The 131,498-nt window shown below is 48.5% G+C and overlaps 11 protein-coding genes and 1 long non-coding RNA gene across 14 annotated transcripts; 6 read left to right on the forward strand and 6 right to left on the reverse strand.

Annotated features, from left to right (window-relative positions):
- Window positions 1–4,044: 4,044 nt before the first annotated feature.
- Window positions 4,045–14,926, reverse strand: LOC135805650 (ras-related protein Rab-24-like). The gene is made up of 8 exons (XM_065319723.1): window positions 14,096–14,926; window positions 13,330–13,401; window positions 12,593–12,671; window positions 12,241–12,308; window positions 11,472–11,571; window positions 10,669–10,719; window positions 8,405–8,476; window positions 4,045–4,957 (listed from the first exon to the last, which is right to left on the reverse strand). The coding sequence occupies exons 1-8, from the start codon at window positions 14,204–14,206 to the stop codon at window positions 4,815–4,817; spliced, it is 696 nt and encodes a 231-aa protein (XP_065175795.1). The 5' UTR covers window positions 14,207–14,926; the 3' UTR covers window positions 4,045–4,814.
- Window positions 14,927–14,982: 56 nt separating this feature from the next.
- Window positions 14,983–16,677, forward strand: LOC135805649 (uncharacterized). Its single transcript, XM_065319722.1, has one exon. The coding sequence runs from the start codon at window positions 15,423–15,425 to the stop codon at window positions 16,416–16,418; it is 996 nt and encodes a 331-aa protein (XP_065175794.1). The 5' UTR covers window positions 14,983–15,422; the 3' UTR covers window positions 16,419–16,677.
- Window positions 16,678–16,979: 302 nt separating this feature from the next.
- Window positions 16,980–19,772, forward strand: LOC135805651 (uncharacterized). Its single transcript, XR_010551163.1, has 2 exons — window positions 16,980–18,145; window positions 18,786–19,772. It is a non-coding gene; the product is annotated as an uncharacterized LOC135805651 (long non-coding RNA).
- A 1,578-nt stretch (window positions 19,773–21,350) lies between these two features.
- Window positions 21,351–28,516, reverse strand: LOC135805652 (uncharacterized). Its single transcript, XM_065319724.1, has 4 exons — window positions 28,182–28,516; window positions 23,937–24,092; window positions 22,329–22,381; window positions 21,351–21,919 (listed from the first exon to the last, which is right to left on the reverse strand). Exons 1-4 carry the CDS (start codon window positions 28,410–28,412, stop codon window positions 21,805–21,807), a joined length of 555 nt encoding a protein of 184 aa, XP_065175796.1. The 5' UTR covers window positions 28,413–28,516; the 3' UTR covers window positions 21,351–21,804.
- Window positions 28,517–29,424: 908 nt separating this feature from the next.
- On the forward strand, window positions 29,425–43,205 carry LOC135805653 (glutaminyl-peptide cyclotransferase-like). 2 transcript variants are annotated; one of them, XM_065319726.1, is made up of 7 exons: window positions 29,425–29,527; window positions 38,341–38,493; window positions 39,193–39,465; window positions 40,011–40,169; window positions 40,732–40,834; window positions 41,441–41,551; window positions 41,791–43,205. In XM_065319726.1, the coding sequence occupies exons 1-7, from the start codon at window positions 29,480–29,482 to the stop codon at window positions 42,303–42,305; spliced, it is 1,362 nt and encodes a 453-aa protein (XP_065175798.1). In that variant the 5' UTR covers window positions 29,425–29,479; the 3' UTR covers window positions 42,306–43,205. The 2 variants fall into 2 exon arrangements, with proteins under 2 accessions (XP_065175798.1, XP_065175797.1); XM_065319725.1 differs by lacking the exon at window positions 29,425–29,527 and adding an exon at window positions 35,885–36,461.
- Window positions 43,206–44,432: 1,227 nt separating this feature from the next.
- LOC135805655 (para-nitrobenzyl esterase-like) lies at window positions 44,433–46,597 on the reverse strand. Its single transcript, XM_065319727.1, has one exon. It carries the CDS (start codon window positions 46,474–46,476, stop codon window positions 45,718–45,720), a length of 759 nt encoding a protein of 252 aa, XP_065175799.1. The 5' UTR covers window positions 46,477–46,597; the 3' UTR covers window positions 44,433–45,717.
- LOC135807729 (uncharacterized) lies at window positions 44,777–45,718 on the reverse strand. The gene has a single exon (XM_065321251.1). The coding sequence runs from the start codon at window positions 45,716–45,718 to the stop codon at window positions 44,777–44,779; it is 942 nt and encodes a 313-aa protein (XP_065177323.1).
- Window positions 46,598–47,169: 572 nt separating the features above from the next.
- On the forward strand, window positions 47,170–49,393 carry LOC135805656 (para-nitrobenzyl esterase-like). The gene has a single exon (XM_065319728.1). It carries the CDS (start codon window positions 47,381–47,383, stop codon window positions 49,160–49,162), a length of 1,782 nt encoding a protein of 593 aa, XP_065175800.1. The 5' UTR covers window positions 47,170–47,380; the 3' UTR covers window positions 49,163–49,393.
- A 1,202-nt stretch (window positions 49,394–50,595) lies between these two features.
- LOC135805657 (para-nitrobenzyl esterase-like) lies at window positions 50,596–52,749 on the forward strand. Its single transcript, XM_065319730.1, has one exon. The coding sequence runs from the start codon at window positions 50,726–50,728 to the stop codon at window positions 52,457–52,459; it is 1,734 nt and encodes a 577-aa protein (XP_065175802.1). The 5' UTR covers window positions 50,596–50,725; the 3' UTR covers window positions 52,460–52,749.
- A 17,497-nt stretch (window positions 52,750–70,246) lies between these two features.
- On the reverse strand, window positions 70,247–83,716 carry LOC135807745 (fibril-forming collagen alpha chain-like). Its single transcript, XM_065321252.1, has 5 exons — window positions 82,402–83,716; window positions 73,497–73,696; window positions 73,060–73,156; window positions 71,630–71,666; window positions 70,247–70,379 (listed from the first exon to the last, which is right to left on the reverse strand). The coding sequence occupies exons 1-5, from the start codon at window positions 83,714–83,716 to the stop codon at window positions 70,247–70,249; spliced, it is 1,782 nt and encodes a 593-aa protein (XP_065177324.1).
- Window positions 83,717–98,277: 14,561 nt separating this feature from the next.
- On the forward strand, window positions 98,278–115,534 carry LOC135805658 (inositol-tetrakisphosphate 1-kinase-like). Its single transcript, XM_065319731.1, has 12 exons — window positions 98,278–98,773; window positions 98,904–98,928; window positions 99,156–99,281; window positions 100,438–100,555; window positions 100,909–101,004; window positions 101,226–101,269; window positions 101,825–101,917; window positions 103,862–103,928; window positions 104,462–104,529; window positions 108,004–108,084; window positions 112,965–113,046; window positions 113,986–115,534. Exons 1-12 carry the CDS (start codon window positions 98,673–98,675, stop codon window positions 114,561–114,563), a joined length of 1,479 nt encoding a protein of 492 aa, XP_065175803.1. The 5' UTR covers window positions 98,278–98,672; the 3' UTR covers window positions 114,564–115,534.
- A 1,326-nt stretch (window positions 115,535–116,860) lies between these two features.
- LOC135805659 (T-related protein-like) lies at window positions 116,861–127,194 on the reverse strand. Of its 2 annotated transcripts, none has more exons than XM_065319732.1 (7): window positions 126,113–127,194; window positions 123,158–123,416; window positions 122,209–122,352; window positions 121,829–121,887; window positions 121,203–121,234; window positions 120,372–120,509; window positions 116,861–118,344 (listed from the first exon to the last, which is right to left on the reverse strand). In XM_065319732.1, exons 1-7 carry the CDS (start codon window positions 126,406–126,408, stop codon window positions 117,557–117,559), a joined length of 1,716 nt encoding a protein of 571 aa, XP_065175804.1. In that variant the 5' UTR covers window positions 126,409–127,194; the 3' UTR covers window positions 116,861–117,556. The 2 variants fall into 2 exon arrangements, with proteins under 2 accessions (XP_065175804.1, XP_065175805.1); XM_065319733.1 differs by lacking the exon at window positions 126,113–127,194 and adding an exon at window positions 124,647–125,036.
- Between the last annotated feature and the right edge of the window lie 4,304 nt (window positions 127,195–131,498).

Raw genomic sequence — 131,498 nt, forward strand, 5'->3', positions numbered from 1 at the left:
TTACCTCCTGCCCACTCACACTGGTCCCTGTTTCCGATCCACTCTACTACATTCCATGATCACCACGTGGAACTCCCTGCCTACCGAGATTAGGATATCTGAAACCCGTGGTGTATTTAGCCGGCACGTTAAGTCCCATTTCCACAGGTATAGATTCCATCCTCGAGGTTTTCTCACTTCCTGATTACCCCCCTTCTTTACCAGTACCCTTTTCGCTTGCTTCTACTCAGACTTCTTATTTAACCTCTTCACATTAATCTTTTTTTATCGTAATATTTTCTTTCTTTTAAGAATTGCACCCTATTGCACACGCATTGTACACGTATATTTATTCTCGGAGACCCCCTTGATTTAGGCTTCGGCCTTTGGGGAATCCCTCAAATAATAATAATAATAATAATTCTGCTGCATGTCCACAAGGACAAAGCAGATTTGCTCAGCTTGCGGCAGTGTGGTGATGATTTCGTTGCCGCCAATGAGCATCGGTTAAACATCTTTGGAAAGTTTCAATAGACATCTTTCCAGAACAATCCTGATTCCTAATTGTATATAGTTTCATCCGTCACATCTGTCTGTCTCTCTCACGAGATGCCAAATTGGCTCATATTTACGTAAATTTTCCGAATAATTTCCCAATTCTGATGCCTAATTGTTACTAATTGTATATAGTTCCATCCGTCACATCTGCCCATCTCTCTCACGAGATGCCCAATTTGGCTCATTTTCACTTAAATTCTCAAAAAATTTCCCGGGGGAGATCCCCCGCACCCCCCTTGGACTTCGGCCGGACCACTCGCAAGCTCGTTCCTCCGGCCCTGCACACACACACACACACACACACACACACACACACACACACACACACACACACACACACACACACACACACACACACACACACACACACACACACACACACACACACACACACACACACACACACACACACACACACACACACACACACACACACACAACGTACATGTGCATGTGTCATAAGAAACACTGGCTCAGCGGCTGTATACATGTGCATGCATGGCGATTGTACTGTTAGTTCTTTTGACACGTGACGTGTGCATGATTCACCACTGCTGACACAATGTTGTGCAGTGCAGTGACACATTATTTTTAATAATAAAAATAATCGAAAATCATACATTGTCCTGCTGTGTGGTAGTGCTATGCGGATCAGCTCACTGAATGACGAAGGGCACTTGGCAGTAAAGCAGGCAGTGTCACGCTGCCTCCTCACACTCACAGACCTCAGCGACGAATACTGGGGCAGTGATGATTGTAGGTACGTGTAGTGTAGCCTGTGCTGCTGCAGCTGGACTGAGGAGTGAGGTGGAAGAGGCAAGAGTCCACTAAGCACCATGTGGACTGTCTGTGTGCATAGTAGATCTACTGCATACAGACAGTCTAGCTAGACTACAGAACCAATGCATATCATGGTTTGTAGGTCTACCATGATGATGATGAAACTAACCTGTCACCAGGTCACGATCCGAATAGGAACTTTTAGTTCTGAGTTCAACTGAGTATCTACCTACTTGAGACCAGGCCGGGTACGGGGTATACCGGTAGTACAGGTGAAGACTGATGAATCTAGAACTAAAACGTAAAAGCCGCGTGTGACAGTCATAACAGTTCTACTGACTCCAATCTTCTCGTATTCGCCCCGTGCTCTACACTACAATCATGTAGGCTGCTGACTCTGCTTGGCTTTCTCTTCACAGTGACACTTCAGCACTGCATCCAAGCACACTGCACTACACCTTTTGGCTCAGTGACTCTGCCTCGCACTATCCGAAATATAATAAGTAAGAATATAGTTTAGAGTTGGGAAAGGAAACTGATATTCCCCACTGCCCCAGCTTTCTTCAGCACGGTGTGGCATCTCAGCTTGGGGTCGGGGAAGCACTTGACCGCAAGATCAGTGGAGTACTACAAGTAGTAGTACTAGTAGATCTACATGTACATCATCATCATGGCGGATGATGTAGCTACTGTTTTGGCCAAAACGATCAATTATTGTTGCGTGCATCGTAGTCGACTACCAATAACCATGTGCAGCATTGGGCAGATTTTTTAGCGAGTATACAAGTCACGTAAAAAGAAAGTAAAGTTTGCACGTCCGCGTTACTACCGGCTATACAATTGCGTTGAGAAACACAACCAGCTTAGGAAGTTTCGTGTGTGCCAGGCCACCACCATGCCTGTGCTACCAGGGTGACAGATGCAGCGCCTATAGTATAGTATTATAAACGGCGAGGGTGAGGTGGTAAGTCTCACAACCAATGGCAATGCCCGACAAGGGGGCTAACCTCGTTAGCTGCATCCATGTGACCCTCACTCCGAGTAGTGAGGACCCAGTTGACCGTTGGTGTCGGCGCAGTTCACTGCATGTAAAGTGGTTCACGCATGCATCACCGCATTTGCTAGCACAGTACACGCTCCCTGCTCCCAGCGCGGGTCTCGAACTCGGGACGTTGTGATTCGCAGGCAAGCCCACAACCACTCGGCCAAAGCGCTGGTTGAATGTACATGACGTATTAGAAATAATTAGATGTTTTGTTATCAAGCGATCCAGTCACGTCGTAGATCCACGTCTTTTCAAGGACGTCTGGGGCTTCCTCAGGTCAGTTGCATTGTACTTTGACTTTTGAGGTAAAGTACTTGAATATTATGCAGATGTGGAAATAAATGCCACTCCCTCCCCCCCCCCCCCCTAGCTAGGCACAGCATGTGAACCATCAAAAGTTGAACACCATTTCTAGTACCGGTATGTGGTATATGTACATGTGGAAATACTAGTACTAGTACTAAGGAGAAACCGGCTAGTTTTGCATTGAGTGGCAAACAGTGCACTACTTGCACACAACTGCTTTGTCACTCAATACACACTCTAACATAGTAACGTAATCACCAGACCCCATTCCAGTGCACGTGCTGGCATGTATGAACCACGCCACGGTCATGGCAAGCCAGCTGAGTCTATAATAATTATTATAAGATTCTCTAAAATAGTCTACAAGTATCTTGAAGTATTCAACAACATGGAGAGCCAGGCAAGTATTAAACCGTGAATATGTACATTGTGCATGTACTTGTCCAGGGTGTGTTGTGTCCTGGCACTTAGCAGCTGGACAGGATTACACTGTTTACAGTGTGGGCAGTGCCTGGCTCACTTCATACTGACACCAATATACCAAAGGGCCAGACGACTACCACGGGTATCCCTGACTACCACGGGTATCCCTGCCGCCTTCATTAACCTAGAAGCACGACACTTCAGCTAGTGCGAAAACTGAGGCGGGGAGATCTGATCCCAACAGACTGTAACAGGAAATAGACTTCAAGTTGCACTGCCAACAGAAACAATCCATCATGCATATTCAGCATAAACCAAACACAGGCTCACAGGCCAGGGCTACCTGCGGCAAATCTGCATCACTTTGGCAAACGCCCTTTTGGTACTTGGCAGTTTCAATCAAGGCATGCAAATTGATGATGTATGTTTGCACTTCAGTACTCAGTTAATAAGTACATGTACATGTACAAATGCAGGTACAGCCAAGTATGGATTTCGCTTGCCCACCTACATCGTGTGTGTGTATGGGGGGGGGGGGGGGGGGGGGGAGGGCAAGGGACGACTACGGTACGCCATGTTCGGGCTATATTTCATACGTTGCATTGATACATGTACTACTGAATCAAGATAGTACTAGCACTGATGCTATTGCATAACTTCCTTGTGTTAATGTGTGAGGGTCTGCACTAGTCTTGCAAATGCACCGATAATCCGGAAGTATGTGTACATGTATGTGTACTAGGTCGCAGCTGGCACACGCAAAATTCTCAACTACTCGTGGTTCTCGTCCCTTAGTTTGTTGACCAACCAGGGTGACTGATGTGCTGGTATCGTCATATTTGTGGCTCTAGTGCTGTATAGTGCCATTGCACAACTTTCAAGTCGTTCGTCTCGGAGTCTCCGGCTGACTGAGTGAGACCGGCCTAAAGAACCCTCTTGGGTGTATCACGGAATCAAAATGTTTGGAAACCAGGATTGCTAATCACTGAGACTGCGAATGAATGTACGTGAACACTGAAGGCAGTAAAAATAGAGTTCTTTTCAAAATAACAGATCCCTTTCATATCCATTGGAGAGAACGAATGATATACATGTACGAGTACTTATGATGAAGAGTTCATTCAGGCTCTGTACTTTGAACTTGAGTAATAGTCAGAAAATATATTGTAGAAATAGACGATGCTGCAAGATGAAATGACTAGCAATGCTTCACGGGAACAATAATCTTTGAAGGACATTTCTAGCTGTTTCCTGAATGTATCATACTCTGAAATGTATTGGAGTGTCTTGTAGGGGGACTTTCCTGCAGTCCTCTTCCCTCCCCCATGAGACCTGCCCATAAGTGATCATTTTGAAATCCGGCCTACCGTCAAGAAGCACAGGGGACTGCAGTGCACATCCAATATTTCGCCAGGCGTTACAGCACCTCCGGAATTTGAACAGTTTTCCAACCTAGCTCAATTCATAAACATGTATAGTCTGTTGAGCGGAGAAATTCAAACCTACCTAGATACCATGGAGCATCGGTACCATGACTGTGACCGGGTTGGCTGTTCGGTTCTGCAAGTCCTCATACACTATGTATACGGTGCTGACAGAATCCAGTGAGCCGAGGAACACATCCATCCACCATAGCTGCGGGATTCAAATCCAACACGCGTCACTTCAGTGAAGATATCCGCTTCTTGGCAATTCAGTGCATGGTGTGTTGTGTAAACGCGTCCTAGCAGGCGCAGCCACCGCCGCTGTCCCCCTGCGCGGACTGCTGGCCTTGCTGTGCCTGTGCTGCGCCCGCCTGTCGTCTTGATGCTCCGCGGCTGTCTGGTTGATCAAGGCGAAGCACTCCATCTGTTGTGCTGCGGCTATCTATACGTGCACACAGTATCAAAGCGATGAGAGAATGAACTGCACGTACATACATTGTAGAAAGGAGATTCAGGCTTTTCAGCTGAGTAGCTGCAACATTTTCATTTTCCCTTAGGCCACACTTTGTTTTTTCTATGTTTCTCGTCATCGCCCGCGTAGGTTTTCAGAATTTTCGGAAGAAAAAAAAAGTTCATACCACGTACATGTACATGTATGTACGCTGCAGCAGCTAGATGTGTCAATCAATAATCATAAACGTTTGCACCACAGCATGCAGCAAAGGAGCGCTCCTCGTCCGTTCTCTGCGATGAAGGCTGTCATGACGAAGCTTTCAGTCGTTCACTGGCTGAGCTGAGCCTCGTGGGTCCCAGGAACAGTAAGTCGGACGAGTTCCGCGGCAACTGGCGTCTGTGGAACGATGTCGTATGCAGAAAATCCAAGCAATACGCATGGCAAGAAAAAAAGATGAGCAGCATGGAGACAAGAGTTTGATAAGCGGAGACAAGAGTTTGATAAGCGGACACAAGAACATTGAAGTAACTAGGGGTCAAACGGGTGTACCTTTAACTAACGAACGGGTAATTTTCTTAACGGGCGGGTTAACGGGTACCCTTTAGCAGCCATATTATTTTTTTGCGCATTTCTCACATAAATCATGATTTAAATTTGTATATTCTCAGGTTGTATTTTGATACTACAAGTCATTATGATTCGCAATTGATTCGTGAATCATAATATTATTATGGCAATGAAGGTTCCAAATGAATGTCATCCGTGCATTTGCCCATGTACATAACTTCACAGGCAGTAACTTACAATCATACATGTAGATGGTCCTACAAGCTACATGTATTTTGATACATGTACGCAAATCAACTGCAGATCGATGTGATTCAAGCCATGCAAGGCGTTGCATTCAGAAGATGTTCGCACCCATAGCTAGCTGGGGTGCCTGACACAGGTGATGTGCTGCTGGCCAGCTAGCTGCTTGTGCTAGCTTGTTGAACTCGTGAAATGAATCTTCACAAATCCGTAATCTTGTATGCAATATTTCGAACTACTTTTCAGCTCGTCGATTGAAGGAACAAACTACAACCATGAGTATCATACATGTAGCTCCCACCTACGGACATCACCGTGTGTGACACTCCGACTGGTCACCTAGTTCATCAAGTACTGTGGCAGGTTCGATGTCGGAGAACCATCGTAACTTTCTAGTTACTAGTACTCAGCTGCCACCTCGAACGAGTTTCAAGTCTTGCATTTTCTCACATCACAATCAAAAACCTCCAGTACGAGGATTTTTACTTGTACTAGAGTGAAGAGAACAACTGTCAAGTCTGTCTTTCAGCCTGCTCCTGCCTGATAAAGTCGAAAGCGGGAATGCACAGGAAAAAGGAAAAGAGTATCCGCACTCCTATTTTGAGTCTTGGAATACGACAGGATCACTTTTTTTTTTTTTTTTTTTTTTTTTTTTTTTTTTTTTACAAACGGGTACCCTTTTACTAACGGTACCTGAGATTAACGGGCGGGTACCCGGGTACCCGGTACAACCGTTTGACCCCTAGAAGTAACAAAACCAAAAATTAATGACGAGTGGGAGACGTGTGTTGATGCGATAGCAGATAAATGTATGTTCTCTTCGCCATCTCGTAATCAAACTTTATGCTCTCATGGACATTGTTGCAGTTTGCCTGATATTCGTGGGCTGATGTGATAATGTAGTGCAATCATGTATGGGACTACATGTACATGATTGTACAATGTAGTACTGTATACATGGTATACGCAGTGTCTTGTATCAATCACGCATATACATGTACATTGTAAAATGTATACAGTTTTCAGTAGAAATTGTTCTTGTTTTTTCCTTGGCTTTTGTTTTTTTTCCGCCCGCCCGCGTACCTTTTGTTAAAATTTGCCGACGAGAAACATAGAAAAAACAAAGTGTGGCCTTATCCTTAAAAAAACTAAAATGCAGCTTGCTTTACTGTAACAAAGTTAGTTTATAATTTGAAATAAATATTGCAAGAAGAACTCAGATGGTGAGCGAAGGAAAACATTTGTAACATGGAAATTGTGGGCACAAGTTATGCGATCGATTCTATTGTAGTAGTACAGTAGTCTGCACTGTGCACGTATCCCGTACGCACGTGCCCTCGCTATGCACGCACGCATACACCTTTTATGTGCTTCTTTATCCACGGATGTTGATGAGAAATAAAGGGTTCTTCTTGACAACACAACATGGTGGCAGCGGTGGAATTCGAACCCACGCCATCGAAATGACTGGAGCCTAAATCCAGTTGTCACAACAGATTCCACCAACTAAACCAGATTCTGAACAGTCAGACGTGCACAATCTAGCACAAAACTGACAAGGAGTACTGATACATTCCACGGCATGAAAGTCAGCTTGAGCACTGCTCGATAGCGCTAACCAACGGCCTTCCAACTTGGAAGGTTCATGGATATTAGTGCTAATAAGAGGGGAAGGTGCACGTCTGACTGTTCAAAATCTGGTTTAGTTGGTGGAATCGATCGCATAACTTGTGCCCACAATTTCCAGGTTACAAATATTGCAACATTTTGATATGTGCACAGGTCATATTTTACTCTTCCGGCGCAATACTCCATAGAGACAAACACCCTTTTAAAAGTCGGCTACGGTATCGCTACTGAATGCAAAACGGAAATGCGAGTATGTTTTAAATTCTTCTTTTAATGATTATACATGAGACTGGGAAATAAATAAGCTTCAGGCTCTTTACCATCAGCATTTCAAATTTACACTAGCACTTTCATTGCCTTTTCTTCAGGTTGATACAGGCAGAAGAGTAAAGCGATGATTCCCATGGACATCTTGCTGGTGGCAATTTTGAGATGTTGATTGTAAAGCCGGCCGAAGCGTATTTTATTCCTGGGTCTCATTACAGTTTTATCTCCAAGAAATCGCTTGGAAATATATAGGGCTCAAACGGTTAGTCCGATTAACCGGTTGCAGACCGGTTATGAAGAATTAACGGTTAACCGATAAAGATAACGGTTACGCAGTAACTTTTCAGTCAATTTTTCAAGTATCAGGTCGTTGCAAAGTATGCACTTTCGCAGGCTGTCGCACGCGTAGGCTGTCAACTCAGTCATATCTGGTCTCTTGGTGTGAGAGTATGTATGAATGAGCATGCAAGAGAATGTACATGTGTGTGTTGTACTGAATAGGGTACATTTTTTTTGAATGAGCATAGTCAAATATACGGTTAAAAAAGAGTCTGCAGGATTGCCGTGGCTTATAGGTTATAACTGTTAAACCGACCGTTAGCTTAGCAGTTACCCGTTAGGGGTAAAACAGTGACCGTTTGAGCCCTAGAAATATACGCAGCTGTACTGAAAATCACGGAGTGTGGATGATAGGAAGTTGGCATTTTGCTTGTGACTGATTTCCCTTACCTTTCAACTTGATTTCTTCCAGTTTTGGCCGCGCACGGTTGTAGTCCTTGGCGATGAGTTGGAAAAGCTCCTCTGAGGAAGCATCAACAAAAGAGCATTGATATCATAATCTGTAAAGACACCACCCTCCTAACCGTAACACATACCGTAAAGTGGCGGATAAAAGCCGGGTTTGCATACAAGCACATCGCGGATAGAAGCCTGAAAATCAAACGGGTCAAATGCATATAAGCCTGTCGCGCGTACAAGTAGAAGCCTGGCTTCTGTGCAAGCGCGGATCGTGTAGGTCAAGAGTGCATGCACTATGTACAGTGCATAGTAAACGTGAATACAAGCCTGGCAAAAAATATCAGTAGTGCATATAAGCATGGTTTGCATACAAGCCTGGTTCGCATTAAAGCCTGATGCAGAAACCGGCTTATGTGCTTATAAGCCCTACGGCTTTTATCCGCGACAGTTTACTTTGGTATTAGTACACTACTCATACTGTGACCTCGCTTATCCAGGCAATGGTCCACGACTGGGCACTGCCCTCGCTTATCCAGGCAATGGTCCACGACTGGGCACTGCCCTCGCTTATCCAGGCAATGGTCCACGACTGGGCACTGCCCTCGCTTATCCAGGCAATGGTCCACGACTGGGCACTGCCCTCGCTTATCCAGGCAATGGTCCACGACTGGGCACTGCCCTCGCTTATCCAGGCAATGGTCCACGACTGGGCACTGCCCTCGCTTATCCAGGCAATGGTCCACGACTGGGCACTGCCCTCGCTTATCCAGGCAATGGTCCACGACTGGGCACTGCCCTCGCTTATCCAGGCAATGGTCCACGACTGGGCACTGCCCTCGCTTATCCAGGCAATGGTCCACGACTGGGCACTGCCCTCGCTTATCCAGGCAATGGTCCACGACTGGGCACTGCCCTCGCTTATCCAGGCAATGGTCCACGACTGGGCACTGCCCTCGCTTATCCAGGCAATGGTCCACGACTGGGCACTGCCCTCGCTTATCCAGGCAATGGTCCACGACTGGGCACTGCCCTCGCTTATCCAGGCAATGGTCCACGACTGGGCACTGCCCTCGCTTATCCAGGCAATGGTCCACGACTGGGCACTGCCCTCGCTTATCCAGGCAATGGTCCACGACTGGGCACTGCCCTCGCTTATCCAGGCAATGGTCCACGACTGGGCACTGCCCTCGCTTATCCAGGCAATGGTCCACGACTGGGCACTGCCCTCGCTTATCCAGGCAATGGTCCACGACTGGGCACTGCCCTCGCTTATCCAGGCAATGGTCCACGACTGGGCACTGCCCTCGCTTATCCAGGCAATGGTCCACGACTGGGCACTGCCCTCGCTTATCCAGGCAATGGTCCACGACTGGGCACTGCCCTCGCTTATCCAGGCAATGGTCCACGACTGGGCACTGCCCTCGCTTATCCAGGCAATGGTCCACGACTGGGCACTGCCCTCGCTTATCCAGGCAATGGTCCACGACTGGGCACTGCCCTCGCTTATCCAGGCAATGGTCCACGACTGGGCACTGCCCTCGCTTATCCAGGCAATGGTCCACGACTGGGCACTGCCCTCGCTTATCCAGGCAATGGTCCACGACTGGGCACTGCCCTCGCTTATCCAGGCAATGGTCCACGACTGGGCACTGCCCCCCGCAACTTTGAAATGTCCCGTGTAACTCCGAACCACATACATTTTGATGGGGAACTTGAGGCCATAGATATGGCATGTGACGTCACTATTTCCACAGAAAGTGACAAGAGAGCAATACTCTTTCCACTGAAACTCGTCCAAAAGGTGCCCGGTAGACCGAAGTGCCCGTAGCTTTGGTGTCCGGATAACCGAGCCGGTATGATTGTAGTAGTAGTATTGTGGCACTCAACCTTACAAGTACATGTTAGGAGCAAGCTTTCGGTTGCTTGCTTCACCAAACGAAATTCAGCACTTGCTCGTATCCAGCTGACACATGCGATGACCACACTAAACTCCATGTCCTCCAGGCTGAGTACATGACACCCGTATTCCATGTACAGTCAAACCTCTTTAGGACGAACACCAAGGGACCGGTGGTATTTGTTTGCAATAACGGGAGTTCTTCTTATCCATATTTTATACCCAATGAATACACAGTGTTTTATCCAATAGAGTTACCATGGATACTATTTATTCTAAAGCGAAAGTTTGTTTTATCAGTGTTCTTCTTAACGAGGTTTCACTGTAGTTCAGGTGCCCAGAGCAGGGAGGCACATACCTATGTTTTCGCCCGTCTTTGATGATGTCTCCAGGAATTCCCCGTCGACCGCTGTGCAGGATGCACAAGAGACAACACAGAGTACCAGCATAAAGCACTATTGACACCTGTTCCCTATCATTCTAATTTCGCGCCCTGTCGATTTCTACCTGTAAAGCGACTTCAGCATATACGTCTGAATAGTGTTGAAGCGAAGCATCATGTGACACTGCTGTGTACAATACATGCCAGGACTGTCTTTATCTGCAGACCTGGGCAATACACCCATCACCAACCACACACAGCTGCACAAAGCAGATATTATTCAAAGCGTTGCTGGCAATTTGATGCAGACCCAGAAAAGTGACAGCAATATGGGAATGAAGTTGATGAACATATCCCGTATTCCCATTTACACCTTTCCCTCACAGAAATAAATGAACATTAGCGCATGATTTCCTCTACTCCAACTCCATTACCCCATTGGTTTCAAGCCGAGCACATCGAACGAGAGATGCTACCTTTCATTTACCATCACGGTTCGCCCCATCCTCCATTTGCCTCATGAGCATGCTGGGCTTGGAGAACCAGAAATAGAGGAACCCGCAATGTGAACTAGACAAGGACTGCATACCAGTATGGCATTATCATGCTGTGATGTGCGCCGGCAGCTACAATAGTGACAAACATTTGAAGGCAGATAACCTCAGTGACTGTGAAGGACACAGCTCCCAATACGTATATGTAGGTTGGCAAGCAAGGTACATAATTATACATTGCCAGTCAAAAGCCAACACAATGTGTGGATTAAGCAGACGACGTACTGTTGCAGTAATCAAGGACATCGTGCCGATCTATAGCCCGCGGGTGTCCCTGATCCTTGACCAGATCCAGCTTGTTACCAGCCAGGTAGATCTGACAATCCTAAACACAGGATATGCGACATGCAGAGAGAACAAATCAAGGTGTCATCCGGTCCTGTCACTATCTAACGGAAGTGAACCTAACTGCTATTATATTTGTTCATTTCTCACCAGACCCCTTCCCGCCGTCTCCCTTCCTCCCCCACCCCCTTTCGAACCAATCATGCACACATTTATACAGGGGATCAGCATTTTGTAACTAAGTGAAGTGGCATATCTTCTTGAAACGCGATCAACAGCAGCTTGTTAGTCACAGTACACCTAGCTTCATATACTACTGATGTCTCACAACCCCCTTGCCGTGGCAATGGGCATATACCCCTCCCTTCCAAACCAACCGAAACAACATAGTGGTAATATGATCGGTATTACACAACGGAACAACAAGGACAATCAAGGCTTGTTTGCTGCTACTTCAACTTTCATGCTCGCGCAATCATCAGGCAGTATTATTGTACTCAAAGGGTACAGAGAGCGCATGTGGTGGAGGTAGAATTGCTTGAGGTGGAATTGCTTCATCGGTACTATTATTATTGGTATTATTTTGTGGATGATCCTTAGTGCAGAAGATAAGTCATGTATATCCAAGCCAGCACCATGACCAGTTGCAGTGAATCAGTGGTGATGGTGGCCAGCATAGAACAAAGGAAAACAAGAGTTTGCAACCTACCGGCTCGTTTTCTTTCAACTGGTCAACCCACCACTTTGCCTTCGCAAAACTTGCTTCCTGTGTAATGTCTGCACCATTCAAATCACACACATGCACATACATGTACATATGCATGTGCACACACACACACACACACACACACACACACACACACACACACACACACACACACACACACACACACACACACGATATGTTTTACATAAGAGGGAAAAGTCACTCGGTCACCAGTTGTGATGTGACCTCTGGCACACTAGGCAGATTAACAGTTGTCACATGATAGTGCAGAAGGGATCATGACCACAGGCCACTAAATGATTGATAAACGAGCCCGGCATTTCTCGAGACTGACCGTAGCAGATGATAGCAGCGCCCGCACCACGATAGTACTGTGAGCTCATGGCTTGGAACTGTTCTGCGCCCGCCGTATCCTGCATGTTCGTATACATGTAGAAAATTGGAAAACAACCAGCTCAGTGGCATCAATGTGCTTCATCAATGTACCGGTATATGTATGTAACAGAACAGAGACTTGAATGGGTCGGGGGGGGGGGGGGGGCTGAGAGGGTCTTCCTTCAGAAAGCCCCCCCCCCCCCCCCCCTAGTACTGTACATGCATACAATAGTAGCAAGAACCCACGGTCTTCTTTTTGTTGCATTCAGAAACGGTATGGCAGCTACATGTACATGATAATATTCAACTCACATGACATCAACACACATCACATTAACACACATCACATTAACACACACACCACAGCATTTACTACGGAGGATTAGCAAGACGAAATTCACGTTCGCAAAAAATTTTCAGTTCCGCATCTTTTGTTCGGAAAAGTAGTCGGAACACGAATCGCGGATTCGTGTCAGGGCAGTCATAAATTTACCACTCTGTACTGTCTGTACACAAAGTCAATGTACGTCGTGTCAACGTCATGCATGTGCGAATTCTGTTTGCTAATCCTCATAACGCGAATTCCGTCACTGAGTTCGACTTTCCTTGGAGTGCGAACGCGAACGCGAATTTCGTCTTGCTAATCCTTCGTACTGTATGTGAAGAGTTTCTTTTTACTTTTGGTACACTACTTACCCAGATTCCTACAACGACTGTTTGACCGTTGGACAGTAAAATGTCCCTTTGGCAGAACGCTGCTCCTATCGTCTACATAAGAGACGGGGAGGTAGAGAAAAGACGGGGGGGGGGGGGGGGGGGGGCAAGTGAGAGAGGAGGAGGGCAACACAAAGGTGTCAGATCAATTATAAAGAAGTTCTGACTACATGTGCATGTACTGAAGTAATATGGTATGCCAGAGAAAGCCCTTTACTTCTACAGCTTATTGTCCATAGTTGACACGTTTGATTACACATTCTTGACCAAGCTTTTAAAATTCTCGAATCCAGAATGAGCGGATTACTAGTACGCCGGCCATGTAAACAGAACAACCCGGTATGTCTCCTGAAGTCCTTACTTACATGTACGATCCACGCGACAAAACCGTAGAAAAGGGTTCACGTACACAATTATTTGTACAAATCCGTGGCAATACAGTAACACTTATGTTTGCCGGACCATGTACCAAGCGGAGTCCCGTGTGTGTATTGATCAGACAAATCGAGTTTCATGCACCAAAGTGCTGTGGATCAAATGTGCATCCCTGAACAAGCAAAATCTTGCTATATCGGGACAGCTTCCTCTGCACCAAAGGCGTTCAGTCAGGGCACGTGGGGTTAAAAAAAAGCATACGACGAATGCGTAATTTCTGGTGATTGAATTTAATTTAAAAATTCCGCATTTTACTTCGGAAACAGTGGGCAGAATGGGATTCCGTGGATTCGGATGTACATGTATGCCTTACTGACTGCTCTCTGGTGCTGAACGATCCACTGATGTAGCGCGTCACCAGGCATGTCTTGCCACAGTTCATCTGCCCCAGCAGGACGATCTTCAGCTGGATTCTGCTAGGCATGGTTCAAGCAGGCCAGGTGGGCGTGTTCTGGGCGGAGATGATCTCTTCAGCTAGCAACTATCAGTATAGCAGCAGCAGTCGTGATCCACTCGCTGGTGGTGCTAGTTGCAGAAGCAGCAGTAGTGGTGGCTGTGTACAACCAGTGTCACCTTTTGTAGCCTTCCGACTCAGTTCTTCTGGCTGCATGTATGGGGACTATGCGCAGGCCGCCAGCTACTGCACAACAAGTCTATTGGCGCTATGCACTGCGACTCTGTGTAACTGTGAGGGATATCCAAGCACACTGCACTGTGTTTCTATGTAAAGGTATCCCGGGACTAGCACACAGTCGCTGCACCACTGCTGGTGTCGTTCACAAGAACTCTTACTACTTTCCCGAGATCAGTCGTCGAAGCAGAGCATACCATCTGGCCGGCTTAGTCTAGAAGTAGCGGGCATCGATTGCAGGCCCTGGCCTGGTGCGATCTCACTGCTGGTACTAGTCTACGATGACTGTGACTCGCTGAAACTTACACTTTTAGTTCAACTCAGGAACTCACGGTCGGCCCTGGACTGCAAAGCTTGCTCGCTCTGTTGAAATCAGTTTTCTCTTGCTATGTCGCTTCCTAGCTATCGATGTTACCGAAGCAATAATAATAATATATTGGTTATTACGAGGCCAGTTCTGCACTGTGACCTAGCTCGATATCCGGCTCAGTTCTTGGTTCATCGCAGGTCCTGAGTATTCGGCCATATGCTGCTTCTCGTTATCCTTGGACTTGGTCGGACAACGGAGTTTGGGCTCAGGTGATGTGAGCTCATGTCTTGCCATCCTCATTTCTACACATTGCAGAGTGAAATTGTAGTCCAAAAGGCGCCACACATTCACGCATTTTGCCAGGGCTACTCACACGATCACCGAGTTGTTATGCCAACCATGTGAAATTTTTGACGAAATAATTCAAGTTATGTTCTTGCATTGTTGTTCGAAATCGTTGAGTTTCAGACATTCATGGTTGTTCATTGTCAAGTAGATGTTCACTTTCTGGACATCATTGCCTTGAGAAAGTAGCTGTTGAATGTGGAGGGTGGATAAACTAAAAGAAATTCTGTCTTCAGGTGCACTGAATGGATAAGTTATTTGTGCATGCGATCTATTTTTCCGTTTCTGGAGACTGAAATCTAGTCGACAAAACGTATTGAATGTTGTGCATTGCATCAGACGAGCATTCGTGAAATGTCTATTATAGAAGAAGAACTATCCAGGTTTAGGAAGGATGTTGCCGAGCACGTCCCAGGGAGCGAGGTGGTGTGCTGTGTACGCAGTTCTGTGCAAGTTCGACTGCGGAGAACCGATTTCAAAACCCTGGTCGTGCAGGCGCAATTCCCTGCCGATTATCCAGCTGGCCGAATCGTGGTGGAGCTGAAGAGCAAAACTATTCCCACGAAGTTTTTAGATGGCCTAGTGAGCGCCTGCGACGCGGAGACAAAGAAGCTCCTAGGCCAGAAGCAACTGCTACCAGTAGTGAAGTTTGTAAGAGCGTTCATGGATGAAAACCCACTGATGGCATGCTCTGATGAACTCTCCCATATCCGCAAAGACCTAGTCAGACCCTCTGACGAGATAAAAGTCAACAGAAAGGCTGGCACGATAGTAATGAGAGTTGTGGAGGGTAACTATGCCACACAGTTCAAGCTCATCGTCCCGGACAACTATCCAGCCGATCCGGTGAAGATGGAGCTGAAGACCAGCAGTCTGCCGAGTGAGTTTCAGGTGTACATGGCGGGGCAGTCTGAGGAGCTGGCACGCCAGTGTGTACAGCCACCGCTCCGGCCAAAGCCGCGTGCACCGCCGTTCACGCCTGCTCCGTCGCTGCGACGCGTGGCCACGTTCCTGGTGATGGAGTGCGCCCGCGTCTATCCGATGACATGTTGCCCGCTGTGCAAGGCACGCTGCTTTCCCGACGACCCTGCACGGATCGTAGAGGACCTGGAAGATGCGCAGCATATCGAGCGTATCCTGTGCAATCACCTGTACCACCGTAAGTGCCTAGATGACTACATGAAAACACCGCCCTTCAAAGGTGGTAAGAAGTGCAAGGCGAAAGGCTGCGAGCAGCGCATATTCCATGAACGCTGGAACGTCTCGGAAAAGCTGGCCGAGGACCGCTGGGCACATCAGGAGGCCAAGCGTCGCGAAATTGATGAAGTCGTAGAATTCCTCGGCGTATAGCAGGCCTGTGTGCGTGCGTGTTTGTGTATTGGGCTTGCATGCTGGCATGCTGGTGTGTGTTCATGGTGAAAATCTGTAAGTCTTGTAAAATCTGCTTCTATTTTTAAACTCACAAAATGTCATTGTCGCTGATTGGATTATTTTCCGCATCGCTACCCAGCATTCCAGCTACCTGTTCTCCATCCAGTTTTGTGTATTCAGCTGGCTGATTTGTGTGTCTCGTATTTAATTGCTGCATTGAGTCTATTGCCTTGACCTACTGGCTTTGGTGTACTTGTGTGTGTGTGTGTGTGTGCATGTATGTGTGTGTATATGTGTGTGTGCTTGATTTGTTTGGTGCATTCACCAGACACGTGCAGTGAGTTACTAGTACTGACTTGTCGGTGGCAAGTGAAATGCAACTCTGTGACTATTACATCTCGAGCAGGGAACCCTATGTGCGCGTAGGGCTCTCTGCTCTCGACGGCTGTGCATACCGGTCACTGTAAACCTTGATGCGCGCAGTGAACGCTGATCTGCTTTTGCCAGGTCGGATTTAGTGTACCACCGCAATGAACTACAGCTAGTCCAGCGGCCCAAACTTCAAAAAAAAATTCCGTTTCAGTCTCAAGCAGACAACCTGGGTTCTTCACTACGGCCTAAAGTATGTATACCTGACCTGGATTCCGCTTGTTGTCATCTTCAGAGTTAGGGCAGAAGCTCAGGAGAAGCCAATTTCTCCGCTCTCGTCGGCGATACTGCGCACCATCTGGGGGTGCACAGTTCACGGAAAGGAGCGCCTTTTTCAAATTTTTGAAGATGACGACGACACCGACAGGATACTCTTTGAAATGTAGAATTGCATTTTTCGTTTGGTAGTTGCATAGTAGTTGCGTTTCGCGCTGTTTGAGTGCCTCCTGCCCACCGCTCACAGCATGGTAGACACCTTTTGACATGATGGAGGAAGAGGCCGTGGAGCTTCTTAGGCCTCGTCCTGGGAATGGCGTTGTATCGCGGGAATTTTGCTTGTGCCATTGCGTTCAATGCATCGCAGGAAAAGCAAACCCGATTTACTTTGCAGAGTTGGGAAACTTTGTTTGAAGCTGCTAAATGCAGGCAGGACGAGCTATACCTTCTTGTGCGAGAGCCACTGCACCGAGGAGAGCGTCCGCGGATGGTACCACCGCAAGTGCTATAGTACATACACTAACAAAACGTTGCTGGGTCGGCTGCCACTTGGACGTGGCCATGACTTTTCAAGCCATTCTGAATTGGAGGAGATACATGTATGTGATGATGGGACACCATGTACCAGCAAAGCGTAGAACAAGGAGAGATGTACAATGATTGAATCCACATCTGCAGACTTGTGCCTCATGACATGTGCATCTAGCAGAGTTGGAGAACAACGCAAGAATTTTGACTTTCGCTCCAGAATGGCCCAGATTGCGTTGCAGCGGAAATCCACTATCAACGTCGGAGCATGCTACAGTGCCTTCACCCACCTGGCCACTATACACCGGCAACGAAGTGGCAAAGGGAGTGACCAGCCGTCGGCCTACGAAACATTTGACAGCCTGGTGCTGTATATACAGTCCGAGTTGAAGTCTGCAAGGGCCTTGCCCATGAAGCTTCTCACGGATAAGTACAATAACTGCAAACGGCACCAGCTTGGCCGACCATCACACTCCGCCTTAGTATCCAACTTTCATGCTGAAAAAGAAGATAATGAGCTACTTGGGGACCAGGTGAGTTCTTGGCATTGTTGAATGTGTAGAAATAATTTGATCATGTTTTATTGTTTGGTCATGACCAAGGGAATCCAAATAACACATACGCTCAACTACAAGATCACATGATCGCATGTACACACCAGATCATGAGTCCAGACTCATGCACAGCAACTAAAAGCCGCTAAGTTCATTTCACGATGCGCTACTATCATGAATGTCTGGGTGGCCAAGGAATGCCACAAAGTGTATGTAGACGTGAACACTACAGTGCCTGACATCTACAACATAGGAATGTATTAAATGGAATGCAAGTGTTCATGCTCATGTAATGTGGTAGTCTTCTTTGGTTGAATTACGTTCGTGGCTGTTACACGTATTATTATGACCAGCTTGGCTCTCGCGCTACTTCACACGATACACATGTAGGTCAGAATAAATCAGGGCTTGTGGTCCGAGTCAGAGTAATGTCCAAAGCTGACGTCAGTATTCTAGGCTGACTTTATGCAAGAAGAGACAGAATTATAAACTGGTTGTTTTCTAAACACAATTGTATAGCCCGTGATAACGCGGACATGCGAACTTGACTTGTTTAAGGATCGAATTTCATTGGCGTGTTTCATTTACGTTTTGTGTTTGAACTGTGTGTTTCCTTCAGCAATTGACATGTATGGTAAGTGGCATGGGTATACAGGCGCACTCTTCACGGAGCAACCACTTGTGTGTCGTCTGGAAACGGTCCGATGGCCGGTAATACCCAGTCATTGCCGAACAGTCATACTAGTAACGCACCTGGCCCGACCCCAACCATCCCAGTCCAGCCGGTCGCCGCAGATTTCCTGCCCGCATCCACGTCCACTCCGCACCCCAGTGTCCGGCAAGAGAACGGGCCCAATGCCAGGAGTTACGACGGGCCCACTACCAGGAATTACGATAGGCTCACTGCCAGGAGTTACGATAGGCCCGCTGCGATATCCGCTGGGCTTGTCCCCGCTTATGTCGTGTTGCCCACTCATTTCGGCTTCAAAGGATCCGCTACGCCGCCGCGTCAGGTGAACACCAGTGGATCAGTTTCATCTTTGGGTACTACATCAGCCTCCAGTACAGATGTGTCGGCTAGTACGGCTTTGACTACAACCTCGGGTGCGAGGTAACCAGTGGCGGCTGCGGTGTCTTCTACAGCGCCATCTCAACCACGGTCGCAGCAGGTTCTTGCTGATCTCTAGCGTGCTATGTGGTGTGTGAGTGTGTGCGCGCGCGCGCGCGCGGACGCGCACACACAATGCCATGTGTTGTGCGGTGTGTGTGCGTGCGTGTGGGGTTTGTGTATGTGTGTGTGCGAGCGCGCACAATGCCATGTGTTGTGCGGTGTGTGTACGAGTGTGCGTGCGCGCGCGCATGCACACAATGCCATGATGAGGGTGAAGGCAGTTTCGACAGTGGATTGGACTGTAAGTCCGACTGTGAATCGGACAGTGAGTCTGAAAGCTAAGGCTGGTGGACCGCACTATTGAAGTTTTTGAATTGATTTGAATTTGAATTGTACTTTTCCACTCTGCAGCAAATGACAAATACACTACTGCGCTATTATTTACAACATCTTCCATATCGCTCGTTTGCTAAGATCAGCTTATGATCGCTATCACTCTGCCGTTTTCCGGTGTCCTTTGCTTCGCTCGTGCTAGCTCTCTTCCGCTGGTGTTGATGAGATAGTGTCCCAATAAATGAAATCCTCTCATACGAAAGATCCATATTTGGGGGTGTTTTGGTCAAATTTTACAACAAATCAATCTGTGCCATCTCTAATCACCATCAATAGGAAATGAACGCTCGGCAAAGGGCAACCATGATCTACAAATCATCCAAACACAAGAACAAATTCACATCGACTGCACTAATTTTCAATAAAATATCGTATCACATGTTGCCAATTTCGATCAAGGAGTCGTAAAATAACGTAAAATAACGACTTCCGTAACGAAACCTAAAATTGGTTCTCCCCAGCTTATGCCCTAGTTCTGGACATGACAACAAGCCGTTTCGACATCCCTAGAACATGGTCTTTCCACCCATGCAAAGCTCAGGTTGTCTGCTTGAGACTGAAACGGGACTTGCAAAACAACGTCTTTCAGATTTGGGCCGCAGGACTAAGCGTGCTAGTACAATCAAGAGTACCGGTACTGAAGTACATAAACCTATTTACTAGTATGTACTCTTGGTACAATCCTTTTCGCAAAGTTTCAGAAACGTCGAAAAATGAATCTACAGGAAATATTTTGACTATAAGTATAAACTTCGCAAGTGTTTTGACAACTCTTCCAGCTCCAACATGTGTGTGTAGTTTGTGCAGCACAGGCGTCAGGAGTGTAAATCCGAGTTTGACACACCGTCTACGGATGCGAGTTCTTAGAACGTGTTTAGTCTTTACGTCACTTTTGATGTAAGGCATCCTACTATACCATAAATGACAAATTCCGCATTCCCAAACGCAAAGTGAAGTGCAAGCTCTGGTTTATGTACTCTTGCCGACATTTGTAAACCTCAAATACATGACTGTAGTGAATGCTGGCTTGGAGCCGTGACAACACCTAACTGCAGTGTGCTGTTGGGATCTAGAGGTTTTGCAAAATGATGTCATGGCGGTGAGTCAGCAGAACTGCTTATGGGCGCTGTGTATACAGCGGAATCGAATCAACAGCTTGACTTCAGCTAGTGTATCGCTGCCACGCCGTGCCGCTACTTATGCCAAAGCGCCAAGCACCTCAACTGATGATTTTATCACATAACGTATTATCTCTAATATAAGCACGGTCCTTTATTTTTTCAATGTACCTCCGCCCCGTGCTATTAATGGAGACATTCCTTTATTGGAGACTGTTCCATTATTATTTCAACCTCATTTCAGAGGCATGTTGCCATGCCAAATTCATGTATGGCACACACATTTCAGGGTTTTTTTCGCCGGTACAGATAATGAATTTACACAGTGTGCTTATAATGGAGACTGAGCACTTTATTTTTTGAATGCCGTCCCAGGGTGTTCTAATATTGGAGACGTGCTATTATCGGAGACTGTGCTTATAATAGAGATAATACGGTAACATATATAGCAGGGAGTAGTAAAATACTACTACTCCCTGCTCTATCCTGAACTGATGTGATTCAGCTTCCTGTATCGGTGTTGTTGTTGCAGGAATACTCACACCAGAGGCTAACGTCTATGTACTGGGAGTGGGGAACAAAGGACAAAACTCCATTGAGGCTCAAATTGATAATCATAAGGATGAGGAAAACGTATTGAAGTGGAGATTGATATTAGGATTCAATTGATACTAAGACATTTAAATCTCTTTCAAGTAGTATTCAAGTACACATAGCGAGTAGCTCAAGATAATTGTTTGTATGGATAATGACACAGTGACACTGTACACATAGAAAAGGTTCAGATCCTCCTGTTCGTACGATGCGCGAGTCTTTGTAACCACTACTCTGTGACTTGCAAAGAAGAATAGACACAGAGGCGGACAAGGAAGGACTGGGCCATTCCAAACAATACATGATTGGCTATATTATGCTACTGTGTGCTACGGAAAATAGATACTTTGCTTGCAAGTTTGTAGGCTATTTCTGACATATGCACACAAGTCAGACACCGGTGTGCGCACGCAGGCGTCGCATCATGTCGCCGCAGAATGTACCTGCTTCAGGAAATCCATCCGAGCCTGTATCATCTTGCACTTGCTGTCCAGCGCCAAGTTAAGCCAGTGTACGTGGAGACGGGTCTCCTGAGGCCTTCGCACAGAGAAGATATGAACAGAGTAAAGACAGAGTTTGAAACGCGTGTTACCCAATGGTTTAGAAAACAGGCCCATAAAAATTGGTTCTTGGCCCCCGGCCCGGGGTTGGGTGCCTTGTGTGTGTGCGGGGGTTAGTTGTCTTGGTAACACAATGACTGTACAATAACGGGACGTCGGTGACAGCGCGGAGAGAGAGAGCTGCAGTGACCACACCTACTACTCAACACCTACTACTTAACAGACTATGAACACTACTACTGAACAGACTATGAACACTACTACTTAACAGACTATGAACACTACTACTGAACAGACTATGAACACTACTACTGAACAGACTATGAACACTACTACTGAACAGACTATGAACACTACTACTGAACAGACTATGAACATGCACTTACTTATGTACCACGTTGTAGTCTTCAATGGCGAACTTCACGGAAACTGGATCAGTCTGCAAACAGACGGCGCAAAACCGGTTCCAAAAACAGCCATGATGAACATTAATCGTATACATGTCGGCAAAGCATGGGTCTGCACCCTGCACTGACTACGTCAAAGGACTGTTTAGAGCTGGACGCGATCAGAGCAATAGAACACCTTTCCTAGATATATTATTAAAGCCTGACTCTTGCACTGTGAGTGATGACCCAATAGAAAACATGTCCAGCTTTAGGGTGCGTTCTTAAATCCTCTCGGAAAAGTTCGAGAAGTGTTCTAATATCCTCTCTGAACTTCAGAGGTGTTTGAAACTTGGAGATTTCCGCGTTTTGGGGCCAGTGCATGCGAACTACTGCTAAAAGCCATGTGTTGATCATGAGTGTTCAACATTCCCTTTTGCATACGCACAGTCCGTACTACACTCGTGTCAATCAAGATTGCGGCCCCTTTGGCGCTTCACATATGCAAAAGATCTCCGAATTCTCACCGCCACCTCCACAATACGACCACAAAAGGACAAGATGGTGGGGCGCTCTCGCGGTACTTTACGGTATTTGTACAGAAAATCAATCTTTCGTCCGCATTACGGAATTTGAGCAAAATGGTACGGAAGGGGATCGATGAGCTCCAGCTATGTACATGTAAAAGCATAGCAAACGCAAGCTGAACGATGAATATCCCTGTGCTAAAACGAGTGCATGTTTGTTTGTTTGGCTTGGCTTTATTTTACTTCACCAGAAGCACAGGCAAAATCTGCCTTCTCACTGGGCATATTGCCACAGTTCTCACAAAATGATGAAGGTGGTGATATAAGAAAAGCATGCCGGGCTTCGACTACATGTAGCACAAAAAAAACATAATTATTGTGGAGGTGGTGTCCTGTCTGTAGGTTATAACCTACAGACAGGACACCACACGGACCTTGTACACACATTGCACGTTGTGCAGTCAATCCATACTCAATTTAACTTCGAGCGGACACGAGCTCCACACAAAAACCTGCTAAGTGTGACCTTAGTGCACTAAGTTTCTCACACACTCCGTTGTACTCTGCCATACGATTTTCATTTCCCTAGCTGTAAAATCAAGGTGGGGCGCTCTCGTGGTACTTTACGGTACGGAAACATATGGAAGGTTGGCAGCACTGGTCATCATAATAAGTTAGTTTCCTCTCCAGGGGCGTTGGGTGTCAAACATTGTACGAGTAGCACGACCATGGTCGACCCACTTTTCGTCCAGGATCTAGGATGGTTCGCCCAATTCATCTAACAAAGCAATAAACGAGCGTCAAAACGTGCAGTGTTGGCCGAAAAATCCAATCCCCCGGGTCGTACTACTCCCCCACTGCCCTGTGCCGCCCCTACCCTCGCAGCCTACATGGCAACGGCCTATTAGTATAGGCTATCTTAACTAGGTACATGTGGACTGTGACTCGTTGTCAACGAGTACCAACTGTACCATGTGCTGAATGCCGGAGTGCAATGTAACAGGTGACACAGTGCAAGACGCACTCAGCGTCTGCTCACAGTCCCGGCATAAAGTACATATACAACACACGTGAAGCACACCTTTGCGCTCAGCTCGAAATGGACATCCACTGTGGGATACGGCAGCGGGTACGCCCGTGTGGGCTGGCCGAACCACGCACGATACTGGTACACGCCGTTCTTCTCGCCAGTGAAAGCCGTGTTCCACTTCCAGATCTGTGCGTCCATGTCCAACAGCTGCAGCGTTACAATACAAGATGACACACAGCACACGCACACAGCAAGAACGTTTGACCTGCAGACCGTTGCAGTGGCACTGCTAGAGAGTGGTGTCACATGTATCACATGACCAAACGGGACGACCATGTTGGTTCCAGCTCCATTCGAAATCCTGCACGTATGGGTCACATGACGTCGGCCATGTTGGTTCCACTGTCCACATGACATGGTCCTCTTCTCCACAAAAGTAGTCACATGACTGTGACAAATACTAGTACATGTATGTGAAACCACTCAATTCATGATGGGCAGCACTTTTCAACAGTGGTTGGCCCATCCGATGTCTGGCCTACTGGACCGTAAAGAAGCATTGGGGCAGGGGCTTGGAACACAAACACAGCTGAACATACAGCCAGTACTATTAGTTACCATTTGAAGTAGAACTTTCTGCGGTATGCTGCTCTAAAGCTTACAATGTAGATTGCAATGGACATGCACAAGCGCGCACACACCCACACCCACCCACAAGACACACGTGTGCACCCTCCCCACACACACATGCACAAGGCCGAAAAAGTGGGGCGGCTGAGGCCGCCCCACTTTTTCGGCCGTTTTTTGTTTTTTGTTTTTGGAGCACACTAGAATTGTATTGACTATTGTATTGTATTGTATTTTACTTGGGCATTCCCAACAGACCCTAAGGTCTTCTTACAGGGTGCCCAAGATGAATGAAAGGGGGGAGGGTAATATTTGTTCCCGATCGTACGTTTTCTTGGTTTGTTGCAGAATCAAAAAGTATTTCATTGTAGTTACACTGAAATGGCACCAACTGCAAATGCCCGGAAATGCTTGCAATGCTTGAATTTTTGAAATTTTTTCCCGGGGGAGGACCCCCGTCCATGGCCACCCCACCTCCAAAGTCAGTGCGACGGGCCTGATGCACACACGCTGTTGAAGAATGCGAAGCTGCACCCCCCCCCCCCCCCCGCCCTGATGACAATGAAGCATGTGGTATACAAATAGGACTCAATGTTTCCTTCACGCTTGTTCCGTGATACTAGTTTTGTTTTCGTTTGTTTCTAATTTATTTTAGTTCGTTGTCTCAACAGTACAATGTACAACTTCAAATAGGGTAGAACAGGAAACAAAATAATTTAGGGAAACAAAATAATTGAGGGGCATCAGAAAGGGAGCGAGAGAGAAAAAGGTGGAGCATTTTGCCGAAGCCCACTTACTGCAAGAAATGAATACTAGTAGTAGGTACACTGTAGCTCCCCCCCCCCCCCTACACACACATACCATATTTCCGCAAATAAAAGGCCGTCCTCGTATACAACGCCTTCCTCGTATACAAGGCCGGGGCAGGGGGCGATTGAAAAAATAAAAGACCGTCTCCGATTAGAAGACCGGGCCTACTAAATGAGTCATTGTTCTTGCGTTAAAAATAGAAGACCGTGCTCAAACTGTGGGAAAAAATAGAAGACCGTGCTCAAACTGTGTAGAAGAAAATTGAAGAACGGGGGTAAAACTGTGTGGCGAGAAATAGAAGACCGGGGGTCAAACTGGGTTGAAAGAATAAAAGACCGTCCTCGAATACAAGACCGTCCTCGATTATAAGGCTGGGTTAGGACGAGGTTGAAAAAATAGTAGACCGGCCTACTATTTGTGGAAATACGGTATTCTCTCGGAGGCCCAGGCTTGTTAACTCGAAAGGACTGTGGTTGCATACAAGCAAGATTCCAGGACTTGGTCTACAGTACTGTCGGGCGCTGAAGAACGGCCAGGCTAGAATTTCACCAATTTTTAAGAACGGTCTAGGCTGGATTTTTTGCAGATATTAACTTGAAGAACAGAAACAGCACTGTACTAGGCCTCGACCAAATATGCTAAAAAAGAGCATATTATGCTCGTCGCATATCAGGGAAAACGGCCATAATATGCCAAAGGCTTTAATAGCAAGATATGCAAAAAGATATGCCAAGATATGCCAAAATATGCTCGACATAAGCAGAAAGTGTAGATCATTTCAGTAAAATTACAACCTTGCATATTCATTGGCTTCACGGCTATCATGCTTATGGTGCAAATCAAAACACATGCAGAATAGTATGGCTGGTGTGTCCCCAGCAACCGTAGTGATAGTGTTCATCCATGTTGAAATGTGAAACGCCTCAACCATTCCAAATTCATCCCTAAAAGGCTTTTCTGAACGCATTTTGTCCATAAGGCCATCATTTTTTATAGCTATGTTTCGCGTCAGCTCAACTTCCAGAATCATATGCGAGAGGTGGAAAGAAATAAAAAATTGCAAAATAATAAAAAAGGCTCATCAGAGGTGTATAGAATTAGCTAGAACTGTACATAGCACAATAGCTCGTGCATGGTGTACATTCGAAAGAAAAATCCTACATCCAAGCACAACATCTGGATTATCAGCATGAGTAAATATTCACTTTGGACAGAGGAGGCAACCGTTGGTGCCCATGCTTCGCTGGATTATTGTACTCAGACTTCAGCAGCGGTGCAAAGACCTCTGGAACGACGCATCCTCTCAGCTTGAGGCAATCGATGCGGTCTGGTGTATATGTATGCTCATAGAATACATTATACTGCTCGCAGATGCCGAACAAACGATTTACCAACGCTGGCCTCGAATTTCATTTCTGAATCCCAGCTTCGCCGTATGTAACCAGTCCACACTGATGATTCGCACAATCGTACACTAACTGTGCATGTTCGATTTTTTTATTTTTTTCCGAAAAAAGGCAAAACGTATGCGTGCGGACGACGCGAAACATAGATATAAAAAATGATGGCCTAACATGAATGCTTTGTCCTCATTTTCTTCAGAATATTTGAATTATATGCTGGCTTAATTCCAATATTCCCTTTGTCGCTCAATATGCCATATATGAACTGTCTCACAAAATATGCGGAAATATGCACAAGCATATTTGGTCGAGGCCTACAATGTACACTATAATGTACACTCAGACGTGTAACTCAGCATAAATGTACAGTGCGTATCGGTTATAGCGTGGTCGTGTAAAAGAATATACTGCCTACAAGAATGAACTCTCATGTTTTCATAATCATAACATGGATTTCAAGTGCACATTCTTACAAGCAATTTTATCCCATAGTAGAATATATCGGTCCTAAGAATGGACTTTGTGTAGCGAAACATGCCAGATTAGTACAAAGTGTATATCGCCTGTAGTAATAGTATCCGTCCAATTACGTTCTGAGTGCTGCAGGTTCAACTGTTGTGATCATGTAACTCATTTTGCATAGCCACATGGTAAGCCTAAGGGACTATGACCAACCACATGCACAGAAGTACTGCGTTGCATGTACGATGATCTTCCTGCCTCTGCGCACATGCATGTGATATGCCACACTTGATTTATCGTGTGCAGGAAATATCGGAAATAAGAATAGAATGTCGTTTTTTAAACACCCACGCTATAACCGATACCTACTGTACATGCAAGGCTGTCCCATCGAATAAGAACGAAGCTGCTGTGTACGCTAAAAATTAGAACGGGCTAGGCTAGAACCCTGACACCTCCCCCCCCCCCCCCCCTCCAGTTCTTCGGTGCCCGACAGTACTGTATGCGAGAACACCACCAGTGTGTATGCGCAACATCACCATGGACACACACTAAGTCACTGAGATCATGGTGATGAGCATCATTCTTCTCCACCCTCATGTGGTCGTGCGACGGGCCAAACAAGTTGAGCTCGGGTTGACTTTGTTTGCCGGATACACCGCGTTTCTCAGTGCGCAAAATGAAGGACAAGCCGGGCTTGACGTGCAGCACAGGTCACGGCTCACTCTCTTTCACGACTCCCAGTCCGGGTTGCCTACACTACAACCTACAGGTTCCTTAGCACTTTCTCACCACTCCCGGTGACTGATCCCCATGATCACCATGATCACTGACTCTGTGATCAGTGTTCACCGTTCATTGTATTCATGGCCGGTGCAGAATCAACAGAAAAAATGTTTCATTGATTGTCACCTGAATGCAGTACATACCGGCCGTAGTAGAAACACATCCACTGAGAGTGTGATTCACTAGACGGGTTTACACCTTCACGTACCTCTAAGTAGTTTTCAATGGCCTTCTTGCCAGTGTCCTGTTGAAATCCGTGCCTACACGGCCATACGAACTGCAATGGCGCTAGCATCGCCGGATCGTCAGCGCCATCTACTGAGCTCAGCTGCTGATCCGCGGAATCAGAACTGACAGAGCCAGAGGACTCCGACTCCTGCCGCGTGTCCTCAGTCGCTGCCACCTCGCACTCACACGCCGTTTCCTGGATGTCCTCCATGGGCTTTGGCGAACAGGCGACGGACGTTCTGCGCCAGTATTTACGCTCTGTTCCCTAGATCGACACTGTCTACCATGGTCTTCTGCCTTTGCAGTTTAGTGAATACTAGTAGTAGTGCTACAGAGTACAGTAGTGGCCGCACTTGTTATTTTGTTGCCTAGCCTTGCGCCTCACAGTCACACCATGAATGCGATACACACACTGTCTGTGACTGACACAGCCAGAAAACATTCGTTCAATGTTACCATGAGATATCGTGACCATGGTGATCATGCGCCGCCACCATACTTGGAGTTGGAGTTGCAAAAATAATAATGCCTCCTTGCCGTGTTTTCAGCAAATGGGTACGGCGGAGCTCCCTGCGTCGAGAGCTGTAACGGCCCTTCAGGTGGAGGAGATTGTACACCAGAATGATGTTCAATACACCCATAACTCCACGGAGGATGTTCGCCAGGCAACCCTAAGCGAGAAGACACGGCTGGCGCATGACCGTTGTCAGAGGGAGCAGAATGATTTCGTCTCGATCAAGAGCAGTGCGTCCCCTGCCTTGGCTCGTCGGCTGGAGAGTTTATCCACGAAAGGCGTGTCGAGTTGGCTCGGGGTGTTGCCTCTGGCAGACCATGGTCACCATCTGTCCAAGGGAGACTTCCGCGACGCTCTAGCTCTCCGCTATGGTTGGTCTCTCTTGGACACACCGGTGAGCTGTTTGTGTGGGGAGCCGTTCGACGCCGCCACGCATGTGATGATTTGCCCCCGCGGAGGTTTCCCGACAATTTGCCACAATGAAGTAAGAGATATAGTGGCGGATCTTCTGACGGAGGTATGCTCAGATGTGGCAGTCGAGCCTGTACTTGCCAGAGAGAGAGAGAGAGAGAGAGAGAGAGAGAGAGTTATATTGATTCTGATGCTCTAGAGTCTAGTGCCTATGGTACATGGTCCTCGCTGCTGTAGAGTGCTTTCCGATAACTATCAGTGGCATGTTTGGCTGCTGGTCTGTTTTGAAAAGGCAACAAGAACTGCGCCGGATTGTGATCCCGAAACCCGCACTACTAGTCTAGTGCAATGACATGAACAAGACCGGCTTTACCGAAACTGTTACTTCAGCTAACTTACTTGTAAGTAAACTTAGTTCGTGCTGTTTCGCTTTAAATAGTGGTGGTAAAAACACATACGATACCCCTGGCCTGGCGACTCAAAACGAATATCAGTAAATTAAAGTTTACTTGTGGAGGAATGCCTACATTATACTGAGGCTACAATGACAGACGTCAGTGTAGTACAATACTAGTTATGTACCTGACCCGCAACAATACTGACAAGTCTGTTCGATCTTTACGTAGCTAGCTACAAAACTAAGACACTACTAGCAGTAGTACTCACAGTACTAGTAGTCAGTAGCACCGATCATGATGACTGTAGATCTACTTTAGTAGTCTAGATACAGTGCAACGAGTGTTAGTTTCCAAGATCTTTACAAGACTGGCGAACACTAAATGTCATGAAGAAAGTGAAGAGAAAGGAGGTTTATATAGGAAAGAGATTGTGATAGAAGACTGTGCAATGAAGTTTGTTGTTTTGTTAGATATCTGACGTGTGCTGTTTGGAAGAAGTGTTTGGATGCAAACAGAACTTACAAGAGATGAGTAAAGACTACTTTTCTACAATAGCGTTGTAGGCGAGGAGTGCGTAACATCAAAAGATGTCGTAATGTGTATTGGAACTATGCTAGCCAAACATTACGTAATTATTATGGTAGAGAAGTACGTGTAGTAGGTATTACAATGTGTGCGAGAGTATGGTGAATCAGTGTTTGTGATGATGAGGAAAATATGACGTGTACATGCAAACAAATGATGATGTCATGATGCGAGAACGTCAGAGACGCTACAGAGCTCCCCTCCTAGTGAATGAGTAATGAACGATAACTAGCGCGATAAAGTGAGAGCAAGCAAATGGGATAAGCGAGAGAGTGTCAGAAATAGGCGGGAAATCTGACTTGACGACCAGCTCGTGTTTGGCGTGGCGGAGGCACGTCGAATGCGAGCGATGGCGTCGGCTTGGTCGGATGGCAATGGTCGACAGACTGGTTGTCATGGAATGCGGGTTTGAGTCGGTCGATGGATACTGTGTCGGAGCGGCCGTTGAGGTCGAGGCGGAAGTACTTATCATGACGTTCCAGGACTCGGTGTGGACCAGTGTAAGGACGTTGGAGGGGCGTTCGTGTTGCATCTGTGCGAATGAAGACATGAGAGCATGTCGAGAGGTCAGCTGGAATGAACGGATGCTGGGTGGGTGGCTTGCGGGGTTGTGTAGGGCGGAGCTCGGACATGGCTTGTTTGAGGCGGCTGACATAGGACGTCGGATCCGGAAATGGCTCAGGCTCGTCAGTGAGGAAATCACTTGGCAGGCGGAGGTGGCAACCGTAGACCATTTCTGCAACTGAGCAGTTGAGGTCAGCCTTCAGGGAGGAGCGAATGCCGAGCAGGACTAGTGGCAGATGTTCCGTCCAGCGCTGTGGATTGTCGGAAGCTCGGAGTGCAGCTTTCAGTTGTCTGTGAAAGCGCTCTACCATGCCGTTGGCAGCCGGGTGGTAAGCCGTTGTGCGAATGCGAGATGTGCCAAGTAGTGACATGAGCGATGACCACAGGGATGACTCAAATTGGGCACCTCGGTCGGTTGTGAGCACAGTGGGAACACCAAATCGGGCGACCCAGGTGGCAACAAACTGGCGAGCGACGGTTTCGGCTGTAATGTCGGGAATAGGTACTGCTTCGGGCCAGCGAGTAAAGCGATCTACCATCGTCAAGAGGTAGCGAGACTCACTAGAAGATGGAAGCGGGCCTACGATGTCGACATGGACATGGGAGAAACGGGCATCAGGTTGCTTGAATGCACTCACGGGAGATGTGGTGTGGCGCTGAACTTTAGACTGCTGACAAGCGTGGCAGGAACGACACCACTCACTAATATCCTTGTTCATCGCGGGCCAGACGTAGCGAGCTGTAATCAGGTGCCTGGTAGCGCGGGTACCAGGGTGGGAGAGGCCGTGAAGCGAATTGAAAACAGCACGGCGCAGCTTGGCAGGTACATACGGGCGGGCAGACGCAGTAGAGGTGTCACAGATGAGCGAGTGATCAGTCATGGGCAGAGCTATAGATTGCCAGCATAGCGAAGTGGATGGATCCTTACCAGGACTGGGCAAGTCTGGATCATCTTGTTGAGCGGCGGCAAAGGAAGCTGTGTCAATGGCAGTGATGGCAGAGACGGGCTCATCGGGTAGGTGGCATCGTGACAGTGCATCAGCGGCAGCATTCTGAGAACCCTTGACATGACGAATATCTGTCGTGAACTCAGCAATGTACGACAAATGGCGCTGTTGACGCGGGCTGTGGGTCTGTGAACGGCTGTGGATGGCATGTGTCAGAGGCTTGTGATCGGTGCACACATGGAAGACACGCCCTTCCAGGAAGTGTCGGAAATGCTTAATGGCTAGGTAAATAGCGAGGAGCTCTCGACAGAAGGTGCTGTAGCGTGTCTCAGCAGGCTTTAACTTGCGTGAAAAGAAGGCAACAGGATAACACTCACCATCTAGCTCTTGTTGGAGGACGGCACCAACAGCAATGTCTGAAGCGTCGACCATCAAGCTGTAGGCGGCATCCGGGCGAGGATGGTGAAGTGTGATGGCCTCAGTGAACGCAGCTTTGACATCATTGAAAGCAGCGATGGCCGAGTCGGACCAGACGAGCGCGCCTTTGGTGCGGTGGCGTTTCTCAAGCATAGCGTGCAGAGGTGCGAGCTTAGCAGCAAGATGTGGCTGAAATCGGTGATAGAACGTGACGAAGCCGATGAACTCACGGAGCTTACGAACACTAGCTGGCTGTGGGAATTCACGAATGGCGGTCATGCGAGCGTCGAGAGGTCGGATACCTGAGGCAGTCACGTGATGTCCCAGGAAGTCAAGCTCATCCTGGCCGAACTGCGACTTCCGGACGTTGATCAAGATGCCATGTGAAGCAAGGCGGGAGAATATGCAGCGAAGGTGGGCCATATGTTCAGCGGGTGAGGCGCTAGCAATGAGCAAGTCATCCAGATATGCAAAGCAGAAGGGAAGGTCTGAAACTACCTGGTCAATGAAGCGTTGGAATGTCTGGGCTGCGTTGCGAAGGCCAAAGGGCATGCGGACAAACTCAAACAGTCCAAAGGGGGTGGTGATGGCAGTTTTCGGGATGTCGTCAGGGTGCACAGGAATGTGGTGGTATGCACGGACGAGGTCAATCTTAGAGAATATGATCTTGTCATGCAGGTGGGACGTAAAGTCTTGAATATGCGGGATGGGATAGCGGTCGGGGATCGTGCAGTCATTCAAGGCTCGGTAATCACCACAGGGTCGCCAGTCACCGGATTTCTTTGGCACCATATGCAGAGGGGATGACCATGCACTAGAGGAGGGACGAATAATGCCTAAATCTAACATGTGTTGGAACTCACACTTAGCGACAGCAAGGCGGTCGGGTGCCAGACGGCGAGGCTTAGCGTGGACGGGGTGGCCATCTGTGACTATGCGGTGTGTCACATTGTGCTTGACAGGCGAGTCACCAGTGGTCGGTCGGACAAGGTCAGGAAACTCACTCAGCAGGGCAGAATACTCACTAGGGCTATCAGTGTCCAGCAGGTTGGTAGCGGAGGTGCTGACATCCGAGGCGGATCCGACAACGGCAAGTTGAGTAGTGGAGTCCCGGAGACATCTGGCGGCCAGGTCGACAGTGAGTTGGAAGTGGCCAAGGAAATCCGCACCCAGGATCGGATAGCTGACGTCAGCAACGACGAAGACCCAGTTGAAAGTGCGTCGGAGACCTAAGTCTAAATCTAGCAGCTGCTGACCGTACGTGGCGATGCTGCTCTGATTCGCTGCACGGAGGCGAGGGCTATTGCGATGAACACGACGAGACAGAGTTACGAATGACGGAGGAAGAACACTGACGGCGGCGCCGGTGTCGACAAGGAACTCGACGGACTGGGAGCGATCCTTGACGAATAGTAGGCGACCGGTAGCGGTATTCGAGGGGCCAACCACACTAGCGGTCGCGACTAGTGGCTGGCCTTCCCGTTTCCCGACAGGAATCGGCAGGGGTCTCGGCATTTGTTCGCCTTCGCACCGAACGCACGGTGATACCAGCAAAGGTCGTCGTGATTGTCACGGCCGGGAGACCTGGAGGCACTTGGGTGGCGTGACGGTGGCCCGGGACTACGCTCTCGTTGGCGGCCACGCTGGGAAGGGGCACCGGTGTCACGGGTCATCACATTCACAGCGGACGTCAGCTTGGCGAGTTCAGCTCGGAGCTGGGCCATCTCAGCCCTGTCAGCGGTGCAGGCCTGTTCCGCATCTGTGGACGCTGTAGATCTACATGATAAGGCCGTATACGTACTAGACCGAGCAGGGCTAGGGGCTTCACTCAGAGCGTGAACACTTGTACCGGTGAGTGGGGTTGAGCACGTGCTTTCAACCACCTTGTCAGCAAGCGCTGCAAGTTCGTCCAGGCTGAGGCTTGCAGGTGTTGCAGCCAGAATCAGGCGGACCGTCACGGGCAAACGCTGTACAAATAGCTCGCGCAGGATAGTTGGGTCTAGCGACTTACTGCCTAAAAGCTGTTGCATGCGTCGGAGGACGCGACTTGGTCGGCTGTCCCCGATGTCGGCTGTTGAGAGTAGCTCACGCAACCGTGCCTGATCGGACTTTTGTGTGCGTGCGGTGAGCGCCTCTTTCAGGACTTGGTACGGCTCCTCGGCTGGCGGCGCTAGGAGCAAGTCCCGAATCTCAGCGGCGTATTCAGGAGCCAGCGAACTCACGACGACATTATACTTGGCCCGCGGGTTGGTGATGCGATGGTTGGCAAAATGCGCTTCGGCCTGTGCAAACCAAAGCTGCGGATCGCCGGGCCAGTACTGCGGCAGTCGGAAGGTGATGGCAGACACCGGACGGTCCGGTGCGTCGTGTTGGTCGTTGCGGGCGAGTGGTTGGTTTTGGGCCGGGGCGGAGGAGCTAGCGGCAGCTGAAGCTCCAGAGGCGGAAGCGGAAGAACCATCGTCGCTGGACATATTGCACTTTACTCACGTCGGGGGTCACCAATTTAGTAGTCTAGATACAGTGCAACGAGTGTTAGTTTCCAAGATCTTTACAAGACTGGCGAACACTAAATGTCATGAAGAAAGTGAAGAGAAAGGAGGTTTATATAGGAAAGAGATTGTGATAGAAGACTGTGCAATGAAGTTTGTTGTTTTGTTAGATATCTGACGTGTGCTGTTTGGAAGAAGTGTTTGGATGCAAACAGAACTTACAAGAGATGAGTAAAGACTACTTTTCTACAATAGCGTTGTAGGCGAGGAGTGCGTAACATCAAAAGATGTCGTAATGTGTATTGGAACTATGCTAGCCAAACATTACGTAATTATTATGGTAGAGAAGTACGTGTAGTAGGTATTACAATGTGTGCGAGAGTATGGTGAATCAGTGTTTGTGATGATGAGGAAAATATGACGTGTACATGCAAACAAATGATGATGTCATGATGCGAGAACGTCAGAGACGCTACACTACATGTACGTATCTAATATTGACTGAGTAAGAGGTCAGTATAGGAAATAAAAGCCGAGTAAAAGACCGAGGCGAAGCCGAGGTCTTTTACGAGGTTTTTATTTCCTATACTGACCAAGTACGAAGTCAATATTAGATTTACCACGACAAACAGTCCGTATTTCAAATTCCAGAACGACAACCTCATGAATCCAGGTTTTATGATTGCACAACCGTTGCACCACCACCTAACGTTACTCATGCAGTGACAATGCTGCACTAGGCACCGTTCAACCCTACAATGTAAGCAGTCAAATAATTTTTATAAGCAGTCAATAATTATATAGCCCTAGGCTAAGCTTTATTTTATTTATTATTATTAGGTCAGTAAGGAGTGAAATATGCAATTCAAGCAGCAGCCAAGGGAGCTAGCTCTCTTGGTTATGCTGGTAGAAGGACTGGGTCCGACCCACCGTCCGAGGGGATCCACACTTCCTGTGGATATGAGATCCCCTCGTTTGCGGGGATTATGAGCCATAATCCCCTCAAACTAGGGGAAATATCCGTAGATCACCTGAAAAGGGTGGTCTACATGGTCTATGCAGGAATATTTGACTGCTTAGGTATGGCAAAAATCTATGCGAGTCAATACTAAGGGATAGATAAATCATTGTACGAAAATGCAGTGTGCATGCACCGCGTCGATGATGCATCGATGCACAGCACGCGGGCCAGCAGCTAGGCCCAGGGGACAAACTCCCATTCATTTATTTCAAGACCACGCATACTAGCATGAGCGCTGCACTGTACTCATGAGTCATGGTACTGGCGGGTGGTGTTGGCGCATGGCGTCGGTGGAACACCTGTCATGGCATTGGCAATGCATTATGGCAATGCCAATGATTGAGTTAGTGAATAGTGTGTTTGTTGGTTGGTCATAGTCTGATCTCGTTGTCCTCTTCAAGGCTGACTGATGATCGATAGTGATATTGCCCTATGCCTATGGTCTTTGCCTCTGGAGAACAGAGCGGGTACAAGTAGAATCGGATGGTGTTCAACTGAAACTGGGCACTGGCAATAGTATTGGAATAGACTAGTGCAGCGTAGCCACCGTGCACAACTAACTTTTTATCCAGGTAATTGCAGCCAATGACACTAATGTCTGGCCAAGGAAAGACGTGACTAGTGCTTGCAGCAGCTTCTACTTCCATAACTGAGCAAGAACAAAGGCGACCAGCACTGCAGCTAGGTCAAGTTAGCTTTCGGCGGCAACAAAATTCGAACCTTCGCTGTTACCGATTTTTGCTATACTAGCCAAGCTACAATTATTTCTTTGTTCAAGGAGCCAATTACATTAGTTTGTGAGAAACGCGTCAGCCCAGCGCAGCGCCATGGCAAGGCACTTGGTCATCGCCCTGGTACTGTTATGTTCTGTTACTGGGCTCAGTGGAGGGCGACATCATAGTGTCAAGAAAAGGGTAAGGACTTACTTTCAACGTACACGAAACACTGATGGCTGTCCATGACTACGGTTTTTGTTGAACTCATTTTTAGAAAGTCTCGTGTACATCTGGTACATGACTGTCTACAGTACAGTGGAAACTTAGTTTGTTACAAACGACACGGTTTTGATGATGTGCCGGAAGTAGTGGCTGCATGATGAGCGTAGTCTACAGTTAGTGTGACAGCCTCAGTCCAGCACCACAGCCTCAATAATCAATAATCAATAATCAATAATCAATAATCAAGGGAGTGGTAGAATAGGATACTTGTAGTCGACGTACTGGCCTGGCTGGTAACAATGCCTCACTCAGATGTCCACTGGAGTGCCATTACCCAGGCTACACGTGACGTGCCACAGTGCAGGGGTGTTTCAAGCAGAGGAAGGGGAAGGGGAAGTAGAAATTCAACTCCTCGCTACCTCCAGTACTGCATGCACAAAATAGGATCATGCTGTACGGTCGCATTCACTAAAATCAAACGCGACCCCTTGGCTCCGCCGGCGTGCCAGCAAACCGTAAAAGTCCGTAAATAAGTACCTGCCCGAAAGAAATACCCCCTTCATTCTTTTGGCTCTGTCTGTTGAAGTCAAGTCAAGCCCGATAAACATACTGCCCGAAATAAGTACCGGTACGATGCGCACATGCAGCACGTAGCATGTATATCTACATGGAAATGACTTCTTTACTACACACAAGTCAGGTCCGAAAGTTAGTTCGTGCCCAAATGTCAGTACCCGCCCGAAAGTTAGTACGGGTGTGGTCACTAAATTCGAAAGTAAATACGTACTTATTTACGGACTTTTACGGTATTTAGGATGCCTGGGGTCATGCATGCACTGGGGCGTATCGGAATACAATCCTACGCGGGATCTATACCAGGTAATATGCCTTGGGGTAATAGAGAGTACATGACGTATATGACAGGCTTTTGGGATGCAAAATGCCCTTATATGGGCAGCTTTGTACTCCTGACGTTTTTCAGAATCCTGGAAGCTAAGTAGGGTGGCAAGCGGTAGTCAACACCATCCTCACACGTGACCTGTACAGGACCAGGATGGGTGTTGGGTGTTGGGTGTATGAGAGCGTGCACGTACATGCGTTTGTGTATTGTCTTTATTATACTCAGTAAGACAAGCAAAGTGGGATGGTCTAAGACCATGATTGAGAAACAGAGGGTACACCGGTTCAAGTCCTGCTTGGAAGCGGAAGGATTTTTTCCAGCCATGCTGCGACCCACAGTTATTTGGGAACTCGTGGCCTGGCATGAGGAAAACATGGATGCAGTGAATGGGAATTTTGGTCTTTGACCACTTGCTGGTGAGCTGATCTACTCACCTCCCACCGCTTTAGGAGCTGCATCTGCGCCTTGATCCTTGAAGGGTGGTGGCGTTCCTACGGATGCGGAAAACTCAGCCTCTAGCCGAGTCTGACGCGAACCGTGAAATTTTTAAGACTATGTCTGCAGCTGCGGAAAAGTGCTCAACATCCAATTTCTTGGATGGGGCAATGACACATGTGAAAAAACAATGGATCACTCGTAGTGTTTTGCTACTCTGAGTTTCATGCACCGTGTGCAATCACCAGGCAAACATTATTCAAGTATGTTTGTTGACATGTGTCTTTATGTATGTGTGTGTGTGTGTGTGTGTGCGTGCGTGCGTGCGTGCGTGCGTGCGTGCGTGCGTGCGTGCGTGCGTGTGTGTGTGAGAGAGAGAGAGAGAGAGCCCGCGCGCGCGCGTGTGTGTGTTTGTGAGCGCTCATGTGCATGTGCGTGTGTTTGTCTGTGTGTGTGTATGTGTGTTCGAGATTTCAACTCTTTGCTGATGAACTGCTGTGCGCACTTGTGTTTCAATAGGCGGTCCAGTCAGTTGTGCCTGTGCTGGGCATAAAAGACTTACAGACGATATCTGTTGAGCGCTCCAATATGACCCAGTTCATGAGCAGTGAGCTAGATCCGTTTCTCATTGTCCGTGTGGCTGGAACACGAGGAAACACCATTGTTCGAACGGTACGTACGCCGCACTCAGTGTGTGCATGCTAAGTACATGTATCTGTACATGTATCATGTACAGAATGTTCACAGGGCACTGAAACGTTAACTTTGGTGGGGACACAGAGTCAGTGCTCCCAGTTGTATGCACCGGTGTTGCATGGATGCAGTCTTGTGTAGACACTCTGTACTGTCAGACCAGCACTACGAGTACATGTATGTGTGGCAATGGAATAAGATCCAGTCTCATCTGGACCACTCGCCATTTGCCTGTTCTGCATAGCTACGGGAATAAATACAAATACAATACAAACAATACAATACTCTGTGTGACAGTAGGCTAAGTGCACTGTCAGACCACCACTCTGTGTATGTGGCAATGGGCTAAGTTAGTTCCAGAGCGACCCTGTAACCGACTCGCCCCGCCATTCCTCCAGTTTTGTTGCCATCGTGTCTGAAGGCTTACTCCTACACTGAAACACATCCATTTTACGTGCAAAAAGCTCATCGTGTACCTGTTACGCAAATAGTTCTGCTTTAGTACTGAAGTAGAAGCAACCGATCACATACGCGGTTATCCGTGATAATTGCTTCAGCCCTAGATATTAGCTAAGCAACTAATTACATTGAAAATGTTATGCAGGTCGTGTTTTCAACACGTGATACCTATAGCACAATGTCAAGCCTGTGTATTGCGTGTTGGATATCTTTCTGCAGCACATTGTCAATCAGCTGACGGGTCTCACTGCCGGCTGGCACGTGGAGTTGGACAGCTTCACGTCCAGTACGCCTCTCGGGACCAAGCACTTTTCCAACGTAGTCGCCACCTTGGACCCAATGGCACGCCGACGCCTGGTCCTGGCGTGCCACTTTGACAGCAAGTTGTTCACGGATGGCGTCTTCCTCGGGGCCATTGACTCTGCTGTGCCGTGCGCGATGCTGATCAATCTTGTGCGCGTTTTCGACAAAGAGCTCAAGAGCCGGGCCCGGGTAAGCTGTGCGGGTAGCGTGAGTGGAAAATTATTTCTTTTCTGACATTGAATCTAGCTTGTGCTGCTGACCTTGGCTTCCGGAGCTCGTTGGAAAAATCCATCATGCCTTGGCCGGCTTGTGCCCCCCCCCCCCCCCCCCCCCCCCCACTAACACTCCGCACGGGACCAGATGGATCATAAGGAGAAGCAGAGAATGGACCAGTGTATTATGTGTTAATGCAACATTCTATGCATGTATGAATAGTCTACTTCGATACACTCATTTGTATAATAATTATTATGATTAGGATATCCACCAGCGTTTTCTTGTGATTCTCTAGTATCAGTTGGATTACATCAGTGAAGCCTTCCTTGCCATGGTGTGTGTGCGTGCGTGCGTGTGTGTGTGTGTGTGTGTGCACTAATTATGGCTGTGTTGTAAATCCCTGGCGATAACTGCGCAGATCATATTATTCGTACTTCTTCGTCATGTAAATTTTTGTCTCGTCACCGATTGCACTCCGGTGTCATCTCATATCTTTTGTCTGACTTTCACACCTGTAGAGGCTGGACACTACGCTTCAGCTGCTCTTTTTCGATGGAGAAGAAGCATTTGTGAGATGGACGGACACCGATTCCCTGTATGGTTCGAGGCATTTAGCAGCGAAAATGGCTGCTGCTAGTCATCCGTACCATCCAACTATCAACCAACTACAGGCAATGGTATGGAGTTCTGGGTTAAACTGAAACTTGGCTGCTAGTCACTATGTCACGGGGGCACGTGCACCCCCCTCCCCCCCCCCCCCCCTAAAAATTCGACCTACATAATTATAATGACCATGATGACATGTACCAGCCATCCTACACGTATAAAGCGGCGAAGTGGCCGTTCACCCCCCCCCCCCAACGGGGGGGGGGGGGGGGGGGGACCAGCTACGCCCCTACTGTAATCATTTTACTCTTCAATTGTACTCGGTACCAGTCTTTATTGAATGGTTTTCTTTTCTTGAATTATGCTGCTACGCATTCTTGATACCCAATCCTGTGCGTCAATGGTTGGCTAAGTGTGTGCTCTGTATGGGTGTCTGCCGAACTGTGTATTGTGGCAAGCTGGATGCTTGGCCTCTGCAAGAATCGAAACACCATGTGTGGTGAGCTTCAGTTGCTTGAACACGGCTGCGGAAGTCATGATGCAGTTATTGATCATTCTCGTACACATGCTTGTGAAGGTGTACGTAACTATTGCTTAGCCGTTTCCCGTGTGGTATGACTGGTGTTCCTGCAGGATGCCTTTGTCTTGCTTGATCTGATCGGCTCCAACAACCCAAACTTCTACAACTACTTTCCAGGAGATACAGGACATCTGTTCATGGCTCTGCAGAGTATAGGCAAGTAGCACAGCCATGTGTGTGTCTTTGCTATGTGCTGAATGTTCTTTAGAGTTTAGGAATGAAGAGGAATTCCAGGAGACATATTAGAGAGGTCCCGCACTACATAAAGTTGACCAACTTTACGTTCAAGCAACTTTACGTTAGTGGGCGGGAAAAACCCGTGAATTCACGAATTTGCACTCCACTTACGGAAAGTTGTCTACGTAGAGTACGTAGATAGGGCTCTGATACCGTAGGTGCTCCGTAAGTGGATTGGGGTACAAATTTATGACTCTCTCCTCAGGTCGACCCGGTCGTACACTGTTGCGTTCCGAGTTCCAAGGGCAGCTACGTGATTTGAAAACTGCGTATGGTGGAACACAGATCCGTATGCAGTGTACGCAAGACGTTCCGTAGATCACCTACGTTTTTTTACTAACGTAATTACGTTATGCGGAACCCTCTCTATTATGGTGAATTTGTTTAATCTGGGCTGACACTTTCCGTCGCATCGCTGCATAGTGCCTGGAGGTGTGTTGTCACCTGCATGTACAGCTGATGTTTGCCTCATCTTCATTTTGCCCATTCCCTTTATCTTCTCCTGTATCTTCTAAACTGCTTTAGAAAATCGCCTGCAGCAGAACGGCCTGCTGAGAAGCCACGAGCAGTCATACTTCACCAGTTCGCCATCTCGTGGTAGTATTGGCGATGACCATGTGCCCTTTATGCGGAAAGGTAAGTGAATACCAGTCCTTTCCAGTGACCGTAGCGATTATTCCTAGCTCAGGACCACTGTTGAGTTCCCTCAAGTTCAATAGACTGAATTGATTTACCTGATGTATTTTTTTGTGAAACAACCGCTTACCCTTTTAAACAAGTGATGCGTAGCCAGCGTTCAGCATGCAGTGTTATTATTGCATACAATTGAATTTATGCATGTATGTGTATATGTATGCGTATGTGCTACCTTTCAGGCGTTCCAATCCTCCATGTGATAGACTATAAGGATAGATTCCCAACAGTGTGGCATAGGATATCAGACAACAAACAGAACCTTCACACGAAAACCATCGACAATCTCAATCGCATCTTCCGCGTCTTTGTGGCCGAATACCTCGACTTGGATTTAGTGAGGCCATCCACCTTATCCACCTTGGCAATGTTGACCACGTCCGAGGTGACAGACGAATCGACCAGTCCAGCTCCAGCCACACCTCCTGTCGATGCTAGTGTGACGTCCGGAACGGCGAGCAATGTGGAACTCTCCACAACTGTGGCGTTTGTGTCATCGCTGTATGCCGGCGTCACAACGCTGGGCTCTCTCTTCGGATCGCGTGGCGCAGCAGGGCCCGACGCCACACCTGCACCAGTGAACCAACAGGTCAAGTCCGAGAGCCGTACGAATCCCAAGACGTATGCCACTGCCGTCATTGCCATATCAATCGCAGTGACAGTGGCCATGCTGTATGTACGGGCCGGCGCTAATTAACAACGGTCAAGGCTTGGATCAGGCAGTCGTGACATGCGAGTTCAGCAAAGCTGCTTGAGATATAATTTATACATCCTTGGTTTTCTACCAATGTCCGCTGTTTGCATTGTTTTGCTACGCACGGCTGTACTCTGCTGTACTCTGCTATACTCTGCTGTACTCTGCTGTACTCTGCTGTACGCACGGCTGTACTCTGGTAGTAGCCAGCCAGTAGTAGTCTAGTTACCATAGAGTGTTGACAGAGCTGTTGTAGATTAGGGTCATGTCAAGGCTCTATTTTTTAGTACTTATGACTGTTTTAGCATAGCCAGGTAACACAGTAGAAATTGGCTTCATTTTTTTATTTAGCTCTGCCGAGGACAGTTTAGATGTCCGGGTCCAATCGTGCGCATGCAACATGTTAGTTTTCTTTAGTGGCTTGAGGTAATTTTGATTTGTCAGACTTAACCCCACTCCCAACCCTGTTTCCTATATTTTTGGTAACAATTGTGATAGTTTGATAGTAGGTACATGTACTTGAACTAGTAGTCTCCTTTTAGTTTTTAGTCTTGATCAAGTGTGCTCCTTTCTATATCAAGAAGCAATAATGAAAATTCGACATGGACAATGCTTCGCTATAATGATTATAGTGCACCACCATTGTCCATGTCCCTGTTTGAGCCCATACAAAATTGATCTGCAAATCATGTAATCATTCAACTGAAGTATGAGCACTTGGAACACCTAAATTGTAATGTCAATCAAATAATTTTAAACTAAGGTGCCGAGGAATTGAATCGAGGAATCTATACCATATCTTGTATTAAACACTAGCTTCTTTGCCTTGCCAACTTGGTTTCTTTTCGTCACGAGTTGCATGTACCGAGCAATAAAATGCACCTGGGGCGCCTTCATATTTTTTTGATTTTCAGCGAATCTCTGGTCTCTGGTAGGTTGGTACGAGTACAGTGGCCATGTTCTGTGCATGTACATACTTCAAAAAAAAAAGTATTTGAAGTAAGCACTTGAAGCTAGCCATGCAAGGCACGAACCCGGTGGCACAGTGGGGCGGATATCGTGCACAGTCGAATAATATCACGCCCCTCGACTGCAGCTGTCTTTTGTCTCCGGGACTTTAACATTGATACTGCAGTTTCCGGAAATTTCCTGTATACTTGGCCCACATGTTGGCCTACTTCTTGCGCAGATTTCTGGGGGTTTCCCCGGATTTTCCATGGGGACAGAGAAGTGATTGCAACTCATGGAAATCGTGCAGTAACGTTACAAGTACTAAGACACAGGGAGAAGACACAGGGAGAAGACACAGGGAGAAGACGCAGGGAGAAGACACAGGGAGAAGACACAGGGAGAAGACACAGGGAGTAGACACAGGGAGAAGACACAGGGAGAAGACACAGGGAGAAGACGCAGGGAGAAGACACAGGGAGAAGACACAGGGAGAAGACACAGGGAGAAGACACAGGGAGAAGACACAGGGAGTAGACACAGGGAGAAGACACAGGGAGTAGACACAGGGAGAAGACGCAGGGAGAAGACACAGGGAGAAGACGCAGGGAGAAGACACAGGGAGAAGACGCAGGGAGAAGACACAGGGAGAAGACACAGGGAGTAGACACAGGGAGAAGACGCAGGGAGAAGACACAGGGAGTAGACACAGGGAGAAGACACAGGGAGAAGACACAGGGAGTAGACACAGGGAGAAGACACAGGGAGTAGACACAGGGAGAAGACGCAGGGAGAAGACACAGGGAGAAGACGCAGGGAGAAGACGCAGGGAGAAGACGCAGGGAGAAGACGCAGGGAGAAGACACAGGGAGAAGACACAGGGAGTAGACACAGGGAGAAGACGCAGGGAGAAGACACAGGGAGTAGACACAGGGAGAAGACACAGGGAGAAGACACAGGGAGTAGACACAGGGAGAAGACACAGGGAGTAGACACAGGGAGAAGACGCAGGGAGAAGACACAGGGAGTAGACACAGGGAGAAGACACAGGGAGAAGACACAGGGAGTAGACACAGGGAGAAGACACAGGGAGTAGACACAGGGAGAAGACGCAGGGAGAAGACACAGGGAGAAGACACAGGGAGTAGACACAGGGAGAAGACGCAGGGAGCAAGTTCGATGTAACGTGGTAGTTCATGTACTACTTATAGCACATTTCACTTTTATTCAAAATTTCTTGATAAACGTGGAGTTGCACACTCTGGTTCAATTATTGTGTGAGATAGTGATTGGCATCAAGGCCATAGAGACTTGAGATAGCCGTATTTGCGTAGATTTCACAAAATATATTACAGACAAGCAAAGTTCATACAAAGTTCATCCTGCGGCTCAAATAAAATCACATCCGAATCTTCAGCAGACTTCGTTAGACCATAATAATGGCACCTATGCATCCAACATGGCCGCAGCCTTCTTGCGGGGGCAACTTGTCCCATATTTGGCAGATAACTTACAGCCCGCATCTCCTAGTTTTGCCATCGGTACGGCAGGAAGCCATGCGCATTGAAATAGTTACACTGCTCTGCATGATACCAGTCGCGCATCTCAGGCTCGTAGATCAGAGAGAATGTCCCGTGCTCGGCGGTCTTCCACTGCGGATGGGGCACTTCACCGCGGACAAATTTAAAGAACCAGGCCTGCATCATAGTCACCAGTTCCCAGTCTTTGGCATCTGGCTTGAAGCCGGGCTTGGGTGGAAATGACAGGTTGAATAGCAAGTCAGCATCCCAAGTATGATACGCGTATCTAGATTTGAATTCACGGGCCGTAGCTGACGGGCACTGCACAGCTACGTAGCTGTAGACTGGCGACTTGAAATACTTTGCATAGTACTGTGCTAGGAGAACGGAAGGACAGGTGACTCTGATGTCCGAGATCATACTGGTGAGCAGATATTCCGGTGTGCCGGTCACGCACGTACCACCGCTGGGCGGTGATGCAAAGTCGTGCGGGTACAGACGCTCCACGTCGCCGAGTACGTTCGTATTGTTGTGATGCGGATCATTGCGGAATGTCTCCAGGTGCTTTCTGACGTATTGCTCGTACTGAGCCCAGCTTGCATTCTGTATGTTTGCAGTGGGCTGCAAGTCGACTTCCTGCCCTGTTGTGCCAACGATGACAGTAACATCATGGCCTTTACCCTGAGCTATAGCATCCAGGGAAGGCAAAGGCAGAAACACACCATCCACAACTGTAACCGGACCGACAAGCAACTTATACGTGGGCAGGTCCATTGAATCCGCTCCATTCCAGTAAGGGTAAACATTGAATGGGGTTATGGCCAGAACACGTTCCGCCGACAACTCTCGCAAGCACTCAGCCGTCGAGCAGCCGCTTGAACTGAGAAAGCCTTGGTTAGCGCGATTGGCCTCCTCCAGAGACGCGTTGATGGTGGTAGATGCACTCATCATGACAGCACCGCTAAACAGCCAACAGACATTGGCGACGAAAGCAAAGCTACAATGCTAGTGCCACCGGAGCTCTGGCCGTACACTGTCACTCGATCTTTGTCGCCACCGAAAGCAGCAATGTTCTCCTGGATCCACTTCAATGCCAGTATCTGGTCGTAGAAACCGTAGTTGCCAGAGCCTCTCCCCTTGTCCAGCACACCAAGCGAGAGAAATCCAAACGCGTTCAGTCGGTAGTTGAAACTGACAGCCACTACACCGGTATTGTTCGTAAAGGCCGGGTTCGGCGCATAGCCGGCCGGTTCACCCCCTGATCCGAACATCAGATATCCGCCATGAATCCAAACCGCCACTGGTTGCTGGGCATCAAATGTGCGCTGTGACGTCATCACGTTGATGTAGAGGCAGTCCTCGTTGCCGATTTTTGTGCTGCCGTCCGGCGTCTGCAGTTGCATGCAGACGTTTCCAAATTTCGTTGCGTCCAGAGTACCCTCCCAGCAGCCGCTGTTTTTCTCCAGCTTCAGACTGGGCCTCCAACGCCTGTCACCCGTCGGTGGCTTGGCGTATGGTATGCCTCTGAATACTGCAACACCATCTTCCCACGTGCCCTTCATTGGCCCGCAGTTTGTCACAGCCACCGGTGGAGCGACGCTATTCATGTCCAGGGCATTAGCCACCGACATCGGACCTACAGCCAGCAGTAGAATGCTGGCTATGGCCACGGAGATCATAGAGAAACACGTTACGCGGCACAACATCGCGAAAGTTCCGAGTGGATCTACTCTAAACGTCTAATAATCAACAGGACATGACATTGTTACTGTATAGAAATAGGAACACTCTACTACTAGAAATCAAAAGAAATCCAAAAATAATTGAACACCTCTTATCTGGAGCTGCAAGACTTGTGATCATGGTGATGTGATTGTGATCATGGTGATTGATTTGTGAGTCTTTGCAAGAGTCAAGCACGTGATGTCGCTGATGATACTAATGATAGTGAGGTCTGGTCCCACAGTTCAGTCGAGTCTTCACTCTGATCTGGAAGTGGAAGTCCGTAGATCTACTGCCAGTACTGGGAATCTGATCAGCTCTGCGCTACCGCGGCTAGCTGCCGCCTTTCTTCTGCGGAAGTTAGTTCTGGATACCAGGATAGCCTGGGGCATTCGGTATTCGGTTCAACCGAATACCACCACTTATTTTCTATGCAAGCCTACAATGTCAATAGCAATACTAAGTACTACGTGCTAGCGCTAGTGACCTAGTACCTACATGACATAGTTCATTGTACTAAAAAAATTGATCTGCAGTCATCATGGTCATGTTCACGCATCTGCCTCGAGGGTGCAGGTGGAGTGAAGAGTTCACGTGCAAGTGCAGTAGACTACGAGTAGTGGTGCAAACTCAGCAATGTCAAGTAAAGCCTAAACTAAAGGTTACAGCTGGTTATCGGCAATATCGCAGTGGTTATGTCGTGGCTGAATACAATGGAAGGGTCATAGTCGATTGGCGAAAAATGTTACTCTAAATTTTATGTTGTGATGATTGCAGCGAGCAAAGGGGCCGTATCGCGCGGAGAGAACATGCACTGGTGGTAGTTTTAGGAGACAAAGTATTTGTAATGACGAGTGAGGCGTAAAGACGTGGAGAAGGAAATCAGCCATGCGACTTGTATTTCGCGGTGCACGTGTGTCCGTTATGCACATGGCCATAGTGGTCTTTTTCGTATGTATCTTAGGTGCGGTCGTAAAATATTTGGCTTCTATCCGCCGTGTCACTGAGTATGCGCCAGTGGCGGACACCCAGTGTGGAGAAGTACGGGGCAGCTGGGAACAGGGTGCTGCCGTGTTCCGAGGAATTCCCTATGGTAGGGCACCTATCGGAGATAGACGCTGGATGCCTAGTCTTTCAATGGAGAAGTCAGACGGATCATGCTGGACAGGTACGTGGAATGCCTCTCATTTCGGCAATGTCTGCGCCCAGATGAAGACGGGAATGACTCCGGGGAGCCATGGACAACAGATGATTGGTAATGAAGATTGTCTGTTCATCAACGTCATCACACACAACATAGCGGGATCTAATGTACGTGTGCGTGCACCGCGCCACAGTGCTGGAAGGAGAAATGTGTTGCTCCCTGTTGCTGTGTGGCTGCATGGTGGAGGGCTTATGTTTGGGTCCGGGGGCGAGGAAGCCGGATACGCTCCCAATCTTCTCTTTGCCAAAAATACCGGTGTGGTGGCTGTCAGTTTCAACTACCGACTGAACGCGTTTGGATTTCTCTCTCTTGATGTGCTGGACAAGGGGAGAGGCTCTGGCAACTACGGTTTCTACGACCAGATACTGGCATTGAAGTGGATCCAGGAGAACATTGCTGCTTTCGGTGGCGACAAAGATCGAGTGACAGTGTACGGACAGAGCTCCGGTGGCACTAGCATTGTGGCTTTGCTTTCGTCGCCGTTGGCACGGGGTTTGTTTCATGGTGCTGTTATGATGAGTGCCTCCACAACGATCAATGCTACATTGGCAGAGGCTAACCGTACCAACCAAGTGTTCCTGTCTGGCAGTGGGTGCTTCACGGCAAAGTGCTTGCGTGCACTGTCAACGGAGAAAATCCTGTCTCTCCTACCCCTGTACAAGTATCCGGATTGGGCGGGTGGTGATACAGCGTTCTTGCCTACGTACAATGTCACCGTGGGTCCGCTTGCAGTTGTCGACGGCACACTCCTCACCGAACCGTCTCTGAGTACCATCTCCAAGGGCGAGGGAAATGACGTGCGAATCATCGTCGGCTCAACTGGCCAAGAAGTGGACATTGCACCACCGCCAGGCATAACCAACTACACCTGGCATGAATATGACCAGAATGTAAAGGAGCACATGCTAACATTCCCGGCTGCAGCGGCGTCTGGACACAATCACTCAACCAGTCTCTTTCAGGAGGTCAGCCGTCTGTACCCGCACGACTTTGCATCACCGCCCAGCGGTGGTACGTGCGTGACCGGCACACCGGAATATCTGCTCACCAGTATGATCTCGGACATCAGAGTTACCTGTCCTTCCATTCTCCTAGCACAGTACTATGCAAAGTATTTCAAGTCACAAGTCTACAGCTACGTAGCTGTGCAGTGCCCGTCAGCTACGGCCCGTGAGTATCCGGCCAGATATTCGTACCACACATGGGATTCAAATTTGCTGTTCAATTTAACATTTCCACCCAAGCCCGGCTTCAAGCCAGATGCCAAAGACTGGGCACTGGTGACTATGATGCAGGCCTGGTTCTCTAAATTTGTTCATGGTGAAGTACCCCATCCACAATGGAAGACGGTTGAGCACGGATCATTCTCCCTGATTTATAAGCCGGAAATGCGTGACTTGTATCACCGAGAGCAGTGTGACTTTTTCAACCAGCATGGGTTTATCCCATACCAGTGGATAAACTAAATCGAGCCCCCTCCCCCCGTACTGTTAGGGTGAGTCACTCCACACGGAGCCTTTGCCTTTGCTGTGCTCTCCACCAAACATGTTCAGGCCCTATATAATATAATTATTCACCTTGAGCTGGATTTGTGGATCTACCGCATGTGGCGTTTACACCAGATTATACTTTTCATTCACAACCAGGTTTACAAGACTTAGCATTTTGACTGAAGTTGGAAGTCATTTGCTTCTTCATTGAATTAGTATTACCGGTCCAAAGAGCTACAAGTTACGCCATAATATCCACTAACACCACCCGTTACTTTACACTCAGCTCATGCGATAACATTGCATGACACTGACCAATGGTACTGACATGATGGGGCTGGTGGTGTTAGTGGATATTGCAGCGTGACTTATAGCTCTTTGGTCCTCTTTTCTTCTTATAAATTCATCCTTGGCTCTCCACCCGAGTCTAATTATTACCGGTCATACTATATTATTATATGGAATGAAATGCCGTTTCCTTTTTATGCCCATTCTATACTCTTTAAAAGACTGAAACTTAAGTTGAGGGTTTTTCAGACATTGCGAAAGTCTGGTCACCTTCGTGATTACGCACACATCAATCCAGTCCCCACACCGGGAAGATCTTGGTTACCTGTAAGCTGCGAGATCGTCCACCCGTCGGGCTGTCTGTGACAGCACGAGTTGGAAAACCTAAAGAAACATTCAATAACTGTTCAAGAAGGGAAGGAAAGATGCTAGAATGTTCATATCAATGATGATCATCATGGCTGTATCATGGCTGTAGGTGGTCACCTCGTCACAGTTTGTGGGGTCCGGGACACTCTCAGACATCTTGACAATGTACACAATTGCCTGAGTTGTTCCGATAAGGTGTTGGGTGCATGCACACGGTAACACATCCCAATCCCCATCTCGGGTCTAGTTATCCCCGGATATCCCCTCGCCCTGGGAGTCCTCTGTGCTTGGTATGGCACCCAAAAGACAGCGGCCTTTCTAGCTTCTCATGCACTGTAAGTCATTCTTTCAAAAGCTTTACACTACAGGTCAGGTACCCGCTTGCTACATCTCCTGTTCTGTTGGAAATCAAGGAGTCGTAAAATATGGAGTGATATGGTGTTTTACGACGCCCCAGTGGAATTACTCACTTGGTGGAAATCGACAGGCATGCTAGGCAATGCTTGCATAACGTTTACAATTATTTTACATTATGACGTTTACTTGCACTGTAGATCTCCTACTACGTACTAGTACCACTACCAGTCCTCGTCTTTCGGTACAATGTACTTTGAAAAGGATTATTAGGTGGATCACCAGATCGATCAGGCAATGCAGCATGTCATGTACTAGCAGTGCCGTGGTGATGAATAATGACTTTTGATAACGCAATTACAGAATGAATACAATGTACATGCATTACCATTGGACAGGTTTAGTACTAGTAGTAGTACAGTAGGGGCTTCAGTCCATTTCGCCAGTGAATGAATTACTTGTACCCTGGCGGCTGACCAAAACATAAACGATCCAATTAAGTTCTCGCCCCGGCTGCGAAGGAAAGGCATGGCACGTCCCTACTTCCCGGCCATCGTCCTGCTGCTAGCAACGACCATATCTCTCTTGACTCGTGCAGAGAGCAAGCTTGCAAGCGACGAAGCCGCCTCGCCCACTGCGTCAATCCATTGTGGTGAAGTGAAGGGTACAATGGAGGAGGGTGCAGCTGTCTTCAAGGGAATACCATATGGCAAGGCACCTACGGATGAGAGGCGATGGAAGCCCAGCTCTCTGCTGGACACAGCGGACGGCTCCTGTTGGAACGGAACATGGGATGCAGCGGAGTACGGCAGCGAGTGCATGCAAATGAACGGTGGACCAGTGGGCAGCGAGGATTGTCTATTTATCAATGTGATCACGTACAACCTACAGACGGCATCGGCATCGGCGACACAGAGAACTGTGCCCGGCAGCAGCAGCAGCAGCAACGTCACTACCGGTTTGCTGCCTGTTCTAGTGTGGATCCATGGAGGTGGTGAGATGTCGGGATCAGGTGGTGATGCAGGCTATACCCCCACCCCTGTATTTGCTAGGAATACTGGCGTTGTTGCCGTAAGTCTCAACTACAGGCTGAATGTGTTCGGTTTCCTGTCCCTGGATGTACTGAACGAAGGAAACGGGTCTGGAAATTACGGCTTCTACGACCAAATCCTGGGCTTGTCGTGGGTACAGCAAAACATTGAAGCATTTGGTGGTGACAAAAGCCAGGTAACGATCCTCGGGCAGAGCGGTGGTGGAACCAGTGTGGTTGCAATCTTGTCATCTCCGCTCGCGAACGGTCTGTTTCACAGGGCAGTGGTGATGAGCGCCTCCACGACCATCAATGCTACAATGGAAGAGGCCAACAAGGACAATCAGGTGTTCCTCACGGGGACGGGCTGCAGCACGGCGGCATGCCTGCGCAACACGTCCGCAGAGACGCTCATGTACCTCATCCCGTTCAACGTGTACCCGTACTGGAACGGCGGCGATGCGTGGGACTTGCCGACGTACGGCGTGATCGTGGGCAAGATCCTGGTGGTGGACGGTGTTCTGATACCGGAGCCATCGCTGGACGTGATAGCCCAGGGCAAAGTGAATGACGTGCCCATAGTGATTGGATCGGCGGGACAAGAAAACGACATTGCGCCACCGGTGAATGTGCGATACTATTCGTGGAAGCAGTACGATGACTATGTGCAGCAGCACATGAACACATTCAAGAAAGACCCGGCAATCAACGGTACGAATGTATACCGCGCCGTCAGTCAACTGTACCCGCATGATATGGCCACGCCGGACACCGGAGGGACGTGTGTCACCGGAACACCGGAGTATTTGCTGACCAGCATGACCTCGGACATCCGTATCACCTGTCCCACGCATCTGCTCGCGCAGTTCTACGCGGCTCACTTCAAATCGGACGTCTACAACTATGCCGTGGTGCAGTGTCCCTCGGTGGGTGCACAGGAGGGCGGTGCACGTTACGCTTACCACACATGGGGATTGTATGCATTGTTTAACTTCACCTTTCCAGCTGACCCACGGTGGCAACCAGACACCCACGACTGGCAGTTAGTTACGGTGATGCAGGCGTGGTTCAGTCGCTTTGCGCGTGGCCAGCCTCCTCATCCAGACTGGAAGACGGCAGAGCACGGCACGTTCAATTTGCTGTACAAACCGGTCATGCGGGATGTCTATCACAAAGCGCAGTGCGACTTCTTCAACCAGCATGACTTCATTCCATACAGATGGCAGAACTGACCATGCCGGGAAGTCAATGATCTTGCCCAGTTCCCATGCATGCATGCATGCGCCTTGTTCTTGTTTCACTGCCCATCATCTAGATGAACATAATTGTATAACAAGAGTAGAATCTTATTGTGTAGTGTCACTGTGTCTCACATTATTGCCTGCTTACTCTCTGGATAGGCGAAAGGGCAACGTTACGGCCGTGCCTTTACTTCTTTGATGGTCACAGTAATGATTGCGCTGCCCAGAGTTGATGCCATTGCGACGTCAGTCTACAGGCAAGTACTGACTGTGTGGGTTTACGCTGCTGCTGAGCTTTGGAGTGTATGCCCTTACTGGCCTTAGGTGTTGCGTCAGTCTCTGTAGTGCTGAGGGACTATCAAAAGCCCACCCGGTACCCCACCACCTGTAACCACATGACCGGACCTACAGTATTTGCACACCCAGTGCCACCCACACACCACAGCATTCACTTCAGGCAGAACAAGTGATGCAAGTAAAGCGGACTCTGCGTCTCTGGCCTCCTAGGCCTGCCCGGCGCTCAGAAGAGCAGAGCCCCCCCCCCCGATGCAAACACTGAACACATCGCTAGCTTCCCCTACATCATAGCAGTACATCATGGATTGGTACACTACTGATCGCTTCCCCTACATAGCAGCACACTGCGTCCATGGAGCTATGAAGCTGAGGCCTCTGGTCGGCTGAGCTTAATTTTAAAAAAAAATGAAGCATACCATACCATACTCTTCCTCTCCGCATTTTACCGACGACCAGTTCCACAACTCGCATCCGTTTTGGATACACCACACACACCACAGTGATTAATGACCACACACACGCACATACGCACACACACGCACATACGCACACACGCACATACGCACACACATCACACACATACACACTATACGCGTAGAGTGTAAAGTGTAAAGTGTGACATCTAACGAGTCTGCTGGCGGTAGGCTACGCCGCCTCCGTACGTGGTGGGATTCCCTCATGTCCCGTGGCCCAGGCTTCGGGTACCACCTTAACGCGGCAAAATCCGTACTGGTCGTGAAACTGGACTGCCTGGAAGAAGCCACGAGGATCTTCGCTGATACTGGCATCCAGATAACTGCTGAGGGGCATCGGTATCTCGGTGCGGCGATAGGCACTCCTGCCTTTATGCAGGATTACCTCCAGAAGAAGGCAGATGCATGGTGCAAGGAGATCGATGTGCTGTCCTCCTTTGCCCTATCTCAACCACAAGCAGCATATGCAGCCTTCACGCGTGGCCTCGCCAGCAGGTGGATGTTCCTCTGCCGAGTTGAGAAGGAGGCTCCGGAAGCCATGGCACCCGTTGAGCACATCATCTACACCAAGCTTCTACCAAACTTGACGGGACAGCCTATTGACTCCGCTCTCAGACATCTCTTCTCTCTCCCCTGCCGTGAAGGCGGACTCGGTGTGCTTAACCCGACCACACTGGGGACGCAGTACTGTTCCTCTCGATCCATCACTAGCCCTTTCCCAAAGGTGCTTTTTTAATTCGCACTTAGTGCTTTTCGCGTCCCTCAAAATATGCTGAAAAAGTGCTCTTTTTTCAGTGAAAACAGGCAAAAAGTGCTCTTTTTCAGTGAAGCATAGCCATGATACATGTTCAGATATGAACTCAAGATGAGAAATGAATACGCACTTTTCCATTTATGGGTCCTAGAAAGGCAAACCAGGAAGTAAAGTTCAAAAACCCCACTTTTTACAGCATTGTGTCCACCGGGTACCCGGGTACAAGCTTCACCAACTTACTTGTTACCCCCCAAAAAAGCGGCGTGCCAAGGCCCATCGCGATATCGAGCACTCGGAAACTGTGATCGCACGCATGAGCAAACAGATTTTAGCACTTTTTCAGCTAAAAAAAGCTCAAAAAGGGCGATATTCACCAAAAAACGCAATAAAGTGCGAAATTGATTGATTGATTGATTTTTATTTCACGGATCCTCCAGAGGCAAATAGACGCCTAGCGCCTATCGAAGGGAGTCTCCAAGTAAGTATGGAAAATGAGAAAAGTATGTTCGTAAGGGAGAAGAGGTAGAAGATACATTAGATTACAGAGTACAAAAGAAGTAAATTCAGTACTTCGGGTAGTACATTGCATGCTGAGGTACGATACGGTGATTCAAACTTTGAACAATGACCCCACTGAACCAAGCTTTACCAAAACCGTATCCTCCACCCCACAACATCGACCCACGTATGCAGAAACTTTGCACCAACAACCAGCATTGCAGCCCAAAAATACTGCCCCTGCAGCTGCCCCAGCTGCCCAAAGGCCACAACGCCAGCCTCCCAAGCCGTACAGGCGACAGGAATCGTCTCGCTGGCTGGCACCCAAGCTTCCAAAGAGCACCACCCGATGTGCACTAACGGGTAAGCCAAGAGTCAAAGTGTTCTACGTTGGCAACGTGGACCCCGAATGTGATGCCAAATCAATTGCAGAGCATTGTCAGGCACAGGATGTACACATCGTGCAGAGTGTTGTGTACACCTCGGAGCGCTTCCGAACAGGGTTTGCCAGGGTCACAGTGCTGGCGTCGGACGCCACCACCGTACAGGACAAAGCATTTTGGCCGGACTCGCTCGGTTTTGCAGTTCGTGAATGGCGCTTTGGTGCTGACGGCACAGCTCCAGCACTCACATAATGCCACACACCACCTACCGGTATTCACAGCCCCTGAACCCGCATGCTCCTGTGTTCACCCCTTCGTCTCCAAATCCCTCAACCCCAGCATTCTACTCTACAATTCATCCATCCAACCGACTAAATGTTGGCCACATAAACATTTGCAGCCTACGACATAAAACCCATGTTATAACTAAGCTAATAGATGAGCACTGCCTAGATCTGCTGGCGGTTACGGAAACGTGGCTCGACTCAAGCATCTCGGACACTGAGGTTTCTGTACCAGGCACAATTCTCTTACGTCGAGACAGGCCGTGCGCTGATGGATGCACTTGCCTATCCTCCTGCACTCCATGTCGTAAAGGAGGCGGGATCTGCATCTTCGTAAAGGAACATGTTAAGGCTAAGCACATCTTGGACCACTCACACTCCAGTCTAGAGTTGATGTGGCTTAGAGCTGGCACAGGCAAAGATAGTACCTTGTTTGGTTGCATATACCGTCCCCCATCCGAGCCGGTAGAGTTTTGGAATCGGCTCGCTACATCCACGGAGCAGCTGGACGGCGAGAATATTGTGTTGCTAGGTGACATAAATGTGGACTTTCTGCGTCAGACGTCCAGTGCGTTCCACCATCTCAAAGACACGTTGCTACTTCCGTGCAGACTGGCCAATAAAGTAACTGAAGCAACAAGAATAACAGGCTCTACCCGTACATCCATTGACTGTATTCTCACAAACATTGATCGAGTTCCGTCAGCCTCTGTCGTGGACTGTGAGTTTTCAGACCATCGCCTCGTCATTACTTCCGTCCCAGTGCCCATCATGGATGCGCGGAGCAATACTACTACCCATCAAACACGCAGAGACTACCGGAACTTCAACGCTCAGCGTTTCTGCGATATGCTGCTGTCCTCCGATCTTCATATCTTTACATCCCGTACCCCAGACCTGATGTTGGACGAGTGGACAGGGAAAGTCAATGCTGTGCTTGATATCATCGCACCGTACGTAACCAGGAAACACAGGAAGTCCCGTCGGAAAAATTGCCCGTTCATGACCTCGCCACTCCTTGCCTTGATTAGAAAGCGCAAATCGGTCTTCAAGAAACTAAAAGCTACTAACTTTCGAGACGAGAGCCTATCTGTACAATTCAAGCGGCTGCGCAACCAGTGCAATAACTTGTATCGACACCTACAGAATCTTTACTTTTCAGACCAGTGCCAGCGGTATGAACGGGAGCCTCGGCAGTTCTGGAAAGCCTTGAATATGATCACAAAGCGTTCCTCTCCGAAGCAAACAGTTACCATCCCACCTGAGCGATTGAACGACTATTTTCACTCGATTGTCACAGATAAGGAAGCGAATTACAAGCTCCCAATGGGACCTGCTAAATCCGACGACCTTACTACGTTTTCAGCCGTTACAGTAGCAGAGGTGAAGCTTCGGATCGGTGACCTCCAAAGTAATAAAGCCCCTGGACCGGACGGCATTCTTCCGTGTCTACTTAAAATATCAAAAGACGTAATTGCTCTATCACTTGCTATCTTATTCAACACTTCCCTCTCGTCTAGTCAATTCCCATCCTTGTTCAAAATTGCAAACATTACACCAATTCTGAAGTCAACTCAAGGCCCCCGCGACTGCCCTTCTAACTACCGCCCAGTGTCTTTAACATCTATCCTAGCCAAGCTCCTGGAGGGGCTTGTGTTTTCTCGTATACATCTTTTTTTTAATGATCGTTGCCCATTCCATGTGGACCAGTTTGGCTTTCGGAAGCACCGTTCTACCGGACAGCTTCTCACCAAGGTTACGAACGACTGGCTTGTCTCGCGCGACGCTGGACTGCATACGGCGGTTGTCTGTATTGATTTGAAAAAAGCGTTCGATATGGTGAAGCATCAACAGCTTCTTCTTGCTCTCGCAGCTGTCGGTATTTCGGGAGTGGCCCTGGCCTGGTTCCGATCATACCTTTGTGCCAGACAACAGCGGGTGGTTACCCACACTGGAACATCTCCGTTGGTGGCAATCACTAGTGGCGTGCCACAGGGCACCATTCTGGGTCCGGTGCTATTTAACATATATGTACGGAAGCTCCCATTGACAGCAGAGGCCTTTTCTTGCAAGCTCCCGATGTTCGCTGACGACATGACGTTGTATGCCAGCAGACGTACACAAGCTGAGGCCGTCGCTACCGTTACTGATTCGTTATCTGCAATTTCTGTGGATCTAGACGAGCTTGGGCTGCGCATTAATACAACAAAGACTGTAACTTTGATGATTTCTAAGTCTTCTCAACCCCTCTCAACTCCAATCGTTTTTAACCAACAGCCTCTGACTCAAGTGTCTAGCACGAGAATCCTGGGAGTCATTGTAGACAGTGATGTTTCTTGGTCTGGTCACATAGACTTTATCGTTAGGAAGACTTGCACGAAAATTGGCGCTCTTCGACGGTGTTTTCGGCAACTAAGTTTGAAGGCAACACGGCAGTTTATCCTCTCGGTTATCCTGCCTGACTTATTATACTGCTGCTCTTGCTTTGCAATGAAGCTATCCGCCAAGGACCGACAGCGACTCTCGTCCGTTTATCGTCGTTCTGTACGCGCTGCTTGTGGCTCGAAACTACAAGAGGACGTCATGCCGCTGTTAGCTAGATTGTCGATTGATCCGTTTGAACATTACCTTATTCGTAGCATTGCTAAATTTATCCATGTTAATCATGTCGTTTTCCCTCTCCCAAATCTGACGGACCTTTTCCCTCAAGTTTCAACCGGCCCTAGGACAACAAGAAGCTCTTTTAATGCTGCTATTGCAATATCTAAATTCCGGACGACTGACGGTGTCAATTCCTTTTCAAATCGTGCTGCCCTGTTCTTTAATTCTTTGCCTGTGGAGTGGCGCACCCAGCACCGCACTACATTTGCTAAGCACCTTCAGACCATGCTAAAAGACGCAGCGTCTTTTCAGAAGTATTTTGATCTTCTTTTCAGCAAACTCCCTCATTGATCTGCACCGCCTGTATTGTATAACTGTGTTTACTGCGTTCCTAGTTTAAATTCGTTTTTAAAAACATCTCTTTAATTCTTGCACTATCCCATTATGACCATGCTTAAAGACGCAGCGTCTTTTCAGAAGTATTTAGATCTTCTTTTCAGCAAACGGCCTCATTCATCTGCATCGCTTGTATTGTATACCTGTGTTTACTGCTTACTGCTTACTGCTGCTTTATTGTTCCAAGTATCAGTTTAGTTTAGTTTAAATATCTCCTATTATTATTATTTTATTTTTTTTCCTCACCCCACACCCCTCTACCCTGTTATCGGCCCTCTTAAGAGTTGTGTTCATCACTGTTGAGGCTTCCGATGGAAAATAAAAGAATACTACTACTACTATGCTAATCATAATGAGAATTAGAAAAGCAGCATTGCGGACTACTCTAACTTACATACATGTATACACAAACTACTGAAACTATCATAGATGTGGTTAGCCTAGACACAAAAGTCAGGAATACCTTTCAAAGAAAACATAGATTGCGAATGATACCGACGAACAGCAATACTAAATTTCGCTGTTGTAGAGAGTGAACGAATATCTTCAGGAAGTTTATTCCAGGCAACACTCAAAGAAAAAAGAAAGAAACGGGCTTTTCCAAAAAGGGCCAAAAAGGGCGAAAAAAGGGCGAGCACCTTTGGGAGAGGGCTATCCATCACCTCGTCGCTCGTTGAGAACATCGTCGCTCAGTGCCCACAGCTGACTGGCCACTGTCAGTCACATTAAGACCAGGGTAAGCAATGAAGCCCGCCGCCGTATTCAGGAGGCTGCTGCGTCTTTCATCACCGCGGCTCCTGAAAGCCTGCAGCGCACTATCCACCTGGCCCGCGAATCTGGAGCATCCAGCTGGCTAACCTGCCGTCCACTGAAGCTATGAAGGCTCATGAGTTCTCCCTATCCAAGAGTGAGTTCAGGGATGGCCTAGCTCTGCGGTATGGATGGCAGCCCAGCCGCCTACCATCAGCGTGTGTGTGTGGTGAGCCATTCGATGTGACCCACGCTCTTTCCTGCAGCACTGGCGGCTACCCGACAATCCGTCACAACGAGCTTCGTGACGTGACAGCGAATTTGCTCAAGAGAGTTGCCACGAATGTGGCAGTCGAGCCTCGACTCCAGCCGCTAACTGGAGAAAGGCTGCAGTACCGAACCGCTATCACTGACGACCAGGCCCGATTGGATGTGGCGGCTAGTGGTGTGTGGGGTGGAAGATTCGAGCGTGTGTTTCTCGATTTACAGGTTTTCAACCCCTTCGCGCAATCGAATCGGACCTCCTCACTCACCAGCACGTACCAGCGCCATGAGAAGGAAAAACGTCGACACTATGGCCAACGGGTCAGGGATATTGAGCATGCCACCTTCCTGCCATTGGTTTTCTCAGCCAGTGGTGGGATGGGGAAATCCGCCACCACATTTTACAAGCGTGTCGCGTCTCTAGTCTCAGAGAAGACGAAGGAGCCGTACAGCCAGGTCATGTCGTGGATCCGGTGCCGGCTGTCTTTTGCCCTGCTGAGATCCGGCATTGCTTTTTTGCGGGGCGCACGGCGGATTCGTCCCCTGCCAGCCATGGACACCTCTGTCGTGAGGGTGGTCGCTGAAGCGGCTATCCGGTCCTGAGGCAGTTGTGCTCGGTGTCCAAGGCCGGTTTTTGACACCCCTCTACTAAGTACGTTGTAGTTGTACATTTGGAATTACAATTGTTATTATTTACATTAGACTGTATTCACAGCCATTTTATGACATCAGACTGTAGTACTAGACTGTTTTCACAGCCATTTTTGCTCTCTCGACTGTTTTCACAGCCATTTTTGTTCGTTTTTCTTCCGGTGCTGTTGAGGTTGCACTCGTAATAATTATTGTGTTTATTTTGCCCGTACAAGAGGCTTGGTTGCGTTGAAAAAAAAAAAAAAACCATCTAACGAGTCAGCTCAGTTGAGAGTGTACTGTACTAGTACTACTACTGTCTGTAGGGTCTCTGACGTTCTCGCATCATAATAATTATCATCATTTGTTTGCATGTACACGTCATATTTTCCTCATCATCACAAACACTGATTCACCTGGCCCTCCGCAGCTGCTCTCTGTTTTGCCACCGCGCCATTTCCCCTCATCCAGCCCCAGAACTCGCAGCGAGCATGGTAGCGCCATTGGCCATGCCCACCAGCTCCAACACCAGCTGCTTGCATCTGTCCAGCTGGCATTAAAGCGCTCGTTCCCACACTGCAGTATTAGTGACTGGAACTCCCTCCCCGCCGCTCTTCTGTCCCAGCCTCCCTACAGCAAGGGAATGCAAGCATTCAAAACTAATGTTTATCGCCATCTGCGAAGCACAAACCGGCTCTGGGCAGTCGACTCGCTATGATGATGCTCTCGTCGTTCTCCTCTATCCCTATCTATGCACCACAACTGGCTCAGACAACCGACTCGCCATGATCATGATCAGCCATGATGATGCTCCTCTCAGTAACAGCCCTTGTAATTTGTTAATAGTCTCACAGTTTCTCCCGCACACTCGCTGATGTTAACCCTTCCTTTCTTTTCATTTTGCTGACTCGTACAGCTCTATCTTTTGTTTTTGGTGCGTGTTTTTGGCCGTGATGCCGAGACCTCAGGTCGGCAGAGCCATCAATGCCCCACCATCACTGCTGCGTCTCGGTGCAGCCCCTGCTCAATAGTTGTCACGTTCGTCCTAGTCTCAGTATCATTGTCTTTCTTTATTATTTTCGAGCTGGGAGTGTGAACATAGTAAAAAAAATATTAAAAAAAACCCATAGTCTCGCACACATTGTAATACCTACCACACGTACTTCGCTACCATAATAATTACGTAATGTTTGGCTAGCATAGTTCCAATACACATTACGACATCTTTTGATGTTAAGCACTCCTCGCCTACAACCTCGCCTAGAAAAGTAGTCTTTACTCATCTCTTGTAAGTTCTGTTTGCATCCAAACACTTCTTCCAAACAGCACACGTCAGATATCTAACAAAACAACAAACTTCATTGCACACTCTTCTATCACAATCTCTTTCCTATATAAACCTCCTTTCTCTTCACTTTCTTCATGACATTTAGTGTTCGCCAGTCTTGTAAAGATCTTGGAAACTAACACTCGTTGCACTGTCTCTAGACTACTAAAGTACTTCGTACTTCAATGTATCATAAGTTCATACATGTAACGCAGTCCTAATATTGAATACCATGTTCCTCACGACTTTGGGCGTTTGGAGTAACAGGACACTCTGGTGCAATCCGACATTTTGGTACCCGTACATTTTCTCTTCCATGAAGAAGGCGTAGCATGCCGACACACACATCCGTACACACACTCAAATCCACAACAGGCTTTTTGCGTCGTTTCAATAGCGTTCTGCTATTTCCATTGGCTCTTCTCTCTTGATGCTTTTCTATGTCAAAGAAGTTGTTACTCGCCTAGCTACTGTCGCGGACATGGAAACCCAGTCGATTGACCGGGGCCGGCGCCCTCAGCGCGTACAGAACGTTGCATGCAGCGCACAACCATGTTGATCGTGGCCTGTGCTGCTGTGCGACCGGTGACCAGCAACAGCAAAATCATAATAATAATACGTGCTACGGCTGCATGGCCAGCGCCCTGAGGCCGCTAGACGTGCGACCGGATTTCCATGTCCACGACAGTCGATCCCGCAAGTGTGGTATCCGCGTTGTCTTCCAGCTTCTCTACCATACGTCGACGACACAGCCTTTTCTAGATTGTCCCTCTTGCTCTTTCAGCATGTTATTCCCCCCCCCCCCCCCTCCCCCAGAATCATAGAGCGTCTTTGTAGTCTTTGTTTTTCGTTGCCTAAATACATCTTCCAGTACGTGTTCAAGTCAACATTTTTTCATTCCCATACGTGATAGCAGTGTTCTCTCTGACGAGCAGTGAGCAATCACGCATTGTCAATTCTCCAGTTTATTATCTACACGTATTCCCTTTCTCCCAGGACCCTAGCCCTTTGCATCTGGCCGTCGTGCAATACAGTTTTAGGGCGGCTCTCTATGGTCCAATTCTCGACGAACAGTTCCACAACTCGCATCCGTTTTGGATACACCACACGCACACACTGACACGCACACACACGCACACACACACACGCACAAATACAAACACACGCACACACACGCACACACACACACACACACACACACACACGCACACACCTGTCCTGTTCTGTAGAGTCACTACCAAAGGGGTCACGTAGGACCCGGAGGGGCATCAGAGAGGAAGATGGAGCACGCAGTCTGATGACGCCGGAGATGGTGGAGCAAACGGAACCGGCGAGAACACATGCATACATAAGTGAACGTTATTATTATTACGCTGCTGGGCATGCAGTCGGGCGGGGACCAGTCCTCGAGCACTGGTGACGACCGCGGCTTTGGGCAGTCCGAAAGCAGCGGGCACACGCAGCACAGTGTGCAGCACAGCAGGCATCCTGACAGAGACTCGACAGGGCTGAGGAGCGGAACAGCGGTGAACAGCTAGACCATCCTTTCTGCGAAACCAACGCAGTCCCCAGGCAAAACATCCCTGCCCGCAACCAAGAACTGTGTCTTGTTAGCGCTGACTGTGAGGCCAAACTCAGCTGCGGTCGCATCAAACAATGCAAATGCCGTCTCCGCCCCAGCACGATTCGTCGCGAAACCAACGCAGTCCCCAGGCAAAACATCCCTGCCCGCAACCAAGAACTGTGTCTTGTTAGCGCTGACTGTGAGGCTAAACTCAGCTGCGGTCACATCAAACAATGCCAGTGCCGTCTCCGCCCCAGCACGAGTCGTCGCGAAAAGTGCTCAGTCGTATGCAAACTGGGATTCAGTGGCAATTGCGACCGGATCCCTCCGGGTAGGCTTGCGATAAAGGTTGCTGTCACCATCACAATGCCCAAACTCAAAACCAACACCGGGTACATCTCGGACTCGTCGCTGCCATACAGTCACCACCGCCCACATGAAAATGGACACACACACACACACACACACAGTCACACACACACATACATGTACACACAAGTACACACGCACACACACACCACACACACACACACACACACACACACACACACACACACACACACACACACACACACACACACACACACACACACACACACACACACACACACACACACACACACACACACACACACACACAAGTACACACGCACACACACCACACACACACACACACACACACACACACACACACGCGCGCGCGCGCGCGTGCGGAGACACAGTGACACACCACACACAAAAAAACACTGAACTCGTAGAGTGTAAAGCGTGACAGCCAGCGAGTCGGCTCAGTTGAGAGTGTACTTCGTATCATAACGCCGCCAGCTACGATGTTACTCACGACTTTGGTCGTTTGAAGTAACAGGACATTCTGACGCAATCCGACTTTTTGCTACTTTTTTTCTTCCATGAAGAAGGAGTCGCATGCAGACACACACACACACACACACACACACACACATGTACACACACTCAAATTCACAACAGGCGTTTTACGTCGTTTCAATAGCGTTCTGCTACATGAATTTCCATTGGCTCTTCTCTCTGGATATTTTTCTATGCCAAAGCAGTTGTTACTTGCCTAGCTAGATCCCGCAAGTCTGGTGTCCGTGCTGTCTTCCAGGTTCACTGCCATAATATTATACTGCAATAATATTACTGTGTCGACGGCACAGCTTGTTTTCTAGATTGTTCCTCTTGCTCCTTGAGCATATTATTTACCCCCCCCCCCAGAATCAAAGACAGTCTTACATTGTAGTCTTTGTTTTTCTGTTGCCTAAATGCATCTTCCAGTTCGTGTTCAAGTCAACATTTTTTCATTCCCATACGTGATAGCAGTGTTCTCTCCGACGAGCAGCGAGCAATCACACGTTGTCAATTCTCCAGTTTATTATCTACACGTATTCCCTTTCTCCCAGGACCCTAGCCCTTTGCATATGGCCGTCGTGCAATACAGTTTTAGGGCGGCTCTCTATGTCGAATTCTCGACGAACAGTTCCACAACTCGCATCCGTTTTGGATACACCACACGCACACACTGACACGCACACACACACACACACACACACACACACACACACACACACACACACACACACACACACACACACACACGCACACACCTGTCCTGTTCTGTAGAGTCACTACCAAAGGGGTCACGTAGGACCCGGAGGGGCATCAGAGAGGAAGATGGAGCACGCAGTCTGATGACGCCGGAGATGGTGGAGCAAACGGAACCGGCGAGAACACATGCATACATAAGTGAACGTTATTATTATTACGCTGCTGGGCATGCAGTCGGGCGGGGACCAGTCCTCGAGCACTGGTGACGACCGCGGCTTTGGGCAGTCCGAAAGCAGCGGGCACACGCAGCACAGTGTGCAGCACAGCAGGCATCCTGTACAGAGACTCGACAGGGCTCAGGAGGCTGAGGAGCGGAACAGCGGTGAACAGCTAGTATAGACCATCCTTTCTGCGAAAAGGATGGCCCCAACCCAGTCCCCAGGCAAAACATCCCTGCCCGCAACCAAGAACTGTGTCTTGTTAGCGCTGACTGTGAGGCTAAACTCAGCTGCGGTCGTATCAAACAATGCAAGTGCCGTCTCCGCCGCAGCACGAGTCGTCGCGAAAAGTGCTCAGTCGTATGCAAACTGGGATTCAGTGGCAATTGCGACCGGATCCCTCCGGGTAGGCTTTCGATAAAGGTTGCTGTCACCATCACAATGCCCAAACTCAAAACCAACACCGGGTACATCTCGGACTCGTCGCTGCCATACAGTCACCACCGCCCACATGAAAACGGACACACACAGTCACACACACACACACACACACACACACACACTACACACACACACACACACACACACCACACACACACACACACACACACACACGCACACATACACACACGCCCACACTGATGTCGACCGAGGTAGCTCTCTTGCTACTGTGAAATAGTGACATGTACCCAGCTAATGTCTCTGCTTCGTTCAGGGAATTCAGAATAGGAAGTCTGCTGTACCACCCGCTCTTTTCTTTTTACTTTTAAAAGCGATTATTAGGGATAACATGGAAATTTGTTCCTTGGCTCACCATCTGAGTTCTTAAAGCTATTATTCATTTTCTGCTGCCCCCGGTTATTTCTTTTATTAGTATTATTTTCTTTGCCTTCGCTTTCTTGTTATTGGGCAACTTGCCCGTTAGAATCTGCGAAGTAAAATAAACAACAACAACAACAACAACCCACGCACACACACCACACACACACACACACACGCACACACACACACACACACGCGCGCACACAGACAGTGACACCCCAAACACAAAAACACTGTACTCGTAGAGCGTAAAATGTGATAGCCAGCGAGTCGGCTCAGTTGAGAGTGTACTTCGTATCATAATGCAGGGCCTTACTATGTTACTCACGACTTTGGTCGTTTGAAGTAACAGGACACTCTGACGCAATCCGACTTTTTGCTACTTTTTTTCTTCCATGAAGAAGGAGTCGCATGCAGACACACACACACACACATACATGTACACACACTCAAATTCACAACAGGCGTTTTACGTCGTTTCAATAGCGTTCTGCTACATGAATTTCCATTGGCTCTTCTCTCTGGATATTTTTCTATGTCAAAGCAGTTGTTACTTGCCTAGCTAGATCCCGCAAGTCTGGTGTCCGTGCTGTCTTCCAGGTTCACTACCATAATATTATACTGCAATAATATTACTGTGTGGACGGCACAGCTTTTTTTCTAGATTGTTCCTCTTACTCCTTGAGCATATTATTTACCCCATTTACTCCAGTTTATTATCTACACGTATTCCCTTTCTCCCAGGACCCTAGCCCTTTGCATCTGGCCGTCGTGCAATACAGTTTTAGGGCGGCTCTCTATGGTCGAATTCTCGACGAACAGTTCCACAACTCGCATCCGTTTTGGATACACCACTCGCACACACTGACACACACACACACGCACACACACACACACACATACGCACAAACGCACACACGCACACACACATACGCACACACGCCCAAACACACGCACACACGTGTCCTGTTCTGTAGAGTCACTACCAAAGGGGTCACGTAGGACCCGGAGGGGCATCAGAGAGGAAGATGGAGCACGCAGTCTGATGACGCCGGAGATGGTGGAGCAAACGGAACCGGCGAGAACACATGCATCCATAAGTGAACGTTATTATTATTACGCTGCTGGGCATGCAGTCGGGCGGGGACCAGTCCTGGAGCACTGGTGACGACCGCGGCTTTGGGCAGTCCGAAAGCAGCGGGCACACGCAGCACAGTGTGCAGCACAGCAGGCATCCTGTACAGAGACTCGACAGGGCTCAGGAGGCTGAGGAGCGGAACAGCGGTGAACAGCTAGTATAGACCATCCTTTCTGCGAACCCAACCCAGTCCCCAGGCAAAACATCCCTGCCCGCAACCAAGAACTGTGTCTTGTTAGCGCTGACTGTGAGGCTAAACTCAGCTGCGGTCGTATCAAACAATGCAAGTGCCGTCTCCGCCGCAGCACGAGTCGTCGCGAAAAGTGCACAGTCGTATGCAAACTGGGATTCAGTGGCAATTGCGACCGGATCCCTCCGGGTAGGCTTTCGATAAAGGTTGCTGTCACCATCACAATGCCCAAACTCAAAACCAACACCGGGTACATCTCGGACTCGTCGCTGCCATACAGTCACCACCGCCCACATGAAAACGGACACACACAGTCACACACACACACACACACACACACACACACACACACACACACACACACACACACACTACACGCACACACACACACACACCACACACACACACACACACACACACCACACACACACACACACACACACACACGCACACATACACACACACCCACACTGATGTCGACCGAGGTAGCTCTCTTGCTACTGTGAAATAGTGACATGTACCCAACTAATGTCTCTGCTTCGTTCAGGGAATTCAGAATAGGAAGTCTGCTGTACCACCCGCTCTTTTCTTTTTACTTTTAAAAGCGATTATTAGGGATAACATGGAAATTTGTTCCTTGGCTCACCATCTGAGTTCTTAAAGCTATTATTCATTTTCTGCTGCCCCCGGTTATTTCTTTTATTAGTATTATTTTCTTTGCCTTCGCTTTCTTGTTATTGGGCAACTTGCCCGTTAGAATCTGCGAAGTAAAATAAACAACAACAACAACAACAACCCACGCACACACACCACACACACACACACACACACACACACACACACACACACACACACGCACACACACACACACACACACGCGCGCACACAGACAGTGACACCCCAAACACAAAAACACTGTACTCGTAGAGCGTAAAATGTGACAGCCAGCGAGTCGGCTCAGTTGAGAGTGTACTTCGTATCATAACGCAGGGCCTTACTATGTTACTCACGACTTTGGTCGTTTGAAGTAACAGGACACTCTGACGCAATCCGACTTTTTGCTACTTTTTTTCTTCCATGAAGAAGGAGTCGCATGCAGACACAGACACATACATGTACATATACACACACTCAAATTCACAACAGGCGTTTTACGTCGTTTCAATAGCGTTCTGCTACATGAATTTCCATTGGCTCTTCTCTCTGGATATTTTTCTATATCAGAGCAGTTGTTACTTGCCTAGCTAGATCCCGCAAGTCTGGTGTCCGTGCTGTCTTCCAGGTTCACTACCATAATAATTATACTGCAATAATATTACTGTGTCGACGGCACAGCTTTTTTTCTAGATTGTTCCTCTTACTCCTTGAGCATATTATTTACCCCATTTACTCCAGTTTATTATCTACACGTATTCCCTTTCTCCCAGGACCCTAGCCCTTTGCATATGGCCGTCGTGCAATACAGTTTTAGGGCGGCTCTCTATGGTCGAATTCTCGACGAACAGTTCCACAACTCGCATCCGTTTTGGATACACCACTCGCAAACACTGACACACACACACACGCACACACACACACACGCATACGCACACACGCACACACACATACGCACACACGCCCAAACACACGCACACACACATACGCACACACGCACACACACACACACACACACGCCCAAACACACGCACACACCTGTCCTGTTCTGTAGAGTCACTACCAAAGGGGTCACGTAGGACTCGGAGGGGCATCAGAGAGGAAGATGGAGCACGCAGTCTGATGACGCCGGAGATGGTGGAGCAAACGGAACCGGCGAGAACACATGCATACATAAGTGAACGTTATTATTATTACGCTGCTGGGCAGTCGGGCGGGGACCAGTCCTCGCGCACTGGTGACGACCGCGGCTTTGGGCAGTCCGAAAGCAGCGGGCACAGCACAGCAGGCATCCTGTACAGAGACTCGACAGGGCTCAGGAGGCTGAGGAGCGGAACAGCGGTGAACAGCTAGACCATCCTTTCTGCGAACCCAACGCAGTCCCCAGGCAAAACATCCCTGCCCGCAACCAAGAACTGTGTCTTGTTAGCGCTGACTGTGAGGCTAAACTCAGCTGCGGTCGTATCAAACAATGCAAGTGCCGTCTCCGCCCCAGCACGAGTCGCCGCGAAAAGTGCTCAGTCGTATGCAAACTGGGATTTCAGTGGCAGTTGCGACCGGATCCCTCCGGGTAGGCTTGCGATAAAGGTTGCTGTCACCATCACAATGCCCAAACTCAAAACCAACACCGGGTACATCTCGGACTCGTCGCTGCCATACAGTCACCACCGCCCACATGAAAACGGACACACACACACACACACATACACACACCACGCACACACACATGCACACACTCACGCACTCACACACACACATACACCGAACACACACTATACGCACTCACACACACACCATGTATGTATGTACCATGTATACGCCCGTCGCCAGAGAAGCACGCAAATCTGCAAATGCACTGGATGTGCACCCACAGAATTTCTCTTATAAGTTATAGCAACAATAGCGTACCACAGCTGCCTGGCACCATCCGTGTCAGTTGCCTGAATGAGAGGGAGAATACCGATGGCGTAGAGAGGCATTTCCAGTGGATCCCCTTGTGTGGTGCCCTCGTTGGAGGAAATGCTTTCACTGCCAACAAATAGGCGACTCGGGCTTCGGTACGAGTTGATGGCCACCGTTGCCAGCGCAGGGCACAGATGGCGGACGTTCCGGAGGCATGCGCTGCGGTTCGGGTTTTTTTTTTTTTTACAGAATGCACCTCCTACTGATAGACCATAACAAAGAGAGGAGAAGAAGAAGAAAAAAGAAAATAATGATCGAGACAACAAAGGAGAAAGGCAGACAATGTACTACTAGTAGGGGCTCTCAGGGAGCCTGTGCCGGTGAGGCGGGACTAGCAACGCCGATCTAGGGTCTCGGCGTTAGCGCTATCCAGCGCACCATGGACGGGATTACGAAACACATGTAAAATTAACAGATAAGTGAGGGGGAGGGAGTTGATTGTGGGTATATGGGGTGTTACAGCCAGTCTGTAGTCCAATACCAGCGGCTTTGTCGTAGGTGCTGATGCACCTTGCCCTTGAACGACTGGAGGGACGTCAGGCGTGGCGGAAACTGCAGCACAGTTGAGGGAAAGTTGTTCCACTCGTCAACGATGCTGTAGGGGAAGCACTGTCGCACGTAATCAGCAGAGGAAGCCGGGAGGACGTTATGCAGCTGAGACTCGTGGCGCACGGAGTGGTCGGACCGAGTTCGAGGACATGTTGGTGGAGAAAGCTGTGGGGAGGGGGGGACCAGCGACGTTAGTTGCGGTGGCCCTGCCAGACACATCAGTTTATACGTATAGCTGAGGGCAGCGACCAATCTCCTTGCTGCCAAACTCTGGAGGAGGACATCAGGGCCAAGAATGTGGAGGGCGCGTCTCTGCACTCGATCGAGAAGGCGCAGATGGCTTGAAGCTGCTCCCACGAACTCTTAGATCGGACACAATGCAATCCTTCCAGCGCTTGCGAGGGCTGTGTGCTGGGCGACGTGTGGGAAGTGAGCCAAACAGGATCTGCCTCGGCATCCGGCTACTGTCCATTCGGGCACTGAACATGGCCCAGCCACTCCAGCCGACGCTGTGCAACCTTCACGCAGACGGTAGCAGTGTCACCCCACACCTCCAACAGTTGGGCGTTGGTGGTGTGGTGATGCCAGCAATCTCTGCGGGACACACTCAAGATGGAACGGATGCACCGCATGTGAAAGACTAACAAACGCTGGAGATCGTGTTGCAATAGTGTCTAACACATTGCCTTTGGGTCATTTCATAATAATAATAACACTCTGACCCATAGAGGAGGAGCGACAGCACACATGCATTAAACACACACCTCTTGATATGCAGATCGAGGTCAGAGTTGCCGAAGATGGTCCTTTGCAAGGCGCCATAAGCACTAGAGGCATGCGCAATCCGAGCAGTGATGTCCCCTCCCTCGCAATCCAAGCAGTGATGTCCTGTGTTGACCGGCTACCGCGATGAATGAGAAATCCAAGATACCGCAACTCCGAAACACACTGGATGACGTGCCACCTAGCTCCATTGGAGCGCAGTCCCCAGGCGAAACATCCCTACCCGCAACCAAGAACTGTGTCTTGTTAGCGCTGATTGTGAGGCCAAACTAAGCTGCGGTCGTATCAAACAATGCAAGTGCCCTCTCCACTCCGACACGAGTCGTCGCGAAAAGTGCTCAGTCGTCTGCAAACTGGGATTCAGTGGCAATGGCGACGGGATCCGTCCTGGTAGGCTTGCGATAAAGGTTGCTGTCACCATCACAATGCCCAAACTCAAAACCAACACCGGGTACATCTCGGACTCGTCGCCGCCATACAGTCATCACCGCCCACATCAAAACGCGCGCGCACACACACACACACACACCACACCACACCACACACACTCTGTCTCATTTTCAACGAATCACTCTCCCTCGGTTCCTTTCCAGACATATATAAAGTAGCGTCTGTATTTCTCCTCTTCAAGAAAGGCAATCCAGAATGCCCCTCTAACTATCGCCCCATATCTCTACTCCCCATCGTATCCAAGCTTCTAGAAAAGATCGTCCTTCATCAACTGCAGCGCTATATCAACACCCACCCAGAGCTCAACATCCTTCCTCCCCAACAGTTCGCCTACCGCTCTGATCACTCCACGGAGGATGCACTTTCACTGGCTATATCAAAGTGGCAACAACGCTTGGACGACGGTCAGTACACCGGAGTGTTATTCTTGGACATGAGCAAGGCGTTCGATCGGGTCAAGCACCAGCCACTGATCAACGAGTTCTACTCCTGCGGTATTTGTGGCACAGCACTGTCTTGGTTCGCCTCCTATCTAAGCGCTCATCGACAGACAGTGACGAACCCCTCCACAAAAACATCCGGCGACTCCGTGACCTGTAGTCGAGGGGTACCTCAAGGCTCTGTCCTGGCCCCCGTTCTTTTCACGATCTACACAAGACACGTAACAGACGTCACACCAACTCACACATCTAACATACTCTACGCCGACGATATAGGACTCTACACATCGAGCAGCTGCATCAACACGATACAGGACCGACTATCAGAGAGCTTCGATGCGGTTAATTCACACCTCGCGGAACTGGGCCTCCTACTGAACCCCGACAAAACGCAACTATTAATCGTCCACCGGAAGACCACCCCAGTTCCACCTACCTTCCGACTGTCATCTGTGGTAACTTCCCAGTGTCCCCTTCCCAGTGTGTCCTTTACCTTGGAGTGCTAGTCGACCAGCACCTTGCCTTCAAGGAGCAGGTCGGAAAAGTTGTTGCTGACGTCAACCGTAAGCTGGCCGCATTCCGCAGAATACGACAGCACATCACCACCCAGGCACAACGTTCCTTTTACCTAAGCATTATCCAATCCACCATGGAGTTCCTCCAGCAGGCAGTAGACTCACTGGCAGCATGGGGAAGCAGTTGGAGGATCAAGTTCGAGCCCACAAAGTCGCAGGCATTGACCATCAGCCACCACCGCTCGCCAACCCCCCCCCCCCCCCCGAACGCAATACGCTTCCAAGGAGCAGTCGTGCCAGAAGTAGAGGAGCTCAAGCTTCTTGGCGTCACCTTCCACAGGCAGCTGGCATTCCGCAGCCATATCCGACAGCTTGCAGTACGCGGAGCCCAGCGGCTCGGCTTCCTCCGTAAGGCATCGGCTGTGCTAGACCCAAAGCACCGGGCAATCGTGTACCGTGGCTTTGTCCGCCCTGTGCTAGAGTATGGCATGCTGGTGTGGATGAGCGCAGCCCCCACCACCTTGGCCCGCCTCACTGCCATCCAGCGCCGTGCCCTGCACATAATTGGAGATGGATCATACCTCCTGCCTGTGTATTTTTTGTTTTAGGTTTTGGATTAGTTTCTAGATGTAGTTCTTCCTTATAGATCTATTAAATGAATCCACAATTACATAGAGCTACTGTCGGTCGACAGAAGTCTTGTAAACTTGCTTTTCTGAATGTATGCAGCCTTAGAAAGAAGTTAGGCGAAATCCAAAACTTCATAAACTACCACAATGTAGATATCTTCGGCATTGCTGAAACTTGGCTTGATTGTTCGATTTCTGACTCATCCATTCATATACCTCATTATAGACTCTTTAGGCGCAATCGCGGGCACAGACCTGGTGGCGGTATAGCTGTATACAGTCGAGATACCCTGGCTGTTTCCAGACACGCTGAACTCGAGAGTGACACAATCGAAAATCTGATACTCACCTTGAAGACAGAATCCGGTGAACCCATCACCCTCGCTACGTTCTACCTTCCGCCTTCCACTACTGCTGCAGTATGGCAAGACCTAGAAATCAGTCTGAACAATCTAACCTTGCGACGAAACAACCGCGTGGTCGCCATTGGTGACTTCAATGTGGACATGTGCTCGGGACACAGCCGGATGCACACCATGCTCCAGCGGTTTGATCTGGAAAACCACATCCGGACACCGACAAGAGTAACGGCATCAACTTCCACCCTTATAGATCTGCTCCTCGCCCCTAACTCTCTAGTTGGAACATGCACGGTCATCAAGTGTGACATCAGCGACCACTACGCATTTGTGGCCAACATTATCGTCGCCACCCGGCAGTCCGAACGAGTCGCATCTCGAAAGAGGCGAGTGTGGAGGATAAATTGGGAGCATTTTAACGCTGACTTGCAGGACTGCAATCTTGAGATTTTCAGCAAGTCGAATGATGTTGATGCAATGATAAGCGAATGGTACGCAAAGGTTTTTACTGCTCTAGATCGTCACGCCCCCTTACAACCTCCTCGTAAGCCGAGGCGCCGACCTTGCCCATGGTTGTGTCCTGAACTTGTATCTGCTGTGCGTCAACGAAACAAGGCCCACCGACTTCTTTCACGCTCTCCAAACGATGTCCGCCTGCGAGAGCAACACCGCACTCTCCGCGCAGCCGCGCGCAAGCTAGATCGGAGGCTAAGGGATCAGTATTTTCAAGCTCGCCTACAGTCGGCCGGAAAGGATGGACGGAAGCTCTGGAATACGATAAACGTGGTGACTGGACGAGCGAAAAGTTCAAGCCCACCACAAGTACCTGTTGGAATCGGAATTTGCGCCTGTTTCGACGGAGGACATTACGGCCCTTCTCCAGTCCGTTGACGCGTCAAAAGCAACTGGACATGATGACTTGCCGGGTATTGTCCTTAGAAACTCGGCATCAATACTGGCTCCCTCGCTCAGCATCATTTTCAATACTTCGTTATTGCAGGGGTGTGTTCCCCGTCAGTTTAAAATTGCTAATGTGTCGCCGCTATTCAAAGGTGGCGGCCTTGACCCTTGTCAGCCTACTGCGTATCGACCTATTTCTCTACTACCAGTCGTTTCTCGCCTCCTCGAGAAGATCGTCAAAGCTCAGCTTACATCCTTTCTGACCGATCACAGTATTCTCCCTGACTCGCAGTTCGCGTACAGGAAGAACCACAGTACGGAGGACGCTCTTGTGCTAGCTGTCAATCGCTGGCTGAAAGCGAAGTATGAGCGCAAACTCACAGGTGTGATATTCGTGGATATGTCGAAGGCTTTCGACTGTGTCAAACACACCATCTTGGCACAGGAGCTATCCGACATTGGGGTCGGCGGTACTGTCCAGATATGGTTCACTAGTTACCTGAGTGAGCGGCTTCAACGCGTAGTCGTGGGCGGAAATTGCTCGGAATACGTCGCATGCAGTCGAGGGGTGCCGCAAGGATCCGTCCTCGGCCCCCTCCTGTTCACACTATACATCCGTAACCTTCGATGCTGCTTGCCCCAGCAGGTCACAAACCAGGAATTTGCAGACGACATTGCAATTGAAGCCTCGGGCAGTTGCGAACAAGTGTGCTCTTCTCTAAGCACAGCCATCACTGGCCTGTCGCAGTGGTTGGAGGACCGCGGGCTAATGCTGAACCAAAAGAAAACGCAAGCTCTGTTGATTACCCCAAGAGGCCCAGCCCCTGACACAGATAACATTCGAATTCGCTGTGGGAATGCAGCCCTTGCAGTTGTGGAACAAGCGCGGTACCTGGGCGTAATGGTAGATGGGCAGCTCTCCTGGGAGCCTCACGTCAATCACACAATCCAGCAGGTGCGGAAGTCAGTAGGTGCGCTGTGGCGGAGCCGCCGAAGCCTCACCCTGGCGTCAAAGATCCTGTTTTACAGGTCGATGATCCAGGGTAGGTTGTCGTACGCTTCCAACGCCTTTTATCCGTCACTTCAAATTGGCAACATGGAGCCCCTCACACGTCTAACGAAGTGCGCTATCCGCGGCTTCTTCGGTCTGCCACCGTGGTCGCGCACGAGCCCGATCTTTGAACAGCTCCGCCTCACCACCCTGGAGGACATGTTTAACATTAAGCTCCTCATCTTTGTCCGTCGTTGTCTGTTCTCCCGAGCTAGCTCCCTCTTCACCAGCTTCTTCGTGAGAGTTACTGGTGACCGCACTCGGGGAGCAGCACATCACCTCGTTCGAGTACCATTTTGGCCCGGTCCTGCGGGTCGAGCGACCATGCAGTTCATCGGCGCAGTCCTGTGGAACCAGCTCCCGCCTGATCTCCGTTCCGAGCCCAGCCACCTTCAGTTCTGTGCCCTGCTAAAAGCGCATCATGGCTCCGTTTAAATGCTTTTCGGCTAGTGTGTTTCTGTGGTATAGCGGACTGAAGAATAGTAAACGTGTTTTGCAATATATGTATGAAGCTATTTTGTATATAGTATGTTCCCATTCCGTTTTTGCTTTGGTGTAGCCCTGAGGTTGATTGCTTATTTATTTCTACCCTCCTCTCTCCATACTTCTGTCCCCCCCCCCTCTCTCTCATTCCTTCTGTCGTCCACATGTATCAAAGGAGGCGAAATCGCCTGTTTGTGGTGCGACGTTAAATAAACTTCTACAACAACAACAACAACAACCTCCCGAGCCTCGACATTCGCCGTACCGTAGCAGGGCTCTGCTTTCTGTACAAGCTGCACTTTGTGGAGGGTCCGGAAATGGTGAAAGCCATTCTGCCACCATCAGCAGCCGCACGCAACACCGCATGCCTACTCGAGCGACAACCAGATCTGCAACACATCATCCATCGCAACTCACCAGTATCCTTCCCCCTCAGGCACGAAACTACACGCTCCGCTCATTTCCCCACTCCCTCATCGCAACGTGGAATCAGCTCCCACCTACCCTTCTGCAGTCTCCCCCTTCTCGCAGAGGCATGCACACGTTCAAGAAAAACGTCAACGACCACTTGCGGCGCAGCAAGTGGGAGTGGGCCACAGACAGGCTATGATCTCTGCCAACACACCAGCCTAATTATACTGACCGCACTCCAGCTCCCTTCTACCCCTCTTTGATCCCCTTCGCTCAGCCTTAAAATCCGATTATCAGTTCACTCCATCTTCCTACGGTGCACTGCTTTTACTATTGTTTTGTCCTATCCCAATCTCAAATTCTCCCCATTATCGTTTGCAAAGCCGGTGCTCCCCTCTTCGATGCACATGTTTCTTTTCTCCTATGTATCCGCGCACAGGAGTAACAATGATTCCGAGACCTTTGGTCGGAGGAGTTACTTTTGCCCCGCCCCCACTTCCATCCAATATGCCACCGCCCCCGCTGTGCAGCATCTGATGGTACTGTGGTATTCAGTAAAAAAAAAAAAAAAAAAAAAAAAAAAAGTACGCCAGCAACTGCTACGTTCACACGATATCAGCAACCCTATACAAGTTAATACAACACACTCATTCGATGCTTCAAGCGTAGCCTCAGGATAACATTTGGCCGCAGCCCTCTACTTGCCGATCTTTTTGTACTTAGATTAAAAACCATACGGATGCCTTGGGCCCATCGCCGGAGGCGATGATAGCGATGCTACATCAGAAGCCATAGCAACTTGTGCTGGGATTGCACCATTCAACAGCTTGCAAGGCTAAAGAATTGACCACCACTATTCAGCCTGGTCTACACCACACAGCTATAAAGTGGCTTTTTCTGACCAGTGAATCCCTAATTTTTGGTCTTTTTACATTTTTTCTGGCACCCACATCACACCACATACTCCGGCATGCACACACACACTTGTACTTGTACTTGCTCATTGCCAAAACTGGTCACTTGGGTCTCCCCGAGATAGGGGAGAGAGACTCAAAAGGAATCTTGGAAAGATGACTCAATTGGCTATTGAACCACCCAACGGCCGACACCCCCTGAAATCCCCAAACTAGGGTGGACTTGAAATGATCCCACTTATGGGTTCACCACACCTCAGTAAGTGGGTGAGGACAAGGTGCAGAAAAAGGATTGACGGCATCAGGGTATCCGTCCCGGGATCCAACTGCAGTCACCCCTGCCCCCAGTGAAGGTAATACTTGCCACTAGTGTGGGTGGCTAAATCAGAGTGGATCTGATATTAGCTTCACTAGCACCATTGATTACACAAGAGTTAATCTAGCCAGAAGAAGTACATGGTTAACAGGTATGTATACTTCAAATAGAAAGTATATGAACCCTGAAACCAACAAAGGTGGTAGGTACAACAATACACCTTCAAGCAGCCGAGCCCGTTGGCAACAGACCCAACACTATCTGGCATAAGTGTACCCACCAGCCAAACTAGCTGGCAACACACACACACACACACACACACACACACACACACACACACACACACACACACACACACACACACACACACACCACACACAAAAACACTGTACTCGTAGAGTGTAAAGCGTGACAACCAGCGAGTCGGCTCAGTTGAGAGTGTACTTCGTATCATAACGCAGTGCCTTTAATACTATGTTACCCACGACTTTGGTCGTTTGAAGTAACAGGACACTCTGACGCAATCCGACTTTTTGCTATTTTTTTTCTTCCATGAAGAAGGAGTCGCATGCCGACACACACACACACACACACACACACCCGTACACACACTCAAATTCACAACAGGCGTTTTACGTCGTTTCAATAGCGTTCTGCTACATGAATTTCCATTGGCTCTGCTCTCTGGATATTTTTCTATGTCAGAGCAGTTGTTACTCACCTAGCTAGATCCCGCAAGTCTGATGTCCGCGCTGTCTACCAGGTTCTCTACCATAATAATTATAATATTATTATTGTGTCGACGGCACAGCTCTTTTTCTACATTGTCCCTCTTCAAGGCTCTTGCCCCTTGAGCATAATTATTATTTACCCGAAACCTGTCTCCTTGGTATCCAAGTTGACGACTGCTTGTCATGGACCAAGCACATTGATGTAATTGTTAGAAAAGTATCCCAGAAGGTGGGTGTCTTACGTCGCACCTTCCGGCAACTGAGCAAACTTGCACGCCGCCAGTACATCCTGTCTGTCGTTCTTCCTGACATTCTGTACTGCATCTGTTCATTCGTCACGCTGATTACTGCGAAGGATCACAACCTTGGTGTTACACTCCAAGACGATAATTATGCGATGGACCCAACACATCATAGAAACTACCAATAAAGCCAAAAAACTACTACTTGTCAAGTACACCTACTCCGGCATAAGACACGTGGCACAATGAACGCTTCCACCCTATCTAGTACTAATATACACGACCTACATCCGACCCGTTCTCGAATATGGCAGCCGTGTCCTCTCCAACACCACACAGCAACAGCGGGACACATTGGAGAGAATTAAAACGCCGTGCTATATTCCCCTCTTTGCACCAGTTCACCACAGTTCCCTCCTCCATCACGCAAAGCTTCCCACCCGTGGCTCACGACTCCTTGTTAAACAAGTCCTACTAGCATGCAACAACCACATCTTGCACCACAACGTCAACACCAACCGTACGCCCTTCGACAGACAAGGACCTACTCCATCGGACACGCACACACAAACAGGTACCGAGATTCCCCCATCAACAGTGCCCTCGCCCTCTACAACTCACTCCCCATCGACATCACAACCCGACATCGTAGACATTTTTTCCCAAACAATGCATCCAGTCTTCTTTTGAGCAGTACCTGTTCCTGCTCTGCGCACCCCTCTAGTTTCTGATATCTCGAACGTGTAATTAACTACCTCGATCACCCCTGCTAACGTTTTTGCCCCCGCTTGTTTTTCATGATCCATTGCTTCTTGCCTCCCCTGGTAATATCCATCTAGCTGTTTCTGGCTAGTATCAGTTCTATCACACTTTTCAATCGTCCTTATTGGCATCACGCCATTGTGGAATAAAAGAATATAATTATGTTAACCATGCTCCTCCCAATCTCTTGCAAGCTTCTTTTTTATTCAATCTATCTTCGCCCAGTATTCGATTATGCCGATACGTCTTGGGATGAGTTGTCCTCGTCCACTGCTGCAAAGCTTGAAATACACGACAAGAAAATCCTTAAAATTCTCCTCCGTCAACCCCGCATGCTCTCATCATCCGCTCTTGATAAACTCGCTCACACCACTCCGTTATCACATAGACGCAGTGCACACCTGGCTGCTCTTGTCCATTCTATTAAGCTTGAGTTGTGCCCACCTCATCTCATGTGTTTTAATTGGTTCTCTTCTCTAAGAACTAGGGACTAGCACCCACTACTGAACACTACAGGAATCTTTGAACGTTTGCGGTACTCCACAGTACCAGTCATGTGCTGTTTATCGCCTCCCCGTTGCTGTATTCTAACGTTAACGGTATTCATTGACTGAGCGTTCTTTGCTTTGTACTACACCCTGCTATCATGTTAGGCTATTTCCTACAATATTTTATTGTTTCCATTCGCTTCCATGTAATTGGACGACACCGCCCGTTTGGTTCTGCGAATTCAAATAAAAATGTACCTACCTAGCTCGTGCTCCCCAAGTGTAACTCATCCACTCTTTTGCGCTCCCCTCTCTTTATTGCTTTTTCTGTTTGGCTCACTCTGCCCAGAGAAGTTAAGGATATGGTCTCCCTCCGCCTGTTCAAAATCCGTGGCGCCCCTTATTTACTACGACATACGTAGCTCATTATCCACATGTCCTTTGCGTCTCTCTTGCTTTTCACTGTTCTTATTTGACATTCTCTTTCTTTACTGAGTTGTTGTTGCTGTTGATTTGCTACTCTTTTGTTTTCCGCCTCCTTACTTTTATTTTTCGCCGTGGTTGGCAATCACCCACTCTCTTAATATTGGCCGGTGTTTCCACTGAGTCTTGACTCTTGAGATGACGTAATAAATATAAATGCACAGTGTACTAACAGCAAGAGTACATAACCCCCCGGGGTTATGTATTATTTATTTATTTATTTCTGCACCTCGTTGCATGTCAAGACAGCCAATTGAATTGAGGAGAGGGTGAGACCAACCACGGAAGAAGAGAAAAAAAGAAAATTAAGAGCACGTACACAAAGTGGGAAGGGATTAGCAACTTACAAAGCAATGGGATGCTCAGCGAGCTATGCAGCGGAAGTGGTGACTGTGACTTTGTTTACTGGGAGATACTGAAGTGCTGTCTGACGAGGGTACGGAATTTGGGCATATCTGGAGCTTGTCTAACACTGGGAGGCAGTTGGAGCCACGTGGAGTAGGAGGAAAAGAAAGGAGAATTTACGAATAGGGTAGACCTAGCTAGGGGGAGACGAACGCAGCTTCGGGTGGTGTACTCTTGCTAACAGTAGTCCAGCCCGCTAGGGCTTCTGCTAGTGTTTTGGGACTTCGAGGGCTGTTTTGGCAGGATCTGCGTACACGTACTTGAGGTCACTGTGCTTGTGTATAATAATATTGGAAAAAGAGGTTGCGACTTTAAATAAAATTCAACAACAACAACAACAACAACAACAACAACAACAACAACAACAACAACAACAACAACAACAACAACATCATCATCACTGAACAACAACAACAACAACAATTGCCATCGTGGAATAAAAGAATAATAACAACAACAACAATGGTGACCACCCCTGCCCGTACACTTAATTAAGTAGTCATTAACCCCTAGGCCCTGCCCACCCAATTCTTCCTCACTCTTTCTCCTTTCTTACACTATTATCTCTTAGTGGCCACTGGCTATCGTGAGAATAAAGATTTGAAACAACAACAGCAACAATACTGCTAGCAACGTGCAACCTTCGTATAATTTACGTCGCTCTCGTACTTGGCACTTGCCAACTCCGAGGACTGATCGCTGTCTCCATTCTCCCCTGTACAAGGCCCTTCATTACTTTAATTGCTTGCCCACCCAGCTTCGCGAAATCCCTTCTCGTACTCTCTTCAAATCCCAGATATCCCTGCTGTTGCACAACTCTGTATGCTCGTGTAGCGACCACCCCTGCCCGTACACGTAAGTAGTCATTAACCCCTAGGCTCTGCCCACCCAATTCTTCCTCACTCTTTCTCCTTTCTTTCACTATTATCTCTTATTGGCCACTGGCTATCGTGAGAATAAAGATTTGAAACAACAGCAACAACAACAACAACAACAACAACAACGTGAGAATAAAGATTTGAAACAACAACAACAACAACAACAACAACGTGTACTTTAACTATCTCGATCACCCCTGCTAACGTTATTGCCCCCGCTTGTATTTCATGATCCATTTCTTCTTGCCTCCCCGGTTAACATGGTTCATTTCCATCTACATGTAGCTGTTTCTGGCTAGTATCAGTCTGCCTGTAGGGCCTTCCCTATCAAAATAATAAATTCTACTACTACTACTACTATCACACGTATAGTATCAGTTCTATCACACGTATAGTATCAGTTCTATCACACGTATAGTATCAGTTCTATCACACGTATAGTATCAGTTCTATCACACGTATAGTATCAGTTCTATCACACGTATAGTATCAGTTCTATCACACGTATAGTATCAGTTCTATCACACGTATAGTATCAGTTCTATCACACGTATAGTATCAGTTCTATCACACGTATAGTATCAGTTCTATCACACGTATAGTATCAGTTCTATCACACGTATAGTATCAGTCATCCTTATTGGCGTCACGCCATCGGGGAATAAAAGAATAATAATAATTACTTGTAGACCTAGACTAGACAGACAGTTGTGAGACAAGGACAGCAAGGACAGTAGTGAATCTGGTGTTGCTTGGCCGACGACGCGCCGCTCGCCACTACCTAATGACAGACTATGTACAAGTACCAAAAAAAGGTAAATAGTTGCTTAGAAATGCACCACTCTTTAGAAAAAAACTTACATGTATGTCCATAGTCATCATGTAAAAAGTAAAGTAAATTAGTTAGCCGGATTCGCGGCCGCATCACCTGACGTGTTGAGGAACACATCAAGCCAAGACGTTTGCCCATACTAGTACTCATGACTGATTGTACTGTACAATCAGTGCAATCGCACTATCATGCATTGCTGCACTGCTACCTGGTTCAGAGCACGTCAAATTGCTCTGGCCAAGAAAAGTAACGTTAGTTGAACAAAGTTGAAGTAACAGTTGAACACAAGTCAGGACGTTTTCTCACAGCACACTGCCTGCCTCGCAGGAATCATGCAGGGCACAAGAAGTAACCGTGAATAGCAGATCATTGCTGCTGCTGCTGCTGCTGCTGCTGCTAAGGCCCTGCTATTGAGTATGTTTGATGTCCTCATCCGTGACTTTGTGAAGCCATAGACGTTGGTAGTAAGTTGCAGGATGAGCACATCTTTCTACCACAGTCTTAGTCCACAGATGACAATTGCATGTGAGACGTCCGGACTCACCGTCACGGCCATATGATGTGAGACGTCCGGACTCACCGTCACGGCCATATGATGTGAGACGTCCGGACTCACCGTCACGGCCATATGATGTGAGACGTCCGGACTCACCGTCACAGCCATATGATGTGAGACGTCCGGACTCACCGTCACGGCCATATGATGTGAGACGTCCGGACTCACCGTCACGGCCATATGATGTGAGACGTCCGGACTCACCGTCACGGCCATATGATGTGAGACGTCCGGACTCACCGTCACGGCCATATGATGTGAGACGTCCGGACTCACCGTCACGGCCATATGATGTGAGACGTCCGGACTCACCGTCACGGCCATATGATGTGAGACGTCCGGACTCACCGTCACGGCCATATGATGTGAGACGTCCGGACTCACCGTCACGGCCATATGATGTGAGACGTCCGGACTCACCGTCACGGCCATATGATGTGAGACGTCCGGACTCACCGTCACGGCCATATGATGTGAGACGTCCGGACTCACCGTCACGGCCATATGATGTGAGACGTCCGGACTCACCGTCACGGCCATATGATGTGAGACGTCCGGACTCACCGTCACGGCCATATGATGTGAGACGTCCGGACTCACCGTCACGGCCATATGATGTGAGACGTCCGGACTCACCGTCACGGCCATATGATGTGAGACGTCCGGACTCACCGTCACGGCCATATGATGTGAGACGTCCGGACTCACCGTCACGGCCATATGATGTGAGACGTCCGGACTCACCGTCACGGCCATATGATGTGAGACGTCCGGACTCACCGTCACGGCCATATGATGTGAGACGTCCGGACTCACCGTCACGGCCATATGATGTGAGACGTGAGACGTCCGGACTCACCGTCACGGCCATATGATGTGAGACGTCCGGACTCACCGTCACGGCCATATGATGTGAGACGTCCGGACTCACCGTCACGGCCATATGATGTGAGACGTCCGGACTCACCGTCACGGCCATATGATGTGAGACGTCCGGACTCACCGTCACGGCCATATGATGTGAGACGTCCGGACTCACGGTCACGGCCATATGATGTGAGACGTCCGGACTCACCGTCACGGCCATATGATGTGAGACGTCCGGACTCACCGTCACGGCCGTATGATGTGAGACGTCCGGACTCACCGTCACGGCCATATGATGTGAGACGTCCGGACTCACCGTCACGGCCATATGATGTGAGACGTCCGGACTCACCGTCACGGCCATATGATGTGAGACGTCCGGACTCACCGTCACGGCCATATGATGTGAGACGTCCGGACTCACCGTCACGGCCATATGATGTGAGACGTCCGGACTCACACGGCCATATGATGTGAGACGTCCGGACTCACCGTCACGGCCATATGATGTGAGACGTCCGGACTCACCGTCACGGCCATATGATGTGAGACGTCCGGACTCACCGTCACGGCCATATGATGTGAACAACAACTTTAAAACATGCAATGTTTCATTACTCATACACCATGTACACTGTATGTGTGAATACATTCCTTACTTGAACTCGGATGGTGAGCCAATATAGTTATGATGAAGAAAGGAAAAGGACAAAATGTTACGAGTTATGACAAACTGTTCACCAACGTAACCAGATCTTATACAGTCAGCGAGTGCGACAAAATTCCTTACTCATACTTCATAGACATACATGTGTATTGTACAATGTACATGTACTTCAGTATGTTCTGTGACTGTGACTGTCTCACCAGCTGCTGCTCACATCATTCTATTTTCAATGCACCACCATGTACCAGTGCGTGCGCACTGCGCTGGATCGCTTGAATAATATTAATAATACATGTACCTGCTCATGCTCAACAAGACAACAGCAGCTCGTGTTTCCGAGTCGAATACTGGTACAGTCAAACCTCTTTAGGACGAACACCAACTGACCAAGGGACCGATGACATTTGTTCGCAACAACGGGAGTTCTTCTTATCCATATGTTATACCCAGTGAATACACAGTGATTTATCCAATAGAGTTATGGACACTAGTTAGTAGTTACACACTAATCAGTGTCCTTCTTAACGAGGTTTCACTGTATGTAGAATGCATTTGATTGTACATGTACATGGTAGTACATGGTAGTACATGGTAGTACATGGTAGTACATGGTAGTACGAATCCTTTTGAAAATTGCTGCTGACTCCGACACCTGCCAGTCCTGGCTGCAGGAAGAGATATTTAAGAAAGCGGACCGTTTTCCACGGTTTATTTATTTTATTTATTTTTTATTGGGAACACAGCCCTACAAAGAGACATGTGGAGACAAACACAAGACAAGGCACGGGGGATGTACAAATGTAGGTACGACGTGCCGATGTACAGGGAGCAACTCGGCCGACCAGGGGTTTTTGTTTACGTTGTACATACCGTGTGGTAAGCACCGGCCGAAAAATTGGCAGAATTCGGTACTTTTTCTGGTAAGTTTCATGCATGTTTGGTACATGTATGTGGATAAAGAAATGGAGCAGAATTCGAGGCCCGCCAGCCATACGGTTTGTCTGGTTCTGCCAATTTCACTGCTTTCGAGCAGAATCTGCCATCTTTTCGAGCATAATCCGCCTGTGCCTGCCGTGTGGTGTAGACCAGGTGTTAGTGGTCGATTCACATGGCTCCGCGGGTACTAGTAACTGTTTGTGTGGACTGGACAGTAATCTGGCGCTAGTCTTGATCTGTCTCATTCAGATATTCTGATTCATGTTCATTACTCATACATGTACATGTACATAAACATCATGTACTGTATGGTGACTGTTCCACCAGCTGCTTCGAAGTAATATTTTCCCTGCTCAACACTATAACAACAGCAGCTTGTGTTAGAAATAGTGACTCGGGAATACTTCCGAGTCGATGATGTGCAATACCTTGGCTTTGGTTCAACTAAAGACAACTTACATGTACATGTACGTGTAGTTGGCTGCGGACTCCGACTCCCAGTCGCGGCTGCAGGAAGTGAATGCACAAAGCTGCTGTTTGTGTTTAAATACACTGATCCTGTGGTAGAACTTGAACTTGGACAGTTGGAGTGAGCTGCTGCTTCTACCCACAACACGGCGCATATGTGCCCAAATGTGGAACACACTAGGAAGTTCCTTGTCAGAATAGGAAGACAACTTTGAAGCTTCCTGAAATTGTATGCATAACAGATACATGTACATATGTACATGACTGTACACATCTTGTAGGGCATGGAAGACTCACTTCGCAGATTTTTCCGTGTGTGTGTGGGGGGGGGGGGGGGGGGGGGAGTTGGAATATTGCAGGTTTAGAGTATACAGTTCTGGTGTAGTATCCCTGCTATACAGTCTAGCGAGTGCTCCTCTCCTCTCCTGGTCTCCTTCAACAAAAGATATTTTACAAATACATGTATATAGATGTACATGTACCTCGCTGCACTGTCGCCACCAGGCAGTACTAAAAAAGGGTTTTTTAGTACTGTACTCCCTGGTCTCCAATGATCAGCTCTCAGTTCAAGTGTAGCGTTCTCTCACTTGCCTGCTTTTCTCTCTCTTTCTCTCTCTCTCTCTCTCTCTCTCTCTCTCTCTCTCTCTCTCTCTCTCTCTCTCTCTCTCTCTCTCTCTCTCTCTCTCTCTCTCTCTCTCTCTCTCTCTCTCTCTCTCTCGCTCTCTCTCTCTCTCTCTCGCTCTCTCTCTCGCTCTCTCTCTCGCTCTCTCTCTCGCTCTCTCTCTCTCTCTCTCTCTCTCTCTCTCTCTCTCTCTCTCTCTCTTCTCTCTCTCTCTCTCTCTCTCTCTCTCTCTCTCTCTCTCTCTCTCTCTCTTTCTTTCTGCCCTCTCCCTCTGTCTCTGTCTCTCCTTCTCCGTCTACCTCCCTCCCTGTGATCCCGAGACCTATGGTCGGGGGAGGTAACCCAATTCACCAGCACGCTGCTCCGGCTTTCCGGTGTAAGTTTTTGTCATGTCTCCCCTTAGGTTCTGTCTTCCTATTCCATCCTATGCTGGACTGTGTATTTCAGTATAAAACATAATAAATCAAATAATTTGGAACATGGAAATTGTGGGCACAAGTTATGCGATTGAGTCCACCAACCAAACCAGATTTTGAACAGTCAGACGTGCACAATCTAGTACAAAACTGACAAGGAGTACTGATACATTCCACGGCATGAAAGTCAGCTTGAACACTGCTCGATAGCGCTAACCAACGGCCTTCCAACTTGGAAGCATCATGGATATTAGTGCTAATTCCAAAGAGGGGAAATTCGCCTCCCAAGTTGGGTGGTTGTTGCTTTGCGTTGTGGAATTGTGGTTTGACCGTTCTGTCTGGTCTTGCCGTCCCGTCATCATACCAGGCAAGCATTCCATAAAGCCTTGGAAGGTAGCTTGTGCTCGGCTCGATGGCACTACCCCTAGCTCCCTAGCTGGGGTAGGCTACCCTATAGCCATTACAAAACCTAGCACCGTGACCGAGATTCGCAGACATCACCATCTGACTTTCAGCGTTTCCACGAGGCACAGACTCTCACAGGGATCTGTCCTCTCCATACGATCGCACAAACATATTGAGGCGACCAGAGATGCGGAACAAGAAACCGACAAAGATTGACAACTAAGCGTCACAAAGAAGCGTCCCAATGGCAGACTAGCATACATGTACATGTATGTGAATGGATGATACACCGCTAAGCCGCAGAAATTGTGAAATTGCATGACTTGAGAATTCATGTACATGTACATGTACGTCATGCATAAGACTCAATAGCACCTACACGCCGTCCCCTACGTTCTCTTGATGTTGTTGTTGTTTTTCTCTTCCATTCTATATGTAGGCATGTGCACTTTCATAAAAAATAAAAAAAATAAAAAAGAGGAAGGACCAAAATGTTACGAGTTATGACTTATTAACCAGTCCTCCAAGGTAACGAGATACTATACAGTCAGATAGTGCGACAAGGCCGCGTGACAGAACTGACGGGGGTACTGAGACAATCTGACTTGAGAATATTCACCAATTCGATCACCTTCAGTGACGTACTGTACACCGCAGTAACACTAACAGTAGCCCTTGGCGGATAAATCTGGCACTGAAAACAGTAAACACACGCAGAATCTGGCAACTAACTTTTCTGGTACGGGCGTCAGCATGGTCAGGTATGTTGGGTATTATGGATAACGAAGAGAAGCGAGGAACTTCCCGCTATAAGCTCTGTTGGTTCTGCCGATTAATTATTTCAATACTTTTCGTCCAGAACCTGTCAATATTTCGAGCAATATCCGGCGACAAGGCCTAGAATTAGTAGCTTCAACACCTGCACACATACCCACCCGCTCCGGAATTCATATTCTCAGTGAGTCACCTTACACCAAGAGTTATGTACTCTTGCTTACACATATCGGTACATGTACAGTGCTGGCAACTGAAATCCGACCCCCTTGCCGGCGCGCCGCGCCGCCCAGGTGATATCGCTACCTGTGCATGTACCGGTATGTTGTGACAAGACTTCACCTTGATGTCACATTGCGTACTGGATGCACTATGTTGTCACGGCTTACCTTGAACCGTTGTACCACTAGTATAGTCTCTGTATCCACGTCCTTCTCCTCATCCCTGATGATGGTCTCAGGGGTAAAACTAGTTACTTTGGAAGATATCTACATGTAGGTGTGGGCCAAGGACTGGAGAAAGCTGTGTGATTGTAACTACATACCCAATGCTATAGACAGCAAGCTGTTGTAATCATAAGCACAATCATGTAGTCATGTAGATCTACAATGTCATTGTACAGTCATGCAAATGCCTACTTGTAAGTTGTGTGATCATGATGAAGGTCAAGCCTCATATCCAGTACGATGAGGGTAAAGAGAGATCTAGACCATGCGATAGTCACAATGCAGTAGGGCGGATAATGCTCGAAAAGGTGGCAGATTCTGCTCGAAAAGCAGTGAAATTGGCAGAACCATACACACCTTATGGCGGGCAATTCCTCGAATTCTGCTCCATTTCTTTATCCACATACCAAACATGCATGAAACTTTAATACCAGAAAAAGTACCGAATTCTGCCAATTTTTCTGCCGGCATTATCCGCATATGCCTACCATGCAGGTCAGGGTCAATTGCGTCACCTCACTTGTGTGTGTGTGTGCAGTAGTGTGTACCCTTGCTAGTTTTAGTATCAGCTTACCTGCCAAATGATTCAGCCTGGTCTACAGCATACAGCTACATTGTACAGTATTTGCAGTGTTTTTTTTGTGGCCAGTGAACACACACACACACAAACACACACACACACACACACACACACACACACACACCATGTACCATGTATCCGCCCGTCGCAAGAGAAACACGCAAATCTGCAAAAGCACTGGATGTGCACCCACAGATTTTCTCTTATAGCAACGATAGCGGACAAGATCTGAATGAGACAGATCAAGACTAGCGCCAGATAACTGTCCAATCCACACAACCTGCGAAGCCATGTGTATCGACCACCAATGCACACCTGGTCCACACCACACGGAGTACATCGGCATAATTTCATAAAACGGCCAAGAAGGTTACCTATGCACACCCTACACTTCCTGGGGTAACCAGTATACACACACACACACACACACACACACACACACACACACACACACACACACACACACACACACACACACACACTACTTGAGAACGGTTTTATTCACAACACCATGAAGTAAGAGTCAAAGCAAAAAGACAACCCAATTTCGGAATAAAATAGAACACTCAATTGAAATATAAAACTTTGAACTCAAAAGCTTCACACGAAATCATCACCTAATAACAATGCCTACGGGCATGCAAAGGCGAACGGTCAGAGCTCTGGCCGTGTCAGCAGAGCCTGCGGCAATAAGCTGCAAAGGGGCTCCCGACCCTGCGGCGAATGTAAGAGGCCCTGCAGCCCCTGAAGCACGTGACTGCCCATCGCAGCAGGCAAAATGAAACTCGGGTGCGTAACTCACCCATCACAGCAGAATATACCAAGTCTTTGTTTTTGTCTACAACGAGAGCAGCTAGCGACTTCAGAAATATAGAAGTTTCCTTGCCCGCCACACCCGAGGTCGAAAACACCAGTGGGGTGAATGATGCCCTCTCCACCTGGTTGACTCTGGCACCATACGCCGCCTTCTTCTACTACTACTACTACTACTACTACTACTACTACTAATAATAATAATATAGCATGCCTGCCCATTGGGCAATGTCACCCCGGAGGAGGCCAGAGTTTGGAGGGCACCGTCATTGGCAGGACTTCTGGTGCCTCGTCAAGTCTTGCTGTCGTCGGAAACGCTTTGGGCAATGCATGCAGATCAGCGGCATTGATTCCCTATCGGTTGCAGCAAGACGCTTTGCACGGTTGCAGTTATGGCGGTTAAAACCAGCCCGGGACTTGAAGCAGCGATTGCAGCTTTGACAATGCTGAAAGCAGCAACTAGCGAGAGACGCCGTCAATTACGTATCTGCATGTTCAGGGAGTGCAGGCTGGCAGCGATGAACTGCAAGCCCACCCTTACTTCGGAACCATCGGCAGCAACTGACGCACTGTGCTGAACCACGCTGTTGGTGGACGGGAAGTTGGCGCTCAGCCAAACACTTGTGCCGTGCCTTGTCTTGAGGACGAGAGAAAGCCCGGTTGCAAGATGTGCAGAGTACGGATTTCTCTACTTGCCCGAGGAGGCTGAAAAACCAGAACCTGCTCTAGCCAAGCTGACCGGTCTTGTCCGCAATCAAACCAGTCTGGAATGGACTTCGTGTCAGTAGCCACAACGTCTCTCCACCTGCGCCTGAGACCGCAGAAGGGGCGCGCAGCCAACAAACGACCAAACAAAAGCTGCAATGGGACACGGTCCTCCGATATCTGAGCCACATGACCAAGCCACTCTAAACGACGATGGCGCATCTTAACAGAGAGTGGCACTGGGTCACCCCAGTGACGACGTAACTGCCCTCAGGAAATTTACAGCTGACCATGCTTATGCAATCAACGGAATTCCGCCACCTTGCAGTTGATTTTCCCCATTTCTCTCCTCATCAATCCCTACTTGTCTTTGTACATACATCTACATCTACTGTTCTTTCAATCAAATGAACCCCTCGATAGGCACATTGCCTTTGGGTCATTTCATATTAATAATAATAATAATAATAATAATAATAATAATAATAATAATAATAATAATAATAATAATAATAATAATAATAATAATAATAATAACTGCGCAGACGTGATGCGATCGGATTGCTGCTGACTGCGAGGGATGGCTAATATTGTGCGGATGCAGCGATGATGGAAGGCATCCAAACGTCTACTATCAGCTTTCAAGGGCGTCCAACACTCACTGCCGTACAGCAAAAATGGACAAGACACAGGCCACGTATAGCTTTCGCTTACTGACTAATGACAGCGAGCGATCCGACAAGACTGGAAGAAGAGCTCCAAAGGCTTTGGAAGCCTCAGCTATGCGGCGACTGACGTCAGTGGAGGAGCGGGCATCCGGTGTCACGACGGACCCCAGATAAATGAAGGATGGAACGTGCTCCACACCATCACCGTTGACGTTCATATCGGCTCTATCAGGCATGTCGACTTGGCTACCTGCCACGAGAAATTTCGTTTTTGCAGCGTTGACGCAGAGGCCAAAGGAAGAGGCATCCGTGCAGAATGTTTCAAGGCACTTCTCACAAGTTCTCAGCACCAGGGCGGTCTTCAGCGAGCAAGACGGCGTCATCTGCGTACTCAATGTCGTTGATAATTGCGGCAGTAGACTGACGAGCGGGCTTACTGAAAAAGTTGCCATTGATGCTAAATTGGATGGGGATGCCAGGTGGATGGTCGATGTCCTGCATCACTTGTGCCCACCGCTCAAGCACAACACCGAAGTACAGATTAAAAAGTACTGGGGCCATCACACAGCCTTGACGGAGGCCATTGTTGACCGCAAACGACTCGGTAGTGCTGGCACCGACGCGCGCGCGCGCGCACACACACACACACACACACACACACCTGACCTGACCTGACCTTTGACGCCCATCACCGGAGGCGATGATAGCAATGCTACGGCAGAAGCCATAGCAACTTGTGCTGGGATTGCACCATTCGACAGTTTGCAAGGCTGAAGACACAGCTTTTTTGTATATAGTATGTTCCCATTCCGTTTTTGCTTTGGTGTAGCCCTGAGGTTGATTGCTTATTTATTTCTACCCTTCCTCTCTCCGTACTTCTGCCTCCCCCCCCCCCCTCTCTCTCTCTCTCTCTCTCTCTCTCTCTCATTCCTTCTGTCGTCCACATGTATCAAAGGAGGCGAAATCGCCTGTTTGTGGTGCGACGTTAAATAAACTTCTACAACAACAAGACACACACACCACACACACACACACACACACACACACACACACACACACACACACACACACACACACACACACACACACACACACACACACACACATACACACACACAGAGTTGTTGTACCTGAGGCTGCATACCTGGAGGACACCTTGGAGGACACTCGGCACCTCGGAGACTACTTGCTGATCACTGGGGATTTCAATGTGCACAGCACCGCCTGGCTCAACAGCAACAGGACTACCCCAGCAGGCGACGCATTGGAAACTTTATGTGCAGCGTACAGCCTTGACCAGCTCGTCACTGAGCCTACGCGTGGAACCGCCATCCTCGACCTTATTCTCTCCGATCTGCCTGGAACAACCTCATCCACAGTAGGAATACCTCTTGGCCGATCGGATCACTCTACGATCACCATGGACTTTTCCAGTGTGAGGAATCGTCATCCAGGACTGTGTGGCGCTACAGGAAGGCTGACTGGCAAAGGCTCAGAGCGTTTTACCGTTCCACAGACTGGCTAGCTATGACCACTGCCAGCGATGATCCTAACACCGCATGGGCTAGTATATCGTCTAGAGTACATGATGGTATGCCCCGGTTTATTCCTCACAAGGAACTTGTGACCAGGGCTTGTGATCGCAGGTGGTGGACGCCGGAATGTAGTAGTGCAATCGCACACAAGCATTCAGCGTGGAAGAGGTGGAGCCGCTCAAAAGCCAGTGAGACACTGAAAGCAACCTATGTCCAGGCAGTTACCAATGCTGTGTCAACTCTGCAGCAAGCCCAACTTTCCTGGGAGGAACACCTCAAGCAGAAGCTTCGAACAGGCAACTTGCGGGACAAACAGTGGTGGAGTACCATTAAAGCCGCCGCCGGGAAGGAACGACACTCTGACATTCCTACACTTGTTGATTCCAACCAGGGTGAACATCTCACAGCCCGCTCCAAGGCTGAGTGCTTCCGTACCTACTTCTCGCAGAAGTGCAGTCTTGGTGGTGACGATCTGAGTCCCACTGACATTCCATACCATATTCCACCTACACCATATCAGTTCATAGACGTGCACTTCAGGGTTCCCATTGTCCGTAAACACTTGTCCAGACTCGACCCAGGGAAGGCTACGGGCCCCGACCAAATTCCATTAAGGAATGCTGCCATGAATTAGCACGTCCCCTGTCAACTCTCTTCTCGCTCTGTTTCCGGTCCGGTGTCCAGCCAGCGGCCTGGAAAACAGCGAATGTTGTATCAGTGTACAAGAAGGCCTCTCGCTCCCTGCCAGCAAACTATCGCCCGGTATCCCTCTTGTCCATCTGCTCCAAGGTCATGGAAGCAATCATTAATCACCGACTAGTAAACTACCTTGAGCGCCACCACCTCCTCTCTGCACGCCAATTTGGCTTCAGACGAAGCCTAGGAACAGCCGACCTCCTCACTGCCTTGAATCATGAGTGGACTCTCACCACTGGAAATGGAGGATGCTCGATGGTTCTTGCGGTAGATATTGCAGGCGCCTTCGACAAGGTCTCACGCATCGGAGTCACCTACGAGCTGCAGACACTCGGCATCCGTGGCAGAGCCCTCACCTGGCTGTCAGATTATTTGTCCCTCAGGAAGCTACAGTCAGGCTGTTGTGAATGGCCAGAGTTTGTCCCCCTACCCTATAGAATCGGGAGTACCCCAGGGGAGCATACTGGGGCCAACTCTGTTCCTCATCTATTGTAAACGATGCGGAGCAGTGCCTAGCTCCTGGATGTTCACTGGCCACCTTCGCCGATGATACAACGGTCTACACCTGTATTGGATCACCAGAACTGCTCCCAAACAGTAAGAAAAGCTTACAAGCCACCCTGGATGCGCTCCATGACTGGGGCAAGAAGTGGCGGATCAGGTTTGAGCCCACAAAGTCACAGCTCATGACGATAGCCCATCAGCGGCACAGGTGGCCTATCATAGACCTCACGCAGTTTGCGGATGACATCGCCGTGACATGTGCAAGACGGACAGCGCAAGAGGTGTCTGATGCGCTCAGCTTGGCGGTTACCTCCCTCTCACGTTGGCTGGACGCTAGTGGTCTTGTATTAATGCAAAGAAGAGCAATGTATTGGCTTTTACCAGCAGCAGTGGGCAGCAGCCGGACGTGGTGGTACGCTGTCGAAATGATGTCCTTCCGCACACCACCAGCGCGAAATACCTCGGCGTCTTGATCGATGAACGAATGGCATGGCAACCGCAAGTTGACCGGTGCATCTCACGCACTGCTAGGAATATCGTTAGTTTGTGGCGGGCGCGACGCTGCCTCACTCTAGCTAGTCGAAGCAAGTACTTCCTATCCGTCATCATGCCGGATTTGATATATGGATCGTTAGCATATGGCTCCGGCTTGACCCACAACCAGCTAAACCGCTTGCAGGTGGCCCAAAACCGCGCAGCAAGGGCGGTGTTCGGACGACCACGATTTACCAGGGCCAGTGACCTCTTGGAGAGGCTCTCTGTTTATCGCGTGGACGAGGTATATCGCCAAAAACTGCTCGTGCTGGTATGGCGGTGCGTTCATAACCGTGCCAGTCCTGCTCTGCAGGCACTGTTTGTTCGCAACTGCGGAGCAACTCGCCTTCAGCGCAGTCTGGGCCTACAACAACTGTAGTATTATTATAATCACTACATAATAATATTGCTTGTAGACAATGTAGTATCCTGCATGTACGTAAACGAAACTATGATGCATGGACAGTCTTTTTAGCACTCTGAGTCATACCAAGAGTACATAACTTATGTACTCTTGGTCATACATGTACAGTCATGCACATTGTACATTCGGTTGACAGCTCTTATCACCCACACACTAACACGTTCACACTTAGTGACTTACTGCACTTACGTTACATACACTCCACACTAGCTCGTACTTTGTACATTACAATTCTCCCGTTTTACTCACATTACACCAATACTAGCTAGTTCTTCCATTGGTCAAGTGTCTTCCTAGTATATTCCTCAACACCCGTTACTTCTCAGAACTCTTATCGCTGGCTATGAAACCTTTTCCTTGCTCTATAATTGTGCCAGTTCCGTTGCATTTTAGTTCGTTGTTGTTCCGTTGCAGTTCTTTTCAGTTATTGCAATTTGTCGTATTCTTTATTCTTTTCTTCTTAAACTCCTCTCCAGGCCGTGCCGGAGTAAGATCTATAATCCGTGTTCGTTGAGTGTGCATGTGGGTAGTACCTCCGGTAGATAGCCTTAGACCAGGCCGTACATGCTACACAACCAATAGCCAGAAGCCGAGCAGGCCAATGCCGACCGGCATCTCGCGGTTGCCTGTTCTGGAACCATATACCTGACACGGTGCGAGCCATGGGCAACATCCCAGCATTCCGCCGAGCTGCCATTCCCTACACGTTGTAGACTGCTACACAGTTGGCCATACCATGGTATTCAGTACCCACGGACTTTGCACAGCCGATACTAAAGCGAAATCTTCTGTTTTTTTCCTGTTCTCTTTCTGTTGTACCCGATCTCCCTCTGATGTACCGCTGACTCTACGCTGAAGATCTAAGTATTTTAATTCTCATTCTCATTATAATTTTCATATTCGCTTTCTTGTTATTGGGTTTTATGCCCGTTTGAATTTGCGAATCAAAATAAATACAAACAAACAAACAACAACGTTTGGCGATCACACTGTGTCTGAGCTATCGGAGGTAAAACTCCTCGGCATCACATTTGACTCGGGCCTCTCGTTCAAGACCCACCTCACAACACAGCACTCAAGGCGAATTCTCGCTGGGCTTCCTGTGCAAAGCCGCTCGCGTACTCGATGGTGCTGGTAAACGAACCGTCTACAGAGGTTTTGTGAGGCCAGTCCCTCAGCTACATGTATAATAAACTGATGTGTCTGGCAGGGCCACCGCAACTAACGACGCTGGTCCCCCCACAGCTTCCTCCACCAACATGTCCTCCCGGCTTCCTCCCCTGATTACGTGCGACGCTGCTTCCCCATCAGCATCATTGACGAGTGGAACAACTTGCCCCCAACTGTGCTGCAGTCTCCGCCACGCCTGACGTCCCTCCAGTCGTTCAAGGGCAAAGTACATCAGCACCTACGACAAAGCCGCTGGTATTGGGCTACCGACTCGCTGTAACACCCCATATATCCACAATCAGCTCCCTCCCCCTCACTTATCTATCATTTTACATGTGTTTCGTAATCCCGTCCATGGTGCGCTGGATAGCTCTAACGCCGAGACCCTAGGTCGGCGTTGCTAGTCCCGCCTCACCGGCACAGGCTAGCTGAGTTGCTAGTCTCGCCTCACCGGCACAGGCTAGCTGAGTTGCTAGTCCCGCCTCACCGGCACAGGCTAGCTGAGTTGCTAGTCCCGCCTCACCGGCACAGGCTAGCTGAGTTGCTAGTCCCGCCTCACCGGCACAGGCTAGCTGAGTTGCTAGTCCCGCCTGACCGGCACAGGCTCCACAAATGACCAGAGAAACCCGCCTTCAGCAGCAGGACGGACTCAGTCTTCCAGTTGCAAGAACAAACGCTGGCAAGTCGAGGTACGCCTTCAACGCTACAGGTAAATGGAACAGATTACCTGGAGACGTCCGCTCCAGCACAACTCTGGAGACATTCAAAGCTGCAGCAGTACCCTACGCAATTGCTCGTGGACTACATGGAACAGTAGCAAATGCCATGTTTGACAATGGATCCGATTTCCAGCTGACTATCATTTCCAGTGCATACACACTTTTTTCTTTCCTTCTTTTTTTCTCTCTCTGTTTCTTTTTTTTCTTCCCTCTTAAGATCTTCGCTACCTTGTCATTGGGAAGAAATTCCCGTTTGGATTTTGCGAAGTAAAACAAAGTTAAAAAAAAAAAAAAAAGGCTAGCTGAGTTGCTAGTCCCGCCTCACCGGCACAGGCTAGCTGAGTTGCTAGTCCCGCCTCACCGGCACAGGCTAGCTGAGTTGCTAGTCCCGCCTCACCGGCACAGGCTAGCTGAGTTGCTAGTCCCGCCTGACCGGCACAGGCTAGCTGAGTTGCTAGTCCCGCCTCACCGGCACAGGCTAGCTGAGTTGCTAGTCCCGCCTCACCGGCACAGGCTAGCTGAGTTGCTAGTCCCGCCTCACCGGCACAGCCGGGCTAGCTGAGTTGAGAGCCCCTACTAGTACATGTAGTACATTGTCTGTCGTTCTCCCAAGTTTGTTGTCTCGATCATTATTTTCTTTTGTCTTCTTCTTCTCCTCTCTTTGTTATGGTCTATCAGCAGTAGGAGGTGCATTCTTTAAAAAAATGCACCCTGCCGAAACCATGAAAACTGACCACGTGGGTCTCCCCTAGGCCCTGGAGAGGGGAGAAAAGGGATCTACAAAATCTAGGAATCTAGGAAAGATGGCTACATGTACATGACTGTATTGACCCCCCCCCTGAACTCCCAAACGCCGGGTGGACTTGGAAATGATCCGCTTATGAAGTGTTAGTTATGCCTTATGCGTCTATATGGGCTCACCACACTTCAGCACAGTGAGTGCGTTCGATTATGCACACGAATCGATTCACGAATCGATTCATGAATCGATTCACGTTATTCACATCACCCCATGTGAATAGGGGGAATGGATTCCGAATCGATTCCAGGGCTCAAGACATGAAATCGAACGACTCGAATGCATGCGAATGGATTCATGAATCGATTCAGTGCATCCAGTAAGTGGGTGAGGACAAGGTGCAGAAAAGGATTGACAGCATTGGGGTGCTAAGTCGCTCACATGTCATGGCATTGTGACATTGTATAGAAGAAGGCGTTACTGCCTGTTTGTGCTGCGACTTTGAATAAAATTCAACAACCACCACCGACCAGCGCACCGTGTGTTTGTAAATTGTAGCCACGGACAGTACCCCGTATCAGGCATCATGTCAGTGCTCCACTTCGTCTTCAGCCTTCGAAGCTTCACTGTCTTACTTTTTAGCGTGCGCGTGTACTGTCAGTGTAGCCTGTAGCTAGCTGTCGACTGACACTGTCTGTACTGTGACGATTCTGACGAAGGTGACAGTCTAGTCTATCCGTCAGTCGATCGTCATCACTGTTTTTAGTAGCAGTGTGTTACAAAATACAATGATGACCGGTACTATTATGGCAGTTCCTAGACTGCAAGAGAATAAAAATAAGTCATCAACTGTTACCTATGCAGGCTATGCTGCAGGACTTAGTACAGCCATACACGAGGTGCGACTAGTAGTAGTACTGTAGTGTAGTAGTAGGCAAGATCCCACGAACTAAACAAACGATACAGTCATGTATGACGATCTGTAGATCACTGATACTGATACTGTGATAGTGATTACTGTAGTGATTAGATACTGTAGAGTGTAGTAGTCACTACCTACCAGCACTGCACAGGCATAGCAGGTAGCGACAAAATCAGGTGCGCAAGCGATGCATGTGTTTCGTTGCCGCGCTTGGTCCGTAGTTGTTGCGCTACCCGCTATCTACGTTGGCACGGCTGCGTGCATGCAACTACTCTTGTTGGCCAACGCAGCATAGTCCAGGCTTGCATGCATGCAGTCTTGCAGCAGAACTTCCCGAAGAAGTGTTGCGTCGGAAACGCTTGCGTAGCACACGCAGGATTTTTGTATGTGTCGGCCTGTTGGGCGACTTTCCTTGCAACTGCAAGTGCAAGCTCTGCGAATTCAATACTGCGATGCACCAATGCTGCTGTTTTGAACGTGAAGAAGCTGCATTTTGTCCGGTGACGAAGCAAAGAAAGTTCTTTATCGTATTGACACGTCGTGTGCCCACGAAACTCAGATATTCGACATTGGCATGAGGAAAGTGTTGTGAGAACTGTTTGGAATGCCTGATTCTGGCAAGCTTTGAAGCTTCTCTTGAGTCGTAGCTATGGCCCAGTCCACGAGGAAGATGTTACGGGTGGGATGCTGGATGAGCGATAAGAAGATCCGAAAACTCAACTTCACGACGTACTGCGAGAAGCTTAGGAGGTGGGATCGTAGACTCGTGTTCCATTCTTTGGTGATATTGAGTCTGATCGTTGCTGATCTGTATGTTTCGCCTTGTTTTTCCTTTCTTCTATTTTTGTGTTTACCTTTTCATTCTCTTGTTCAAATCCAGGGATCATGGCATAGAAATGATTCTTGTAAGTTTCTTCCTGATCGACGAAAATATGATGTGATAATTTTGGTCAGGAGAAGTGCAGGCGTGTTTATTGCTGCTACGGTGTACTTCCCAGAAGTTGAGCATGAGAGTGGTGAATTGAAAGTTTACCAATGATGCAAACTGCTGATGAGTGGTTTCGTTCATGCCCATGTGTATGTGTGCGTGTGTGTGTGTGTATGTGTATTCGATGGCGTGGAATTTTTTTAGCTTTCCCTGGACAAGCCGCTTGATGAGCAAGGCCCGTTTGATTTAGTTATGCACAAGCTTACAGACGTGATGGCTGCAGCTGATGCAGGCGACAAGCGATCAGAGGCTGCCGTCGAACGTGCCGAGGTGAGATGCGTGGTAATTTTGTTGTACGCGTTGAGCACTGTTGACTTTAATATTCCAAAGGTGCTCTCGCCCATGGCAAGACCAAGTTTCCTTATTTACTGGATCGTACTTGGTACCTAAATATCGCCATAAAAATTGGGAGAGGGTATAATTTTCACGAAATTGTTTTCAATTACATCAGTAGCTATCACCCTGTAATGTAATAGTACGAAGATACCAGACTACTAGTAGGTCAATACAACATAACTACGGTATGTTCACATCCATGTGTACTGGCAAGTGGTAACTAGCAGGAGCAAGAGGTTTTTCTTGCGTCACGTATATGTGATGCGTTGCGTAATAGTACTGTACACGACCTGGAGCAGCGTAATCAAGTAAGCTAACATAATAATGCAGCATGCATGTACAGTATGTTGCTCATGGCCGCACACAGCAAGTAGTACACTGGGCACAAGTGCAGTGTACCAGCATTACCCACATGATCGAGTCATTACTGTAAGCCGCCTGGTGTTCACTAATTTTGCGAGAAGAGCATGACACGAATATTAACTATCGTGAAATCAAAGTAGAGGAACTTGTTGGCAGAGGAAGAAAGGGAAACTGTGGATAGCTTCCCCTTGCATGGGGTTGTTCTCGTTGAGGGTGTCACTGCAGGTGCTGGTAATCCTGCTTGGTTTGGACGCATGGTTGGGAGGGGCGTGGGTGGTGCTGCCTGTGCTTGCATGTATGTGTGTGTGTGTGTGTGTGTAGGGGGGGGGGGGGGGGGGGGGTGTATGCTTGTAGCTGTGCTGCCAGTTGTATCATAATTGTGGCATTATTGACATTGTATCATCATAATTGTTGTCACTGATTCATCCCTTAGATTTGTCTGTTGCTTTCTCAGTATATTTTGGCTGTTCGATCATGGTATGCTTATGGATAGTGCAGTTTTCTCCCAGACTGCCCTTGTATTTGTGCTTGTGGAATTCTCCACAGGCCTTGGTCTAAATGGAGGGAGTCTCCGTCCTTCGTGGTGTTTCTACTTAGTATTACAGATCAGCTGTTATGCAGTCTGTGATGTATTGTAGTCATTCTGTGTGTCTGTGTGTGTGTGTGTGTTTGTGACACGGGCATTTGCTGCTGCACACATGCGGTTGCTTTGTTCATGTTTGTGCAGGCGTACTTCCACTCGCAGCCTGATCTCCGTCTGCTGGATCCACTATCATCTGTTCGCAATCTGACTGACAGGGACACATGTTACTCACTAATGAAAGCATGCACTAAAACAGTAGGAGGTAAGGCAGCTATTCGTATTACCCTGGCAATGTTCAGTTTCATCATAGCTTATTATAATATAATATAATAAACAACATGCAATTGTCGGAGGAGTCAACTTGACGCTTTTTTTCAATTTGCTGATCAGATTTGACAACAGTGCGAGAGAGACCATCGCATGATCTCTTCGCATCTGTAGTAAGAAGTGTGATTTTGTGTTCTCTGTGTATGTAGGTATACACGATGTGCTTGTTGTTCAGACTAGCCGCATGCTTGCATTGACTGTATGTCTTTTGTTCTAGAGTGCATCATGCTCATGGGGTTTGATTATTTGTTGGTGAACTTGTTTTGTTGTGCTTGCGGCTGCCGTCAGGTGTGGAAATTGCGTCTCCCAATTTTGCCACAATTCATAGTGACACCATCGACAAGGCAGAAGCATTGCGTGCCTGCAATGTTTCCTTTCCGATCGGTAAGGTGTACTTCAGTCATTCTGGCTAGTGTCAAGCGTAGCCACAATTAAATCACTGCAGAAGTAGTTTATCCTTTGTGATTGCCTGTAGTAGAGGCTTCTGGGAGGATTGTACTAGACTGCACTGGACTGTACTAGCAGTGGTTAGTTGTGGGCATGTGTCTGAATGTTTGTCATGCTGCTTTGTGCGTGCTTTATGTGTCTTCTTGCTGGATATGCAGTATGTAAGCCAATCGTAGCTCATGGATCAGATCTTGCCCACAAGGTACGATGACTGTGTGTAACAAGTTACGCGCGCGTGTGTGTGTGTGTGTGCGTGCTCGCTTGCGTGCATGCTTGTTTCGAGTTGTTTGTGTATGCATGTGTTAGTGTAGCGTGATGGCTGTATAGTTGAGTTATGAATATAGTCTCTTGAGCCATGGCTAAGTTTGTTCATTGCTACTTCTACCTTTGAAGTTTGTGTCTTTGTTTGTTCATCTAATTTTGCGATCACGGTGGAATATGCCAATAATGTGTGATGTTGGCGATTATAATCAGCCATATAGTTTACATGTCCATTGTGCTAGCATTGGATTTGGTGCTGACTATGTTTGTGTGTGTGTTTCTGTGTGTGTGTGTGTGTGTGTTTGCGTGTGTGTTTGTGTGCGTGTGTGTGGTGTGTTTATGTGTGTTTATGTGTGTGTTTGTTTGTGGTGTGTATGTGTATGTGTTTGCGTGTGTGTTTCTGTGTGTGTGTGTGTGTGTGTGTGTGTGTGTGTGTGTGTGTGTGTGTGTGTGTGTGTGTGTATCCTTTGCCTGTGTGATACTTGCTGCTTTGTAGATGTCGATTATCTTCAATGAAGAACATCTATGCGATATGCAGACGCCCTGCGTAGCACAGCAATTTGTCAATCATAGTGCTGTATTGCATAAGGTACGCACGCAACAGAATTCTTGTACAAGTACCGTCTACTGATGCATTTAATCGCGGATATAACTGTAGAGCACTTCTTGTACTCGTGGTATCCAATTAGTCCTATGGAAGGTACAGACGTGAACAATGACGATACTCCTGTTTCGCAATGCAGGTCTGCCTTGTAGCAAAGTGCATTGTCGCCCCAAGGCAATGCCACTAAGGGTAAAGGTGTGCTGGTAACCACTCTTACTTGTACCATTTGCAATGCACAAGCTCTTTTCGTGCTTCTAATTGCCTGATGGCTCGCGTGCACTCGCACACACACACGCACACACGCTGACCATTGAGTTTGTAATGATAGCGGCTGTCTGAATGTTCAAAGCGAGAACACAAGCACAGGATTTAGCATGCCGTTTCAGGTCTCCTGATCGATAGCCATGGCCGTGGAGTGCTGCTGTCCAGCAGCTCGCCGAACAAATCAATTGCTTCAGTGCGTGCGGGTTGTCCATCCTGCCGACATGACCTAGCCAACGGAGACGGTGGCGACAGATGATGCTGGTTGCATCAGGATCAACACCGAGTGTGGCCGTTGTAATGCCGTCTTCCGACTATTGGCAACGGCCAACACCCACGATGAACCGAACACACGCACTGTTTGGAACGTGCTGAGTTTCTGGAGTTTATATACCTTGGTGGTCTCTGTCTCCGCACCATACAAGCGCATCATGAAAATGGCAGCCTCATACACAGTGCCTCTTGCTGTGATCAGCGGACTTACCAACAGCCATATGACCTTGGTTTTCTCGACACTGACCGTTAGACGCCAGCTGCTTGTACAGGTGATGAAGCTGCATATCATCACTTCGAATGCAGGCCGAGATGTTGCAGACAGTGCAGCGTTGTCAGCAAACTGTGACTCCGTGATCTTCAATGACAGGAGCCTGCCCTCTGCCGTCCGATCTCCCACTAGCTTCCTCTCGACTTTGTAGAAAAAGGATATTCTCGCTTCCAGACAGCTGGACCTCCAACTTGCAACGACGGGAGAGAAATACAAGTTAAACAGCATTGGAGCAAGAGTGCAACCCTGATGCATGCTGTTCATCACAGATATCGGTTCAGTCCGCTTGCCATCCACGCGAACAGAAGCAGTCATGCCGTTGTGGAGGGACTGGATGATACAGAGCATTGTTGGCGGAACACCGATCTTCTCTGGGACCCGCTGCACGCAGGAGGCTGTCATAAGCCTTTCTCGGGTCTACCAAAAGGACATACTTCAAGCATGCATCTGAATCTTGCCCCACAGTCTTCTTCTCCATCAATTGACGTGCAATGTAGACCATGTTGACACAGCCATGGCCCTTCCTGAACGGCTGAAGCCGCATTGCGAGTCTGGCAAGACATCCTCGGCGATAGCTTTCAAGCGGTCCTGCAGAATACGGGCAAGCAGCTTGCCGACAATGTCCAAAAGATTGATGCCGGGCCACGCACACACGCGCGCACACACACGCACACACTATACATCCTTTGCTATGCTGCTTTGCATGCAGGTCACGTTAGTCATATCCGCCTATTGTATGAATGTTTGCTTGGCGTCAGTAAATGAGAACTTCGTGGAAACATTCGCAACGACACGCGAGTGCGAAATCGAATAACACGCGAAACAAACTCTCACAGGAAGTTTTTTTGAATCTTGGAGCAAATATCGTGCAGAATATGAGCCTTCACATCAACTTTCACCTACCCAGCCACGAAAATCCATGTGAAATTCCACTCTGCTAAACCTCTCTATTCATGCATAGTGAGGGGAGTTTGGTGGTAGAAATCCCTTCTTGATTGGTGTCAACTAGTAGTGTAAACAGAAAACAGTTTTTTTTGTGCAGTGTCCACTTCTAGGAGATCACGAATCAACTAGGTCTGCATGGGTTTTTTATAATGGTGTCCCCTGTGTCTTGTTTGGTGCAGGTCTTTGTAATTGGCGAGTCTCATTATATTGTTCAGCGTCCATCGATTAAAAATCTAATTGCTGGAGGTTAGTATCCACTTTGCGGTGTTCTAACAAGACTCTCACTCGCCTGCTGCTGCTCTCTCTCTCTCTCTCTCTCTCTCTCTCTCTCTCTCTCTCTCTCTCTCTCTCTCTCTCTCTCTCTCTCTCTCTTTCTCTCTCTCTCTCTCTCACTCACTCTCTCTCTCTCACTCTCTCTCTCACTCTCTCTCTTTCTCTCTCTCTCTCTCTCTCTCTCTCTCTTTCTCTCTCTCTCACTCTCTCTCACTCTCTCTCTCTCTCTCTCTCTCTCTCTCTCTCTTTCTCTCTCTCTCTGTCATTACGTGCCTGTATGTTGATCTGAACATTCTATCACATTGTCACCTGTGCTGAATACCTGTCAATTAACCTGTTGCCATTGCGCCCTTTTCTGTGCATAGCACTTCTGGTTGCAATTTTACTTATATCCCCTCCAGGTTTGATTTATCCTGTACGAGACCTGTTGTGTGTATCCATGTATGTGTGTGCACGCGCACGCGCGTGTGTGTGTGTGTGTGTGACTTGTTCGTATCCATTTACAGATCATGACACAATATTCTTCGACAGTCATGATGTGTCCAAAGCAACATCTGATTCCTATCTCAACCAGGTCAGTTTGCAACGCATCGTTGCTATGTGTGTTGTCAATTAGTTTATCACAAATCAATCTTGCCATAGAACATGCAGCTACCGTGTGCACATTCTCAATTTCTTGTTGTCTTTGCTGCCTGGCAGAGAGCTTGTGAATAAGTTTTCTCCAATAAGCAAGCTGGGTGCTCCACTGCTCAAAGCCTGTGATCTTTTGTCGGATTTGGATCCGGGCCTCAGATCCACTAGATCCGGACTCAATCGAGCCCGTTTGTTCACGCTGGTACAATCTGTATCGGCTATAGAGTGACCGGATATAAGAATATATCGGCTACAGTGATATTGGTACGAAATATCAAAAGCAAAACCAGGGCCTGCTCTAGACATTCAACACCGCCCGGTCAGAGTGTACCTGGCGCATGCAGGCCAGCCGGGTCAAGCCGGGTCAGATCATCCGGCAGAAAAACAACCAAAAAGCCTGCTCAAAACGCAGGAAAACAGAAAGGCGAATTTATTACCGGAAATCGTTTAGAGAACAAGGCGAACTATCAAAGTCTGCAAATGTAGAAGGTAAGGGGTCGTCCGCAATTATCGAAAGTTTTTTCCAATCCGTAGTAGCTTCGAAAGTGGGTGGGTGGGTCAAGGCCAGTTACGGATTGAAAAATTTGAAGCTACTACGGATTGGAAAAAACTTTCGATAATTGCGGACGACCCCTAAACGACATTACGTGAAGAATGCAATGCAGTTCCATTGGATTCTGATTTAACAATTTGAAAAAAAGGAATTCTGTTTTCTAATTAGTGCTAGTAGTAGGACGAACATGTTCACATAATAGAGCACCCAGGAGCCGAGCAGCATGCCGATAATTCGAAGCAGTGAGTTCTTACCTTTCAACCACGCATCGCGACCAAATCCACCGCCGCTTGTGTGCACCGCCGCTCGTGTTCCCGGAACACGAGCGGCGGTGGATTTCCAAAGTTTGGAAATGCCTCTTGCACAAAGCACATGACATGGATAGACTGGCATGCTCGTAGTCTAGCCAGGGTCGACCTTTCTTCCAAGAGTCTTGGAAAGCGTGAGTTCTTTTTCTCTTCGGTGCGAGCTCCATCGTCCAAATCACCAATCGGATAAAAACTTGCGACTGTGTCAAAAGCTATAGCCACAGTTACGCTTTTGACTGCATGCCTGCCCCATCGACTTTGAATGTCCTGACTTCCTGCTCGCCGCTGGCCAGATCGCGCTGGAACCAGTTGACCCCAGCCGAGTCTGTCGCTTGTAGACTGTACAGTGTACTGTAGACTTTGTAGTAGTGTGTACGGTTGCGCTAGATTTGCAACAGATGGGGTCCGCGAGTCGTAAAATACCGGTATTTTAGGAATCCATTGTCAGTTAGAGACATTTTTCAGCCGGGTCAGACTGGACCCGGTGTTATCTGTTCAGCCAGGTCGTGCAGTTCCCCAGCCGGGCGCGTGACCCGGCTCTCCAGCAGGCCCTGAAAACGTATTTTATCCAGTAAAAATATCACTATAACCAATGTTATCGGATGTAATGATATATCGGATATTATGATGGCAACAAAGAATCAAAACATGCATAACACACTATATTATTATCGGCTATAGTGATAACTTTAAAATACACGTAGCAATAATATCAAAAGCCCTATTTTTTTTCTTTCTTCACGTTAATTATTTTTATAGTGATGCATGTACATGTACATGATTGTACAATCATGTACATAACAAAAAAAATATGGAAATGCGGGCGCTGTCAACTATGCAGCATGCTCATTTGTCAAAACGCCATGCTGTGGAAGTATTTCCTTGCCTTTCATGTGTCGATCGAAAAAAGAAGAAGAAAATCAATCGAAAATCAATCGTATCGCATAATTATAGTGATTTATCGGTTATAGAGATACAATCGCGGAAATCAAAAGGGTACGCTATAGCCGATACAGACTGTACCTCGACCTTGTTGATGTAGAAAATGACGATTGAAGAGTCACTCCAGGGTTCGTACTTGTCGTACTTATCTGACATGTGTAGCATGGTGCAACGCATGGCCACGTGTATGTGCACCATTTGCATACAACAATGATAGTTACCCGCCAAGCACGTATGAATGCCTTGGTGTTGCGAAAAAGAAAAAAAGAAAGGATTAGATCCAGTCAACCCTGCTGCCAGGCCAAGGTTACTAGGGTCAGAATTTGATGAATTTGGATCTGGATTCAACCAATCGATCATTACCAATCAAGTGCATCCTATCGAGCTAGATGTGGATCCGACCGAATGATCACAGCCGAAGAATGCTTTATGCCCTGAGGCAGAGCTTTTTTTACACAGTACATGTATATACACCTGCTGATCGTAACAAGCGTTTCACTCAGAGTTGCAGCTGATCTTCCTCTATCCATGCTCTGTGTGTGTAAGTGTATGTGTGTAAGGCCCTCTGCAGACTACGTACATAGAACATCCAGTACAAAATCACAAAAACCTAAAAGGCAACATTTTTCCGCGCCTGCATTCAGACTACACATTTTACATGCAACATACAGGCAACCTTTGACCCTACACAATTGTGCAAGAGGCCTGGGATGTGTGAAAGCAGCCGGCAGTCGTACAAAGTTTGTACATTTGTACGACTAGTCGACTGCCTTGTGAAAGTACGATAAATGCAGGAAAGTTGCCTTGTACAGGGGTTCCCACCCTGCCCGAAAGGATTGGGCAGCTTTTTAGGCTTCCCGCCAGATTCTTGTAGTTGTCTTGGAAACTTCTATGTAAATGTGACTTATAGGCTGTTTTGTACCTTGTCTGAAGAGGGCCTGAGTGTGTGTGTGTGTGTGTGTGTGTGTGTATCGAGAGGTTGCGGATTCAATTCCCGACGATTATGGTCGCACACGTCTTTCTTCTCTTTCTCATTCTCCTAGCTCTTCTTTCATTCTCCTGGGTGGTTACCAACAGCCAGTGTATGCCGGAGTATGTGGTATAGTGTGTGTGTGTGTCAAAAAAATGGAAAAAAGGGAAAAATAGGAATTCACTAGCCAGAAAAAGCCACTTCAGTCAGCTGTGTGGTGGATACCAGGCTAAAAATTAGTGGCGGTCAATTCATCAGCCTTGCAAGCTGTTGAATGGTGTAATCCCAGCACAAGTTGCTATGTCTAACATAGCTGTTCGCTATCATCGCTTCCGGGATGGGCATGTCTGAGCGTGTGTGTAAGTGTGTTATAAACAGACCCTAAACCCCGTCGTGTGGCATTGACGTTTATGTTGGCTTGCTTAGAGAGGTCTGCTTAGAAATATGAGCGTGATGTGAATAGAGACCTGTCGCCCTCAGAACGCCTTGTACACGAATACGCTCAGTTGTATACCGGTACCTGCCTGTACTGCCATTTGTCTGCTGGTTTTCTGCTGACACTCTGTTTAGGGTACATGTAGTTATCAACGTTCTCCTTTTTCCCTTCCCATGCTTTGCGTTTGTGTTTGGCTGTGCGAATAGATGGAGCGAGGAAGCAGTGGTCTACCTAAGCCCAGTGAGCAAGCAATTGAATGGCTCGTGAAGCGGCTTAGAAAAACTATGGTGAGTGGAAGGTGACCTATGCGAACCTAGGATGTGTTGGCCACTTCTCTTTTTGAAAGCATTCGGAAGGAATAAAAACGAACCCCCAAAACAATAAATCTGGAAGTGGCATAAGCCCTAACACACCTTCAATTGATAATGATCAACCTTGTACAACGAAATGAGCGTGCGTTATTGTAAAGACTGGACCAGTTCCCATTGCAACTGTGCCATACTGGCCAACCACAAAAATCTCAATCCCTTGACAAGACATGCAGAATCCCTGGATGGCACAAAAACACGTGAAAAAGAGCTTTCCCCGCCTGAAAAAACATTCGACGGCACAGGATTCTGGACTCTGCGTACAGCACAGTTTGACCTTGCATTGCAGTTTGATCAGTCGGCGGGCGCCTAGCGTGCCTGTCGGTGCAGATCATACAGGCTAGTCTAGGCTGGTCAGGTCTTGAAAGTGACATGCAGAGTTCGAAGTGCGAGTGCACACCGTAGATATTTTTGAAAAATCCGAGACATTGGAGACGAGTCACTGGAGTTTCCAGGAAAAACCTGGATCAGACGAAAATGTGACTTTTCCGGGCGTTTGCTTGAAATCTCCGAGATTGCGGGAGCATTGTTGTTTTCCCGGGATATTCCCGGGAAACCCGGGAGGGTTGGCCTGTATGTTGTATCTGTACATGACATTGTGTACGTCTAGCAGCACTCCTACCTCTTACCGGGGGTCAGGAGCCGTGCAAGTCCAAAACGCAGACCTTCGTGTAAGAAAAATCCAGGAGAGTGAACAATCGCTCTCGCTCTCCTCTTAAGGAGAGTGGTGGGAGAGCAGTCCCCTCCCCCCCCCAAAAAATATCGCTCTCCTTATCTGTCCAAGGCGAGCACAATACAAATAATTACAATCTGGGTTTTTTTCAACGTGTTCAATTGTTGCTATACCTCAATCGGATTCAAATTACATCTGCTTTGACTCAATCAATTCCATCAAAACCATCAATTGATATTGATCACAGACAATGACATAGTAGATACCATTTTGCAATTGCAGCAAACAGCTGCTGAGCATGATGGATTATCAATTAAGTTTAATGGGGGTCGTTATTGTATGCTATGAGTATGTACATAATGTTCAAGTCACTGACTGCATATTAGAATCCTGGAGCTGCTCAATCACAATCAGAACTGGAAGGCGTGTCCGTAGTGCTGCCCAAGTGGTGAGCAACGATGACGTCCGAGTCTTCTAATTCCTGATCACTGGAATTCTCGGAGTCCTCCGGGATTCGGAATCGTGTTAAGACGTCAGAGTCCACCTCGCTGGCTCCATCTGACTCGCTGTCACTCTCGGCTGATGAGCTGCTGGAAGCTGCATGAAAGCGCTTGGCTGCCGGTTCCAAAGCTGCTGAGGCACTGGCGGAATGAAGCGTCAGCCGCCGTCTCTTCTGGAGGTACTCCGTGAGGGTGCTCTCAATGATCGCAGACTTCTCAGCTTCAGTCCACACTGCGTCATTGGCCCGGATCAGGAGTAGATCAGACATGGTGCCGTGGCTCAATGACAGGCGCCGGTCAGTGAGCATTGCCGTCAGGTAGCTGAAGGTTGACTCCACTGTGCCATTGCTGACGCCAACAGCAATTATTACCTCGGCCAGCAGGCAGACATTGGGAAATTCCTTTCTGCGGTATTGCAGGAGGCGTTCCCAAAGCTCGACGGCAGACGTCACGGAGGCATAGTCACGGAGACATAGTAAGACTTGACAATATGCTTGACACTCCGCCACTCTGTCTTTAGCTTTGTGCCGTCGAACCGGTGCACTGTCGGTGCTTTGCCAGAACCTCCATCTGCTGTAGCTCATCGCTGCTATTTGTCTGCCAATTTGCCGGATTGGCCCAATGCATGGCTTTGAAGACAGGCAGGGAGAATGAGTCGAAGCGTTTCTGCAGGGCTTCTCCCGACTCGTGGACAGTAGCGCGCTTCAGCGCCTCCACATCCTTGGCCCGCGTGCAGCTCATGGACGGGTACTCGACGTCGACGTACTTCCGGTTGTCAGCATGTCGCTTGTTGTGCCCGGGCTTGGGCAGAGACATCCGCAGTGGTCCACCGCCACCCTCCAGCACAATGCCAGAGTCCAGGAGGTCACGGAGTTGCCCCAGGGTGAGCTCTATTGCCGGCCCAACTTCGAATGGAAGGATCGTGTTCCAATTTCAGTGACAAGCCCTCAAAGATAGTGACGATCTTCTTCAGCAAGCAGGTTGTTGAGAGGAAGTTGGGGCTCTTCAGCTTCTTGAGCAAACCGCGCATACTGGCACTGACGAAACGCTGTGAATTGCTGTTGATAGAGCTCTCCAGGGCGAGCATCAATGGAATCCAGTTATGGAGAAGAACAGTAAGACCCTTGCATGTGTGGTTGACAAATCTATGGAGAGAAGGCAAGTATGCACAGCACACACAAGACAGAATCGTTGTCAGTGAAAGATAATTACAGCATTTAACTTTAAGAACTTCGCTTATCACATCTTTAACACAACCACGAATCGTGTGAGTAATAGGCCAGGCACAGACAGCGGCGACAGTCATGAATAGTATCCCGTAAAATTATAACTGAAACTATCAAACATACCTGGTGCCATGTACTTTCGGGAACTTGTAAATTTGCACTCCAAGCTCCTTCGCAGTGTCGTTGAAGTGCCGTTGAAATTTGCCGGAGTTTTTCATGAGATAGAAGACAGATATCATGAAGTCCTTTACTTCAGCCAGCTTCTTCTGTTTGAGAATGCTGTCTTTGACGGCAAGCTCAAGCCTGTGCATGGTACAAGGTATTTGTACCAACCATGGCCGTCCTGATTGTTCAAGCTTCTTCAGTAGACCGTTGTAGATGCCAGTGTTCACGGCCGCTCCATCTGCTGTTGCACAGACGAGAAGCTTTTCATACTTCTCAGACGGTAAGTCTATAAACAGCAGAGAAGCAAACGAAACGTCACAATTAGGCAGATTCCACAACTACTAGGAATTGAGAAGCCACAGTTTTGCTTTTCCATCATGAGCTTGCAAGAAGACAGTGGTTGCATGATTGATTATTCATCCTTGACGTACATGTACATGATTTTGTGACTTGATTATCTGTGACATGTCAATAATTCGAATTACTGTATACAACACAGTGTAATACTAATACTAGTAATAGGACGATTGGTGGGAATGTAGGAATTAGTGATTGACCTACCTGCGAAAGCATCGTCAATGGCCTGCTTCAAGTTCGCCGCTGTAGCATCGCCATGGTCGTCAACGTTCATCAGACCCAGTGTGAAGAACGTCGGCAGCCCTTCCTTCACAAGGCGCACCAGCACGAGCTCTTTCTCGCTGCCCGTTTTCCTCGCCTGCGAACCGTCGCTCAGCACTGAGAAGGCTGTAGCTTGGGAGACTTGCGCCACAATCGTCTTCAGTATGCTGGCTGCCAAATATTTAACGAACTCTCGCGCCCTGTCAGACGACTCGCAGCCCTTCAGAAGTTGGACGCCGTTCGCCTTCTGAACTTTGACCATCGTGGTGAAAGTCGAAAGCGGCTGTCCGGCAACAGCCACGATGTATGCCGTGTTGAGGAGTTTCCTCGTCGCCTCCTGAGCCTGTCTCTGAAGAGTGGAGTCGATGCGAGGCTGGGAAGGAACCAGTGCCGCCGGCAAAGATGAGGAGCAGGCAGACGTCGTACTGGAGACGATCGCTTCGTGTGCAATAGCTGCTGCGTGAGCCTGCGGACAAACAATTACATTACTTGCGTTCACGACTAGACTAGTTCTGTGATTACGGGCAACTGGAAAATAAACACTTACTTTGCTGGCACTCAAATGTCGAGTAACTGCGTGTTTGGTCACGTAGTTTGTGCCTTCCACGAACTTCAGCATGTCGGCCAGTGCCTTCCCACGAAGCTGACTGCTGCTTCGAATCTTATCCGAATGCTTGGCGCACAGCTTGCACCACACTTTGGTCACCATGTCCTTGCCGCCGACACGCTCGACATCGTGGCCGATGCTGTCACCCACGTTCCATGAAAGGAACGTGGACACCTGGACGGAGTTGCCAAACATCAAGGCGCTCAAACCAAAGACCAACAAAACTGGGCAGGACAAGACGAGCACTCTAACTGAAAGCGAACTAAACAGATCGCGGACCGGGAGTAGACTGGCTGGCAAACAACGATCCTGCGCCCGCGTTCGGTCTAAAACTACTAAAACCAGCAGTCAGTCAGAGAGTAGATCTACTCGAGTAGAGTGCATGCCGCGCCGCCAAGAGTACATGAAACCCATGCACTCTTGATGCCGTGCACGCGTGCACCATGGTGCACTCGAGATCAAGGATCCTACCCGCGCGCGGTCTAAAACTAGTAAAAGCAGCGGTCAGTCAGACAGTGCATGCCGCGCCGTCAAGAGTACATGAAACCCATGCACTCTTGATGCCGTGCACTCGAGATCAAGGACTGTGGATGAACTGACGACCAGCTACCGTACAAATGTACGGACAAGGTCGAAATTCTCAAGGCGCGCTACGAAAAGTGCGCCCAAAATGAAAGTAAGGAGAGCGAAGGCGCGCGAGAGCGATCGCTCTCCTTTTACCAGATGGTCTGAAGACGCCTACTGCGCGCACTTTGGGCCGCATTTCACGTAGCACAACACTCTTATTCGGCAGTAGAAAGTGTTTAAAAATGGTGGTACGCTGTACACGCCGTATAATGGTACTGATCAATGCGTGCTGTCGTGGGGGGGGGGGGGGGGGGGTGGTGTTATCAATTTAACTTATCATGACAGATACCTTTGCTCGCCGATTATATGTGGGTGTGCAGATATACAAGTAGCTCATGACATTTTGTTTGTTTCCTTTGTGTGCCCGACAATGTACGCTGCAGTCATTAAGTCTCTTCGGAGTGGACATCATCATTGAGAACGACACTCTTCGCCACATTTTCATTGATGTCAACTACTTCCCAGGTAAGCAGCTCGCTCTGTTGACTTTGCTGGAACGAAAATCCTCAGAACCCTGTGTTCACGGGGGTGGCCGTCTACAATACTGGGTGACCATGCACGGCCAACAAAATCGATCATTTTTTATTATACTGGGAAATGCACTGCATTTGTTCAAGTATCGGTGGCGTTTGTTTCCAGTGTGTGTTAGCCGTGATCTTGGGCTTCCTGAAAGTCTCTCTCACGATAAGTATAAGGGCCTGTGTGGGTGTTTTGTCCGGGTAGCGTACACCGAAGACTTGAGAACTGTTGTAACGGTTCGTGTTCCAGTGCAGCAGCCCTAGAAGTGACTGTGTTACTCTGCATGCTCATACAATGTTTGCAAACAACTTCGCTATCGTTGCTATAAGAGAAAATCCATGGGTGCACATCCAGTGCATTTGCAGATTTGCTTGCTTCTCTTGCGACGGGCGTATACAATACAATGTTTGTGATGGCTTGCTGTAGCTCTCGGACCAGTTGGTTGCCTTTTGCCGCCGCCGCGGGTCAAGACAGCGGCGTGAAAACAAAACTTATCATGATTGGTGGTACTTCAGAAGTAGTTATCAAAACCAGCCGTGGCCAGGTCAACGGTCAACCAGACCGAAAATGTTCTAAGTAGGCCAGGTGACTGCTTTGAAACATTGGACCAACTGAGAATGGTGTTTGCAGTCACCGTCATTATAATATGTACATTTTTCTTGATGTGACTCAGTTGTTTGTGGGTATAGTTCTGGTGACTTGAACCCTTTCAGCACGAAGGACAATACTGCATGTCCTGAAAAAGTGTACACTACCCCACGAGGGACGTAAATGTACTTCCTGAGTGCACAACGCATACATGCTGTTGTTTGAATTTTGTTGTTGTTTGTTTGTTGTTGTTTGTTGTTGTTTTGTACGTACTTGTCCTATTGTTTTTTTTTGTAGGGTATGATGGTGTCACGGACATGTTCCCAGCATTCACACGTTTGTTGACATCACATGCCAGCCTGTGTCGTTCGCCTTCGTCCGATTCGGGTGTATCATCGGGATCAGTGGACAACCACACGGCTGCTATGTCAACTGCCTGTAGTCACAGTTCACGGGATTGCCCTGCTGCACCGGCCAGCCTCGAGACGCTAGCGAAAGGCTTTGCAGCGAACAACGGCGTGGCGAATGGTCATGACGACTCCGATGAGCTGTCCCCGTGCTGCGCAACTGCTGTTCTTAATGCTAACAGCAGTGCGCCATCGTCCGGTGTCTCCTGTAACTCGTCGCCCGTAGCAGGTAGTTCCAGTAACAAAGCAGCAGCATCGTCATCGTCGTCTTGTTCCGTCATGACTGGTGCTACTGCTGTGCAACCCATTCACTCGGAGCTGCTCCCATCGCTAGTCAACGGTGCTCACCAAGCGGATGACGTCGTCAAACCAAAAAGCAAGCGGCAATGCGAGTACGACTCGTCTATCATTGACGGCGGCAGTACCTTGCCCAATGGCCACCTTAGTACACTACATGTTCTCAGCTAGGGTCTGTTTTGTTTCTCTTTTCCCAAAACTAAAATACTATTTCAGTATGGTTGTGCAGGTCACCAAACTTGTTAACACATTTATTTCCATGACCATATGGCCGACGCTCTAGTCTTGTCTGTCTTGGCTAAGCTAGCCCTGGGATGATGAAGAAAGTATTCTAATGCTGCACTGCTGGTTCTGTCAGTGTGCTATTGTATCTGCTATCGGCCACGCAGACATGCTGCTGCTGCCCATTCCTAGGTTTCCACTCTGTCTACGTCGCAGTCAATCATTTATGCCATGTGCCACTTTTTGCTTTCTTCGCTTAACGCCACACTTCCACTGCAAATGCAACTGCGTGATATCACCAGAGTCGTTGGTCTCATGCCCCCTTTCTTCCCTGTTTCCTTTTTTGAATGGACTTATCGGCTAGGCGATAAACCGATTAGGTGCATCAGCGCAGAGTAGTTTTTGCCGACTTCGTTTAGCTTGTCTGTTGCTTCTGCTCTAGCTGCTGTTGTTTGTTCTTGTGTGTTCTTGTTTAGTTGCCCCTTGTTGTCAATGCCACGACTCCAATCTCACGTTGGCTTCAACCTGTCATCCTTTCCGCGTCCTCCCCCGCAGACTGTGCCATTTCATGTGGACCGTTTCTTGGCACTTTTGCGGGCGGCTATGCCAGTGTTGGTTTTGGCCCGTAGGCTACTCCGTGTACTCGGCTCGCAAGTCTTTAATATATTATTTAGTCCACCAGCACAGGTTGTTTTGAAAGTCAACCTTCTCACAATTCTTCCATCTTTACTGTTTTGCCGCCCCCCTCCCCCTTTTTACTATCTCAATTATTCTTTCCCCGACAGTTGTACTTTGAAGTAACATTCATTTGCCAGGTCCCATCACGTTATGCTGTTCCTTGCATGTTTTCATGTTTGGCTTTTATTTTCCCCTCAAAAAATGAAGACTTCTTTATGAAAATGGTTCATCTGGTATCGACAGTATTGTTCCTCTGTTAGGGAAATGTATGTGTGGGTGTATGTATCTCTCTCTCTCTCTCTTTCTCTCTCTCCCTCTCTCTCTCTCCCTCTCTCTCTCTCTCTCTCTCTCTCTCTCTCTCTCTCTCTCCCTCCCTCTCTCTCCCCCCCCCCCCTCTCTCTCTCCCTCTCCCCCCCCCCCCTCTCTCTCTCTCATGGTGTGTTGCCGGTGCATCAATACATGGTTCGGGTGGATACTACTGTATAAGTACAAATTTCCGTTCACGGAATCTTTCGTTATTTCACTCCACCAGTAGGCTTGTTACGTACTGAATTTCGTTTTGATCGAGATCTGTCACCCCGTACGTTCAGAAAAGAACGTGTTATTTCGTGCCCCCTAACGAATATAGCGAAAGTTAATTCCAAACGAGAATTTGTACTTATACAGTACAGTAGTATATAAAATTATAAATTGAAATTATCGTAATAGCGCTTGGCATTGTTTCCGGGTACTGTAAATATACAAATTTTCGGCAGCTATTTAATTTCGGCTAAATTCGGCACCGACCCAAAACGCCTAAATTAAAACGCCGATGAAATTTTTCACAGCATCTGGCAGTGTCGCGCGCACTACACCATGCCCTCTACCCCACGCCGAAAATAAATCGCCGCCGAAATGTCAAAAATCGTGAAGTGCCGAAATTTTGCAGCGCCGAAATTTTGTATATTTACAGTACATGCACTTCTGTAATTGTGCTGCCACCCCTGCTGACATGTCAGTAGCATGTCAATTTTGGGAGGCATGTCACCTGGTCACGACCTGCACTACAAGTGACATCCTGGAGCACAGAAACAGTCACGACCTGCCGTTATAATAATTATTGACATTCTCATATACCCACAACAGCACTAGCCATGCAAATATCGAATTTTGACGTCGACCTGCTTGGTTTAGACAGTAGAAGTCACGGTCCTCTTTTTTTGCCTTTACTGGGCATCATGAGTGTTTCCATAGCTCTCCCCTATAAGGTACTAAGCGAAATCATCATTGTGTCTCGGGGAAAATTCGGAAAACTCCGCCGGAGTCTCACGCCGAACAGTGACGTTTTGTTCCAGTCCCGTAGATCTACGTGCGTATGTTAACTTACTATCAAGTATGAACGGGGGTCCGGGCAAAGCCCCCGGATGCGTAGCATGCATGTAAGGAAGGTTTTGTGTATGCAAGAGCATGTTCTTTTCTTTTCTTTGGATACCAATGGGTCGCCGGGCAGTCATTACGGTATTCGGACTGTACATGTACATGTACCACTTTTTGCCCAAGGAACCACTCCGCCAGATATGCTCCTCCGATGATTGACCGTATCACACAAGAATACCTTCCGCCGCCCCTGGAAGAGTAAGTTAGTACATATGGCACGGAGCACTAAGTCTTATATAATAATTATAAGTATGAGGTTAAAGGCAATATCAGTACTGCATACAAGAGCATGTCTGGTGTTGAGGACGAGACATACACACATTAGCTCATAACTGACTTTCAAACTAAATGATGAAGATCGAGAATGCCGGGATGTACTTGCTCCAGGGTGCGGAGCTCCACAGCAGAGTCTAAGCATGATGTGGATCACTTGTTGCTACACTCTTCTAGGCTGGTGTTCTGTATGGCCAGGTGGCCAGGTTACACGGCATACCGGGAACAGCCATTGCGCGACTACTAAGCACAAGTGCACTAACATGAGCCATGCACAGCTAAGACTAACTGTTATGACAAGGGCCAGCCCTGGAGGTGTGCGATTGCGGTGCAACGTTATACTCAAATAGAACTATTGAATAGCAGGTGGTCATACGCAAGGAGATATCAAGGTGGTGTGCATGCAGTTTAAGTTGTGGCACTCAAGATATTTTACTTAGGATTATGAATGTGTCCGGGCCGAGACGATGCTGGGATCAGTATGTCAAGCAGGAAGGGAGAGCAGCAGCAGCAACAGCAGCAGCATGCTTTGTTGCATTGCAGTTGTAGCGCTACTGCTGTTAGTGCCGGTGTCATCAATGCTGGTGCTGGGCAGGAGATGCATATTGTGGAGGAAGGAGTGGGTGCATTTGACCAGACGGCACCAGTGGGAAATGCGTAGAGGCGGCAGCGGTGGTGCTGGGGACCTGCTGTGGGAAAGCATGCGGATACCCTGGTTGTTGAACTGGTAGGGGAATGTAGCGCAATGTACCTGGACCTTGAGGCGAGGTCGGGTTGCTCTGAGGCGAAAACGGCGGCAGGGCCTGTCCACCTGCAGCATCGGGTGAAGACGGCGACAAGTGCTGCTGCACAGGTGGGAAAGGAATTGTTTGAAGCTGTCCAGGAGGAGGAGAAGAGGACATAATGCTATACTGATATTGGTTAATGGCGGCTGTGAGCTGCTGCGGCGTTGGAGAAGTAGCATGCATGCTTGCCGCCTGTTGATGCTGCTGTTGATGCTGCTGGCATAGCTCGATGCCAGGTGACTGAGAGCCGCCGCGGATATTCATGTATAGCGGTGAAACTGGCTGAGGCGGGTGCTGCTGTTGTGCTTGCTGATCCATGAGCCCAGCTGTGGACGGAGAGGGCTGGTGTGGTGAGAGTGGCACATGCATGTTTTGAGGCTGGACCTGATCGCAGAGAGTGATTTGTCCATTTCGCTGTCGGATGTAGTACGTGCTGGGGAATGCCTGCGGTGCCGAATCGACTGGCAGTGAATGGCTGTTACGCTGCTGCTCATCAACCTCCATTGATTCATCACGCTTCAGCGTCTGCGGTGCTGACAATGACTCAGGAGGGAAATCAGCCTCGTAGGGAGGAGCCACTGCATGCATAAACAAGACAACACACGTTTAGACACACAGCGTGCGTACTGCTACAGGTTAGACTATGTGGGCCAGTGCATGCGAAAACGTGTCTTCGGGGGAAACCGATTTCTTTCCGAATTTTGAGAAAATCGCTCGGAAAGAAGAGTTATATTTTTTGTGGCTCGATCGCGGATCTTGTCTACATTCCTAATCGATCTCAAGACGACAAGAGAAGCGACAAGCGATCGACTTGCAGCAATCATCATGGACGTGGCGGCGCAGGAGGAGTTGGAAGTAGCACTTGAGGAAGGGCCTCTGAGTAGACACACTCGCGGCAGACGCCGAGCAGCACGTCGGTTGAGCTGTGCCGCTCGCGTGATTATCGTCGGCGCGTCAGAAGAGATCGGCAAGGTTTACTATCGACGAGGAAGACGACAATTTATTTGGCGAGTCGTGAGTCGGAGCAGTCGGCAACTAGCAGCTGTACTGCTCACAGTGACTCTGACGAAGCCCCAGCTAAGCATCCGGGAGTGAAAGACTCCTGCGGTGAGGTTGAAGGCGAGTCGAGAGCGGATGAATTAGGCGGAGATTCTGTGGACTCTGCAAGCGACGATGAGCAGGACACGCTTCAGAGCATTGTCGCTGTGGACTCACTGATTCTCGAAGGCTGTGGCTGCGTTCGAAACTACCATTTCAGCAGCTTCACGTCGAGCGCAATCCTCCATTACGACGATGAAATCCAAGGACCTCGGCATTTTTTTATATTGGTGTGCTGGCTGCGCTGCACGCATGACGATCCTGTCATGTCGACTGTCGACATGTCGTGCATCAGTCGACAGCTTCTGCAACGGAACGGACGCGCATCACATTTGGATAAACTGTGATGGGATACATCGTGTGTGGAACCGTGTTTATTCAGCTCTATGATTGTGGTTGGCAGAACATGACGGTGTGCAAGTGGACAAGGAGAACAATAGCTGTCATCCTGGTGCACATGGAAATCTGGCAATGTGCCTTGGAATAAATTTAGTGCAGAAGTGGGAGACAGAGCGCAGCAGTTTATTCTGAACTACAGCTTAGTGTTCAGTCGCCCTTTGCCTGCAGCACCAAGAGGGAGAGGTGGGGAATCTCCCATAAACTTACCTACATCTGTCGCCTACAAGTTTGTCCTTTCGGAACATGTCGAGCAGTCTGGTGAATCGCAAACCTTGGGTTACCGTATATTTTTGTATCTGTGGACTAAGAAGTGCAAGTCCATCGAGTTCATGACGCGACGGATGGATGTGTGCAACAAGTGTGAGCTGCTCCAGGACGATATTCGTCCGCCTCGTGCATAGGATGAAAAGAATTCTGCAACGGAGCCACTCCGTGACCATGTTGTCTTTGCACAAAAAGAACGCGAGTTCTTGTTAGTTTAACGTCGCAAGAACTTGCTGGACAACGTTGCCCGGTTTTGACTGGAGAACACGGCAGCCTTCATTGAATGTCTTGGCCACTTCTAAAGGCTGATACGCAAAACTGTTGCTTCTTTCAGCGACACTGTAGATAATGCATTATACGAGGCATATTCTATGTTGGACAATGCCATAGAAATCATGGTCTCTATGTACTTTCAAATGTGATATCCAACTTTATCTTCCACAGAGGTGTTCTCTAGACCCCTGTGATTGATTTTCAAGAAAGAAAAAAAATTCCAAAAATTTGCCCTTAGACACGGTATTGCATGCACTGGCCCATGTATCGCACAAGGGAATGATTGTATTGACCGAGAAATGGACCAGCTCTAGTTTTAGCTTGGCCTTGCAGCACCCTGTGCTTGGAGGTGGCATGTCCAGACAAAGAGTCCGAAACACTACCCGGTGCACAAACCATGCACCCACACATTCATACCAACACCCACACGTGCACGCACGCACACACACACACACACACACGCACGCACGCACGCACACACACACGCACGTAGTTACGTATTGACGCATGCACCCACACCTACTCTGCACGGCAGCAGGGGCAGAGAAGCTTCTACAGCATCCATGCTTACAGAAGATTTGAGGCGTGCATGTAGCTGCAACTGGGTTAGGAGACACACACTCGTCGACGTCCGACATCTCTCCATCGTCAGCAACCAGCTCATCTGTGAATGGTCGGTGCGGCTGGATCAGCTGCAACCCACTCGTGTCTGTAAGCGGTAAAAAGCAGAAGAACCGTTATGTTAAATAGGGACACAAGTGGAAAACGGTCTTCCAACAAACACAACTTAAATCATAGGTTTGTTTTAGAAAGCCACCGCTTTAGGAGCTGCAGCTGTGCCTTGATCCTTGGGGTTGGTGGCGTCCCTGAGGGTGGTGGCATCCCTGAGGGTGGTGGCGTTCCTGAGGGTGGTGGCGTTCCTGAGGGTGGTGGCGTCCCTGAGGGTGGTGGCGTTCCTGAGGGTGGTGGCGTCCCTGAGGGTGGTGGCGTTCCTGAGGGTGGTGGCGTTCCTGAGGGTGGTGGCATTCCTGAGGGTGGTGGCGTCCCTGAGGGTGGTGGCGTTCCTGCGGATGCGGAAAACTCGGCCTCCAGCCGAATCTGGTGCGTGACGCGAACCGCACGTGATTTATTTGTTTTGTTTTAGAGAAGCATGCCGGACTCTGCACACGCTGTGAGGGCTTGTTACTATGGTCTATGTGCTTCCAATATGCGTGATGCATTTCGACCTTTCAGAGCCGTAGTGCTTCCTCTTGCGCGAACAGCACCCGTTTGAAATGTACCATGCAGAAATTTTGATTGCTGGACCTTGCTAATCAATACTGGTACTAGTAATGAGATGATGTTGATTTGAAAATGCACTGATCAGGTCTGACAAGACATGGTGATGAGTATGGGTGCTCACCTCGAAACTGTTCTTCCACCACACGTGTTTTCCTGAAGGAGAGCATCCACAAAAGGAGCAACGTTGGTAACGTGTGAGCAAGTACAAAAGCCAAAGAGGACAGGGAGCAATTCTCTTGTAAAGGTCACTGCTTCCCTCTAAACTCGGATGGCGAGCCAATACTATAAGTAGAAAGTACCAATAAGTTACGAGTTATGACTAACAGTCCACCACGGTAGCAAGATCTTATACAGTCAGACAGTGCAACTTCGTGGCGCATCCCTTTCCCTCATTGGAACTTTCCGCACCTGAGCCTTTCTAGTTGGAAGGTTGTTGGTTTGCACTACGTAGATGTGTTGGAGCTAGGTGTCAGGCCGTCGAATGTCTCAATACCCTTGTCAGTTTTGTGTCTCGTTGTCACACTATCTGACTGTATAAGAACTCGTTACCTTGGTGGACTGTTAGTCAGAACTCGTAACTTATTGGTTCTTTCTCTTTGCTTCCCTCTAAAATTGAAGATCTTCTAGTGAAATGGCACATCAGAAGTTATGCGGCCACTCCCATTGTTGCTGTCATTATCATCACCAACACCAGCAACAGCAGCAACAACAGCAGCAGTAGCAACACAACCAGGATTTCAAGCTTACTTGTGAGCCTCAGTAAATGCCTTTGCATAGGGATTGTTCTTGATTTTCAGCTGTGTGACCTGCGTGATGACAAGCACAGTATAGAACAGTAGAGGAGCATTGCTTAGAGGCATCATCATGCATAGAATGTGCATTGGAGAAGGATAGCGATGCAGAAAGTGGTCTTCATTCCAACAGCGCAATGCCCCCCCCCCCCTCCTCACCATAATACTGGCAGCCAATGCTTACAACATGATATTGGGCTACGATTAATATTCTGAGCAAAGGCAGGGGATCGACACACAGGCTCTGAACAGACACGGTAGTCTGTATTAGTGACGAAGATCCTTGGCTTGGAGACTGATTTCGTAAGAGCCATACACGAGAGAGCCCATCCTCACCTCTTCGTTCTGATAGGCAGTAACGGCTATGAACTGTGTTTCTCGGAATGACTTCCAGATTGAAGGAAGTGGATGCACACACTGTCCCTGCTCCGGGACAACATGGACGCGTGCCTCGTACTTGTGCAGCGAGTTCAAGACAAGCTGGATATGTACACATACACATGGCGATACAAACACATGCGCACAGACACACACACAGACAGACACATACAATGAGCAATGCAACTATAATTCCTAGCCCTCTTTCAATTCTTGCTCGGCTGACACACTACAGAATCTTAGCTCTTGAGTACAATTGGCATTATGAATGCATTATGCCAAAATTTGCCAGAATATTACACGACTTTACAGTAACGTTGACTGGTACTGCACCTAGGGAACCATCTAAATGCGTATCAAACACGAACAATTATCCAGGGCAACTAGGCGTTCATACCAAGTAGAGTTTCATAATTCATAAATGAATTGCACAGCTGAGATTATCGGTGCCAGGTCATATCACGATTTATACTGACCAATTGGCAGATGGCAATGTCTGTGAAATGATTTACTGTTAGGTTGATAACAATAGTGTAGTATGACCAGTAAGGGCCGAGGCCAAATTTGAATTTTCAGCATTTAGTTCTCACTAAATAACGAGGACATTTCCACGGGCAAAGTTTCCAAGTGCTGCAAAGCGGGAGATTTCGCGGTGCATTTTGAGCTTGTCAAGTTCAGATGGCACGCATGTTAGTGACAATTAAATCAATTTAGCAAATGTGGTAATAGTGGTCTGTGATGCGATGTCATCGTATCACGTCAACTCCTGTTCAGTGTCACGAAAATTTCGCAAATCCTCCCCCATCGAAAAATTCTTGAAGTAAAACTTTTGTGCAAAACTTCCTGCGTTACTGCATACAAAATCTAGGAAATGTGCTGCACCCAGAGCATAGCAGTCACAACTCACGTGTCCTTCTCCGATGCGGTTAGTTAGCTTGACCTTGCTGAAGGAAATTGGACTCTTAACCCAGTGTGAGCCGTAATGGGGCGAGTCGGGATGTTTGTAAATGGTCGCATGCGGCTGATCAGCCTTCCCACCAGACACCCATTCTCCGCGCACATACTTCCAGCGATGGTTGTCTACCAAGATCATATCCATGAACACAGAGTACATTGCCTCCGGCCGAAGGCCCTTGACCGACACAGTCACGACCGGAAACATACGTCTACAGGAACACACACGGACACACACACGGACAGGCACACACACACACACACACACACACACACGGACAGACACACACATACATACGTTCAAGCAAAAGGCATACACACATCTGCCGCCATGCCTAACTAGCGTGCAGATGGAAAAATATGTGGGAGGTGTAACCACAACAACTGCAGCAAACATTCAATAAAAATATTCACTTGCACCATTACCGATGATCACAGTCATGTCCAAAGGAATTTTTCATAAGTTTGCCTAGCCATGGAATTTATTCGGCTGGGACTAACGGCTCAAGTAACGCAGTACTGCCAAACCGTCCGATTTTTGAAGGCTCTTCCGAAAGCCGGTCCGAAAAGGATACGCCCGAAAAGCAGCCAAGAATATCAGGGATCAGTACTTTCGTAAATGTATGCAGAAGTCCTGTATTTTCACTTTTGAGCGCAACTGAGCATTCTGTACATGTGCTTCTAAAAAGGCTAGGACTGGGCTAGGACTGGGCTAGCGGCACGGTGCCACCGTGCTCTACTTGTACATAACATGTACATGTACTAGCCACTCACGTTGCATACAGCACGCCTTATTTAGCGCCTATACGCGATCCGCTGACTCGCGCTGGATACTTTCCGTCCAAAAAAAGGTTCCGCCGACTCGCCCCATGAAATCATTAGCATACTAGTAACCTCTTTACTCCCGACTCAACACATCTCCAGCACAGACCTGACCTGCAACACATCTCCAGCACAGACCTGACCTGCAACACATCTCCAGCACAGACCGGACCTGCCAACGTGGTAGGGAGATCTATCCCTCCAGGTTGGGCTGCTGCGGTAGAGAGATTGCCTTCCCACAACACGTAGGGGTGAGGATGGGCATGCTAAGCACGTTGCCTATGCAACAGGGTGCTATGCCGGTCACACCAATAAGCGCACCACTGTACATGCATGGTCAGCATGCTTGCCACAACCCGTGTCCAGTAGGTCTGCAGGCAGTAGAACGGTTTTCTACTATTCTGGTCGGGATACATCAGGAGATATTTACAAAACATCAACAAAATTGGGCGATCTCCCGCCTGATAGGGAGATTTGGCGCCTCTGCTGTCATTCTTTATCACACGCTTTTCCTTAGGATTTTCGCGTCTAATGCACACTTTTGAAGACGCGGATTTGACGCAGGTCCGGGCCAGGGGCCTGCTACGAATGCAGCACTTAAGACAAGAGAGTATTCTCACCAACGGAGGAGTGTCGGTGAATCGTCCTGATGCATGTATTTCTTGAACCCGTTAGCGCCCAAGCAGCCATTGTTCTTATCTCCCCGAAGCGTCAACATCAGTAATGCCCTCGGACGTAAACAATTCTATGTCAAAATAGACAACTCGCAACGAAATCACCCTGGTCACTGCCCAGCCACTTCAAACCTGCAACATCCACGCACAACATCGCTACTTGGCAGCGTCGACAGGTCAGTGCAGATAATGGTCAAACGGTTTCTTCGCCTCTGGGCCATGCGCCAAGCTGTGACACACACAGGTCCCAGACACCAAATCTGACAGAGTACTTGAGCATAAGGCAACTCGTTGCACTATCAGGATGTGTGGATCAGCAGAATCGAACTACAGAACCGGAATATCACACATTGTCCAATTGGCCACAAATATTGACCAGAACGGGAGCACGAAAACTACACGTAGCTCTACAATGACCACGACGAGCCATGCAAGCCTGCGACCACGACGAGCGATGCAAGCCGACCACGACGAGCGATGCAAGCCTGCGACCACGACGAGCGATGCAAGCCTGCGACCACGACGGTCGTGGTCGCAGCGGAGGTTGTCTGAGTCACCCTTCAGATCTTGCTTGACTCCAAGGTGCCACAATGACAACACGTGCATGGGAGTGCAGTCAACAGTTATCAGTCAATGCCTTATCTCTAACGATCACATTTGCACCAAGCTGCAACATCGTCCCATGAAAGGACATATCTCGTGCGTCTGATGAAAGGATAATATTATTATGCTGATTTCGTGCGAGGCAGGCAACACGTTCAATAATGCATCCGTCCTTGCCACAAAGAACAAAAGAAACACAAAGATGGGCGGTGAGAACTGAGAAGGCGACGGGGGGATCTTTCTCCCTCGTCAGAATTCTAACCTTGTAAGGCTTGATCCTCTACTGTGCAGTGGCTTCAGAGTTCAGACCAAGATACTCTTTCCCTCGTGGCAATTATTTACTGCGCAAGGCAAACCGAGCACCGTAGCTGCTGCAAACAATCGCAATTATCTCACCGGACAGGTCTGGAACATATCCGATAAAGCCTCCATCGCCATCGGGGCGAAAGTGACTGCCAGGGTCCTCCACACTTCCATACCACAATCGAATCCATCATTTGCGTCAATCAAACTGATTCGATTAGTAAACCGGTCATCATCAGTGATCAATGTGGTGGTGTGGTGTATTGGAAATCATTTTTTCCAGTTCAACAAAACAGTTTCCTCGGTGCAGTGTTCTTCTTTTCTGACTTCGCCTACACGCGCACAGCTGACTGAGCTTTCAAGATATCGCACATGACGTGTGTACTTGTAGCAACATGAAAACAACTAACGCATACAGGTAATTATTATTCTCGTGCTCCTTGGAGTACTCCACACAGAGCAAGCCATCAAAGCAGACTTGCATAAGACCAGTGGATTAGACCTACCTTCCTTGACGAGTGACCACCATCTCCGTCGGGCAAGTTCTGAATTCCTCCCACAGCGGCACGTTTTCCAGTTGGATGGTGACTAGTTGTCCGCCTTGCATGGCCGGTGCTGCCTGGTGGGTCGAGTCCCGTAGGTAGCTGCTGCCCTGGCGCACACCATCGCTTGATGTTGCTCCCGCTGCTGCTGGAGGCGATGCTGGGGTAGCAGTACCACGAAGATCGCCTGTGCCACCGGCAGCCACCGCTTCAGTTTCCAGCTTCAGCTCCGAGAAGGAGCCGATGCCATTTTCTGCCATCTTCTCACTTCGCGCGTCTGTGATTCGATCTCGATCAGCTCAAGTGCCGTCTCTCTTATCGACTGGTTCGCAACTCGTCAATCCTTTTAATTTACAGACTGCGACGAAGCTCCCACTGCTGAAACTGCTTCCCCGCAGCTCGCTGGTGGAGTTGGCGGGATTGGTATTCGGATGCTTGCTGTCCGTTTCGGTTCTTGCACGGGCCAAAAAGAGGGTGATCGTGCGTCTTTGACTCTTTGAGGTCAGTTACTTGATGCGTTCCTCGCAGTTAGGCTATGGTCAATGGAGTATGGTGCCACTTGTACTTATTCAGTGAACAGTCTGATTGAAGTAACACTAGGTGTCGCTGCCACGTTTCGCCTGTGCTAGGTTGGGAGCGCGCCACTTCTCAGGCTGGGAAAGATGCACTGCACTGGATACAAACATGAAACACCCACGCGTAGACCTACAGGGTTCAGGTATATTTAGTAACCCGTGGATCAACAACGCGCCTCACTGATAAGTGATAGATCCGGACAAGACTGAAATGAGCGGGGAATAAAACCTACACCGACTCGAAGACACAATACTAATACCAGAATACGGTCCACAAAATGAGAAAGAAAGGTGATCCAATCCTACCTAAGCGAGTAAGCCAAGGTAATGTTACTGGATAAAAATAGGAGCCTAGACTAGAGGCCGGGTAACATTGGTGTCCAGGGCGACCACAAAATAGCTCTTTCCGGAAAGAATCTTTTTTCCACTCGGTCGTCTTTGCACTAGACCTACACTGTGATACTTAGAACAGTGAGTGGGGATTTTGTCATCCAAACGGTTTTGCTGCATCGCCGGTACAGTCATACATGACCGTTAGCAGCCACGGGTAATCTCTGCCTGTGTATGTGTGTGGTGATGGTGATGACGATGATTAGTGGGACTGTGCTAGCATGCATACCCGTCAGTCTTGTGCCAATCGAGCTCGGGCTATCAGCGACAGTGGCAGTGGCAGCGGGACGACAACTACCCGTTTAGCAATGATCCGATGACGGTTACAACGCCTCGGACACAATGGAAATCTCGCGGCATGTGATGGCGGCAGCGATCATCAAGCAGCTACGACGCTCACGCCTAGTTGTTGCAGGGCTGCCCCAATCCAGGCCCGCAACGGCCCGTCAATGGCGTGCGACATCCGACATCGGAGCGACACTGATTGTGTGTTCGAATTCTGAGAAGGTATTCGGGTTTCACAATCCTCTGCCAAGTCACACTGTCTGCAGTCGGTGGCAACACGAGCTCAGTGTGGAGTACTGTCGCGGGTGGAGCTTGTCAAGTCTCTGTGAACGTTGAACGTTGAAGAGTGTCAGCTGTGTCAGTCATCACACGAGTATGACTATTCCATCAGTTCATGACTTCAATCCTCACCTATCACATCGAAATGTCGGCTAAGAGTGCAAGGACTAGGACTAGTAGGAGGGAGGATGGGCAAGCAGCCGTTGTACAGGGGCAATCGACGCAGCATGCAGCAGTGCTGGTGGTCTGGTCCGGCTGTTGCGAGTAGTCCAGGCTGAGCATACGCTCGAAGTGTCCCCTGTGCCTGCTGTAGGAACTAAGACGTAAAATTGCAGACGCGGTCTACCCCGTGAAGTCAAGCTCCTCCCTAACTCGGTGATGTCCTAGAGACCCAGCGATAACAGATGGCCGTGAAAAATGTCTTGCAAGTTGTGCCGTGGCCCTAAGTTCTAGCGGGGACATGAGCACCAGGGCTTGCTGAAGGTTGGTGAATGACGTGTGGTGTGTGTTTGACAGCTGTGACATTCTTGTTTACAAGATGCACTGATGAAGGAATTTCCACTTCAGCACTACACTACACAGGCTCTGACAGTCAGTCCACTGGCCAGTTGTATTGGATCAGCATGATCACTGGGCATTGCTGGGTCTGCCCCAGCCTGTACAGCTGTAGTACAATAAGTAAGTGTAGTCTGTAGTCAGTGTAGAGTGAAGACTACAGTATACCAGAGGCATCACAGAAGATCATGTGACCCAGGATGCTGGCTGTACGTATTGTAGTACTGGTACACAGTATTTACGAACACCTAAAAGCTCTTCTCTACACAGCCACCCATCGGCTTGGAGACAGTGGATCCCGTCAAAGTGACTGTCCTACTCGGCTAGTGAGCGTTTCTTTGTTCCTCAACAGCACGTGTTCTTGCGACATTCTTGCTAGTGGACGAGGAACAAGTATGCCTTGCACATCAACATACCATGGTGTGTGTGTGTGTGTGTGTGTGTGTGTGTGTGTGTGTGTGTGTGTGTGTGTGTGTGTGTCAGCACTGCTGATACCATGTCAAATCGTCCTGTACTGGGTGTATGACATGTCATTGCAGTGTCCATGGCGTCAACTTGGCTACGGGTCATGCTGTTCGTAATGCCCATGCTCTGTCAGGTACATCACTAGCAGTGGCTGGCTCCAGCACTACATATACGATGTCATGTACACATCGCTAACGGTGGAGAGGTCATGTGCCGGCGGAGTGTCATGCAATGGAGACACAGTTTGCCGTGTGAACCCTGCCATATAGGGGCCCAGGAACTACTTGCTAGCCGGAGGACAGACTGCATGCTCTGCCTACTGTGCTCAGCATATTTGGTAGTAGAGCGAGGTGCGGACAGACTGGTTGCTTGTCTGAGGCCCTTGGCTGATCACATGCACGGGCTAAAACTGGCGGCTGTCCGTGAAAACGTGGTCTGGGGTGCAAGAAGTAGGCAAATATTGTCAGGACAGGAGCTGCCTATCGCCCACCCTGCGTCACTGTGACTCTCCGCACACTGCCATTGCCACGTCGTCCGCCACATGTGAGTAAGTCTGAGCCGCACGTGCACATACAGACAGGCATGTGAGTCCATAGTCATACAGTAGACCAGTACTAGTACTGTCCATGCAAACCATGTGTCCTTGTCTTTCTCATTTTTACATCGTTACTATTGGCTCAGTACCCGAGTTCAATTCTATACTAATATCATAGTGAGATCACCTGGCTCTCTATTGAATGGCACTTGACTACTTGTCGGATGTCCTTGATGCAGTACAAGCCACGGAAGTGACATGCATAATATCACCCACCCTGCATGGTCATCAAACATTCATGCTATGATCCATCATCTCTATTATGCATGGCATATTGATCATGTGCAGTGTTGTTCAATGAAATCCAATGGCATGAGTCAAGTATTCGCCTAGCGCTGTGCAGCCCTAGTACCTGCGGACACTAGGATGTGAAGTGGTGTAGGTCACTAACATGATCAGTCACATGATCAGTGGCACAGGGTCGGATTTCATTGACCAGCACTGTACTTAGTGACTGTAGTACTTAGTGACTGTAGTACTCAGTGACTGTAGTACTCAGTGACTGTAGTACTTAGTGCTCAGTGCTCAATGTACTGAATCATGTAAGGGGTCGTCGCAAAAGTTTTCTGTCGTCCCTGAAACGAACATCGTTCATTTCGTACTCAGACCCCCTCCCCTCCCTCTGAAACGAACACAGTTTGCTACGCTGGACGACGAAAATCGCATGCATGTACATGTCATATGTACAGTGTCGGTCGACTTGCGATTTTGGCTCGCACCCCCTCCCCCCCAAATGAATCATGTTCGTTTCAGGGACGACAAAAAACTTTTGCGACGACCCCTAAGGACATTATGTAGATATCTCTAACCATGTTACATATGGTCATGCAAACGTCTGCGTACCTGAGGGTGTGTGTGTGTGTGTGTGTGCGCGCACACTCGTGTATGTGCGCATGTGTGTGCAAAAGAGTGAAGTAGGGGGGGGGGGGGCATGAAACGTTTCTTCCCGCTCGGATCTTCGGGCTGTAACAGTTACTGTGTTTTATCCTGCTGCACATCTTCAGCACAAGATGATTAGATCTCATGGAAACCAGAGCTCATCTGTTTACAATGACTCATGTTTGTGCTACTAAGCATTTAAAACGTGAAGAAAACAGAGTGCTGGACATGCTGCAAGGGCATTGACCTATTGTTGTAACACTTTCAGTTTCTTCCTTGTAGTACTTCAGTAGTAGTACTAGCAGAACCGTTGCATGTGTGCTGGGTCAGACCACACAGTGAAGTTAGTTTGTCCAACTACCAGATCTGTGCATCTCCGCAGGTAACATTGGATTCTGAAACTGATTGGGAGCTCCAGCACCATCAAGGTGTCTGTCACAACTTTCCGGGTGGTCATTGGTCTCTGAATGTCGTGTATTTCCTATGTCCGTTGACTTGTCGCCACTGGCTAAATTCAGACAGCTTGCAACATAGCATTCACTTATGTGCGAGCAATTTCCATTGAGTGGATTGGGATGGGGGTGATATGTTGCCTTCCCCTCTGTACATGTCCAAAAGCAATACCCCTCCCTCTCACGCTCCAGGCCACGTCCAGAGTACATGTAAATTGTATGGGAATACTCCACGATTATGTAGGTGCATCCTACACTACAGCGTGATACACCTGTAGCGTAGCAGCTACTCCATACTGCCAGCATCGGGGTTTCACAACCATGTGGCGAACGATACGATAGCGTTACTATACACGAAGGACGTTCCTAGATTGATCTTCGCTCCTGTGGGATGGAGAGGAGAGATGGAGAGGAATATGAAGTATGAACACCTGCATGGGGCGGTCCAGTGCAAGAGATCTGATCAAAAGGGACCGCACTGACTTGCGACATGCGAGCGCTGCGTAGGTCTCACAGAACACGACCCAACACTGAGCCACACAGCATGCCATTCACACGTCCTTACACTTGTGTAGCTATATTGTAGCAGGGACAAGGTTTTGAGAATTGCGGCCTCGCAAGCTATAGCCTGTAGTAGCCTGTTGGCATTGCTAATCATGAGCATAAATAGTTTTGGATACTAGCAAGAGTTCATGAAGTATGTTGATACAAGTGCAGGCTGTATAACATGCGTATAACATTACGACTGATGCAAACAACATAGAAAATGGACAATACTGTTACGTTATGTTGTGAGGATTATTACAGGTGGGTTCAACATTGCATGATTGGGAGATATTACTACAGTATTAGACAGTTTGTCGAGTCCAGCAGCT

This window comes from Sycon ciliatum, chromosome 1 (genome assembly GCF_964019385.1).
Source record: "Sycon ciliatum chromosome 1, ocSycCili1.1, whole genome shotgun sequence".
In the NCBI taxonomy this organism is placed as follows: Eukaryota; Metazoa; Porifera; class Calcarea; order Leucosolenida; family Sycettidae; genus Sycon; species Sycon ciliatum.

Coding starts and splice junctions, on each gene's coding strand:
- LOC135807729 (XM_065321251.1), bottom strand. CDS start 45,718: ATGAGTGCATCTACCACCATCAACGCGTCTCTGGAGGAGGCCAATCGC.
- LOC135805656 (XM_065319728.1), top strand. CDS start 47,381: ATGCGACTTGTATTTCGCGGTGCACGTGTGTCCGTTATGCACATGGCC.
- LOC135805649 (XM_065319722.1), top strand. CDS start 15,423: ATGTCTATTATAGAAGAAGAACTATCCAGGTTTAGGAAGGATGTTGCC.
- LOC135805653 (XM_065319725.1), top strand. CDS start 36,375: ATGGCAAGGCACTTGGTCATCGCCCTGGTACTGTTATGTTCTGTTACT. Junction 36,462..38,340: donor ATCATAGTGTCAAGAAAAGG/GTAAGGACTTAC, acceptor GTGTTTCAATAG/GCGGTCCAGTCAGTTGTGCC. Junction 41,552..41,790: donor TGTGCCCTTTATGCGGAAAG/GTAAGTGAATAC, acceptor GCTACCTTTCAG/GCGTTCCAATCCTCCATGTG.
- LOC135805650 (XM_065319723.1), bottom strand. CDS start 14,206: ATGCCTAGCAGAATCCAGCTGAAGATCGTCCTGCTGGGGCAGATGAAC. Junction 13,402..14,095: donor TCAGCACCAGAGAGCAGTCA/GTAAGGCATACA, acceptor TCTCTTATGTAG/ACGATAGGAGCAGCGTTCTG. Junction 11,572..12,240: donor AGTTGAAAGAAAACGAGCCG/GTAGGTTGCAAA, acceptor TCCTGTGTTTAG/GATTGTCAGATCTACCTGGC.
- LOC135805658 (XM_065319731.1), top strand. CDS start 98,673: ATGGCCCAGTCCACGAGGAAGATGTTACGGGTGGGATGCTGGATGAGC. Junction 101,005..101,225: donor CAATGTTTCCTTTCCGATCG/GTAAGGTGTACT, acceptor CTGGATATGCAG/TATGTAAGCCAATCGTAGCT. Junction 103,929..104,461: donor TAAAAATCTAATTGCTGGAG/GTTAGTATCCAC, acceptor ATCCATTTACAG/ATCATGACACAATATTCTTC.
- LOC135805652 (XM_065319724.1), bottom strand. CDS start 28,412: ATGGAGGACATCCAGGAAACGGCGTGTGAGTGCGAGGTGGCAGCGACT. Junction 24,093..28,181: donor CCATTGAAAACTACTTAGAG/GTACGTGAAGGT, acceptor GTAACGCTGCAG/CTGTTGGACATGGACGCACA. Junction 22,382..23,936: donor ATTTCGAGCTGAGCGCAAAG/GTGTGCTTCACG, acceptor GTCTGTTTGCAG/ACTGATCCAGTTTCCGTGAA.
- LOC135805657 (XM_065319730.1), top strand. CDS start 50,726: ATGGCACGTCCCTACTTCCCGGCCATCGTCCTGCTGCTAGCAACGACC.
- LOC135805655 (XM_065319727.1), bottom strand. CDS start 46,476: ATGTTGTGCCGCGTAACGTGTTTCTCTATGATCTCCGTGGCCATAGCC.
- LOC135805659 (XM_065319732.1), bottom strand. CDS start 126,408: ATGGCAGAAAATGGCATCGGCTCCTTCTCGGAGCTGAAGCTGGAAACT. Junction 121,888..122,208: donor CTGCCTATCAGAACGAAGAG/GTGAGGATGGGC, acceptor GTCATCACGCAG/GTCACACAGCTGAAAATCAA. Junction 118,345..120,371: donor ATGCACGCCTCAAATCTTCT/GTAAGCATGGAT, acceptor TTATGCATGCAG/TGGCTCCTCCCTACGAGGCT.
- LOC135807745 (XM_065321252.1), bottom strand. CDS start 83,716: ATGGCCGTGACGGTGAGTCCGGACGTCTCACATCATATGGCCGTGACG. Junction 73,697..82,401: donor CACATCATATGGCCGTGACG/GTGAGTCCGGAC, acceptor GGCCGACTGTAG/GCGAGCTTGAAAATACTGAT. Junction 73,157..73,496: donor CCTCGGCTTACGAGGAGGTT/GTAAGGGGGCGT, acceptor GTGGTTTTCCAG/ATCAAACCGCTGGAGCATGG.